General features: G+C 32.7%; 22 protein-coding genes, 1 long non-coding RNA gene and 2 other non-coding genes across 39 annotated transcripts; 9 read left to right on the top strand and 16 right to left on the bottom strand.

Moving 5' to 3' along the window:
* Positions 1-14,229: 14,229 nt before the first annotated feature.
* On the bottom strand, positions 14,230-18,579 carry LOC105251546 (protein zer-1 homolog). Its single transcript, XM_011258426.3, has 9 exons — positions 17,425-18,579; positions 17,051-17,333; positions 16,651-16,948; positions 16,351-16,556; positions 16,021-16,192; positions 15,483-15,806; positions 15,241-15,390; positions 14,873-15,125; positions 14,230-14,757 (listed from the first exon to the last, which is right to left on the bottom strand). The coding sequence occupies exons 1-9, from the start codon at positions 17,885-17,887 to the stop codon at positions 14,558-14,560; spliced, it is 2,349 nt and encodes a 782-aa protein (XP_011256728.1). The 5' UTR covers positions 17,888-18,579; the 3' UTR covers positions 14,230-14,557.
* A 1,062-nt stretch (positions 18,580-19,641) lies between these two features.
* On the bottom strand, positions 19,642-24,463 carry LOC105251545 (centromere protein J). 2 transcript variants are annotated; one of them, XM_011258424.3, is made up of 5 exons: positions 24,355-24,463; positions 24,119-24,259; positions 20,397-23,875; positions 20,037-20,232; positions 19,642-19,900 (listed from the first exon to the last, which is right to left on the bottom strand). In XM_011258424.3, exons 3-5 carry the CDS (start codon positions 23,861-23,863, stop codon positions 19,769-19,771), a joined length of 3,795 nt encoding a protein of 1,264 aa, XP_011256726.1. In that variant the 5' UTR covers positions 23,864-23,875; positions 24,119-24,259; positions 24,355-24,463; the 3' UTR covers positions 19,642-19,768. The 2 variants fall into 2 exon arrangements, with proteins under 2 accessions (XP_011256726.1, XP_025270973.1); XM_025415188.1 differs by lacking the exon at positions 24,119-24,259.
* A 2,084-nt stretch (positions 24,464-26,547) lies between these two features.
* LOC105251551 (E3 ubiquitin-protein ligase TRIM33) lies at positions 26,548-31,321 on the bottom strand. Its single transcript, XM_011258430.3, has 11 exons — positions 30,846-31,321; positions 30,442-30,671; positions 30,007-30,290; positions 29,822-29,932; positions 29,530-29,724; positions 29,346-29,458; positions 27,586-28,851; positions 27,313-27,478; positions 27,039-27,225; positions 26,803-26,955; positions 26,548-26,721 (listed from the first exon to the last, which is right to left on the bottom strand). Exons 1-11 carry the CDS (start codon positions 31,201-31,203, stop codon positions 26,548-26,550), a joined length of 3,237 nt encoding a protein of 1,078 aa, XP_011256732.1. The 5' UTR covers positions 31,204-31,321.
* Positions 31,322-31,576: 255 nt separating this feature from the next.
* LOC105251544 (WD repeat-containing protein 55 homolog) lies at positions 31,577-33,789 on the top strand. The gene is made up of 8 exons (XM_011258423.3): positions 31,577-31,803; positions 31,962-32,111; positions 32,214-32,376; positions 32,446-32,628; positions 32,706-32,779; positions 32,845-33,011; positions 33,096-33,313; positions 33,383-33,789. Exons 1-8 carry the CDS (start codon positions 31,776-31,778, stop codon positions 33,639-33,641), a joined length of 1,242 nt encoding a protein of 413 aa, XP_011256725.1. The 5' UTR covers positions 31,577-31,775; the 3' UTR covers positions 33,642-33,789.
* Positions 33,790-34,039: 250 nt separating this feature from the next.
* On the bottom strand, positions 34,040-40,474 carry LOC105251543 (cytoplasmic FMR1-interacting protein). 2 transcript variants are annotated; one of them, XM_011258421.3, is made up of 18 exons: positions 39,851-40,060; positions 39,590-39,769; positions 39,313-39,494; positions 38,714-39,238; positions 38,394-38,598; positions 38,106-38,320; positions 37,816-37,946; positions 37,553-37,723; positions 37,385-37,467; positions 37,066-37,134; positions 36,825-36,898; positions 36,303-36,708; positions 36,029-36,228; positions 35,420-35,949; positions 35,208-35,302; positions 34,881-35,119; positions 34,647-34,794; positions 34,040-34,571 (listed from the first exon to the last, which is right to left on the bottom strand). In XM_011258421.3, the coding sequence occupies exons 1-18, from the start codon at positions 40,058-40,060 to the stop codon at positions 34,359-34,361; spliced, it is 3,876 nt and encodes a 1,291-aa protein (XP_011256723.1). In that variant the 3' UTR covers positions 34,040-34,358. The 2 variants fall into 2 exon arrangements, with proteins under 2 accessions (XP_011256723.1, XP_025270968.1); XM_025415183.1 differs by lacking the exon at positions 37,066-37,134 and having other exon boundaries at positions 39,851-40,474.
* Positions 40,475-41,380: 906 nt separating this feature from the next.
* Positions 41,381-43,937, top strand: LOC105251541 (putative neutral sphingomyelinase). Its single transcript, XM_011258419.3, has 6 exons — positions 41,381-41,620; positions 41,721-41,894; positions 41,969-42,152; positions 42,310-42,636; positions 42,712-42,817; positions 42,909-43,937. Exons 1-6 carry the CDS (start codon positions 41,577-41,579, stop codon positions 43,250-43,252), a joined length of 1,179 nt encoding a protein of 392 aa, XP_011256721.1. The 5' UTR covers positions 41,381-41,576; the 3' UTR covers positions 43,253-43,937.
* Positions 43,938-43,958: 21 nt separating this feature from the next.
* Positions 43,959-51,327, bottom strand: LOC105251540 (rho GTPase-activating protein 26). 2 transcript variants are annotated; one of them, XM_011258417.2, is made up of 20 exons: positions 50,970-51,327; positions 50,524-50,681; positions 50,344-50,415; positions 49,501-49,602; positions 49,318-49,428; positions 49,094-49,198; positions 48,311-48,382; positions 48,005-48,071; positions 47,725-47,822; positions 47,543-47,637; positions 47,359-47,440; positions 47,151-47,253; positions 46,854-47,075; positions 46,538-46,643; positions 45,971-46,313; positions 45,138-45,333; positions 44,891-45,050; positions 44,719-44,775; positions 44,571-44,650; positions 43,959-44,489 (listed from the first exon to the last, which is right to left on the bottom strand). In XM_011258417.2, the coding sequence occupies exons 1-20, from the start codon at positions 51,127-51,129 to the stop codon at positions 44,398-44,400; spliced, it is 2,481 nt and encodes an 826-aa protein (XP_011256719.1). In that variant the 5' UTR covers positions 51,130-51,327; the 3' UTR covers positions 43,959-44,397. The 2 variants fall into 2 exon arrangements, with proteins under 2 accessions (XP_011256719.1, XP_011256720.1); XM_011258418.2 differs by lacking the exon at positions 48,311-48,382.
* A 242-nt stretch (positions 51,328-51,569) lies between these two features.
* On the top strand, positions 51,570-53,740 carry LOC105251539 (F-actin-capping protein subunit beta). The gene is made up of 4 exons (XM_011258416.2): positions 51,570-51,935; positions 52,200-52,411; positions 52,495-52,867; positions 52,993-53,740. The coding sequence occupies exons 1-4, from the start codon at positions 51,933-51,935 to the stop codon at positions 53,224-53,226; spliced, it is 822 nt and encodes a 273-aa protein (XP_011256718.1). The 5' UTR covers positions 51,570-51,932; the 3' UTR covers positions 53,227-53,740.
* A 1,875-nt stretch (positions 53,741-55,615) lies between these two features.
* Positions 55,616-60,088, bottom strand: LOC105251534 (eukaryotic translation initiation factor 5A). 2 transcript variants are annotated; one of them, XM_011258411.3, is made up of 4 exons: positions 59,919-60,006; positions 58,854-59,146; positions 58,397-58,531; positions 55,616-57,756 (listed from the first exon to the last, which is right to left on the bottom strand). In XM_011258411.3, the coding sequence occupies exons 2-4, from the start codon at positions 59,127-59,129 to the stop codon at positions 57,685-57,687; spliced, it is 483 nt and encodes a 160-aa protein (XP_011256713.1). In that variant the 5' UTR covers positions 59,130-59,146; positions 59,919-60,006; the 3' UTR covers positions 55,616-57,684. The 2 variants fall into 2 exon arrangements, with proteins under 2 accessions (XP_011256713.1, XP_011256714.1); XM_011258412.3 differs by lacking the exon at positions 59,919-60,006 and adding an exon at positions 60,020-60,088 and having other exon boundaries at positions 56,059-57,756.
* A 34-nt stretch (positions 60,089-60,122) lies between these two features.
* Positions 60,123-70,821, top strand: LOC105251536. 2 transcript variants are annotated; one of them, XR_889210.2, is made up of 4 exons: positions 60,142-60,259; positions 65,384-65,464; positions 67,031-67,173; positions 67,283-70,821. It is a non-coding gene; the product is annotated as an uncharacterized LOC105251536 (long non-coding RNA). The 2 variants fall into 2 exon arrangements; XR_002192554.2 differs by lacking the exon at positions 65,384-65,464 and having other exon boundaries at positions 60,123-60,259.
* Positions 60,940-61,794, bottom strand: LOC105251535 (nuclear nucleic acid-binding protein C1D). Of its 2 annotated transcripts, XM_011258414.2 has the most exons (3): positions 61,579-61,794; positions 61,252-61,472; positions 60,940-61,175 (listed from the first exon to the last, which is right to left on the bottom strand). In XM_011258414.2, exons 2-3 carry the CDS (start codon positions 61,463-61,465, stop codon positions 60,955-60,957), a joined length of 435 nt encoding a protein of 144 aa, XP_011256716.1. In that variant the 5' UTR covers positions 61,466-61,472; positions 61,579-61,794; the 3' UTR covers positions 60,940-60,954. The 2 variants fall into 2 exon arrangements, with proteins under 2 accessions (XP_011256716.1, XP_011256715.1); XM_011258413.3 differs by having other exon boundaries at positions 61,252-61,794.
* LOC105251537 (frizzled-4) lies at positions 62,733-73,511 on the bottom strand. Its single transcript, XM_020027612.2, has 7 exons — positions 72,715-73,511; positions 72,174-72,496; positions 71,667-71,910; positions 71,311-71,557; positions 70,828-71,071; positions 65,913-66,094; positions 62,733-64,164 (listed from the first exon to the last, which is right to left on the bottom strand). The coding sequence occupies exons 2-7, from the start codon at positions 72,371-72,373 to the stop codon at positions 63,362-63,364; spliced, it is 1,920 nt and encodes a 639-aa protein (XP_019883171.1). The 5' UTR covers positions 72,374-72,496; positions 72,715-73,511; the 3' UTR covers positions 62,733-63,361.
* Positions 73,512-74,301: 790 nt separating this feature from the next.
* LOC105251550 (V-type proton ATPase subunit D) lies at positions 74,302-75,138 on the bottom strand. Its single transcript, XM_025415184.1, has 2 exons — positions 74,749-75,138; positions 74,302-74,625 (listed from the first exon to the last, which is right to left on the bottom strand). The coding sequence occupies exons 1-2, from the start codon at positions 75,136-75,138 to the stop codon at positions 74,302-74,304; spliced, it is 714 nt and encodes a 237-aa protein (XP_025270969.1).
* A 343-nt stretch (positions 75,139-75,481) lies between these two features.
* Positions 75,482-75,552, top strand: Trnag-gcc. Its single transcript has one exon. It is a non-coding gene; the product is annotated as a tRNA-Gly (tRNA).
* Positions 75,553-75,683: 131 nt separating this feature from the next.
* On the bottom strand, positions 75,684-75,754 carry Trnag-gcc. The gene has a single exon. It is a non-coding gene; the product is annotated as a tRNA-Gly (tRNA).
* Positions 75,755-75,923: 169 nt separating this feature from the next.
* LOC105251549 lies at positions 75,924-77,159 on the bottom strand. Its single transcript, XM_025415187.1, has 4 exons — positions 76,718-77,159; positions 76,559-76,631; positions 76,366-76,489; positions 75,924-76,110 (listed from the first exon to the last, which is right to left on the bottom strand). The coding sequence occupies exons 1-4, from the start codon at positions 76,830-76,832 to the stop codon at positions 76,051-76,053; spliced, it is 372 nt and encodes a 123-aa protein (XP_025270972.1). The 5' UTR covers positions 76,833-77,159; the 3' UTR covers positions 75,924-76,050.
* A 77-nt stretch (positions 77,160-77,236) lies between these two features.
* On the bottom strand, positions 77,237-81,343 carry LOC105251533 (calcium uptake protein 1 homolog, mitochondrial). Of its 3 annotated transcripts, none has more exons than XM_011258407.3 (12): positions 81,278-81,343; positions 80,768-81,025; positions 80,476-80,626; positions 79,933-80,092; positions 79,061-79,098; positions 78,873-78,987; positions 78,568-78,728; positions 78,271-78,387; positions 78,034-78,158; positions 77,835-77,962; positions 77,581-77,670; positions 77,237-77,398 (listed from the first exon to the last, which is right to left on the bottom strand). In XM_011258407.3, the coding sequence occupies exons 2-12, from the start codon at positions 81,016-81,018 to the stop codon at positions 77,244-77,246; spliced, it is 1,491 nt and encodes a 496-aa protein (XP_011256709.2). In that variant the 5' UTR covers positions 81,019-81,025; positions 81,278-81,343; the 3' UTR covers positions 77,237-77,243. The 3 variants fall into 3 exon arrangements, with proteins under 3 accessions (XP_011256709.2, XP_011256711.2, XP_011256712.2); XM_011258409.3 differs by lacking the exon at positions 79,933-80,092 and adding an exon at positions 79,449-79,608; XM_011258410.3 differs by lacking the exon at positions 81,278-81,343 and adding an exon at positions 81,138-81,267.
* Positions 81,344-81,501: 158 nt separating this feature from the next.
* Positions 81,502-82,216, top strand: LOC112639893. Its single transcript, XM_025415186.1, has 3 exons — positions 81,502-81,661; positions 81,787-82,033; positions 82,183-82,216. Exons 1-3 carry the CDS (start codon positions 81,604-81,606, stop codon positions 82,187-82,189), a joined length of 312 nt encoding a protein of 103 aa, XP_025270971.1. The 5' UTR covers positions 81,502-81,603; the 3' UTR covers positions 82,190-82,216.
* Positions 82,217-82,330: 114 nt separating this feature from the next.
* Positions 82,331-84,943, top strand: LOC105251532 (meteorin-like protein). Its single transcript, XM_011258406.3, has 3 exons — positions 82,331-83,349; positions 83,621-84,191; positions 84,289-84,943. Exons 1-3 carry the CDS (start codon positions 83,213-83,215, stop codon positions 84,496-84,498), a joined length of 918 nt encoding a protein of 305 aa, XP_011256708.1. The 5' UTR covers positions 82,331-83,212; the 3' UTR covers positions 84,499-84,943.
* A 2,442-nt stretch (positions 84,944-87,385) lies between these two features.
* On the bottom strand, positions 87,386-91,303 carry LOC105251531 (testis-expressed protein 2). Its single transcript, XM_011258405.3, has 7 exons — positions 91,043-91,303; positions 89,683-90,892; positions 89,230-89,604; positions 88,902-89,076; positions 88,348-88,829; positions 87,970-88,042; positions 87,386-87,860 (listed from the first exon to the last, which is right to left on the bottom strand). The coding sequence occupies exons 1-7, from the start codon at positions 91,089-91,091 to the stop codon at positions 87,531-87,533; spliced, it is 2,694 nt and encodes an 897-aa protein (XP_011256707.1). The 5' UTR covers positions 91,092-91,303; the 3' UTR covers positions 87,386-87,530.
* Positions 91,304-91,386: 83 nt separating this feature from the next.
* LOC105251529 (TP53-regulated inhibitor of apoptosis 1) lies at positions 91,387-92,630 on the top strand. 2 transcript variants are annotated; one of them, XM_011258404.3, is made up of 4 exons: positions 91,387-91,692; positions 91,844-91,948; positions 92,046-92,241; positions 92,384-92,628. In XM_011258404.3, exons 3-4 carry the CDS (start codon positions 92,107-92,109, stop codon positions 92,465-92,467), a joined length of 219 nt encoding a protein of 72 aa, XP_011256706.1. In that variant the 5' UTR covers positions 91,387-91,692; positions 91,844-91,948; positions 92,046-92,106; the 3' UTR covers positions 92,468-92,628. The 2 variants fall into 2 exon arrangements, with proteins under 2 accessions (XP_011256706.1, XP_019883173.1); XM_020027614.2 differs by lacking the exon at positions 92,046-92,241 and having other exon boundaries at positions 91,844-92,007; positions 92,384-92,630.
* A 449-nt stretch (positions 92,631-93,079) lies between these two features.
* LOC105251528 (FACT complex subunit Ssrp1) lies at positions 93,080-95,976 on the bottom strand. The gene is made up of 4 exons (XM_011258403.3): positions 95,768-95,976; positions 95,113-95,610; positions 94,619-95,014; positions 93,080-94,529 (listed from the first exon to the last, which is right to left on the bottom strand). The coding sequence occupies exons 1-4, from the start codon at positions 95,816-95,818 to the stop codon at positions 93,255-93,257; spliced, it is 2,220 nt and encodes a 739-aa protein (XP_011256705.1). The 5' UTR covers positions 95,819-95,976; the 3' UTR covers positions 93,080-93,254.
* Positions 95,977-96,797: 821 nt separating this feature from the next.
* LOC105251547 lies at positions 96,798-100,747 on the bottom strand. Of its 3 annotated transcripts, XM_025415179.1 has the most exons (4): positions 100,214-100,747; positions 97,762-97,867; positions 97,370-97,686; positions 96,971-97,128 (listed from the first exon to the last, which is right to left on the bottom strand). In XM_025415179.1, exons 1-4 carry the CDS (start codon positions 100,216-100,218, stop codon positions 97,101-97,103), a joined length of 456 nt encoding a protein of 151 aa, XP_025270964.1. In that variant the 5' UTR covers positions 100,219-100,747; the 3' UTR covers positions 96,971-97,100. The 3 variants fall into 3 exon arrangements, with proteins under 3 accessions (XP_025270952.1, XP_019883169.1, XP_025270964.1); XM_025415167.1 differs by having other exon boundaries at positions 96,798-97,686; XM_020027610.2 differs by lacking the exon at positions 100,214-100,747 and adding an exon at positions 98,044-98,316 and having other exon boundaries at positions 96,798-97,686.
* Positions 100,748-102,858: 2,111 nt separating this feature from the next.
* Positions 102,859-109,954, top strand: LOC105258889 (bifunctional 3'-phosphoadenosine 5'-phosphosulfate synthase). 3 transcript variants are annotated; one of them, XM_025415135.1, is made up of 7 exons: positions 102,859-102,878; positions 107,334-107,510; positions 107,731-108,366; positions 108,489-108,923; positions 109,028-109,234; positions 109,361-109,643; positions 109,768-109,954. In XM_025415135.1, exons 2-7 carry the CDS (start codon positions 107,343-107,345, stop codon positions 109,860-109,862), a joined length of 1,824 nt encoding a protein of 607 aa, XP_025270920.1. In that variant the 5' UTR covers positions 102,859-102,878; positions 107,334-107,342; the 3' UTR covers positions 109,863-109,954. The 3 variants fall into 3 exon arrangements, with proteins under 3 accessions (XP_025270920.1, XP_011268758.1, XP_025270915.1); XM_011270456.2 differs by lacking the exon at positions 102,859-102,878 and adding an exon at positions 106,838-107,186; XM_025415130.1 differs by lacking the exon at positions 102,859-102,878 and adding an exon at positions 107,070-107,186 and having other exon boundaries at positions 107,367-107,510.
* Positions 109,955-110,027: 73 nt separating this feature from the next.
* LOC105258888 (NACHT domain- and WD repeat-containing protein 1) lies at positions 110,028-121,231 on the bottom strand. Of its 2 annotated transcripts, XM_011270455.3 has the most exons (16): positions 121,094-121,231; positions 117,761-118,905; positions 117,120-117,199; positions 116,923-117,045; positions 116,475-116,617; positions 116,243-116,403; positions 115,002-115,406; positions 114,149-114,906; positions 113,501-114,034; positions 113,185-113,425; positions 112,393-113,051; positions 111,976-112,282; positions 111,647-111,872; positions 110,740-111,452; positions 110,345-110,602; positions 110,028-110,230 (listed from the first exon to the last, which is right to left on the bottom strand). In XM_011270455.3, exons 2-16 carry the CDS (start codon positions 117,867-117,869, stop codon positions 110,217-110,219), a joined length of 4,731 nt encoding a protein of 1,576 aa, XP_011268757.1. In that variant the 5' UTR covers positions 117,870-118,905; positions 121,094-121,231; the 3' UTR covers positions 110,028-110,216. The 2 variants fall into 2 exon arrangements, with proteins under 2 accessions (XP_011268757.1, XP_025270904.1); XM_025415119.1 differs by lacking the exons at positions 117,120-117,199; positions 117,761-118,905; positions 121,094-121,231 and having other exon boundaries at positions 115,002-115,504; positions 116,923-116,957.
* Between the last annotated feature and the right edge of the window lie 270 nt (positions 121,232-121,501).

Here is a 121,501-nt window from a genome sequence, read left to right as displayed (position 1 = left end):
TTTATATTCAGATCATTATTATATATTGCATTTTTCTCAATAACGATTCTCTCTCTTTCCCTCTCCCTCCTCTTCTCTCTCTCTCTCGTCTCTCTCTCTCTCTCTCTCTCTCTTATTGAAATTATCTAAATTATTTAAGTTTTTAAATTATATTAGTATAACATATATATAAAATATTCTGGATTATCTTATTTTAATATACTTAAAATATCTATAATAAATATTCTTATATTATTTAACACTTTTACATAGATAGTAATATTTCAAAAACTGCTTTACAATAATATATTTAAATATTTTATGCATAAAGGATTCCATAATGAATAAATTGTTTAATAAATAATCAATTTTAATCAATCAATTAAAATACTTCTATAATTCAATATTCTACGCGTGTGTATTTTATAGTACATAAAATATTTCGAATTATCAATACAACGAATTATCAATAAAATCATGACTTGGCAACAGTAGTGCGTTGTTTATATATTACAGTTTTGCTATCATTTCTCGGTAATATTCAAGCAATAAATAATAATACGAAACGTTTCGTATATTAATTAATTGTTTAATAATAAATAATCATTTAATTAATCTATAAATATAAAAACTTTTACAATTTAATATTTTGCGTTACAATCAAACAACTAAACTTCAAATTTTTCTAAAATGTGAACATAAATTAATTATTAATTAAATGACTGCTACCACAACTTTATTTATTATTTTAATATTTTCATTCTTATAATTCGTATATTATACAGCATATAATATGCGTATCAGTAGCATACGCATCGCTGTAGCAAGTAGCGAATGATTTTAATCTCGTGTAAAGGTCATGTTGCTCTTTTATCATTTAAGTGCGTATATAAGTTTCGTATGATTATTTTGTATGATTATTGAGAGTCTCGTGCAAAGTGCGCCACGTATTTGATTAATTATAATTAAATCGTGTTTTCGTGAGTGAGTAAATGCCACAAAGAGAAATAACGAAAGATATGTAAGAGAAGAAAGGATGTTTGGAACGTACGGAGTAAAATGAAGTAACATGAAGTAAAACAATCGAATAATATATGCAAATAATTAGCATAACGAAAGGCCCCGTGACAAATTGTTTAATAAATAATCAATTTTAATCCATAACTTAAAATGCTTCTATAATTTAATATTTCACGTTAATGTATATTTTATAATATATAAAATATTTTGGTAACGAATTATCGATAACACGATGTTGGATTTTGGCAATGTAAAATATAAACAGTAGCGCGCTATACGTTACCGCTTTGTCATCATTCGCACAGTGACTCTCGAGTAATAAAGTTGTGGTGAGAAACCCGTCGTATATTATAATTTTTTTTGTTAAACACGATTATGATTAGTCTTGAAACATAATTTCCTAAGAATATTAATAAATGTTAATTAATTAAAAATTAATTAACGACATGAAACTGTATTGCAACGATAAATCTCTATCGAATCGCAATCATTCATTACCGCGATTAAAAATTGAAACAGGTTATACATAAAAGAGGATAAGAGATTATGTTGCGATATTTCGATCATCGAAACTTATTACAATATTTCTTTATAATATTAGAATATAATATTAGAATTAAATATATTTCGACCAATGCTTTAAATTTTCTCAATCATTGTTAATTAAATACACAATTAAATCGAAAATTGATTAAATTATAGGGATCTAAAATATAAAATAATCACTTTTATAAGTGCTATTTTTACGGACAATAATTATTATTTTAATATTTAGAATCACAAATATATTTCGTCCGTGTTACTTTATCGTTCTACTTGATAATCTAAATATAATTTAGGATGTGAGAGAACGCGAAGTAAAACAATCGATTTATAGTTGCAAATAATTAGCATAACAAAAGACTGCGTGAATTGTTTGATAAATAATCAATTTAATCAATAAATTAAATACTTTCATAATTTAATATTTTACGATATATTTTATAATATATAAAATATTTTGGTAACGAATTATCGATAACACGATGTTCGAGTTTGGCAATATAAAATATAAACAGTAGCGCGCTATACGGTGCCGCTTTGTCATCATTCGTACGGTGACTCTCGAGTAATAAAGTAGTGGTAAGAATCGTTTTGTATATTAGAATTTTTTTACTAAACATGATTACAATTAGTATGGAAACATAATTTACTATAAATTTTAATAAAAATTAATTAACTAAAAATTAATTAGCGACATGAAACAGTATAGCAACGATAAATCTTTATCATTGCAATCATTGATTACCGCGATTAAAAATTGAAACAAATTATACCTAAAAGAAGATAAAAGATTATGTTGTGATATTTCGATCATCGATACTTATTACAATATTTCTCTATAATATTAGAATATAATATTAGAATTAAATATATTCCGATTCGATGCTTTAAGTTTTCTCAATCTTTCTAAATACATAATTTAATCGAAAATCGATGAAATTATAGGGATTTAAAATATTAAATAATCACTTTGATAATTGTGATTTTTACGGACAATAATTATTATTTTAATATTTAGAATCGCAAATATATTTCATCCGTGTTACTTTATCGTTCTACTTGATAATCTAAATATAATTTAGGATGTGAGAGAACGCGAAGTAAAACAATCGAATTATAGATGCACATAATTAGCATAACGAAAGTTTCCGTGATAAATTGTTCAGTATATAATCAATTTTAATCAGTAAATTAAAATACTTCATTAATATAATATTCTGCGTTAATGTATATTTTACAATTTATAAAATATTTCAGCAAATTATCGATATCACGGCGTCCGACTTCGGCAATATAAAATATAAACAGTATCGCTCTATACGTTATCGCTTTGTCATCATTCGGACAGTGACTCTCGGGTAATAAAGTTGTGGTGAGAAACGCTTCGTATATTGTAATTTTTTTTGTTAAACACGTTTATGATTAGTTTTGAAACATAATTTGATGTGAATATTAATATATAAATGTGAATTAATTAAAAATTAATTAACGACATGAAACTGTATCGCAACGATAAATCTTTATTGTATCGCAATCATTCATTACTGCGATTAGAAATTGAAACAGATTATACATAAAAGAGGATAAGAGATTATGTTGCGATATTTCGATCATCGATACTTATTACAATATTTCTTTATAATATTAGAATATAATATCAGAATTAAATATATTTCGATCAATGCTTTAAATTCTCTCAATCATTGTTAATTAAATACACAATTTAATCGAAAATTGATTAAATTATAGGGATCTGAAATATAAAATAATCACTTTGTTAATTGCGATTTTTACGTAATTAATTATTATTTTAATATTTAGAATCACAAATATATTTCGTCCGTGTTACTTTATCGTTCTACTTAATAATCTAAATATAATTTAGGATGCGAGAGAACGCGAAGTAAAACAATCGAATTATAGATGCACATAATTAGCATAACAGAAGGTTCCGTGATAAATTGTTTAATATATAATCAATTTTAATCAGTAAATTAAAATACTTCATTAATATAATATTCTGCGTTAATGTATATTTTACAATTTATAAAATATTTCAGCTAAATATCGATATCACGGCCTTCGATTTTGGAAATATAAAATATAAACAGTAGCGCTCTATACGTTACCGCTTTGTCATCATTCGGATAGTGACTCTCGAGTAATAAAGTTGTGGTGAGAAACGCTTCGTATATTGTAATTTTTTTTTGTTAAACACGTTTATGATTAGTCTTGAAACATAATTTGCTATGAATATTAATAAATGTGAATTAAGTAAAAATTAATTAAAGACATGAAACTGTATCGCAACGATAAATCTTTATCCTATCGCAATCATTCATTACTGCGATTAGAAATTGAAACAGATTATACATAAAAGAGGATAAGAGATTATGTTGCGATATTTCGATCATCGATACTTATTACAATATTTCTTTATAATATTAGAATATAATATTAGAATTACATATATTTCGATCATTGTTTTAAATTCTCTCAATCATTGTTAATTAAATACACATTTTAATCGAAAATTGATTAAATCATAGGGATCTGAAATATAAAATAATCCTTTTGATAATTGCGATTTCGTCGGACAATAATTATTATTTTAATATTTAGAATCACAAATATATTTCATCCGTGTTACTTTATCGTTCTACTTTATAATCTAAATATAATTTAGGATGTGAGAGAACGCGAAGTAAAACAATCAAATTATAGATGCACATAATTAGCATAACGAAAGGTTCCATGATAAATTGTTCAGTATATAATCAATTTTAATCAATAAATTAAAATACTTTATTAATATAATATTCTGCGTTAATATCTATTTTACAATTCATAAAATATTCCAGCAAATTATCGATATCACGGCCTTCGATTTTGGAAATATAAAATATAAACAGTAGCGCTCTATACGTTACCGCTTTGTCATCATTCGGACAGTGACTCTCGGGTAATAAAGTTGTGGTGAGAAACGCTTCGTATATTGTAATTTTTTTTGTTAAACACGTTTATGATTAGTCTTGAAACATATTTTGCTATGAATATTAATAAATGTGAATTAATTAAAAACTAATTAACGACATGAAACTGTATCGCAACGATAAATCTTTATCGTATCGCAATCATTCATTACTGCGATTAAAAATTGAAACAGATTATACATAAAAGAGTATAAGAGATTATGTTTTGATATTTCGATCATCGATGCTTATTATAATATTTCTTTATAATATTAGAATATAATATTAGAATTAAATATATTTCAATCAATTTTCTCAATTTTTGTTAATTATATACACAATTTAATCGAAATCTTATTATGCAAATTTAAATTTATATACTATATTTCAAAATAAATCCCAAATTATATTTATATTATATTATATATTATATATTATATTATTAAATAGAGTGAGAGTAAAGGATTTGAGAGCTTTTACTCTCACTCCATTTAATTATTTTTTATAGAGAGCTTATTAATTACAATTATTATATTATATTATATTATATATAAAAAAAAATTATATATAATATAACTCTCCCATGGGGTACACCTTGTCGTGGTGGGAGGGCTTAGTACTTGGATGGTGTCTTAAGATTTATTTTAAATTTTTCTATTTACGATAAATCTTATAGTGCCTGAAGGGGAAGCGAAGTACCCTTTCGCGTCGTCGGTACCGTCAACGTGCCGCGGACGGCTGCGCTTCGTAATCGCGTTTTCGCGTTATAGCATTCTCGCGTTATCGCGTTTTCGCGTTTTCAAAATCCCAATTTCGTTTTTGTCAACGAGTCTCTCCTTCCGACGCCAACTAACTGGGATGTTTCATCGAGTCGTTGCTTTGCGACGTACTCGCGCCTTGTGCAACGTGGCACTTGGTGATGCCGGCCGCGCAGAACGTATGTCCAGTACAAAATGTACATGGGCGCGCGGGTTCGATGCTTCGCGCTCGATCGGCTTAGTGATGAACACGCTCTGCTTCGTCAATTGATTTGGCCCGAATCGGTTAGAACTCGATCGATTGTTCGAAATGGTCGTCAATGGGTCTCTTCTCTTTGCTCGTCTACTCTACAGCCACACGCCTAGCGTGTGTTAACCCTGTCGAGGAGTCGAGTGGATTCCCCTAGGCACGATTTTCGCTCGGTAAAAGGGGTTGCCTCCCCATTTTCTAAATTGCTGAATGTTAGCTTTTAAAAAATGTGGGTATCCTCTTCTTTTACCGTCTATCAGCCTTGTGTACTGCGCTAGTGATATAGCATCCGTGCGGGTCACCTGAAATCGTGCTTAGCGGGTCCAGGTTCGATATGAGATAGGATAATTATGCGCGAAAAAGAGCTGGTGAACTTTATTTTCCTCTATTCCGTCAATCGTTTCGTCTTTTTTCCGGTTCGGGCCTAATCTTTGCTCGTTGTATCGTTGCATTCCCGACCTGTTGGCTCGAAATTGATTCTCGCGAAATGAAATGGGATTTTCGCTCGTACCGAAACCGGGAGTGTCGGACAAAGTATATATATATTAAATATATACATCGCGCGACCAAATTTTTAATCGTACCGAATTAGTGCGGGAGTGCCGTTTAGTATCGCGCGTAAAATAGCGGAAATAGCGATATAAAAATATCGCTCGTGAGTGCGGGAGTGCCGTTGAAAGTATCGCGCGTCAACAACATGAGAGGAGGAGGAGGCCTGGGAGAGGCATCTTGCATCGGCGGAGCAACCTGATGGTGAATATTTATTATTTGTATATCAATTGTTATAAATCGTACGCATAATAATTCGATCTTATTATTTAAATGAATTAAAGAGAAAATTAGAGAGAACGATTTTTATAAAAGTTATATAAAACTTTTTAAAAAACTTTCTTAAAAAACAGTTTTAAAATTTTATAAAAATTTTCCACACGTGTTTATCTCTGCTTATTATTTTACACATCGGATATAAAATTCCGCGCGATAAAAATTTTTTGAAATATTGATTGCATTTTGTGAGCATAAATATAAATGAATTTTATATTTGTATGTTACAGACAACTAGCTTCGATAACAACAACTCCGCTGTTGCGCATCAGTGCCGGTGAGTGAGAAAAACTTTTATTTAACTTTAAGGTAACGGATTCGTAGAGATTGTAGATGTAGATTGTAGATTGTAGATTGTAGATTGTAGATTGTAGATTGTAGATTGTAGATTGTGTATTGTAGAGTAAGTCCGTTGCCTTAAAATGGATGAGCTAGGATAGATTAAATTAAATAACTTTTAATAAATTCTTTCGAAATGCTTTGCATCTATTGCGAAAATATATTGAAGTATTAATTTAAAAAAGAGAATCAAGAAAAGAAAACTTTTTTTGTAAAGACTTGACTAGTTTATTAAATCAAGAGCACGCATTAATAATTTTAACAATTTTATCAATTTTAGATACTACTTTATTCTTATAACGCGCACTTATTTTATTCTAATTTCTTATATCATAGCTCATCCATTGTAGAATTTGTTTGTAGATATTGTTTTTAAATTTTACTTTAACTTAAAATAAAGCCAAACGATTAATTAATTAAATAATTTGTAATATCATAAAAGTTATACACATACATGAATTTTACATTTTATTAGAAAATATAGTATATAGAAATTTGTAGTAATTTGGCTTTATTTGAGTTAAAATAAAGTTATATTCAAAGATATTTAAGTTATATTTAAGAAACGATCGTAAAATCGAGCGATCGTTACGATGAGCGTGAAATATTTACGCTCATTTGCCGGTAATTAATCGGCAAATTTATCGGCAAAAGAAGGAGTGTTTATCTCCTTTTTCGATCTCTGATAGAGATCGAGCGAGAAAGTGGCCAGAATCAACGAAAAGTAAGTTCAATTGGCCTGAAGAAAAGCTTTACGTACAATAGTACGTAATGTCGGACATTTATTGACGCGGTTAGGGCATGCGGTTAGAGTATGTAATTAGGGCACGTAATTAAAATATACGTGATTAGAGATAGGCTTTTCTCGAATAATTTCACTTAATCGAGAAATAGGATTGTTAGGGCTGGTGATCATTAAGATTTTTTAATTTTCCATTCAAAAAAGAGGATTGTTAGGGCTATTATGTGATTAATTTAGCTGATTTTATATTATGTATCTTTTAAGGAATCAGGAAATGTAGGTTTAAATAATATTAGGGATAACAGATTAATAAATATTTCAATAATTATATTATTAATATTAAGAATTCTTAAGGGATCAATACTTTTTGAGTATTTTTTTTATAAGTATTTTATTTATATAAGGATAAAAATTAAATTGTTAACACTGAATAATTTTTATATAGTAATACGAATTTTTTGTGAAATTTTATGTATTTATGTAATATGAAATTTATGTACTTTTATATAATACGAAATTTTATATATGTGAAAAATTTTAAATACAAATTTATATATTAAGATATTTTTTTAGTTCAATATGGATAATAAATTTAGCATATTATTTATAAATTTATCAGTTATTTTTAAATATATGAATTGAATAATTTAAAATAGATAAATAATGAGTAGAAATTATAGAAAAGGATTTATTATTAAAATTTACAAAAAATTTTAATTTAAATAATATTTTTAAATAATAATTTTTAGAAAATTTATATATTTATTTATTTATATATTTAAGGTTTTAATTTAAATAATAATTTTTATAAAATTTATATATTTATATACTTATATGTATATAATTAATAAATAAAAAATTTATGTGTTATATATATATATATATATATATATATATATTTATGTATATATTTAAGGTTTTAGTTTAAATAATAATTTTCATATAAAATTTATATATTTATATATATATTTATGTATTTATGTATTTAAAATTTTAATTTAAATAATATTTTTTATAAAATTTCTATATTTATATATATTTTAAGAGTAATTTCGTTAATTGTATTTCATTAATTATATTTATATAAATTTATCTAAATAAAACTTATATTATTAAAGTTTAATATTGAAGATATTAAGAAAAATATTTTTTTAGATATCTGTGAATATTGTATATTGTATATATATGAATAGAAATTTGTATATATATATTGTATATTGTATATATATGAATAGAAATTTAATTATATGTGTTATATATTATTGTATATATTGTATATATATATGAATAGAAATTTAATTATATGTGTTATATATTATTTTTATAATGAAAATATAATATTTTATTATTAAACTGTATAAATTAAAAAAGTAGAATGAAATAAATCATAATTAAAATTTTTTTAATATTCCTTTTAAGAAGTAGGATAGTAGTTTGTTAGGACCACCGCATATAATGTTCCTTATGCACACGGTTCCGGGAGCTCGAGCGTTGGAAGACTAAGGCCCGATTGCACCAACGTTATTTCAGCTTTAAGCGGGACTTAAATATATGTCTGTTTTTATCTTTCTTTCTAAATAAATAAATTTAGTTGGTGCAATCGGGCCTAAGGAAAGGCGCGTGGGGTTTTTAGTTGGTAGTCCCTGCCGTTAAAATAGCGGCGGGGAGAGCCCAACACTACCCCGACGGGACCGCTAAATAGCGGTCCCGTCGGGGTGTGCATAAGGAGCATTTTCCCCACGTAAAAAAAAAAAAAAAAAAAAACTTGTTAAATTATGTTGTATTACATTTCAAATTATATTATATTTTAATAATGAATTTCAACAATGAATTTCAACAATGAATAACATAATATCCGACATAAACAATACCGTGCCAATAATTTTGTTTTACGGTCTTGTTATGCAAATTTAAATTTATATACTATATTGCAAAATAAATGCTGCAATTGTATATATTATATTATATATAAAATTATATATAATATAACCCTCCCATGGGGTACACCTTGTCGCGGTGGGAGGGCTTAGTACTTGGATAGTGTCTTGAGATTTATCTTAAATTTTTCTATTTATGATAAATCTTAAGGTGCTTGAAAGGGAAGCTAAGTACCCTTTCGCGTCGTCGGTGCCGTCAACGTGCCGCGGACGGCAAGCGTTTCGTTACCGCGTTTTCGCGTTGTAGTATTCTCGCGTCGTCGCATTTTCGCGGAAATTTTGGACTTTTTCATATAAAATCCCAATTTCATTTATTGTCACGAGTCTCTACTTCCGATGCCAACTAACTGGGATGTTTCGAGTTTGCACACGTTGTTATGCAACGTACACTCGCGCTTCGTGCTTCGTACTTCGTCAAATGATTCGGCCCGAATTAGTTAGAACTCGATCGATTGCTCGGAATGGTCGTCAATGGGTCTCTTCTCTTTGCTCGTCTACCCTACAGCCACACGCACTGCGTGTGTTAACCCTGTCGAGGAGTCGAGTGGATTCCCCTAAGCATGATTTTCGCTCGGTAAAAGGGGTTGCCTCCCCATTTTTTAAATTGCTGAATGTTAGCATTTAAAAAATGTGGGTATCCTCTTCTTTTGCCGTCTACCAGCCAGGTGTAGCCATATCCTGCATTGCGGGAAACTTCGTGTTCCGGGCGAAGCACCTGAAATCATGCTTAGCGGGTCCAGGTTCGATATGAGATAGGATAATTATGCGCGAAAAAGAGCTGGTGAACTTTATTTTCCTCTATTCCTCAATCGTTTCGTCTTCTTTCCGGTTCGGGCCTAATCTTTGCTCGTTGTATCGTTGCACTCCCGACCTGTTGGCTCAAAGTTAAGTCTCGTAAATGAAATGAGATTTTCGCTCGTACCGAAACCGGGAATGTCGTTGAAAGTATATATATATTAAATATATACATCGCGCGACCAAATTTTTAATCCGAATACCGAAGTAGTGCGGGAGTGCCGTTTAGTATCGCGCGTAAAATAACGAAAATAGCGATATAAAAATATCGCTCGTGAGTGCGGGAGTGCCGTTGAAAGTATCGCGCGTCAACAACATGAGAGGAGGAGGAGGCCTGGGAGAGGCATCTTGCATCGGCGGAGCAACCTGATGGTGAATATTTATTATTTGTATATCAATTGTTATAAATCGTACGCATAATAATTCGATCTTATTATTTAAATGAATTAAAGAGAAAATTAGAGAGAACGATTTTTATAAAAGTTATATAAAACTTTTTAAAAAACTTTCTTAAAAAACAGTTTTAAAATTTTATAAAAATTTTCCACACGTGTTTATCTCTGCTTATTATTTTACACATCGGATATAAAATTCCGCGCGATAAAAATTTTTTGAAATATTGATTGCATTTTGTAAGCATTAATATAAATGAATTTTATATTTGTATGTTACAGACAACTAGCTTTGATAACAACAACTCCGCTGTTGCGCATCAGTGCCGGTGAGTGAGAAAAACTTTTATTTAACTTTAAGGTAACGGATTCGTAGAGATTGTAGATGTAGATTGTAGATTGTAGATTGTAGATTGTAGATTGTAGATTGTAGATTGTGAATTGTAGAGTAAGTCCGTTGCCTTAAAATGGATGAGCTAGGATAGATTAAATTAAATAATTTTTTATTAAATTCTTTCGAAATGCTTTGCATCTATTGCGAAAATATATTGAAGTATTAATTTAAAAAAGAGAATCAAGAAAAGAAAATTTTTTTTGTAAAGACTTGACTAGTTTATTAAATCAAGAGCACGCATTAATAATTTTAACAATTTTATCAATTTTTGATACTACTTTATTCTTATAACGCGCACTTATTTTATTCTAATTTCTTATATCATAGCTCATCCATTGTAGAATTTGTTTGTAGATATTGTTTTTAAATTTTACTTTAACTTAAAATATAGCCAAACGATTAATTAATTAAATAATTTGTAATATCATAAAAGTTATACACATACATGAATTTTATATTTTATTAGAAAACATAGTATATAGAAAGTAGTAGTATTTTGGCTTTATTTGAGTTAAAATAAAGTTATATTCAAATATTTAACAAACGATCGTAAAATCGAGCGATCGTTACGATGAGCGTGAAATATTTACGCTCATTTGCCGGTAATTAATCGGCAAAAGAAGGAGTGTTTATCTCCTTTTTCGATCTCTGATTAGAGATCGAGCGAGAAAGTGGCCAGAATCAACGAAAAGTAAGTTCAACTGGCCTGAAGAAAAGCTTTACGTACAATAGTACGTAATGTCGAACATTTATTCACGCCGTTAGGGCATGCGGTTAGAGAATGTAATTAGGGCACATAATTAAAATATACGTGATTAGAGATAGGCTTTCCTCGAATAGTTTCTCTGGGATATTGAATAGAAACTCAGACATAACTTATATATGACATGTATTTAAAATATTACACTTGCGTCCAGATTAATTAGTAATACATAGAAATAATATTTACTAACGCTTAATAAGATCTATCTTTTAATCCATAATATCACAAAATCTGTAAGTTTTATTAAGTACAAGTTCTAATGTAAGACAAATATCTAACTTTATAAGTACACTAGCGATTTTTTTAAGATATTAAATATTACACAGTACACATTTAACAATGTAGGAAATTAAATATTACACAGTACACATTTAACAATGTAAAGAACAAAATATTTATACGAGAGAACGTATGTATGTGCGAAGGTAAATGCGCACTAATTAATATGCGAGAGTAGGCCGATATTTATAATTCATACAGGAAAATAGAATATAATTTTATATAGCTTTTATCTTACAATTGTAGTGCATAGGTTAAGATTAAGATAAGATTAATTAATATTAAACGCAAATTTTGATGTACATTCCTTATATATTATATATATTTGCTTTATTATAGTATGATACATTAGAAATAAGAAAGATTTTAACTTTAATGTTTTCTTTATGTTTAAACATTTCTTTTACGTAAGATTATTAAAAGTTTTTATAGTTTAATTTGTGTAAGCTAGGATAGTACCAAAGAAGTTTATAATATGATATTGCCAATATTTTTACCTAATGCTAAATCTTACCAACAGACGATATAACTTACATGTATCATGCTGTATGGCGACTAGCCAGAGCGCGCTTATTACTCAATAAAAAAAATAAATAAATAAATAAAAGCGGGCCATGACACCTCTTAGTCTTCTCTCTTCTAATACTTTTTTATGAATATATTTTCATATAATAAATTAATAATTCGAATGATTTATATTGACTTTGGATTATTGAGCTCAACTTAAATCTTTAATTGTTTAACAATCAATATATTTCAATTCAGTTTTATATGTAGACTGAAAAATTGTATTTTTTTTTCTAGAACTTTCATATTTTAGTTGATACATCAATTTTATACAAATTATACATACGACTTGAACGAGACATTTATAATTATATTAATATCAATTATATATCATTTTTAAAAGTATGTTATTACTATTGTTATTGAATTTTATTATCACGTCGAAATATTTTGTTATCATGAATCAAAGGGGAAACAAATCTTATTGCATCAATATATTTACAATCTTCGATAACACAATTATTATCTCTTAAAGAAAGATAAAAGAGGGAAAATAAAGTGCATATTTATATAGTTGCATTAAACTTATATCATGTTATATTATACATTGAACAAACCGGATATGCTTTAATGCATTATGTGCTTACATCACATACATAGGCTGTGTTCCAAAATTCACTGCTAGTACTGAAAATCTATAGCGTAAGTCACGTAAGCTATAGATTTTCAGTATTAGCAGTGAATTTTGGAACGTAGCCATAAAGTTGACACTGTTAATACTCACTGTAATTATTCTTTTGCATATTTTTTGTTGCTCAGCCTACATAAAAGACAAAACTGGAAATTTATTAAAAATATGATCAACTGCACAATTGGTACAAATTGATGAAATTAATTTTTTCAGAAAATTTTTTAATGTAGTAATAACGACAATATACAAAACATTTAAATTTAATATACTGCTTTTCAATAATTTTATTTACATGTAAGAGATTCTTCCAAGTTTATCTTGTCATGCTTGTATTAAAAAATTTTTAATAATGGGAACACAAAATTATTTCTATGATATATATTATCTACAAGAGAGAGAAAAAGAAAGGTCAAAAATATACATCCATATATTGTATGAAAGTTAATACGTTTAGTTAAAGACAAATAAGCAAGTGTGCAACCACTGTTAGCTGCAATTCCATTTTCGCGCTCATACAATTAGACTTTTGTATTTTACCCAACAATCTTTCTTATTTTGAATTATTTCTTCAATTACTTCCACAACTCTTTTTGCAAAATGAAAATTTCGTGAACAATTACATGTATATACAAGTAATAACACTAATTTTCTCTATGCATGAAAAAGCGAATGTGAAAGAATAACGCGAGAGAAAAAGCTCAGCTTATGGAAGTTTAATTCATTAAGAATAGGGATGTTCAGAATATGAAGGCTCGACTGTACGATATAAGATCGGACTATATACATCGATCGGACAAGTATTCTTAAAATCGACTATTAATTATTGACAATAATATATACTAATATATACTATATAATATATACTATATACTATATATAATATATAATATTATTATATATATTATATGTATATATAATAATATATTATATATTATATGTATATATTATATGTATATATAATATGTATATATAATATGTATATATTATATGTATATATAATAATATATACTAACATATATAATAATATATACTATATATTTGCCAATAATTGAATAATCATTTCAAAATATTCTCCGTTTATACATGTTTAAACACACACATACGCACGTACGCACCTATACACGCATGCATACACAACCTTTGTAATTATAATATTGAGCATCCGTTCGTTTCCATTGTTTTTCGTCGAAGAAATTGTCTCATAGAATTGGTTTAACACACTTTTTAATCTGACTTAATCTGACTCCCCTATGTACTTAAATTCCACTGCTATTGTTCGTTCGTTAATGGTACTAATTATAATTTGTTTTGTCTAAAAAGACGACATAAGTTATATAACGTGCTTAACGATGACGTTATTAACGATCTTTTTTAACCATCGAGACTATATTCCGGATCTAAGGCCGAATGAGAAACGTTTACATCATCGGAATGGGTCTCGTATTGATAACAATTTTCAATCACTAAATTTGCGAGTTCTTTTATACGTTCGTATGGTCTGGGATCCGCTATTACTGTGTGTAGTTTCTCCATCCCTCCTTCTTTTACTACCAATGCGCAATATTTGAATGCTAAAACAGATCGGATTATATTGTAAAATAGTCGCAGACACGAATACACTAATAGATGCGCATATATATTCAACAACACATAATACAAGCATACATTAATATCGAGCATACATACGATATACTTTGGTGAGATTGGCAAGAGCCCAAGCAGCCCAGTGTTGACAAGGAGAAGTATGATATACATCCAATAAACGCAATAGTGGTCCGAACGAACGATAATTAATATTACGCTCTGCATTTAAATCCCAACTTTCAATTGCTTGTACCATGTATTTAAGAACCTCGTTACGCGTCGGCTTTTCTATCGTCCAAGCTTCAAGACCATCAGATGCCATGTGTGCCAATATACCAGCGGCATTATATGGAACCTGTACAAGTAAAGAAATATATCTGTTGCTATTTTGAATAATAAAAATGTTCAAATAAAATTAAAATAGACGATTAACAATGAATCAAAGAAAAAGAGAGAAAAAAATACAAAACCTCAATTCCATCGCTATTAGAACGTAACAGACTGGCAAAAACAGTTACATATCGTTCTTGCATAAGGTGGATCCGAAGATATTCAACTTCCGCCACATTGCCGAGTAAACCCATCATATTTCTCAACAATTCTTCCTTATGTGGATATTGCTAAACGAAACAAATATTATTGTATCATGAATGAAAATAACGAATTAAGCGCACAATGTAATCATAAACAAACATGTATAATAAAATCATACCTTTACACATAAAAGGAAAAGCGCCATGCCTTTCTCATCTAAGAATCGTTGGCAATTTACGGATGTTTCATCCGTCATATTCCACATTGTTGACCATGCGACTTCTAATACATCATCAAATATACCAGATTCTACTCTATATTCGACCAATTCTAACATAGTCTTAACACAACCCAATTTGCCAAGTAATCTCTTTTCTTTGCCTTCCACTTGACAAGCCAAAGAGTTTAATAAATATATACCGATTCTTTGAACAAAACTTTCTGGTTCCGAATGTTTGGCTGAATGAAGAAGTACTTTTACTAGCGCTTCATAATTTGACATCTACAAAAGTAAGAATGATGCTGAAGACACAATGTTATGAAAGTTATATTATTATCATAAAAATGATTAATATTTTTGCTACATATTCAGATGAAAAACGTTTTCTATCTATGTAAAAGTCGCGCAATTTAATTGCAGAGAATTTATTCGGTCAAACTGCACACTACAATTATGTTGCAATGCAAAAACTTAAAAGATTGAAAATAATACGAACCACATCTTGTGGTATGCGGAATTGACACAATGCCAAACAACCATTTCTCATCATAGTCTCCTCATCTCTATGCGCGCTCATACCGGCAAGTAAGGTACTAATAATCCTCCTCTTCATTCGCGCTACTAGTTCACCTTTTTCCTTCATCTTCACTATGTAAAATAATGTAGCACTGCAACATATATCGATATAGTATTAAAATTTTATTAGCACAATATTAATGTTTTCTTAAATTTTGCAATTACTTTTCTCGGGAATGGAAAATTTTTAAATAATAAAGTTTACTAGAGAGAAAAAGAAAAAAAGAGGTAAGAAGAATATTGCATATACCTTCCTGATATCTGTATATGTTTCTGAGCTGGATGCTTTTCCATTGCTTCCAAAACAGTACATAGTGCTTGATCCATTCTATGACAATTTTCATACCTAAATACATGATACAAATCGCTCAGTACTTTTTGTAATAATTCTTGCTTATTGTCCATACAAACATGAGCTGCAATTAATATTTGATCTTCGTTCGCATCACCAGCCACCTGAAAATTGAACCACGTCAAAATCAATATTATATACAAAGAAAAGATTGATGTCCTTATATGTATTCAAATATAATCATATATTACAACTCACAACTTTGGCAGGTATATCATGCCTCCTGCAAGCACCATGAGCAGTACCATAAAGTCCTAAAAATTGTAACGGCTTATTTATTCTGGATGCGAGACCAGGTATGTCAGAAAGTTGACCAAAGTTAGAATCTTCAATTTTCGTATCGATGGGACGTTCGGCTACACCTCTACCCGCAAGATTTGTGCCGCCGATATCTAAGGATACTAACTGGGGTAAACCATTCACTAAATCACATAAAATCTTATTAGGATTATCAAACTGTCCATGCTTGTAATTCGATTGTGAAATATCCAAATGCCTATAAAAATATGTCTATTAAATTTATATTGTTCAATATAGATTTATATATTATTTAGCAATACTTGTAATTCTAAGAAAATTTTACACTTATATGATATACCTTAAATTCTTCAACTGACAGATGTTCCTAACAAAAGACTTTGGGTCGGTATTAACTTTGACATTGTACAAAGTTAAAGATACTAAATTTGGTACCAGATAATAAAATTCAAAAGTGTTAATGTCAAAACTATTAGACAGATCCAAGTGCGTGAGATGGGTTAATCCTTTTAGAAGTATGGCATATTCCGATGCAGGTATTCCTACATATCCTAGTGCCAAACGTCTTAAACTTGGTGTCTTAAAAACATATCCTCGCTTGTAGTAATCGATGGATGAATCAGCTGCAATAAAACATTGCAAACAGTTTAACTAACAATTTGCTTGTCAAATGTTATTACGATAAACTAGAATAGAATAGCTCAGCAATCTCACCTGCATTTAAGCTTGACGGTACGACCATTGAAGTCCCGTGAAACGCTAAATTGTGCAGATTCTCCGAATTATCATTAATATACTCGATACAAAGTTCTGTTAAATTACTACAATCGGTGAGTTCTAAATCGTAGAGCTTGTGATTGACGAGTGTGTTAACCGAGACATCGGTTAAGCTGCAATTGGAGATTTTAACGTGCTTTAGTCGAGTCGCCGTTAAATTCTTGAAAATCGAGAAGAAACAATCGTCGTCCTCGGTCGCCTCGCTGTGCTGAGCATATTCGATAATCTTGTCGCATATCTCGCTCGGGAAGGTTATTCCCTTTCGCAGTATGCGATGACCACGTCTTCCCTTTACCGAGATGATGTCGAGATTCTCGCAGATCAGCTTGAAGCACAAATCGGTGAGACGTTCCGGGCCTACATATTGATCCGTGTGAAATAAGTCATCCAACTCGGCCATTCTCTCGACGCAGCGATTATTTATTGGATCGCAACCGAATCACGCATGAGAGAAGACGCCTGCTAAAAAGGTACCCTTCTCTGTGCAATTTCGGCTATCGCGAATATGCACCTGGAGAAAACGATAAACGTCCAATAAATGTCCGAGAAACGTCAAACGAGGGACGGACATCAGCTGGAAGCGCGCGACATGGCGTATGTCAGAAATGTTGTTGTACGCCAACTATCCGCTGACCGCATTTAGCTCTCTCGTCCAGTTGTGTTTAATGTAACGTGTAATCGTCACGCATCGTAAAAAAAGAAACACGACCCGCGGACGAGAAGTGACGTTAGAAGCGACGCGGCTCGACCCTGATGCGGCTCGAATCGCGCATCGAGAAGTAACGCGACGCGATTTCCCTCGATCTAGAATTCTCCGAGAAGCTTTAGCTACAGCTGTTGCCACTGGACTGTCGCCACCACCGTCGCTATTATAATCGGTATCGCCTTTACCACGCTCGTTGCCAACAACTTTTCTCTATATCTTTTCTATCCTCGTTATTTTTCTTGCTCCTATTACTTATTTATGCGTCGCGCCGTAGATTTCGATGTTCCTTCATATTACTGTGATCCCGCATACGTTACTTAAAATAAGACTTTATCGATTACAGTTTAGAGTTTACGCGTGTAATGTGCATATGTAGAATATATTATATAGAATGTGTGATATGTCTAGAAAAGGGCAATGTTCAATCGAGACTAATCGATTGTTCGATTTCTCTCTTATCGATTATTCTTTTTAAATTCGATTAATCTCTCATTCCCGATGTTACTTGATTTCCTTACATTTTAATAAAAAATAAATTTGCCCGTGTGTAATATTTAAAAGTTACTATTGATATTAAACTTATCATATAATTGTTTTTATCGTTGTTTTAGAATAATTGTTTATTAACGATAACGTGTTAAACCCTGGAAAATTATTGCCCCAAAATATTTAACATTTCACAATATTAACTTTTTTATAAATTTTAATTTTTCGAGGGAGGAATACAATTATAAAAATTCAAGTAGAAAGTGCTAATAAGAATACAATAACTAGGCAATAGAAATACCTTCACTTCCGGTTTAAATATTATCAGTCACATCATATGTATAGATAATCGCACATCATGATCTGAAATTGTCGAAGTTGAAAGTGAAGGGGTTTTTAAAAGTTTCTATATAATATGTAATGTAGAAGAAGGGATGCAGATTTCAATCTGCAATGACATGCTTTATATATATTATAGATAAAGACAAATAAATATTCGTGGCGACACTATTAAGTATCTCCTGTAATTGTTTGTAAATTAAAAAAATATATTCCTCTTTATTATTAATTTCATCTTATAATAAAGTTAATATTAAATTTTAAGTTTTTATAAAAATAGTTATTTTATGCACAATACGAATTGCTTATTCTTTAGATTAATTATAACTATACATTTACAAACACTTAATGTAGATCTTTTTTATTCATCTACAAAATCTTGTTATTTACAGATTAACTGTTCTTTTTATAAACTGAGATTCTATTCTTTTTTACTAGATTAATATTAAATTATTATTTGTTAGAATACCAATTATATAGCAAATTTTTGGCATCTAGAATTTTTAAGAATTTTTTTCAATAACTAATCAGTAGAACAACATTTTCATTCAGTTCATATACATACCATTACAAAATAATAAAAACTAAAAGAAAACTTCATAATGAAAACAATGTCTTTACAATATAAATAAGTAATTGAAATATTGCAGAATAGCAGAGACATTTGCGACAATTTTAGAATATAGAGAGATTCCTTACTTTACCATATTCCTGCTAAAATCCATTAAAAAATATCCTTAATGGAAAAACTTAATTATCATACGAATCCATTAAAAGATTACCGTCTTTATCTTTTAATCGTTTCCTCCCACTGGAATATCGTGTTTCTTGAGTACCATCCGCATACACTATCTTTACAGTACCATCGGGATACTCTCGTCTCTGAAACATTTTAATATTATACGGGATATTAGTCGAAATATATTTATAAGCTTTGATAAAAAAAACGTAATGATTTATACGAAGTAATGAAATGGTACATTTTAAAATAATAAAGTGGAATTAAACTCGTTCTTACCTTATGCTCTTTCGTGTGAATTTCTCTCTGGCCATTCGACAAAGTCAGAATTTTATCGCCATTAATAAAGGTTTGCGCTACTGTCCCATCTGGTAAGGACCATTTCTCCGTACCATCCGCTTGTGCTACTCGTATAGCGCCATCCGGAAACGATACTTCAACAGTACCATCGGATGCACGTTTCTCCACTTGTCCGCTATATATTTTTTACTCATTAGATTTTTACTCATTATATTGATTATTTAAGTACAAATAAAAATCAAGCGCGAATATAAATAAATAAACGTAATAAAGAGACGACATATATAAGGATATATATATATATATACCATATATATATATAAGGAGATAAAAACGTACTCGGGAAATTCTAAGATTTCCAAGCCATCAGTAGTCGTCGTATGCCATGTCCGAGTCGTAGCGTAGAAATATTTTACTTTACCATCCTTGTCAGTCTCACGAACATCTCCATTGTAATAAATCATCTTTGTAACTTCTCGATCGGGAAAGACTTTTTTAACATTACCGTTCGGATACCAGTACTCTATATGTCCATCGGAATATTGAATCTGTTTTACGATATCTTTAGTATTCCCTCCACTAGTCCGATGATGAAGAGAGGAGGGACATGGTGAAGGGTTTAAACTCTTGTCAGGCAATCTTATATCTTTATCTGATGGACTTTGATTCATTTCGTGTGATCTATAGAACGGTATTTCTGTATTGCTTGTAGTGCAAATCATTGTACATCTGAGGTCCTCGTTTGTGGACATGTGTTGAGATTTATCGTTACTTTTATCGGATGTTTCATCGTTCCTTGCATTCCGTAATTGCGTATCTGTCGATTCACTCGTATCTTGATTAATGTAAATCGAATTTTGATCTTCCAGAAGATCCGATGTTGCGTCTTTCAATAAATTTTCGTATAAAGATTGTTTTTTCTTCGCGCTACTCTTCCCCTCGAATGTTTTATTGCATTTTGGCCGTGAACCAATCTTGGCTCGTTTAGATTCTACTTTATTATTTACAGATATATTCTTTATTTGTTCAAAATCGTCATTTACATTAACCGATTTTACAATCGATTCTATTGATTTGCTTCTGTTTTTATCTTCATCATCATCGTCGTGAGTAGAAGCATCCGGAGAAGTATCTGATAAATCTTGAGACGCCTTCGTTGGAAGCTCTTTGGACGGAGCCGCAATGATACGTTTATTAATTTGGTTGATAGCTTTTGTAATCATTTGTCCACTTGTGCTCTTCCTGATATTTTTGATATTTGTTTTTTTAATGTTCTGCAAAGTCGCGATTTCTTCTTTCAATTTTGAAATTTCTACTCGTAATACGCGAAGCTCACTTTTATACCTCGATTCGGCGGCATTCCACCTACTCTCCCTGATATTCAGTTCGTCCCTCAATTTTTCCAATTGCTCTTCCAAGCTTTCCACCTTCTGTCTTTCTATTTTATTTTGTCTCGCCTTCTCTTGAGCATCGCGAATTCTATTCTCCATTGCCATTCTCTCGCGTGCCAGTCTCTTTTTTTCTTCTTCTAATCGGTTTTCTATTCTTCTTTTGTTTTCCTCAAAATTTCTTTCCTTCTCCGCATATTTTTTATGCAATATCGTCTGATCTTCTTGTAGGTTTCGACGTTGGAGTAACAGAGCTGCACTTTCCTTTCGAAATATGTCAATTTCTCTTTCGAGTTCTAATAAACGGCTTTTTAAAAGTTCTGATTCGAAACCATTCATCCGATTTGTTCGATCTTCGTATGGCTGATCGATCTCCTCCGCATTCGAATGTATTTTTTCTATTTTCTCCATTGTTATTTTTTCTAGTTCATTTCTTAGTACATATTCTTTTCTTTCTAGCGTATTCAGTCCTCTATGAGTATCTGATAATAATGATGATGTCGATGACTGTTCTTCGTCAGATGTTTGAATAATTTCTTCCACTATTGTAGACTCGTTATCATCGTACATATTTTCGTTTGGCAATTCGTTTTCACAATTCAAAGCATTTTTTTCTTCAGGAATATTTACAGCTTGCGTTAGACGATAATATGAATCTTTCATTATATTTTCTTGCAAGAATGATCGTCTTGAGGCATCAATTGCTTTTTCACTATTTGTCATTTTCAGGGGAGACATTTTTCCATCATTTAACGGCAATTTCTCTTCAATGTCAGACAATTCCGATGAATCAGTGGAATGATCATTCCAGTCTTGTTTCTTGATTTGATCTCTCAAGAGAGATTTATCTGTCACGTCAGTTGAATCTATAGTTCTATATTCGTTATATTCCGAGAATCTAACGCGATGATTTACACCCGCTTCATCATCGCTCGCTACATTATTTCCTTTGGAAATATCTTCTTCTTCATCGCTATCTGATGACAATGCTACTATCTCATGATTTTTTAAATAATCTGTATATGCTCTATTATTTTGTGATATTTGATTGACAATTGTTGAATGTTTCTGTATTTCCTCTTGAGTATCATTTATAGTATCCGAGTAAGGCTTGATGGTGGAATTACGAGAATGTTTACGAATACCAAAGTGCTCAAATTGTTGTATCTTGGGTTTTAAATTTCCTATATGTGTAGATCGCTGAGACATCGATTTCTGCTCGATTATATCGCTAGTTTGTTCGTCATTTTGCTGCCTTACTACGACATCGCCTTCACTGTTTGCACAATTTAATCTCTTCTTTATTTTAAACGGTGTGGACTGCTGCAAAAATGCAAGGACTGTGCTTGATGTTGAACAGAAACTAGAATTTTCCGCTTTTTCTTCTAAAAGTTCAAATATCCTTACCTCCTCCAATTCTCTTTCTGTCTTTGAATCAAAATCCAACATATTCATTTCTTGCAAATGTTTGGATTGATTAGAAGTAACATTATATGTAGTTTGTTTACTTGGACTAATATATTCGGTTTTATTAAGGATCTTATTTCTTGGTAATGGAACAGTTTTTAAATTTAATTGTCGTTTTCCACTTATAATAGAATTATTTGGAGATTTGGAGATTACATCTTTATGTATAGATTTCCTGCTTTTATCACTTTTATTAATACATGGTTTAGAAGACAAAAATGTATTATGTTTCTTTGTAATTGTTGACTGTTTTGAATTTTTAGAAATCTTAAATCTCGAAAGTCCTTGGCCTTTCTTAAGGAATGGTTTCTTTGGTTTAGTTTCTACATCAGTGCACACATTTGACATAGCTTCTAATTCTCTTTTCAATTTCTCTTCCAGTAATGTCTGAAAATCTTTTTTAGGTGAGGGAACAGGAATATCATCAACTGAAATGTATCTATTTGAAACTACATTATCCGATGATAGTGGTTTTATCCCTTCTATTAATAAATCGCTACTTAACTCTTCTCCTTGTGACAATATACCAGAATTAAAACGTTTTACAGAATTTTTATTTTTATCGACGATTGCAGAAATATGATCTGAATCCTTAGTTTCTTCATTTTCACAAGTTTCGCACAATGCATTAGCATTTGTTGATACTCCTTTGTCGATCATTTCAAATGCATTATTAGAATTTTCTACACTGCATTGCAAAACTGAAGTTTCATCTAATATTGGCTCTGTTGTATCTACCTTTATCTCATGCGTAGCATGCATGTTTTCTGTATTTTCTATAATATCATTAAGATCACCTATTGTCAAACCAAGTACTTTGCAAATACGGTCCTGCTCATGGCTTAAAACTTCTCTTTGCATTTGTTGTTGTTTTAATAGCTTTTCTTGTTGTTCTATTTGCCACTGCCTTAGTTTTTGTAACCGATCCACTATAGAAGCTTCTAAATCCATGGCTTGCAATATCTGAAATTGTAATTATTATTGTAAATTAATTTTGCTCTCTAAATAATATCTAACAATCTAAGCAAGTAATTATATTCTTGTATATACTTGTTCTATATATTATATATTACACATAATAATTTCTAAATCTACAAAAAAAAGAAGTATTAAATGTAATAATTAAAATCTGAATAAAATTCAATGTTTCTGCAAGTATAATTTCTCAATATAAGAAGCAAGAAATAACTTACAGAAATAACTTACTTAAGGAAAGCATACAATGCCTTTTTGAAGGCATTAAATAATGTAATATTAATGTGATATAGCTTTTGTATGTTTGAATGTATTAAAAGTTAAACCAAATAAAATGCATTTAAACTGCAGATAAATCCAAAGCGTTTTAATCTAAAATAATAAAATAAAAGCATTATTTATAATTGATATTTATAATACTTTTCTTTTAAAATGACTCAAGATTTAGTATTTTATTAAATACTCACCTCTACAATACAAATACGATTTTAAAGTCATAAATATGTTGGACGCTTCATTGTTCATTTCAATCAAATGTATTGAATATTTGTTCATTCACTTTCTTTCACAGGAAATGATATAAACAATCTTATATATATACACTATAATACAATATAATACACAATCTTATAAAATCCTAATTATATTGATAATATATTTCTAAAGAAAATTATACAGTATCAAACGGTTATCATTTCAAAATGCCATCTTTATTATTGTTTGAGATACCAGTATTACCAATCTAATAATTCTGAAAGTCCATTTTCATGAAAATAAATGCAGAATGAGTGGATTGGTTATCCGCTAGGAAAAATGATTTTTATAGAGAGAATCCTAAAATTTCCTATTATGGAAACTAGAAGATATGTATGTATATATGCGCGCGCACAAACAATTATATATTTATATAAGATTTTTTATACATACATATATTCAACAAAAGAGCTTTTTTTATTATAAAATACTTAAATATACGTGTAATATAAATTAATGTCACAACATCACAGGTTATCATTTGAAATATTGCACTTGGCGCATATGTTATAAATAAGTTATATATAATTTAATATTCAAAACAAATCCAATAACAAAAAAAAATCAAGTTGTACACTGTGTAAAATGTTTGATATATAAAAACTAATAAAATAAGAAATAGTCTTGCAGTTTATCTTATCATTTTAAAAAATTAATTTTATTAAAAAAAAAAATAGATGCTCTATTTATGTAAAAATAACTGTGCTTAGTAAAAATATTATAAACGAAATTTTATTCTTATCTACATATGTATAAAATATTTTTCATGCAATGAAAAGATTGAAAAATATTATTTAACAAACAGATGTATATTAAATTAATTATCCTATTAATCAAATATATAATATTAAGAAGCATTCTGCAAGTTTACTAAGGCGATAAAACTTTTAAAGAAATATATAATATATATTTAAGTGCTAGTGTGAAATATATGTGATATATATTTCAGCTATAAACTTAATGTAAAGATTATTATTTAGTCAAATTTAACTAAAAATCTATTATGTCATCTCATACATGTAAATATCGTTAAAATAAAATTATCTTCAATAATTGAAACATATCAAAGAAATTATATTTAATATTGGCTATCAATAATTATAATATATATAATTATATAATATATATAATTATAATATTAATATATTATATATATATATATATATATATATATATATATAATTATACTATTATAATTATAATTAGTAATATTGGCTATCATGTATGAAGTATTGATTAGAGGCGTGCAAATCTGCTCTCACTCCCGCTCGTTCCCGACAGCGAAACTGGATTCTCGAGACTCTAGATTATCAGGAGCGCTGTTATCAAGAATAGATACTTGGGAACGAGTGAGTCCCGAGTCTCGATGCTATATTAGATGGAGTAGGAATAGATTTCTACCTCTAGTATTGATATCATCAGATGAATGAAATAAAAGATTAATTACCGAAAAATACTTCAGATATAACACATATGCTTTCACATGCTTCGCAACGTATTCTAAAGTTATTCCTATTTTAAGCAGTTTCGATAGTATTTATCACAATAATTTGATAGATTGTGATAAATATTACTCAAACTACTTGTAATAGGATTAATTTTGAAAAAACACTGCAAAAGAATATGCATTTTATCTTAAACATTTTTGGTCAAGTAATCTTTCTTTCATTTAATAATATCAATATTTCACAATGATAAGTCAATGTTATTAATATGCAATTCTTTTGATATGTCTCAATTATTACAAGTAGTTGAATTACAACTAATTTCAATAGTTCTTATCACAATTTATCAAATTATTAATTATATAATGTTTACAATTTGATTGATGTCCCAATATACACTGTCAATACAAAAAATCTATAATATACATTATATAAAATATTGATTTCCTAGTACTGGCAGTGTATATACACAATAGCCTATGTATATAATCGTAAAGGAATCCAATTTTAGACAAAATCATTATCCTCAACAAGATACAATTGATGATTTCTTCATGTGTGTGTGTGTGTGTGTGTGTGTGTGTCACACATACACACACACACACGCACGCACACACACACACACACACACACACACATATATATATATATATATATATATATATATATATATGAAACCTATTAACCATTAATTATGCGTCTATATTTTTTATTGGGTGGAAAAACTTCTTCGTCTTCATCTTTTTCAGGTGCGAGAAAAGGATCATCATATGCATAATTTGGTGCCCATTTTAATAATAATTTTTCAAAAAATTCTTCTAAATTTCTAGCTTCTTGATATACTTGAGAATCCACCTAAAAAAAGAAAACAAATAGAGATGCAAAGAGAAGACAACAATAAAAGATAAAGAGTTAATAATGACTTAATTAACTTACAGGATTGTAAGTGAAAGCGTTTTTAAACATGAGTCTAATGTCCGCCATGACTTGTCTCAGATCTGTATAATGATCTGTATGATCAGACTTTAATTTATCCCTGATTATATCTAATGCAATCGGCTTCTTGATAATTCGATGGTAATCTGTGATCTGATGATAAAAATCATTATATTATACTTTAGCTTATCGCTCGATCGTTGAATAAAACTATCATCCAATAAAAATTTATTTACCTCGCTCGATACAACCTCCCGAAAAGGAAGACTTTGCTCGTATTGACAATAGAGTTCTAGGACGATTCTTTGCGCAATTCGTAATTCTTTACTATTCATACCAGTTGGTCTTTTTTCGTTGCTCGATATATCGTCTGAACAATCGAGTACATTCGTACACAACATACATTGCCAGGTTTCACTTTCACTAAACAAAATAATTAAATTAACTAGCGAAAAGTAACAGAGCGAGATAAAAATAGTATAGATTAGTAGAGAGAACTCGAAAACTCACTCCGGAAATGATTTTAAGCTAGGTATATGACAATAAAGATGGAAGACTTTCGGACATTTATCACAACATAGCACCGCATCTCCTCCGTCCATACAGACAGCGCACCAATCTTCGTTCGGATCATCTTTCATTACCATAGGCGTCGTTGTATTTTTCGAATTGTCTGCTGGAAAAGACATAATAGAATGAAAAAATTAAACATATTTCTCAACATGATGAAGATATAAATTTATTTATTTATAATTTAAGCTAATTAGAGGTCTAATAACCAACCTGTTGTATTTTCTGTCATGGAGTTTATATCTTCGTCGGTGGAACTATCAACTTGCGTCGAATCCATTTGATTTCTTTGAGCTTCCGGTATTACTAAAATTCCATTACTATCTAATTTCGCGATAGTGAGCATCAGATCACTCAATGATTTCTGACAAAACTTATCTAGACTTTTCTCAGTATCGTCTGATTTGCCAGGCGTGGTAACAGGACTAGGCGTTTTAGGTATCGACGAACTGACAGCTTGTAACAACGAAACGGTAGAATTTTGCGACTGCGACGAATTATCGCACGAATTAACATTTCCGACATTGGCATTATATTTTTGATTATTGTTGGTCTGTTGATTTCTTAAAGTAATTTTGTATCCCTCATTGGTAGGAAGGACTGTCATATTGGGAGCTGCGTGTTGAGGTCGAGATGTCGAGGTATAAGAGGGAAGGCAAGGATTCGCTTGCTGAGGTATATGCCAACGATGTTGCATGGGATAACTTCCGAGATGTTGCGTTGATGGGGGAGTTAAATTACATTGAGGCAGACGTGTCGTTCCAACGGGCGCATTTGCCTGTTGATACGCGTGATGCGGTGGTACTTGAACCATCCCCGGTCCTCTCTGAGGGCTACCACTTGAGGAATATCTATATCCAGGTGGTAATCGATACGACACGTGATTGGTGGATGCTCGGTATGACGGATAAGGGGGCGGCGGAAGGGAAGGATTATGTGCGAGAAGCCCGCGTAAGCTTGAGTTCTGTCCAAGTTGATCGAGATTCTGGACCTGCTGATGCGGATGCGTAGACGACGTCACTTGTTGCTGGTGACAATTACCCAAGGGACGTTGTTGATGCATCACTAAAGGTTGTTGTAATCTACTGTTATTATTATAGTTGGCAGAATATGGTACACGCGGTTGATGCGCCTGTGGCGATGATCGGGGTGGCATATTGTGCGGTGTGGCATTATATTGTTGCATATAATTTTGCGGTTGCTGTTGTTGCTGCTGTTGTTGAGATAGTTGCAGCGGCATTATATTTTGTTGTATATAAGAATTTTGTTGCATGTTGGTGGATTGTTGTGTTATAGTTGCTCCTGATAACGACAATCCTTGTTGATTAATCGGAATAATACCGTCCGCGTGAGCGCTCGTCGAGCTTGTCATTTGCTTTGGCTCAACTTGCGGTTCATTGTATGCTGTTGTGTTATTCCCAGGAGATGCGGACGGATATACTCTGCCATCGACGACTATCGCCCCAATCGATGATACCACTGCAATGCAAAAATGTAAAATTGTGTCAGACTGTACAGGGTGGTCCGGGAAATCGACCGTAGTACTTTGGGAAGTGATTGGGACCCGATTTTAAATTTAAATTTAAATTTAAAATTTAAATTTAAAATTTAAATTTAAAATTTAAATTTAAAAATTTAAATTTAAGTTTAAATTTAAATTTGAAATTTAAATTTAAAAATTTAAATTTAAGTTTAAATTTAAATTTTAAAAGAGGATCTAAGCCGACTATAAATTACGATTTTTTTAACATAAAAGATTGTTATATAGTCTTTTCTTCTTTCTGGAAACTATATTTCCTTTTTTCTTGGGTTTCGAATCACTTTCCGAAATATTGCGGGCGATTTTCCGGATTTTACCCTGTATATCTTATATATAATATTAAAGAATAAAATTAATCGTTGATTTAATTCAAATACAAAATTAATAGTTGAAAATTACTATAAGAATTATGTAGTTGTGTGTCCTCACAAACCTTTTATTAATTCTGGCACTTTTTCCAGAGACAAATGTATTCTGACTGGTATCTCAGGATTTGGAATATCGGCTCGTTTGCTTTTTATTCTTAGTAAATGATTTGTAACGGATCTATAATAATATTATTATGTGTTACATACATTATATATGTATATATGTATATATCTATAATTAAAGTATACTTTTTACTGTATAATAATTCCATATCTGAGCCTTTATTCAAAGCATGAGTGCCAAAGAGTATACAATGATCCGTAAGTTTGGATAACTGATCTAAAGCAACTTTTTTCTCATTTAATGTATTCTGCTTTTGATCGCACACTTCATTTAATCTCATTACCAACTGTTTTCCCCTTGTGTTAATTGCATTCGTTAATCTGAAATAAAAGAGAAAGAAAATAGACTAGAAAAGAATGTATTTAAAGAATGTACTTAAAAAAAAAATACAAATATACATATATACAGCATACTTACTGTACTACCATTTGTGTTATATCTTGAACAAGATTCTTTTTCTTCTCCAATATTAGAACTTGCCTATCCTCTATAACTTTCATCGCGCTTCTTAATAATACTCGTTTGTAACTGAAAAATATATTTTTTTGCAAATCTGCAACTCTCTAAAATTTTGCTAATTATTATATATTTATAGATCCTACCTTACTTCTTTGAGCAAAGTAGACATGGAGGAACGAGTTTCAGCAGCAATTTCATGAATAAATTTATATTTATGGTCACGATGTTCACTGAGTTGACAATCTCTACAGGTTAATTTATCACATGTCTGACAAAATAAAGATAATTGTTCATGACAATGGATTGTGCAAAATAAGTATCCAGATATCTTCTTATTGCTTCTTTTGACGTTATCCCTATTGTCACTTGTCATTTCATCCTTGGGTTTAATTGTATGATCCTTAGTAATCTTCAATCTTTGATGTGCCTTAATAATTTTGTCTGATATAAGTTTCACTCAAATATTCATTCAAGAATCTATTTTTTGATCTAAATATATATATATATATATATATATATATATATATATTTATTTATTTATATAGCATTTAATAATTTAATGTATAGATTATAATTACCATAACACAATTCTGGCAAATAAATTCTTCACACTCGACACACCAGCTGGTAGCAGTAGCATTATCATGACAGCTGGTGCATTTTTTTTCCTCTTCAATTTCTTTAGAGTCGTCATCTAATCCCAAATTACTATCTTCCTCCAAGAACTTTAAGAGAAATCTGTTTTCAATTAAATTTTCCACTTTGGTAGTTACATTACAAATATGACACATAATCAAATTGCTTTCCACTGTAAAACACAATGAGTTGTTAGAAAAAAGCACAGAAGAAACTTAAAATAAAATAATACTACAAAGTGATCGAAATAAGAATCCGCTCCACTTAAAACAATTTGACAATTCAAAGTTGACAAATAATAAATTTTGTCAAATTATAATTACAATTACATGTGTATATTACATACACAGCACATCCACATCCACTGATGTATTGTGATCACTGAGCTTATTAGTGATACATGCTGTACAAGCCGCGTGTAAGCACTCCAGAAGCTTTGGATCATCTCCTAGGACGAATACTTTACTACAGAAGACACATTTGGACAAGAAGGCGCGGATCTCACTTTCTTGGCTCTCGGTAGTGCACTCGATACGTTGATCTCCGCACTCCTCGTCAATACAAATTGTGTCCTGTGTTTGAGATTGTTGTTGTGAGTCTTGCTTCGAGGTGCCGTTTTGCTCTATAGGCTCCTCTTTCACGATCACAGGTAACGAGGTTAATGCTGACATTCCCGCTATTGACTCGTTACTTCGGCTCTCCATGATGATGAAATTTGATGATGCAGCCTCTATCGCTTCCCAAGAATGATTTACGTTATTATTTGCGGTAGAAAGTTTCTCTCAAACAACGTAACCGACATAGCGCCATGGCAGCCATTTTAACAACTATATATAATATATAATAGTTATGTATAGAAATAAATAATAGTTATGTAGTATATAGTTTTGTGAACCGAGAATATCATTCGATACTGATTGGCTGGAATCCTCTTTGGTCAATATCGTGATTGGAGATTTAGGCCTAGTTGCACCAACATTATTTTAGTTTTAAGCGAAACTTAAATATATGTCTGTCTTTATTTATTTAGAAAGAAAGATAAAGATAGACATATATGTAAGTCTCGCTTAAAGCTAAAATAACGTTGGTGCAACCGGGCCTTCATAATTAATTTTCTCATTGAATATCGGATATAACCTCAATTTCAATTGTATCAAGCAATTGTATTATTTGCTGTATAATCCGAAATTATATGTAAAAAGGAAGCAAATTTCTTTTTAAAACAAACAAATCGTTTCTTCACAATCTCTTCAACAATTGTATCTTTTTTGTTAAAATGCATTGGAAAATGAAAAAATTAGTAGGTTCGTAATATACTTCTTTTCTCTTCTTTTATTAAATCTATATTTTACCTATATCTTTCTTGTTATTAATTATCTTGTAATTAATATATTAATTTGTAATTATAATCTTGTAATTGAATTATTTGCAAACGAAATTACAAATGTAATTTGATTTACAGATAGCTTAATATCTGATGATATGTCTGTAAATCAAATTGAAGATACAAGCAGCGATGAAGATTCAGCAAATGAATCTGTATCAACATCAGATAGCGATGACGAAGAAGTTTCTGTTGAAGAATTACAAGCTGGAACATCTGTTTCAGCAGGTATTTTTTTCAATTTTTATTGTAGATTTTTGTAATTGAAGATAAGTTAAAAAACAAAACAAAATTTTACATCTTGACAAAAAATATGTTTAAATCTTTAAGATGGATCATCTCATGGAAACTTAGATGAAGCTATAATAGCTGCAAAGCAATTGCACAGGAATCATCCACCATCAATTATATTAGAAGATATGGTAACAGACATATGTTTCCATCCCACTGCAGATACTATAGGTGTAGCTAGTATTACGGGTGATATTTTTATGTAAGTTTAATGAAAAAAGTATATGTAGTATTTTACTTCTGATGAAACTTTACATTTTTTTCACACTAGGTATAAGTATAACAATGAAGAGACTACTCTTGTATCAACCATAGAATTGCATCTTAAAGCTTGCCGAGATATTGAGTTCAGTGAAGATGGACAAATATTATTTTCAGCTGGAAAAGATTTATGTATAGCAATAACTGATATGGAAACCGAAAAGTTAACTAGATTATATGAGAAAGCTCATGAGTATGTATAACATATTGATATACAGCTTTTATTAATATATTGGTAACATTATGAATGTACTATTTACCATATTTTAGGCAACCTATATATACAATGACAGTAATCAGTGAACACGTGTTTGTAACGGGCGACGATGATGGTGTAGTAAAATGTAATGACAACTTGTAATACTTCTAAATCTCTAATTAAAATGAGTCTTATAAAAAATTTTTTTAGTATGGGATCTCAGACAAAAGGGAAATGATCCGATATTTTCGATAAAGGCGGCAGAAGATTACATTAGTGCCATGATAACCAACAGAGATGCTAAATATTTGGTTTGTGCCAGTGGTGATGGTTGTCTAACGACTATAAATATACCAGAGAGAAAAATGCACATACAGGTACATAGTATATGAATATATAAATAACGTCATCCGATAATCTTGTTAAATCAATCTAATATCATATTATAATATTACATGCAGACCGAGGAATATGATGAGGAACTAACATGTCTTGGTTTATTTAAATCCGAACGTAAATTATTATCTGCTACTAGTAAAGGAAAAATGTATGTATACAATTGGGGTGAATTTGGACTACATTCGGATGAATTTCCAAATGTTACAAAGACGGCTATAAATTGCATGATTCCCGTTACGGAGAATGTTGTAATAACTGGAGGAGAAAACGGGATAGTTAGGTAAGAGAGAATCTTTTTATGACTTATTTCATATATGTATGACATCTAATATCTTTGTATAATAAACAGAGCAACTAGTTTGTTTCCTCATCGTCAACTCGGTATAGTGGGCCAACACGATTTTTCTATCGAGGCACTCGATATCAGTAATGATGGAATTTTAATAGCATCTTCGTCTCACAATAATGACATCAAATTCTGGAATGTACAATATTTCGAGACTTTGAACATTACCGAACCGGTGAAAGGTGGAAAACAAAAATGGCTCAAACATAATCTTCCAAGTAGTGAAATTAATAATCGATCTGATTTCTTTGCCGAATTATAATTTTAACAGTTTTATATAATAATATAACATAATTTGTATCATTTAGTTGTCAATAATATTATATGATAATTCGCGTGCATATTCTAAAAGTATAAATCACGTTTTAATACATCTTTTAAATATGTTTCACATTTAACATCATTTAGAAATAAACAAAAATGAGTAATATTATGAAACATGTGCATTTTTTATACATAATTACCAATACACAAGAAATATTGCATAAATTACGTACGTGATATGAATAATATTTATGTATAATACTTTGTTTTGATTAGACTTGAATATCTCACAAAATAAGTTCATATATATTCCACTACATTGATGGATCAATATACTTATATAGTTATGTATTACTATTAGTTTTATTATATATAAATGATTAAAGTAAAGCAGTGCAATTATATAAATCTATCTATTTAAACATACATTGTATATTATCAAGAGAGATGGATTGAGAAAAATTGCTTATAAACAAAGTTGAGCAACTTTGTCGTTTACAATCTTTTCTAAATTTCGTCTATTTTAAAAAATGTATGTTCTAACATTCGTAGCAGTTGAATTAAATAGTACAAATTATTTCGACATTGACGATATAAAATATGAATAGTTTTTTTTTTTATAAATGTCCTTAAAAAGGAATGCTTTTTTTTCTTTAAGTCTTTTTGTTCGAGCTCGTAGTTATGACGCAAAATACAGTCTTCTTATAATTATCGCTTATTGGTGATTTATTTGACGTAAATATTCCGGTGCATGGTAATGCTGTTGCGCATGTGCCAATGAGGGGTGTATCGGGGGTTGGAAACAGCGAACATGTTCCACGCTTGCCGCGTCGCTATCTCCGCTTTTCAAATATTTATTCAACACGGCGAATATTTGTGAATTTAGAACTTGAAATCGTCTTATCCGATCTACCATTCTTTTCAGATGCTTTAAAGATAAATTATACAAGTTAATGTAACAAAGATAATTAATGTTTATATGTATGTGTGTATGTATACTTACTATTCCTTTAACATTCTCGTCTTTGCCATCTACACGTTGCACTCTAAGAATGTGATAGCAAAAATCGAGCGCCTCAAACCTACGTTGTTGACCTAGAAGGACGATCATGGCACATCCAGCCCAATGTAAACCTTCACCGAACAATTCTCTACAATTGGAAAACAATAGTTATAATTATTTATGCACTACATTGAGAAATATATATGTATCATATGAAGTGTATTTATTACTAACTCAACAGTAAATTCTGTTTCACCAACGGGAATGCAATATACAAATTGAAGTGCACTCCAAAGTCTATGAAATTCGGTACATTCGTCTACATTCATTACACCATTCGCTGGCGGTGGTCCGACCCAAATAGGATCATCTAAAAAACTCCGTAATCTGCTAAGTACAACTTCGAATATTGATAAACCACAGCATAATCGCTCGCGTGTCAATAAATCTCCTTCTCTGGCAATCATTGCTTGCTATAAAATAAAATCATCGTGTATAGATGGCATTGTTGAGTTAAATATAACTTGGATTTGAAAGATATATCACGCGTATGTCCCTTACCTTAGCGGTACCTAATTTATCCACATTAGGAACAATTTGTAAAGCCGCATATTTTGCTTCCAATCGTTTCTGTTTGGTCTCAGGTTTTTCTCCCTCTGAAAAAATTTTTAAATATTTAATTTCCCGTATAAATATGGCTTTTTTATATCTATTTAAACTAACTTATAATATTTACAAGTTAATATTTTATAATATTTACAAGTCAATTTTACCTTTACAATAAGGTCTCGGTAGGATATTTTGAAACGGCGCCGCGTGTAACAGATCGCATACTTCTTCTTGCGACAGAGATTGTTCCATCAGAAGACAAAATAGGATCGTGTTGCCAAATTCGCGAAAATTATGAAACAATTCAGTCTTAGCATCCGGATATTGGACAATATCATTTAATTGAGCGTGATAGTAGCCTAGAACACCGGGGGATCCGTAATCGTATCGTGGAAGTTTGCAGACTTTTGGCATAGCTTCCATTAAGGTCTTGGTAAATTGATGCAAACTTCCTTGGATCAGAGTTTTGACAATCTTCAAAAGTTCTTCCATAACCACAGCTATTCCTTGATAACCGAGGAGCTTGCATATGGTACGAAAGTGATGCGGACCGACGAATCCTGTATATTGCCCATATTGAGTGCTATAAGCCAGATTTAATTGTTTACTACCCCAGAGATAGTGATGAGACATTTGCGGAGGTTTATCTCTATGAACTGGTTGTACAAATTGTAGACCGCGGCACTTAACAAATCTGTACAAATGCATCAAATAATATATGTTAATAATATTGAATGATAAATGTTAAACGTTCTAAACACGTATAAATGTACCTATTTGTGGCAGCATTATAACAATAATTTGGCAAAAAATCATAATTCAATTCCCAGAATACATGAAGAGTGATTCGTCCATATGGAGCTAGGACATTGTGATTCGCTTCCCTAAACATAGCATCATATTCATCTAGCGCAAGCCATTTACATAAAAGTTTATGAGTAAGACGATTCACTTGTAACAGTCCGTCTAATTCCTGTCGAATAAGCGAGTAGTTACGAAAAATATTATTTTTGTAGTGAGAAAAAATTATTATGAAAAGAAACTTACCACAACTCCAGTTATATCACCGGATTCGAACTTGCTAATAGCCAGATCCAACGATTTTTGCATATCCGCGTTAATACGCTGTGTTATAAGTTTATTCAGATCGATGCTTCTTCCAAGTAGCTGAACGTGTCGCTGTTTTAACAACGTCTCGTATCTATTAGCACGTGGATACGGGAGTAGATATGCCCCGAGAGCTACACACTCTACCCTGAATCGTTTGTCCAACAGGATACTGGCCGCCAGCTGCTTGTAATGCGCGAAAATTTGTTCGCTAAGTTTGTAAACAAATTGATCGAAGCACAAATTCACTTCAGCTTCTACCTCATCGTACAGAAATTGCTTACGGAATATGGTCAGCGCGTATAGCGCGCTATCGTTATACAAATCCAGAGGATATAAAACGTACCTGTAAAATTAACGATAATAATAATGTATCATACAAAATGATTCAATTTAATTAATAAGATCCGTTATTACAGCATTGATATCTAGCCATTTTATATACTCATATAATAAACTTACTCCATCATCGATGGTTCCTTACTTCTTAATATATGATCGGTTAATATCCACGGCATGGACATTTCAATGGGAAACTGAAACATATATTTATCAATTAAATGTTTGAGCATAAAATATATTCGGATTGTATCACTACATGGCACATCTGTCTGAGAGAAACATGGATAAATTTTAAAATTTCGACATGTATTTCGTGCGGCATCAGTTATCTATCCTACACGGGCAGCAAACGAAGAAGTACCTGAATGCGTTTCTCCATGGTGATCAGATCGCTGCATTCTTCATTATGCTGGTGACGTACTTGGCATTTCTAATCATATAAATCAATTACAGAATATGCTATTTTCACATAAAATTAGCAAATGTATAAAAAAAATTGCAAACTCTAATGTCTATTAATCGTTAAATATAATGCACAGTTCTTATATATTCGAATCAAATAAATAAAATAATAAATAGGATCCACATGATTATACAATTATGACTTGATTTATTTGATCGGCCAATTATATGCGGCGCTACTTGATATAGTCGACTTAAAATAAATCAACATTATTTACCTGTATCTTCCTACCCATTGTCATTTCTAAATAAAATTCTCTATACCATAGTTGTGATAAGTCGCAACAATTCTGTAGAGACTCTGTGACCAATAAAAAGACGAAAAATTTGTTGAAAGAAACCAGAAAATGACTGTAAATTTAAAAAGAATCTATATTTATATTTACCACTGAAATTTAATAAATAACTCCAATAGAAACTAGTTTTGTGAAATTGATCGATTTGAACTAGATATTGGCCATCGATATCTTTCCTCAAAGTGCGTTTTCCACCGCTTTTATCTGCGATTAACGATTCCAACATGGTCCGTACCATATAAAGTTGTGTGGAAGACGGACCTATATATTTTGTTTTTCATAATCAATTCTCAAAATATAATTTCAAAATTAAAAATAAAGTAATGTGCAATATTTTTTATTGGCAAACTGACCAACGTTTCTTCGCGGGACTTTAATACCGAACCCATTATCTGGATCCTTCTTGCCTTTTAATGCAGGATCTCCGAGTGGTTCCACTCCAAAATGCCAATCGGCACAAGTTTCTCTAACGGAAACGATTATACTAAAACAAAATCAAGATAAAAGAAATAAGATAAGAGAAACATTCTGATAATTTTAAAATTATTTAAATTTTTAAATATATTTGTAAATATCGTTCTTACAGAAAATGAAAAAGAAAATGTGACATTTATGAAGTATATAATATATAATTAATGCTAACCTTCTGATTAAATCTTTTTTATTTTTGATTGCTTTCCTTAAGGGTTCACGTAATGCAAGTTGTACAAAATCTTGCAATTCAGCATATATATTTCTACGTATTGCATCGATAAAAACAGTTTCCATACGTGCCATTAATACCTGCAATCCTTTAATCATTGCTATAACTTCTATAAGAGCAAATTTCTCTTCATCTGTATAGTTATAACGTGTAGCCTATGTAAAAAAGGAATATTAGCATAAAAATAATTGTATGATAATAAATTAATAAATTTTATAATATCCTTACTCTTTCATATTCTTCAGCCTCTTGTGGACACTCTTTGTTCATGTGATGATCAGTGGGATGCAACAATTTCCAACTATACAATTCTGTTACAACGCTAGTCCATTGTGAAAGTAACTGTAGTCCACGTAATGCCAGCTCTGCAGTATCCCGATTTTCTATATCACTTCGGCATTCCTTATATGTTGTAGTAACCTCATTACTATACCTATATACAATAATTGTTGAATGTATCACATTTTTATAACATAACTAATAGTATAATTATTAATAGTAGCAGATGTTATATGAAATTGAATGAATAAGATTACATTGGAAAATACCTTGCCAATTCACTGATATATTTCACATGATCCTCTCTGATCTGAGGAAGATGTACCATAAGATCGGCTTGTGGACTTATACTATTCGACGAAGATGATAACGGCCATTTTGACGCATCGAAATGTTTCGAACGTTTGATATAATTAAATGGTGCAATTTGCATATCACCAAATAACGGAACTACCTCTAAATTTTTAAAGATTCTATCAATTCTATCTAACTTTAATTTTTTTTTCTGATCAAGTTTATTGATATTACATAATTCGCTGTCCATTAAGAATAAACCAAAGCCCATCACTTTCACTAACATGTGCTTCTCATTAGGTGTAAGATACATCTTAGTTTCAAACATATGAACACAGATGTTGACAACATCTGCAAGTAATTCTTCATATCCTGCAATCTTTTCTAGATTTTCTTTAACTGTATCACGAATTTTATTCTGTGTTGCCAAAAACATTGACAAATTTTGTGATTCTTGCAATGTCTGAGAGTCTGACATTACTTTCAAAAACTGTGCAGCTCTAAAAAAAAATGGAGTAACATATATTTAAGAATAAACATAAAGAGAAGTGTAATAAAATTTTCAAAAAATTACCTTCTATATGTGGAATAATCATTCTTCACACTAGATTTCATGTTCTTTAATTCATCTAATACAGCAAACATATTGATGAATTTTCCCAAAGTTAAAAGATATGCTTCTGATACAAAATCTTTTCTTTTCTCATGATGACACAATCGTTTAACTTCCCCTGAAAATCGCTCGATCGCTTTTCTCTGAAACATAAATATATATATAAATGTGTATGCAATAAGGAGAGACAGTCAATCTAAAGATAGCTATAGCAAAATAAGTTATAACTTGCACTTACTTGAAAATACATAAAATTTAATAATTTATTGACTTCAGGTGCCAATACTTCCACAGTCTTTTCATAAATTTCCACCCTGTTTGGCTGTTCATTAGATTTTGGTTGTGGAATTGCACGTGAACAACATCTCCATGTATATAGCATAACAGCATGTTCTAAACCTTCTTCCAATAATTCATTCTAAAAAGATTTTTTCAAATAAAAATATCTTGCTAATTATCGACAAATATAATTTTGAAAGATATAATTTTGTAAGCTTACCAGACTCGCGTGTACAGTTGCTTCCTCAATATACTTGGCGATGCCTGTTACGAAGCCATTTCTGTCTTCAAAATTGGTATCAAAATTCGCTTGATACACTACGGAACATGGTTGAGCTTCTATACAAGGTTGTTCGTCTGGTAATGTAAATTCATCCAGTACATCGACGTTCGATAGAGCGTCACCCAGAGTGACTTTATCGGTGGTCATCTCGTCGATGATGTGCTCGTTGTAAAATTATCTCGAATGAAAGATGCAATAAATCCCAGGAGGAAATTTAAATATGTCCAACAGCCGGATGTACTTTTACGTGTGTGATACTCGCATAATCATCATGACCATCCCTGAGATGATTGTTGAATCTAATGTTCGGAATCACGAACGAGATGAATCGTGGATCGTGGGAAAGGAAGCTCCAAGTATCAGATCGTTAAGAAACATTTGGGAATGACGAGTATATTTCGTTTAGTCCGCTATCGCGTCTATAAAGTCTAGCCTGATAACGAATTTCTCGAAGTCCGCCTTCTTCCGTTGTTGATTGAATGTCAAAAATCAGTAACATAACACGCCATACATACACACAGAATTATGTCACAGGAACTGTCTGATCACATCTGATTGAGGAGAGAATCGAAGGGCAATCGATTCGATCTATTCGATTGTACTCGATGATCGCATATCCGGGACACGCCCGCGTTGATTGGGTGGAACGAATGGTACCTCTAGTGTTTTTAAAGAAATCGTAAATTTCCCTATTCGATTACCAATCATGACTCATTTGATTGAAATTCACTTAGGCCCGTTCTACAATGAGTCGTAAGTCGTAAGTCGTAGACAAATTGACCAATCATGGTTGATTATTTCAAAAATAATTATTTTTGAAATAATCAACCATGGACCATTCATTAGACAATTTGCCTACGACTTACGACTCATTGTAGAATGGGCCTTAAGGCCTTTGCACGTACAAAAATTTTAGTCGTAACCGTAAGGTCATAAGAAAACTGACCAATCACAGTTGATTATTCTTTTATCGCAGAAAGAATACTCGACCATGATTTGTCAGTTTTCTTACGATCTTACGGTTACGACTAAAATTTTTGTGCGTGCAAAGGCCTTTAAGGCCGGGTCTACAATAAGTAATTTAAACCTTAAGAGATTGATCAATCACAGTCAAGTATGAAAAGAATACTCGGTTATGATTGGTCAATTTCTTAAGGATTTAAATTATCTATTATAGAGCTACCATGGGACTACCATAGCAGCATGAGTGGGAATTTTCCTGCTCCTTAAAAAAAAAAAAGAAGAAAGAAATAGAAGGTATGTGCATACATCATACACACACATATATATATATATATATATATATATATACATACACATCTATATATAATATATATATGTGTGTGTATATATATATATATATATATATATATAATATATATATATATATATATATATATATATATATATACATATACATATATATGTATGTATGTATGTATATACATGCGGCAAGGACTTGTCAAAGTCAAACACACGAATAAAAAGAAAGGATGAGATAAATCGCTTTTTTATTTGATAATTATATTTATATATTAATCTGAATAAAGGCATGAAACTGTCGGAGGAAGTTGTAATGTGCTATTTTTAGAATTAAGTATATTCATCATCGTATGTTATATTCTCTCATAATAAATAATAGGGATACGTTCTTAAAATAGCGATGGCAAACGAGGTATCGGCGAGTATTCTGACACTAAACTGTTGGTAAGCAAGAAAAATATTCAGATTTGTATTTTGTGCAAAGTACATATCTCTAACTGTAATGACTTCTAATTATTCTTGTTCTCCTCTTCTTACTTCACAGGGGCATACCATATGTTTCGAAGAATAGAATCACACGTATGTCTGCTATTGCGGAGAAGTGTGCCAGTAGAGAGTACGATATAATTTGTTTGCAAGAGGTTTGGTCTGTCGAGGATTTTAAAGTGATAAAGGCAAAAGTGCAAGAAATTCTTCCTTATTCGCATTATTTTTATAGGTATTGTATATTAAACATTTAAATAATCTCAATTATTCATCATGAGATCATACATTTCTTTTCTTTCTGGGCAGCGGTGTTGTTGGATCAGGAGTATGTATCTTATCACGGTATCCTATTTACGATGTCATGTTCCACAAATGGCCCTTAAATGGTTACGTTCACAAAATACATCATGGGGATTGGTTTGGCGGTAAAGGTGTTGGGCTATGTAAAATTAAGATTCTCAATATGAATATTAATGTTTACACTGCACATGTAGGTTTATCTAACACACTTTTTCATTATTATTTTTGTAACATTTAATTATGCACAAATTCATTTTTGTAACAATATAATATATGACAAAACAGAATTTGTGTTGCAACTTAAAAAAATAAAATAAAAAATATTAACATTTATTTGTTCCTTGCAGTTGCATGCGGAATATAACCGAGAGAATGATGAATACATGGCTCATAGAGTTCTGCAGGCATTTGATACTGCACAATTTGTAAGAATGACCAGCGGTGGCGCGGATGCTGTAATATTAGCTGGTGATCTCAATACTGAGCCACAAGATTTAGCATATAGGATTATACGCGGCGTTGGCGGTTTAATGGATGCGTGTCCGAGTAGTGCGAGTCACATAGGGACCAACGAATGTGCCAATAACAGTTATACATGCTCAAAGTTCGCTCGAACGAGACCAGATGGAAAGCGTATAGATCATATTTTATACTTAGGTTCGAAAAGCGTTAAAGTAGGTAATCTAACGTGCATCTTATGAATGCATTAATGACGTATGATATTTTATGTATCGCGATAATTTTTATAGGTTGAAATAACAAATTTCCAACATCCTTTGCCAAATCGTGTGCCGTATAAAGATTTCAGTTATTCAGACCATGAAGCTGTTATGGCTACTCTTAAATTCACTAATGGTAAGTTTAACAATTAAAAGAGATTTCATCTATTATCTTTCTTAATCTCGAGATATTGGATAGATAACTTGCTCCATATATGTTGTCACAGGTGAACATGACATCAGTGACAATTTGGATGTAACAGATTCTTTAAAAGAAGCAATTGAAATTTGCGAAACTGCATTGAAAAGTGTACAACGCCAACGATTTTGGTATCTGCTATCAGCTTGTATACTTGTTGTTCCATTAATTTGGTCTATTGGGTTAGACTGTATAAACACATCCTTAAGTATCGATATTGGTGTAAACATATTACGTATATTTTTAACTGGAATATTATGTTATACTCTATTTATGAGTTCATTATGGAATAGTGTGGAAAAAAATGCTTTAAAAGCGGGATGTTCAGCTATGGAAGTTTACATAAAACGATTGACGAATGACTTACATTGAAGCATTGAACGTTAAATTTATACAGTATTACTTTTGAAGAAATATTTGTGGTATACAAAGAATTCAAAATTGATCGTGCTCAAACAAAAAAATTAAATTAATATAAGAAAGTTTTTTATATGTTCTCTTAACACGCGACGTAGATCCTAAGATATATAGATTTTAATTTTCAAACTTCCAGAAAAATTTATTTTAAGTTTGCACTTGTATCATTTAACGATTTTGTTAAATGAATAAAACTCAGATTCACAATAGATTTAAACGTTAAAATTGCATCGCTGATTATCGTCTCTCTGAAGTTACTTTTTATTGACGGATTATAATAGTAATTATTTTTTAGATTTATATCTAGACATTTATATTGCAGTATTACTGATTGACCAATTACATGAACAATGCATATCACATCAATCGATGATATGGGTAAAATATATCTATTAATGTTTATGCATTTATGCTTCCATTGCAAAATTAAAACTGTTTAATTCAGTTTTTGAATCCAGCATTTCTTTATACATTATTGTTATGTACAAATCGTATGCTTTGCGTTTCTAATACAGATATAACATACAACACCAAAAATAAGCATTTATTCTATATCTAATATATTCTATATTCTGTATCGAATAGGTTTGTAAAAGAGATTTTCTATACTTGATATTCAATTACATTACATTATACATATATGTATATTTTTATTATAATACAATAGTATAAACAAATAGTTATTGCCTTTAAAATTTCCTACAAGCTCCATGGAATTTCCATATACATGAGACTCTTTCAATATATAAATGTATATTGAAATACATCAGATATATTATATTTCTATATATATGGTCCTTATGCACATATATATATCACTCATAATAAGTGATTATATATACAATTTAGATACATAGAGCAAAATGGTTTTTCTAATAAATAACTATACGCGCGCGAGTATATGTATATATAATTGACTAAGCAGTGTGTGTATCCAAAGAAAATTAGCACAACTCGAGTGTTTTTAAACATCGTGTTGCATAACTTTCACAAGCTTTGGTTTGCTCCCTTCAGCAATACCAAAAGTAATATTTAAAACAATGTTTATGATGGAGAATCTTTAACAAGAATCTTCAACACTTTGGTTTTTTTCGTAATATTTAAGGTAGTTGTTCTACATAATTTTTAGGCACCAAGCCCGTTTTGCCGTTTAACGTACCTTCTAGCCAACCTGGCTCCAAAGAGGCCTTGACTGTAATCATATATATGTATTTTGTTATAATTATTTTGTCACTTTTTGTATAAAGATTAACATTTCCTATATCAAGCTTACCATTTGTGATAATTTGATTTGGTTCAAATGATAACTCGCCGTCGTTTTCCGCCATACACGCGTACAAAGTTCGTACTCTCCTGAGAATTCATACCACACATACAACGTTAAAGTTAAAATAATTTTATTAATGTGTATATATATTTACCAAATTCCTGGCATTTGACCGGGACTCGAACGTCCACTATTCGGTGAAGTATTAATGCTATAAAAAAACATGCAATAAAATCAATAAAAGATAATAATAATAATACTTAGAGATAAAATATACGATGAAATACAATTTTTCCTGTTAATAATGAAAAAGTAGAGATTCTTACGGACATATCGATGAGTTACTGCGCTGAGGGTAAGCCGTAGGATATCCATGTACGGATATCATAGTGCCACGTTTTTGTTTTACCGGTAACTCGCCTGTGAATGGATGTGGGTCCGACGCGATTGATTCACTCGAACTACTCGTATTGCCACCGCTCAGAACTGGAGCCCAGAAATTTTATTTAGAAAAATGATAGACTATATATCGTTACGAAATAACAACAATAAAAAAAAAAGAAGGATATAAACCTTTGTCGGCCGAATGATACATGAGATTTGCGTTAGTCAATTTTATTCGACCGCCACGACTATCCAGATACGATGGTATACGATGACTCGTATTGTCGAGATCTTCGTAATCCCCGTTATTTCGTTCATCGACGGTGGGCGGTGGTTTATTAACAACGGTTAAAGGCTGGCCATCATAGTAGGATCTTGTAACAAGCTATGTACACATGCGTATGTATAGAATTAAATATATATGGAAAACAATAATAAGTTGTCTACTCAAATTTTGTAAAAAAAATTCTCTGATCAATTCTCAGATATTTTTGTTAAAAATTCTAGATAAAAAATATATATAAATATATATTAAAGATTTTCTAATACAACTTTTTAAGATAAATTTTTTCATTGTATGTATTTTCTCTAATTGCTTTTCACTCATGCAAAGTAAAAACATAAAACCACTTAAGTTTCAAGTGTTAAATTTATAAATGTATTGAAAAAAAATTGAATAACTTTCATAAGATAAATGTTTTTCATAACATTTTCATTTTTTTACTATTAAAAATTATAATAAAAAGCGTACTGCATATTCCACATTTTGTTAAAACTTTAATATATAAAGATAAATATATATTTATAATATATTTTAATGCATAATTTGGCTTGTTGACTATTTATAACACAAGAATAAAATTGTCACAGAGAATTTTTTTAAAAATTCTTTAAGTTCTCTAATAAAGTTAAGAATTCCCGAATTTTTTCAAGTATACAAAAAATCTCTAGAAAATCAAGTTCCTATATTTTTCCAAGCAATCAGTTAAACATCCTGAATAAATTAAATAATTGAAACTCACGTGCGCGTGCGACGATGTGGCGGGTGTAACAGCTACCGCTGTGTGTAACGGATATCTTAAGAACGCTGTTCCATTACCCGAAGAAGTCGGACCTTCTTCCATTTTAGCACATTGCGATTTATTTGGAACTACGGCTTGCACTGCCGTTATTCGCGATGAATCTGGAGGTGGCCCAGCTATTATTCTTTCACAATTTTCGATCAATATCTCCACAACAATATTGTAAAATTTAATATCCATTATAGAAGCCACTGTTTCTTCTTCCGGTCGTAACAAAGTTGGACCGAAACATACTGCCAAGTTTCCCACAGTCATTAGATTTTTATCGCTTTTCTTCGCCACACTGAAATTTTATTTGATATAAATTGAGCAAAGTGTGACAAATGTATAATATAACATAGAATAATATAGTATAGTATAATATAATATAGAAGAAAAGTATTATTCTGGATAACAGTTCAATATCTTCGAGTTGGAAGTAAGCAAACTTAGACACATACACACATACATATATATATATACAATAGAGAGCTAAATTCAATGTATAGAAGAGTAATAATCTCTTACGTGCAAAGATGAGTGATAAGAAGAATCAGCATATTGAAGTTGGTCTTAGGTAGTCGATAGACGAGGTTGTGTATATCATTTATCCGAGTTTCCTTCGTCTCCTGCTCTGTTAGATACCATACAATAAAAATCAAGATGAAACTTTAGCTCTTTGACTCGGTTTTATTTATGTACACGAGTATCGAATATAAGATTGGCAAGGAAAGAAAAAATAAGTGATTCTACAGAGAGAAAGAAAGAGAGAGAAAGAGAGAAGCAAATTGTGTGCAAATAATAAAAATAAAACAAGTATGTTATCAAGAATACCTATACGCACTCGCAGCTGTAATGAAGCTGTTGTAATATCGAAATGTCATTAATGGCTCGGACAACGTTCTCAGGTAAGTTTTGAGCGCGCTGGTAATAGTTTTGCTCTCCCATTCAAAACGATCGTTCAAGTTGAGCTTCTCTACTTTCCTCTTATCGAGTCCCATTGTCAGGAGCTTGGTTACCTTAGATGCCACACCGACCACTCTATATAAACCTTGTTCTTCGAGTCCTATCGAATTCATGATTATTAAATGATTATGATGTTAGATTAGATCGCGTAAAAAAATTCACAAATTATATCTACCTCTATCTTCGAGGGCCGCGATACACTTGGATACAAACGCAAAACCATTTTCATCTAATGTCATATCCTCAGATTTTACGGAAGAACCTAATCGCGGAAAAGTCTGGAAAAATTCAGACGATTAAGAATTCTTCATCTATGAAAGCTCTAGCATTAATAGTAAAGAGACAATAATTCGAATATTATTGAAATGCATTGAAATACTCACAGGTTCCTTCCCATCCATGGCATCCATCCACAATTTTCTATCCTCTTCGGAAAGCGCTTGAAATGTATATGTTACATTAGGTCTGGAACAAGGATGAAAACATTTTTTAATTATCTTGCGTCTTTAAAAAGCAATTTTGTAAAACGAAATATGTGCGCGATACAAAACCGAATTTTTAACTTACCTGTCAATGGCAGTGATATCGAAACAAAATCTTTTTTCAATAGTGTCTGACATACGACGTATGCAAGATGCTAACGTAAATGTTTCTTTGCTGCTCTATCGAGAAAATATTGAAAATTATTCTAAAGAAAATTGCGTATAACACATTTATTAATATATAATTAATTCTTCATTTTCACTTACAAATTTACCCGTGAGTTGATTGTAAGGGATCATAGTAAACTCTTTCTTGTCTTTTTGATATGTGCAGTATTGTTTTGTCCATGTTGTACCAAACGCTTCTGCATATATCATATTATATCATATTATATTGTTACTTATGTTAGTAAAATATAACAATATTCATAATTTATTCATTTAATATTTAATAAGGATTATAAGAAAAATATTAAAAAGAAGGATTTCTATGAAGACTGAACAAATAATATCTATCAAATATGCATTTTTACTATGATAAACTTACTTCTTTCCATTAGGAATAAATAGCCTTCACGCGAGTGCAATTTGTTGAGACCACTTTCTACTGTGGACTAAAAAAAAGAGACAATTACAAATAAATAAAAGAGATATACACTTAAAAAAAATTTATTTTAAAAAAATCTATTATAAAAATAATTATTTTTTATATGTTCAATTTTTTTCTTGTGCATTCTTTCTATCTATTAAAATAATATTTAACAAACTACAATAAAATGACATATTTCTGTATATAGCTATGTTTTATTGAATAATTAAGAATGAAAAATACAAAAATTTCCATAAAACATACCTTCTTCATGTCCTTCATTTTATTCATAAGCGATTCAGTTTTATCCCGGGTAGCAAGGAAATTCTCTCTAGTCTTGTGAAACACACGCACACACACAAATAAAAATCGCAATTAGTAAGCAATATATCAATCATGCTGTTATCAATTCTATTAGATATTTACATTACACACACGATAATTTACTCTCGAATAACTATAATTCATTTATATATTTTAACTATAATTTATAAGTCTTTTATAAAAGTTCTCAATTAATATTTTCTTCGAAAGAGAATTATCGAATATTAATAAATAGTGTATACTTTGTTATAAATTTCAATGTAAAAAATAAAATGTAAATTATATATAAGTCAAACTAATTTTATTAGCCATTGCATATACGCGCATGTTATTTGCAGAACTCTATATATTTTTACTCTTTAAAAACATTTTCTAACAAAACTAACTTCCAATTAATTAACAAAATCTAGTTGTTAACTCATTTCTTGTGACGTGCAATATTTGCTACTTCACAAGCTGAAAACAAAAATTTCAGTGATATTAAAAACACTATAGAACACAGACATGTACCTACAAATTAGTGATGCTTAAGATTCTCTTGCAATGCAAACAAATACAGCAATAGTATGTTAAGAAATAATTCTATATTACTATTATTATATCTCTTTGCAACAGTGTATATATTAACTTGAAATAAATATTCTGGCCAAATAAAAAATATTTTCTTCAACATTATTCACGTATTTAAGCAGCTCTAAATATATCATGAGATTAATCACCAACCTTTTGAATTTTTAGTTGTAGCTCTGTCATATAAGGTTTAAAATCTTTCGCTACTTCATGGCCTTGATGATAGAATGTCAGCCATCCAAACATAAATCCCAATAACTAGAACATTTCATGATACATTAATGTATGATAATAATTGATAATATATTCATTTTAGATGCACATAATAAAAAAATTATATACTATTTAATTAATAAAATTAAACTATTCGCTATTACCGTTTCGACAAATTCAAATTTTTTCCGCTCTTGAACCTCTTGCAACAAGAATACATATTCTAAACTAGCTTGAGAGAAGTGTCTTTCAGCCATCTCCAATGTTGCATCAGCCTACACATGCAAATACAATATCAACTATTTAAAAACATACATTTCTAATTTTTCATAGATTATTAAATATACCTCTTGCAGCACATTGTCCTGTTTTTTAGTGGATAAATTTAAATAACGTTCTTGACTTTGACAAAATTTAATCGTTTGCTTCTCAAATTTCTTTTTACCATCCTGAAAAATTAAAATTATCTTGACAGAAATGGGATAATTAAAATTGACAATACTTTATTAATTATATTTTTGAGATATATGTACAGGAAATTCAGAATCCAAAAATAAGCAGTTCCATTATATGAGAGTTTATTCTTGAGAATGAAAAAAGATCATATATTTCTAAATATATTACATAAAAATTTTTATAAATTTATTTTTTTTTAAATTACTATTTTTCAATATAAATTTTTTAATATTTTTCAATGTAGAATTGAGCATTCTTATAATTTTCATTAGCTTACTTATACATGTGAGTATCTGTCCATTTAATGTCAGAATAAGTATGTGTCATCTTCTCTCAATAAATATTATCTCAACTCATACAGATTCATTCATTTACTTTGATGCATACTTTTACTGCTACATAATAAAATTGATTCATCAGATCAGAATATATTCGATATTACTATTATAAAGAGAAAACAACAATGGTCTTTGTATTATTAATCTCTAAAAAATTCTTGCAAAATTCTATTGCAAACAAAAAGTACATAATTCAAAACATTTCTAGCTTAATGAGCTTTTTTCATTCTCAAAATAAATAAATAAAGAATCAAACATTTATCTCTAAGACATATATATGTATATATATAAGATATATAGAATATACATGCAAAAGCGTGTATTAAAAATAGAATCATACAAATGTTGTAAAATATTGTTATAAAATATAAAATATTAATAAATAACACATTTTACCTTAACTCCTCCGATATGTACTTTTCTAAAATTCTCCAAAGGCAATATAATCTGATCATATGCTCGTTCCAGCTAAAAAAATAAAATCATTGTTAGAAGTATAAAATAACATATGAAAAGTCTCATAAGTGCATTTTATCAGGAAATATACTTAGAAATAATATTTAGAATATTACATACCATGCGATCCCTTTCATCTTCTATGGATGCAATAAGTTTACCAAATTCTTTTAGACTTTGAGATATATGAGTTTCATCCTCAGTTTGGCTCTCCCCGATACATTCAAAACTAAAGTTTTGTAGTGTTTTGGAGAAAGCTCTCTGAGCTCTCGACAAGTCTAAAAAGATATTCATTAATTTAACAGAATAACATATTCAGAAAAGTATTGCAATATGTAACGATATATCTTTGATGAAGAAAAAGAATAAAATATAACACATATAAGTAAAATATTATCCCTAAATACTTTGTCGTTCAAGAAAATTGTGTATTGAGTTAATAATCAAGAATAAAAGGATAAATATACATATATGTAACAGCTGTTACAAAATTCATATCTCTTTACAGTTTGAGTGGAAATGAAGAAAGAAAAAAAAGTAGCACGGCATCGCGTAATAGAACTTACTTTTAGCAGCTAACAATAAATCTTTGACCTCTTTAACGAGCCGCTTAATTTGTTGACTGGTCTTTTCCAATTCACGTTCGTGATAGTGCAAATTCTCACGGAAGTACGGACTGTCGGTTAAACAATCCGTAAACTCTAATGGTTTAAGGCCAACACCCATTCTCGCTTATTTATGAAAATTCAAGGGTCATTCAGCATAAGACGAGAGGAGGCCGGATTTGCTCGCGAGTTTGATGTCACCCACGATCAACCGCGATAAAACGCACAATCATTATCATCACTGCAAAATTATTCCCGCAGATTCGCGCACAGATTCGCCATCATTGCGACGTGCAATGTGTCCAAACACCTCACACTTTTTAACCTCGACTATATATGTGACATGTACATGAAATTCGTGGTTACGTTCGAAAATTCGCCCGTCAACGTGGACTAGCATTTTGATCGACCAATCGGGATAAAAGGAGCACGAATCTCTCGATCTTGATTGATCGAACTCTATTTTACCCGACGAGGACATTTTCGAACGCAACCCAGCTCGTGCTTTAATATTTTTTACTGCCATAAAGTAAAGGCATAAAGACGCGTGATGGATAATTATTGTTGAAGAGCGCAGGAGGGGGGGCTAAAAAAAATTCTCGCATTATCCAAAAAATTCCTCAGGCATATATATGTATAAACAACCAATCCCTTATGACAACGTCATAAGAGATTGAGCTTGAACGTCAGTTTGGCTAGCCTGCGACGCGGATAGTTAACCTCGCTCTTTTCGGAGGCAAGAGCCAGCGACGAGCGCGACGAGCCAATCGCTGCTCGCATTAGACACACCCTTTAAATGCTCGTTTCGTTTATTTTCGAGAAGATCCCAGCGAGGTAGTGACTGATAAAAAATACGTTTATCTCATTACGAACATCGTGTAATAGGATTTTCATGTTTGTCGGCCTATAACCAATCGCAGCACTATGGTGAGTGAGAGAGAGAAATATTTATCTCCGTATTTATCTTCCTTTCTTATCGTGCACACTTGTAAATAAGTAACGTTAACAATTATCCACTATTTAACAATAATTTTATCCTTTTCAACATCGTTAATCTCTTCCTCTCACATTATCGTCGTGGATGCAAAAATTATATCCTCAAAGAGAAATGGGGACACGTTCTATTAATGGCGTAATAAATATTTATAAATCGTACTTTTCATCCTTATATCCTTTAATTGTATATTCTAGACGGAACAGCAAATGGATTGTGCGTTAGACTTGATGCGAAGACTGCCACCGCAACAAATCGAGAAGAATCTTAGTGACCTAATTGATTTGGTTCCTTCACTATGCGAGGATCTCTTATCTTCGGTAGATCAACCATTGAAAATTGCCAAGGATAAGGAATCTGGCAAAGACTATCTATTGTGTGATTATAATAGAGATGGAGATTCATACAGGTTTGATCTAAATAAGCTTCTGATCACATGGTAATAGAAAAGAAAAGGTAGTATGCAAATGCATTTTATATATTTCTATACAGATCTCCCTGGAGCAACACTTATGATCCACCGTTAGAGGATGGCTCAATGCCTTCTGAACGACTGAGGAAACTGGAAATAGATGCCAATCATGCTTTTGATCAATATCGAGAGCTCTATTTTGAAGGTGGAGTCTCTTCGGTGTATTTATGGGATCTGGATCATGGATTTGCAGCAGTGATTCTTATCAAGAAGGCTGGCGATGGTTCCAAGAAGATTAAAGGATGTTGGGACTCGATACATGTGGTGGAAGTGCAGGAGAAATCAACTGGCCGTACTGCTCATTATAAACTCACATCGACAGCCATGCTGTGGTTGCAGACCAACAAGCATGGCTCTGGTACAATGAATCTGGGTGGCAGTCTGACACGTCAGGTAAACTTTCACAGCAGTACATAAAACTATTTGATTTTTTAATTCTTTGCTTACTCATATTCCTCTAGTTAATATTTGATTTATATCGAAATAAATAATTGAAAAGTTGACACGTATAACAATAGGTAGAACAAGATGCACAGATCAGCGAAACATCACCTCATATCGCGAATATCGGCAGAATGGTGGAAGATATGGAAAACAAGATCCGCAATACACTGAATGAAATCTACTTTGGTAAAACAAAAGATATTGTGAACGGACTGCGATCGGTACAATCTTTGGCTGATCAAAGACAGCAGGCTGCGCTCAGGCAGGATCTCGCAGCAGCGTTACAGAGGCGAAACGCTAATAATTGATCCTGTGAACACCAAGAAAGCTTCGATTATGATTGCGAATAAATTTCATGGTATTTATGGATCCTTTAACTTTGCTTTGGATCTTTTGATTTTTCACAGACGTTTTTATATTTTTGGAATCTATAGAATCTTTAGATTCTTAGAAATGCTAAATTTCTTACAACAGTCTTCTGTTTCGTGACGTGTCTTAAAATCTTCTTGGACGTTTAGGAATTTTAAATGCTGCGATCTAGACTTTTTCAAGTCACATAGTATTCATCAAGCTTGCAGAATTCCTGAAATCAAGATCAGTTTATATTATTCAAACGACATTTATTATATTTTGTTACCTAGACACATGGATCAATCACGAACGCGTTGATTAAACCTAAACAGTATGAAATAATTTGTTTAATATGGAATGAAATAGAATTTATTGTAAATATGCGGGAAAGGTGCAACGCGTTTTAGAATGATAAATTAGATAAAATATGTAAAATGCAAAAGAAAGAGTGAGTTATATAATATTATAGTATAACATTTATTATATAAAAGGAGACCTCAAAAAAACATTTTTTTTAGTAATTAGCAAGAATCCCGAGAAAGAAAGAATTTCTTTCAATTTGTTATTTGATAAATATGGAAAGATGGTAATAACATTTTTGTAATGTTTAAAAAGTATCGATATTTCGCTTATATATATATATATATATATATATATATATATATATATATATATATATATATATATACTGTTTAGGATTAAATTTAAAAGCATGTAATTAAACGCTGGAACTGATATATGTAAAGTTGGAAAAGGAATATCGCATCGCAATTATTGTAAAAAAAAAAAAGAAATCTGTCCTCGCAAATGAGAACCTCTTTGAAAACTACACATAGAAATTATAAATTTCTCTTTATTTATATTAATATTGTTTAAATATGAGCGATAAACTTAAAATTTTTGTAACATTTGGATATATTGAAGAAAATATCCCGTTTACATATTTAGAATTAAATTTTAACATAGCTCACACATCCTCCGAGGGATAGTACATAAAACAATTTATTTACGTAAAAATCCAAAAGGAACGATTGCATTTTGCATTTGTTATAATAATAATGAATCCATATATAGTACGCAAATAAAAGTTTTCAAATTAAATTTTATTCGTTTGTATTAAATATTTTATGAGTACAAAAATCTGTCAGTACCATAGATCCTCGATGTCACAGATCCTTGATATCACGGCGAGGAGGAATAGGGAGAGCATGCGTATGATATATATATTCTGGAATTCCACAGATCTTTGATACTACAAATTCTTGGACTGATGAATTATTAGAATCTCAAAGATCGCCAGTACCACGAATCCTTGCACCTTTAAACCGCTAATTGTTAAGAATTCCTATTCTATTCCGATCCTTGAATTTTTGGTACGCACGAGATAATGTCGACATATTAAAGACTCTTGGTACTACGAATCCTTGAAATTTTGTGTAAACGACTGCGCAATCATACATTTCAAGAATTTCGCATATTCTATGATCCATGGGGGTGCGCTTAGATTATTTTTCATAATAAGGAGGCACAAAAATAACAAATAGAATTTATAAGTACGTAAAACAAGGAAAAGAAAAGCATTTTTGACGTTAGTGCCTTTTTTACACTTTTGAATTACATCACCCTCCCAATTACCCATATAAATTATTCTATTATTACATATATTAACTTAATAAGATGTAATTTAACATTTTTTTGCAAATTTTGAATGATGGCAGTGTGCGGGCGAGTCAGTCTAAGAAAGGACTGAAAAAGAAAAGACATCACCACACATCGTTCTTCTGTGTGAATATTTCCACTATTTCTATACTATTTTTTTTTTAATTGATTCCTTCTCTTTCGGTTATAGAGTTAACAATCGAAAGAATTATGAACCTGGTCCAACATAGCACACATAGATTACAGACGCTGATTTATTTTTCATATTAATTAATTATTCGATATTTTGTTTATTTCGATTATAATAGATAAGTTTTCGATTTTAATGTCGTCGCCAAAATATCAAAGTCATCAAGGAAGGCGCGTTACTTCGGGTTCCCTTTCATAATAAACGATATAGTTTTAATAAAAAGGGATATATAAGAGAATAATAATTATTAGAGATATACATCGGAATTTACATGCATATATATCTGACGATTTGGGGTCTTCGTATCCATTTGTTAAAAACATTAAATAAAGGAACTTTATTAAATGTTTGAAGGATATTTAATATTCACTAGGAACATATTTGAAACCATAATCCTAACATATTAACACAGATTAGAGATGCAGAAAAAAATTCTTGCAACAAGTATTATAAGCAATCTGAATGTTTTCACGTGAAAAAAATTGGAAATCTAAACAGATTCAGAATCTTACTTTATTAAATGGAGATTTTACAAATAAAAAAAAATAGAAAACGAATATTGCGAGGACACCAAATCGAACATGTTCCAAATCACAAAATTTTTCTATGGTAGGAAGAAAAAAACGTATACCTTCCAATGATAACTGTGATTATACACTCTTGTAGTTAATTATCTGCTTATAATTATTTCTAATCATTCAGACTGCACCATCGGAACAATTTTTTTTTATACAAACGATGACACGAGATGGAAAGGATCTAAGGGAAAGATTCTTTACGCACATTTGCAAGTTCACACAAGAATCTTCCACTCACAATTTTCTCTTTGCTAATTATATCTGTTTTAGTGTTCATCATCTAATTAAGAGATTAAATAATTATCTTGTCGAGTGAAAGCGGCTCGTGTAACCTGTTCTGAAAAATGTTTATTAAAACGAAATATTACAACAAAATGTAATAGTCTGAGCATTCATAAGCCAATTACAGTCTCTGAATATGACGCGATATCGCATTGCGCCGCTCTTGCCATATCAAAGCATATGAAATTATCTTGCATGTTCTCGACGTTCTTGGATTTAAAGGTCTATATATATTGTATCTCAATATCCCCATAAATATTATAATTTTGAGCTTTTATTGTTGATTAAATTCTTATATTTCTAGAGTTCCGAAATTATCCTTTCCATCACAAAATCTCTACATTTTTCAATCTTTCAATAATAAGTTTCAAAGTCTTTCTTTAGCAAGTTTCTTGATATAAGAAAACTTTAATAACTTCCAAATCTTAAATCTCCAATTTCGAAATCCATAACTATCGAGCATTTTCAATGCCGATGTTTCAAAAAAAATTTCTCGTTCAGAAATTAAAGATTAGAATGTGATTTTTTTTAGATTTCGGAATTCTCAAATTTCCATTAAGTATCAAAAGTTTTAAATAGTCATCGTTTGAGTCCATAAAAACTTTTAACTTTCAGAAAATAAAATATAAGATTTTTAAATCCTTCCACAGACTTTTACATAAGCACAAGCATCAAAATTTTTTTTTAAATTTTGTGCAATTAGATGGTATTAGACCTAAAAATCTCGAGAACTCGAGTTTCCATAGAAAAAAAAAAAAAAAAGAAAAAAAGAAAAAATCTTATAGAGCATCACATGTGTATAAATTCTTTATAGCGAAACGCGCCAGTCTTGTCTATAATTATGAATCGATCATCAGGAAAGATGCTTGAAGTGAGCTGCTTTGTGTCGGGCATTGCCAGCATCCCATGAAAAATTGTTCCGCGCGCGCGCATTAAAGACTCTAGAGTCTTTTTTCCACGACCTCTTCGTATTGGTCTCCAACAATTTTTTCTCTCTCTCTTTCTCTCTCATTTTCTCATATACTCTCTCATTCACACATATAAGTGTAATAAGTTACAAAGCTGTTGTAAATAATTTCTTTCTCTATTCTTTAAAAAAAAAAAAAATATATATATATATGTCCAGGATGTGTGTCAAGGCTTTCTCAATTTTTATTTTTCAATCAACTTCTGCTGAAAAGTTGTCGCCACTTTCTTGTATAATAACAAACAACGCGTGTATAGACGTGTAAGTATATGTGTAAATGTCAGTATGTGTATATATGTGCGCACGCATATATGCTGTTTATATGTGTTATCTGTATGTTGTGTGTATGTGTGTGTAAATGTATAGAACCGAGTGTACGTATATGCAGTTGTCGCTTTCCCGGATTTGTTCATTTAAATATTGTTGAATAATAATTAAGTAAGCAGATGTTACTTTGATAAAAGTCGCTGTTCACATTAGCGCGTTGCTGTTGTTAGGAATTGCTAGCCCGTTTCATTTGCTTATATTTCTCTTTCTCTCTCTCACTCTCTCGCTCACGCTTTCTTTCTCCTTTTTCTCTTTCGCTCTTCCACTCTCTTCATCATCTTCCTATAGATTTGTTATTGTTGTTTATCCTGTTTGACCAATGGTAAAGGTATCAATTGATTGGCTAAGCGGGTGGTTTTTGCTCGAATGTATATTGGGCTTTTTGTCGTCGTAATTGTCGGGCTGAACACAATTATTTGTCGAGGGAGGTGTTGTTTTTGACGGCGATTACTACCTCTTCACCACATGCCTTGAGTACGGTGCACTAGAAAATACAATATAAATTTACATATCCAATAAAGAATCATATACTTTTAATATGACTTTTCTATAGTTTTAGTGAAATAAAAGGTAACTTTCTCTTAACAGCATTTTTTTACATAATATATATCAAAATACTAATCTAAATCTAATATAAATATATATTGGATATATCTATATCACATATACATTAAGACTAAAAAACTTTTAAAAATTAGGCAAATATTTGTGGATAAACATAAAGATGTAATTAATTGACATAATAATTATTATAATAGAAATTGAAATATATAAATCAAATTTTATTTTTTAACATTATAAGATACTTCATGAACACAATGTATTTGGAGATATCTATTCGTAACAGATATTGCCAATAATATTATATAAATTATGATTATATTTAATAAATTATTTTCTAACAACTAAGAATACATAACTTGCAAATATTTTGCAAGTTATGTATTCTTAGTTGTTAGAAAATAGCAAGATTTTAAATTCAAGCAAGTTATTCATCTCTTTGATGAATCTTTTATGAAATCCTATACAAGTTTTTACACAATTCAACAATGTTCCAAATTACATTTTAAGTAATGTTAGTAACAAGTATAAAACATGCATATATTATACGAAAATATACTTACAAGTAATTCTTTGCCAGATTCATAATCAGCACGTAGCTGTGTTCCCAAGTCGCCATCAGGTATCTTGAGATCTTCGCGCAGTTCTCCATTATCAGCCATCAGACAAAGATAGCCATCGTCAGATATATCTGTAAGCTGCCACAAAACAATCATAATGTCTTTACATTATCTGTTTTACAAATATAACTTAAATTTTAAAATAGAATATTTGATTGAAACTTAAATCTAATATTTTCAGCAAATAATTAAAATTAATTATTTAAAATTGTTAAAATAACAAAAAAAAAATAGAAAAAAAAGAATATTAAAGCATGTTTACATAAATGTGAGATATAAGAAGCAATAAAAATTTGTTAATTAATTGTTTCAAGACTAGATATAGAATAAAAGTATAAGAAAATAAACTTGAATTTAAAAGACATTTTTATATTTAGTTTGGTACAAAAGATTGTCTTACCTGATAATCTTCCCGCTTAACAAATGGTACATCCATATTGTGTGTAGATGGACAGATATCCTCATATTTCTTGGAGGTAAATATGTCGATACCTACTAAATGAACCTTGGCGTGACCATGCTTGCCAGTTTTAGAAGTTGACATTTCTACAATCTTGCAGGGGCGTGACTTTAACATGACAAAACCATTTTTGCGCAGTGCTGAGCACTGCATAGGATACGTCACTGAGGCTCCTGAGTCTCCAGTCTCAAAGTGAGTATCCTCGATGTCAGCCATAGTTATTTTATAGGTATCTGCGTATGAAACAAAAATTTTAATTAAGCTCCGTATCAGTTTCCTCAAAGATTCAGAATTCTTCCACTCTCTCCTCCCTCCCCTAAAATCGATGCTGCCAAGAAGCTTGTGGCAGTTTTTAAGGTAATTCTCGCTAATGACAGTAACGATAATTAATTTTGACGATTATATTTGCCGCTTTCAGCAATACGATTCCACAGCCGATCAGTCGATTAATATCCGGGAATGTATTATCCATGTGTTAGTTACGCAGAAGGAAAGAAAAAAACAACCGGAGAAGCTACATTTGACGTGACAATATTTTCATCCTTAATATCCAAGATATATCTTCCGCGTAATCTAAGATCTGCCAGAACGATCCCATCCGCATTGTTAGCAGGCCATGCATGAATCATCGGAATTCGAACGGTCGATGTATGGTTACACCCGGGCGAGCAGCGTGACCACGTGGCGCGTCGTCGCGGAAAGATTCGCGAGGTGCCGAGAGGCGGATCGGGAGCGCGACTAACCAAAGACGTCTCGCGCGACGAGATCGCGAGTTTCGGCGGCGAGTCCGGCTCGCGTCGAGGCGGCCGAATGACAGGCGTCGCGACGCCCTCGGGGCCGCCATTCGATCGCGCGGCGACGCGTCTCGCGCGATCGACAGAAATCGCGGCGAGCGGACTCGCGAGCAAGCGAGGGCGAACGAGCCACATTGGCAACGCGAGCCGACCATCACTTCGACCGGGTTAAGGATCGGCCCTGGCGCTTCGTGGCTGCGTAGATACAAACCGGCCCGGCAATCACCCGCGTATTGTCAATGTTCCGCCGCTCGCACGTACAATTAGCACCATTAGTCGAAGCCGAAAACGAGAACGACTCGGGATACTCACATGTGATCAAAATGGATCTAACCAGAAGGTCGTGTTGCGCCTGCGCGCCACGGGATCGTATTAGGGGTTCACAACATTGACTGCACGGATGCTCTCGCCGGTGTCTCGGTCATTGACTGCCATCTTCCGGTGACGTACGACGTTACGTTGAAGTTTGTGACTCGCTATTGGCTGCCGCCAGTTTCGTCCGTGTCATAGATTTGGAAAACTCGTGACGAGGTTCCTCCGGATTCGAATCGGGTACGTCGTGTCTAGATATTCGCGAATAATGTTCGATGGTTCTGAGAAGAATTATCGGCAATATCGTCACCTTGAACAAGTGGAATAAATATTACGTTCGGATAATTTTATATTTCGTTTTTATGGATCGACCGGCTGCCAATCAGCTGTCATTTTTATCAGACTATTTATTATAAAAATGCTGTATCATCTCAGAACCATAAACAAATAAAATATATAGAGAGCTATCGACATTGACAAAAGGAGAGATAGATGCAAGCGAAATACACTGAAATGCGATATTCGGCTTTTTTTTGGATAGATTTGGCTACGTACTTGTATTGGATAGAGTTCTGAATTTCAATAAGAAACATAGGATGTAATCTTTGTTATTACATTACATAATAATTCGATATAGGATAGTTTTTTCACAATAGAAAGATAAAGTATACAAAGGCTAATAATTATACATATATCGCAAATTTAAAATCTGATTTAAACAATCTAGCTCTTGCAAATTTGTTCGACAAATATTAATTTTAAATTTAAATGAATTGTAATATTGTGGCACGATTAAGATATTAATTATAACAAAATTTCTCAAACTGTGCTTTAAAACAATATAATGATAATGCTTACACTTTATATTTCATAAACATATAATGTACATATACATTATGCATACAATGTGCAAAAGATATAAAAAAAACTTATATTTATGTAGGTAATAAATCTTTAGAATTTTCAGTTTCTTTCTCTTTGCTCTCAATCTCTTTTTGCTTTGATTCCCACAAACTGTTTCTCACAAGTCTCATGGCAACATCCTTGTTGATACGTGGCATAAGTGTATTTCTATCATGGATTTGCTTTGCTCGCATCATTGCTTTCTTTACCCTTTCATTCTCTGATCTGATTCGATGCTTCGACGGATCAATTCCTGTAAAATTTAATGGTTAATATTAATGTAAACTCAATACTTTCCTTATGCTTTAGAAATCACAATTTTTTAGCACCTTTAGCTCTTAAGTACATCCAAAATAAGCTATTGAGACTATAAGATAACAGTAAGTTATATTTAATCTTATTGACGTTGGACAGTTTTTCGTACAACAAAGGATCGCTAATCGATTCCACGACATCCTGGATTTTGAAAGCTGCATCGCTGAACTGTTGTAGTCTAGCGATTACATCTGTGTCATTTGAAAGTTCCTCAAAATCAGGATCCATATCTTCTCTGTGAATTTGTTAATGAAAAATATCCAAATCTTTCTTTTTATATAATAATATCACTTATCAAGAAATATTTTCCTCTTTACATCACGATTATAATTACACATAACCTCAAATTTTATATCTTAATAATCTCCGCTTGTTTATATTATAATGAATATAACAAATTTCTCTTCTTCTTCCTTTTTGATATTAATATCCGTCTTTTTTGGAGCACAACTATTTACATCATTCGGAATTCGGAATAGTATTAATTCGAGCTTTTAACACACATACACATACACATATACAACTAGACTCGTGCAATTGTAGCGTGCTTCCTTTTTAGCGCATGCGCAATGTAATAGTATAAATACAGTAACGTAATGCACTATAGTTTTAAATTGTATTATATTTCAAATTGCGTATTTCACTTATACAAATTACATTAAATTATATTAATTATTTGATTAATATACTTTTAATTTATTTTCCAAAAATTTCTGTAAATAGTTTTTAAAAAAAGTTTTATAAAAGCATTTTATTAAATATCATGTTTCTTTTGATACGCATGCGTGAAAAAGGCAGCTCATTGCGCTTATATCATAATATTCGAAGATACTTCGTCATCTAGATATTCTTACTTCATGCGCGTTAGAACTGCAACGTGCAATACTGGCAATTTAATAGAAATATTCTTGCAATAAATAAAAAAATACTTAACATATGATAAGTAATATATAAAATATTGGATTTAATAAAAAAATTATTTTAAATTCTTTTTATCAATAGTCATAAAATAAATATGTATATTGTACTCGGAATTTTCATATTCAAAAATGAAAATACACATGTATGTGTAATATGAGCTCTCGATCTTTTTAAGATACATATATATGTGAGAAGGGAAGAAGAATTTATAGATATTTTATATAAGTATTTTATAAGAAGAAAAATATATATACACACATTTTTTATAAAATATTTATATTACATATTTTGTATTAGCAACTAATCAGAATAATTCTGTCGTTATTACTCAAAATTCATTTTTCTTTTACCATATAATGTCAAATAATTTCAAGGAAAAAGATTATATTAATCTTATATTAATATTATATTTATAATATTAATATAATATAATATATATTAATATATATATATTAATATATATATATTATTATATATATTAATATTAATATTATATTTATATTATATTAATATTAATATTATAAAATATTATAAATTAATATTAATATTATATTATATTAATATACTTTTGGACACGAAATAGAATTTAATTTTCTAAAAATGAATTTTAAAGATCGCACCGTGTCGAAAATTATGCATCACAGAATCAAAGCGCGATCGATTTACATGTATTATAGCGAAACTTATGGATTATACGCGATGCTTTATATACATATGCGTTTACATGATCACGGCGTTGCACGTGTAGGAAACGAAAATAAACGCATTCTTCTCTTCCGACGACTATTCTTCGAGGTTTAAATTTAGCATTCATCGTCCCCTCGTTGTCGAATATTACAGAAAATAAATTCAATGACGTATCTAGAAGACGCACCATTTACAGTAATTTAATAATGTAAACTATTTTCTAATAAATTTGCAGAATTATGATAAAGATGCGTCACACAGTTCTATCTTAAGAGGAAGAGAAATGTCATTAAATTTACATTATGAACGTGGAATGAATAGAATGCATCAATAAAAAATTATGAAATGAACAATACGATAAAAAACTTAAATTAGAACGAATGATTTTACATGCACATGAAAAATTGGCAGGCAAGGGATACATTACGCTCGTATCGCTTCTACATATTATTTAAAAAACTAAATACATATTTAAGGCACTTTGTAATAACGAGCTACATCGCGTAATTGCGAGTTTCAGACTTGTGTCTCGCTGCCGGAATGATGTTTTCGATGTTTCCGATACTTTTTGTAGTTTCTATGTGGCATCTGCGAATTTGTTATTGCGTGTTGATGTAACAAAGGATGTTGCGGTGGCGTCAAATGACTGAGATGATGAATCTGATGAGGTACGGGACTAGCGGTGCCGGCGCTATAACAATGCACAACAGGCACCGGATGGCATTTGTGTGGTGGCTGTTTGCAGTGCGACAGTTTGCGGCATATGCTGGTTATTTCCGGCCACCAGATCCACGCGGAGGCCATGACACCGGCGCCAAGAGTTAGTACCAGTCGCAGTATGAATAATTGCAACACAGGTCGAGCGGGCACACGCGGTGCCGTGGATGGCTCCGGTGCTCGGAGCCACATCTCTCTGCCCCACCATTCGTAAAAAGTTATACTGACGAGGCAGATTATCAGAACGGCATAAAGGCAAGTGAAAATGCCGACGCGGATTAGCAGCTGCTTTTGTCGCCGATGGATCTCGGCCGGCGACGATTTACCGGATATCTCGCGCTGCTGACGCATCAGCGGATTCGTATGGGACGTTGTTAACGCCGTTAAAACTGCTGTCGTCGTCGTAGATGCCGCCGCCGCAGTTGTCGCCGACGATGATGATGCCGATGTCAACGTCTGCGTCACTATCGGACGTCGTGGCAATGTCAATGATGCTAAACCCACTAGTAGAAACGTTATGCCGAATGATAGATAAATGAATTGCGGAGCTAGCACTAATACAAGTAGAGAGTGCGTATTTTGCTGGCCAACGAAGCAATTTGCTGCAACAGAAAAAGAATATTTTGTGAACGCAAACAATTTTTTAAGACATTTGTATGTTCGTAAAGTATTACCTCATTTTAAGAGAAAGGATCGTTTTCTCCATTTATGAAAGTGGAGCTATTTACCGGGTGAGAACTAGCTCCACAATTTATTTATGAAGTTTTGCTTTTTGTCAGAAAAATAATCAATAATATAATATTCTATTATGAATAATCAAATATAAAATTTATAGTTTAGTCTGAGTATTTGCATTTTTTGGGCATTTCCTTGATAAAGTAATTCAAAAACTAATTTACAAAATGCAGATCGGGGGATGATGAGAGAATCTCTGATTAAAATCTCTGCATGCGAAGTTTCGAGTCTTAAAGTAGCCTCTTGGTCCTATTGGCGGACAGTGACAAGTTGCAGGGCAAGTTTGAAAGTATTTGCATTGAATGTCGCCTGCTAGGAAAAAGAGAGATAGAGAAACAGAGACAAGATCTGGACTAACCGGGTTTGTTCCTTTATGTGCATGCAACTTTCTCGAAATTTGCCGTCAGAAAATTGACTCGATTTGACATATGAAAGTATGCAAATTCAACAGTGAATATTACACCGACAGATTCATAGATATTATGTATTTCTACCTATTATCATCGTAAAGAAATATCTACATATTTTTGCGTGTCTAATAATTTATCATATGAAAATATGCTCTCTGATACATCTCGCAATAGAAATTCGAATATCTATAAAACAACGTATTAACGAGAACACGCGTAAAGAATTTCGGTCCTGCTTCTCACATACTGGGAAAATTTTTATTTTGCACAGAGAATGTGCAGCGGAATCCGACATACTGACAAGTGGAGCACATCGCTGACATTCCTTCCGCGATCCACGAATTAACCGCGATTCGATCCAATTTCATTTCTTTCCCTACGATTGAAAGTTAATTAAGATCTGATAAAGATATTAGACGCTAAAAATTGTGTGCGAAATTTTAATAAATATAAAATATTTAGAAAAATGCCAATTTCACATATAATTAACTTCAACTTCATAATTAATTTCAACATAATTAACATTAAAATTCACTGTATTTATTTATATATGTTATGACAATATAAGTTTCCAATATAAGTTTCCAATATAATTTTCTTTGTATTCAAAAATAAGTATAACGCTTGTAAAAGTAATCGAAGGTTGGATACGTAGACAGGTATTACTATGTTGCAGACTGGTCATTTAATTCAAAGATGCTAATCTCGCTGGTCGCCCTCGAGCATAACTTATCGAGAACATAAACACGAGAGAGCGGTACGTATTAGCATAAAATAGCCTCAGCTGGACTTGAAGCTCGAATTAAGATAAATGGAGAGGAGATGACAAAGACATATAAAGATAGATGTATAGATAGGCAGAGTGAAGACGAGAAAAAAACAATTATCAGAGACTGACAAGAATTTACGCTGATGAATCGAGTTTGATCTTGTGAGGATCCAACTACGCCAATGGCGCAACCTCATAAAACAAACGGTATAACGAGGCGTGGCCGTAAAATCCTCCGGGCATTCTTCTTAGAGAAGACTGACCAACGTGCTATTGGCGAATGCTAGGTTTTAGCTCGATAATTTAAAAATCTGTTAAATTATTAGGATGGACGAAAGTTTGGAAAGGTAAAAGTTTGGAAAAAAATATACTTGATTGATTTACAATTTCGTAGGATCTTCAATCTTATGGAATTAAAGAATGCAATAATACCTACCGGTCAACTCGTCGGCATCGACATCTCTTGTAACCAGTACAGCAATAGTGTGCGTGGCGGGGAGGCCCCAAGCCAAAACAGCAGCGATGGTTGAGAATCCTTGCCCTAAACTATCCTCCTTGCCGGTCGTCTTCGTCCACTTTCTGGCCATTATGCACCACCACGCGCATATCACGACCCACCTGCGGCCAAAATCGTATCGAATAACACGGAGAAATTTCAAATCATTTGCAGGAACAACTCGTTAAATTATCCTACAATTTCAAAAATTAAAATACAATGTGTATCAAGAGGCTAAATTAAAGGATAAAAAAAGAATTACGAAAGATGCAAAGAGACGAAAAATTTTGGTCGATGGATGCGAAGACTTCTCCGGAGGCTTCTTCGAGTCGATTATACGGTCCTGCGAGAGAACTTACTACAGCTCTCCGTAGAATAAAAGAAGAAAGAATGCAAGAGAGGTTGAGAAAGGGATACGGTAGAATAAGCACGAGAGCGAGATGGAATGACCCGAGGCAGTCGAGCGGGCGAGTGTTTGCGCCTCGTTTGACCTGTTCGCGCTGCTTTTCGATCTTGTCGAAGACTCGCGTGATTAATTAGTCGGCTTTTCACCGCAACTGCTCTTTCTTCTTTTCTTTTTCTCGACAGACTGGTTGCTGGAAGAAACGGATTATAAGCAGGCACGGCGCAGTTGCACGTGCATGTATACGACACTATGTACGAGGAGAAGAGGCATTCTTGCTGTCTCACACGCGACCAGCACACACCGCTAAACCATTGTTCATTCCAGCCTCCAAAAAGGTTCTCAGCGAATAAATGAATAATTCGTTGTCCTCAAATATTTTTATCGCAGATATCTACGCAAAAAAAATAAAATAAAACTCAGATTGCGATTTATCGCGCAAAATGTGCTATTCCTGTATCACTCGTAACATAATCCTCACTATTGAAATAATATAGTGATAATAGATACGATACCTACTTAGCAACAGCATTTGAGAATTTGACGTTAATCAATAATCGACATGATACTAATTTTAATTAAAATCTAAAAAAAATATGTGACATATATATAAATTAAATATTTTTTTATAAGAAACATATTGTTTATTTTTTAGATTTTTTTTCTCATGGGATGTACCGGTATCTCGTAAGGCGAGTCAACCTTCTCGAGTGTTTGCGGCCGCTAGTATTTACCGAGTGGACAACGGTAGCCATGTCTCTTCGCGCGGATCTACAACATTTACAGACCCACCAACAGGTAGTTGGTCTCACACCTTTACCATATCTGAAAACGTTTAACAGTTAGTCTTTTTTAATAATATTTTTTATTAATATATTTTTAAATAATGCTATTTTTTTCTTTCAAGACATAATTACTCTCTTATAAAGAAGACGAAAAATGCTTTGAACGTTGAGTTTAATGTATCTATCAGAGATCCCTCACAAAATGAGAACAATAAAGAAGCCGTGAAACTGTGAGTCGGACAGGATTAATGCGAAGAGATTCGGCAGAGATTCGGTAATTCCCTTTTAACTTATCGTGTTGGAAAAGCAAAAACTCGCCCAACGAATTCCGATCGTGCTGTGATGAATGGAGCGACGCGATGCACACGCGCGATGCGCGACTTTTTGCATTTGTGGAACGTTGATAAAAAAGGAAAGGGAGAAGAAATGATTAACACTTTGCGAGGTGCGATCGCTTTGCAAACTATCGAATACCGATGAATACCGAATCGAATACAAGTTTAGATTGATTTTGAGAAATTTGCCTGCAGAAAAGAAATTAAATGTACAGGAAAAAAGAGACAGACAGACAGATAGAAGGTATGTCTGTCAGAAGAGGAAAAGGAGTGAAATTGCTTTATCGTTTCTCGCCTAGCGACATCGATCCACACGGGCATAGTTAATACGATTGCAAGGAATAACGAGCTTAATCTCATCAGAGTGCCTACACGTAATAAGACCGATTAGTCGTGGCATGAGATATCTCTCCCTCCTCGTAATTGTTGATACGCACGGTTGGGTGGTCGACCACTCGCACAGTTTCCGTACAACTCGGACGCTCTGAGCCAAGCGATGGAAGAGAAAGAGGAGAGAGACTACCTAACGACTCGCTAACTAACAAAACAAACAAGAGGTAGCTAGTACCCCTCTCATCTCATCTCGCTGATTATATACCCTGCGGGGACCTCTATACACGACGGTACCTCCTTTCGCATTCCTCCCTGTTTTCACCCTTTTTTCTCTCTTTCTCTTTTCGATCTGCTTCATCTTTTTTTCATGACGAATTCGGAAAAATTGAGCGCAGTGTCGATGCATCGCATGAAAGAGTCTGTTTATGCACGCAAACTTATGCCCATCGCGAGATCCATATGCGGGACCGACTTGCGTGAGCGATTACGAAAGATTCTTGAATCTCTTTGATGATAAACCAGAGCCGCTCTCCGAGCTCTTTGTATAAACCTAACAATAGAATACAAATAAGTTCGACCAGTCGTTAAAATTACAAAGTATTTCTTATAATCACTATATGCGCTCCTCGAACTATATTGTTATTCTAATTAGACAAATCTTCCGAGTGTTCATGTCAGCTCCATAATTAGTATCGTGTTGTTTATATATTTTAATCTTGTATATCAACATTATATTATATTTATATTATGTATATATAAATGATGGACAAAGCTCTCTCTGGGATCACTGGATGCACTGGATAATGCCAGCGGCTTGTTATCGGGACTTCGACGGCTCCACCATTCCCGAAGAGCTCTTATCTTGGATAAATTATCGAGGAATTCTCGGATCCGGATCCTTAAGCTTTAAGGCCCGGCTGGGCATTGAGAGAGAGATGATGGATCAGCTCTTTCCTCGAGCCCCTCTTTCGACTTGTCCTTTTTCTCCTCGTTCCTGAGACGGCCGTCAAACTGTTAGGGCATTGGGGAAAGAGAGGGAGGGGAAAGGGGAGAACGAAGAAGGAAGAGAAAAAAGAGAAACGGAAACGAAACTGCCGGACTACCTATTACCATGAAGCCCGTACGATCCTCTTTGTCAATGGCGTAGCAACGTCAATTACCGGTTTGATTCTTGGAGATAGAAGGCTCTAACGAGAATTGTAGAACGTCATTTACATATTAACAATTTTACAGATAAATCTATATCGACTTTTCAGGAAAAAATATAGCCATAAATTATGCATACATAGAAATAAAATTACGCAGAAGTCATTTTTAATTTGCTAATAAATTATTCTAAAATAAAAGCGAAGTTTACAAGGTCGAGTTACGTTTCTATTCTCTAGTGAGTAGCGTGTAATTTTGACTTTAAAATCGTCCTTTTTCATGTAAACTTGTTATAAGTTACAAAGAATTAAGAAGGGTAGTAGAAAAAGCGAGACAGAACAATGCATGGCAGGGGTTGCAAGGTCCTACGGGTCCATTGCTTCGTGTCCGTAGGGCGCGATGTTTATCGGCTCTTTCGATGTAAATTATGGCCATACGCTATACGACCAGTTTGCTACAGCTATACAAAAGTATTCGGGTCCAGGGCCGAACCTTTACGATAGATGTATTGATTCTTTCATTCTTTCAAATGTAAGAATTGTAAAGTGAAAGTCTACAAATTTAAAAATTGGAAAATTCGAAACTGTATGGATTCAAAATCAACAAAATTTATACAAAAGGAAATCTCCAAAATCTTGGTATTTATAGATGAATTTTTTATGTTCAAATATTCACATAAATTCAAGGATTCATTCGACGAGACGATCGAATTTCGCGAAACTCATTTGCATACACAATCTCAACCACAAATTGCATCCATGCATTGTGAATCATCTTGCTCTTTGCTTGGTCCGAGAAGCATCGCTTTGTTCACCTCCCATCCCAACCCCCGTTTCTCTCACTCTCTCTTTCTTTTTCTCTCTCTCTCTCTTGTTCTGCTTTTCTCGCGCCTTCTTTCTCCGTCTAGAAGCAGCTTGCTTTCTCTAAGATGGAATGCCATTGACTCCATGCATATCTGGCAACAAGGTTCCTCTCGACCCACCTCATATATCGGGTGACTCTCGTTTATTTCGAAAATCAAAAGGTAGCCGAAGGTAAAAAAAGACTAAAAGAAACAAAAATTTCACAAGGTATATAAAGCGAAGAACTTAAAAATCATAAATGCCAATAATACGTAGACAACGAAAAATTTAAAGATCTTTGAATTGGATTTACAAATACCGATGATTTGATGAAAATGAAATAAAGGAGGAGTCATCTACAATCATTTACAAAGCTTTTTTGTACAAATACTTGAATTTTAATCCTTTGCATTATCAAATTTTACCATGTTCAAGCCAAAAGTATACATGTATATCGCATTACTTTCTGTAAGATGTATCGAGATCTTTATCGATCTGTAAATCTGACGAAGCAGAAATCTATTTTACATAACGCGATAGTAATGGATTATCGAAGCAAACACGGTCAGACGATTTTTTACTTATGCCACCCGTTAGACGAGTTAAGATGAGCCTCTCAGCATAAACGGGATGAGATGGGATGGGACGAGATGGGAGTCAGAGGCTCGTTAGCGGCACGAGGGGAGTCAACACTGTTGCCAGATTGTTATCCCTACCTCGGACGATGCAGTCTCGCCGCAGCGAGGCGAGAGTGCAACAAGGCGCTCCGAAACAACCGACAACTTCGAAACGCGTTACACGGATATCCTTCGGTTCTCACATCTGTACGTAATTAAAATCGAGCAATAGAAGAGCCTGCCAAAATTCCTTCTTCAATTGAAACGTCAAAAAAAATAAACGAATACGTTATTTATAGATATAACGAATTAAAATAATGAAAGATAATTGTTATTCAAAACAATAGTCTATAGTTGTTATTTTAAAGAATGTAAAACAAATATAAAGACTTACCAAACAGTCGCAGCATTTCCAAAGTAATAAAGCAATAGAAAAACAACGGCGCAATAAGGATTAGCTAAACCGTCTTGCGTGAGGTACTGTTGTTGCTGTTGCTGTTGGGCCAAGACAATTTGCTCCTGCGGATGCAGTGGAATCGCGGACGTGCAGGCGACGTTCAACCGGCCAGCGGCCAATCGGATCACATAACCGATTGCGACTATCGTATGACAGATCGTCAAGAAGACTATTGCACGATCTGCAAGCAGATGTTATTTTTATTATATTAAAGATAATACTAAATCTCTTTCTCAAATCTTCAACCCGATAGTCTTGAAAAAACGACATTCAAAGAATCGATTAAGATATTGCAAATAGTATTGTGTGAAGTTTTCAAGTTAATTTCAAAGTTAAAAAATTCAGAATTCAAGCGTTAAAATGAAAAGGAATAATTTATCATTTAACGAAAATGTTTCTAATTCGGAAGAAAATTCCTACCTGCGGCAGTGGTCAGTACAGGCTGTTTGCGTGGTTTTAGAAGTATCAAGATAGCTATCACGATGGAGATGAGGCAAATCGTCGTGAATACAACCATCCAGGCCTCTGTAAGTCCCTTGTCCTTTTGGGACCACAGAATATCCGCGTCGCAAGCAGCGGCACATCTTCCGGAGCGATTCAGAAAGATGTACAATCCAGATTTAGCGTACCAGGAACAGCCCCAGGGTCCATTACTAGCGCTCACCGCCTGAAGAGGCGAATAATAATCATATTGAAGTACAGATAATAGTCGGACAATTGCCACACAACAATTTTGCGTATATATATAATCGATTAAAGTATATATCGTTAAATACTTGGATAGGATTAGCTGGCCCAGGCTCGCCCGGTCCTTCCATGCACATGTGTTGGTGATTGTTTTCCGGTGGAAACTTGGAACAATTTAATGCAGCAGGCCAAGGGAAGCCGAATCCCTGAAGTACCGGAAAGCAACGGGCTCGTACTTGCTCGCATAGACCTCGACAAGGTCCAATGGGTGCGGGCACCTTTTCGGTGCACATCGGTGCATAAACCGAACACAGAAATAGATGCAACTGCGCGCTGCAATAAATTATATACATTATTAATCTTGTATAGATATAAATGCAGTATCGTTAAAATTCAAAAAACAATATGAAGAAATATACTTTATCATGTTTCTCATGTTCAAAATTTATATTTAGTAGATTTCTTTATGACGTTTAGTTGTTTTTGCATGCGAAAAATTTATATATGACGTTACATTTAAATTTATCTATTAGACGCTAAATATTGTTACTATATAAATCATATATAAAACTATCATATATGAAACAGGCGTTTACCTGCATCCGTATTGAATAAGCGGGCTAAACGTCTGTAAGGTAAAATCGGCGTCGCCTTGAATTTCGTGACCGACTAGATTCGGCATGACAGTGACGTTGTAGCCGAGACCGCGACACATCTCGATTCTGATCGGCTCGCAGGCGCCGTGCGCGCACCATATTGCACGCACTAATAATATCAACAACAATATCCAATACATTTTCCGTTCTTAAAATTACAATCGTAAGAGCTACTTCGAATTTTGCGTCATATATGCCACCCACCGCCGATCGATAAACATATCGAAGTATCGGTTACGCATCATGTAGAGATTTTGTGACCTCTGAAAAAATACAAAATAAGAATGATAAATCCTATATATATAAATATGTTTGAAATTTCGCTCAATAAACGGTCACTTTAATTGAAATTTGATAAAAAAGAATTTATACGTATGCAAATTTAATAGAAAAATGTATGGAGAAAAAAATATATTTAAAAAGATATGAAATGTAAATTGAAAAGTTGAAATTTAATTAAGAAACATACGAAGAGACGTGCCTTCTAAATTAATGAAGATTTAACTCTGCCCTCTTCATTGAACCGGAACTTCTTCCTTTTCTTAATTACGGTCCTGTCACAGCCTCATTTAAAGAGCTGTCAAATCCGAGCTTGATTTAACGAATACTTTAATTAACTTGTTTGTGCATTAAACGAGATTAATTGGCTTCTTTCTCCAGTACAGATTCGACCTTGATTTCAACTTAATCAAGATTCAACGGCCAGACACCCAGATCTCTCGACATGATAACTTAATTTCACTCTGTCCTCCGCGATATAAATTGCACTTGATGTATAATTTGTTGTTTATACTATCAATTTACGTGATCGTAATAATCTATTAAATAATAAATTTTACTTTAACTGTTCCGAAACAGATTTCGTCTCCCCAGAAACGATACAAGTTTTTACAGATTACTCGTGAACGCATACGTACGCACGCGTGCACGTATGCACGCACGGACGCGTGCACATACACACGCAGTAATCAAAGTAATAAAATCAGTCACAATTCAACGTGACACGTGACAAGAATTTGATGCGTTCAAAATGAGCGCGGGAGCGCAGCTTCAGCTCCAACGCAGTGAATCACAAAGACAGACGCCGCATAATCGGTCGTGTTCCCGGCCACAAACGTCGCGCACTGTCTCCTTTAAACGCGCATCATCACCGATCGCGAAAGACGATTGCACGTGCTACCATAATCCCCCGGGCAAATCATCGCGAATGATAATTAATCAGACTGACTTGCACGCGACCTTCCTCATCGAAGGTTACCGTACGACTGAACGCTTACCTACGATCGCGCCCGTCTGCTTATCCCCTCCTCCTTTGTTTGTCTCTTTACAGGGTCTTCTGGTTTCTCTCGTCCGCCAGGATTTCCGTCCCGCTTGCGTACACGTCCATATAGCGATCGAATCTATTATTCGATCACTTCGCGTTTTCATGTGCAATTTATATAGATTTTATATAATATCAAATATGTATAAGATCATACATATACAATTTATGGTAAGACACTTAAAAAATCTAAATGATTGGACGCAAAAATAGTAAAGAAACTTGTTCTCGAAGACAAATTATTATCGGGAAATATTTCGCGTAAAAATTTGTTGCAAAATATCTGATAGGACAGTTGAAATTTTCGTGTAGAAAAGAGCATTTTTCTCGTTTTGGCAGCTGCTACATATCTACGAGATCTATCGACGGGGCTAGAAGCAGGAAAGAGCAACAGTCACGTTCTCATTATCATATCCCGATGTTTGGCAGCAGTTAGGCTGGTTTTATGGGCTGTATTTTCTTGGTATAATTGGGCCCGCAGCTCGCTCGGATCCCCCTCCGATTTTCGTTTCCCATCTCGTTCTGTCATCTTTCAGGTCTTTCTGTCTCGTTCAGGTCTTCGCGCTTTCTCCTCGGCTGTCTGGCGCGCTCCGGCATTTATTACAGGATGACCGTATCCCCCTTTTCTTGTTCCGAGTAGACTGAGAAATTTATTAGACAATGTAAACAATAACGCGTGCGGATTCCTTTCCTCCTGAAAATTCAAACGTACGTATTCATGGCAGAATTTCGCTTTTAATAACAGCGCTAAAAAAGAAGATCCTCGTCCGTGTCATCGAATATATTCGCATCTTGAATCGGATTGTAAGAGAATTTCCCGTTACGTCGCTTTATCTTCAATTCTTGTATTTTTTTAATGCGATAGAATTCTTCTCGTTCGTATTCGTCGAGTTCGGTGATGATGTACGCAAGGGTCCGTTCCAATCGCGGTATAATGATGTATCGCAGTGCATTTACGCGACGATTGGTCTCCTTAATTACTCGATCGAGCATCTGGAAATTATGCCGTAACGACGCTAATTCGATCAACAGATCGGTCGCCTTTTCATAATTCTTCTTCAATTTAGCAACCTGCTGACATATTAAGTATTAGGCTAGTACGTTAAAGTTCAATTATAGTTAATAGTTGACAATTGAAGATTATATCGCCTTATCGTATAGCATCTTTCTTATCGTATAACGCATGATAATTACTTGTTGACCGCCTCTGGATAATCCAGTAAATTCAAAGGGATCATCACCGTTGCGATAGGGCTCGTAAATCCTCAATCGAACTCCGCCGATGATCTCCTCTCTGCATCGAATCCTGGTTCTAGCTTTATCAACCGTCTCCAGGACCAATTGGTTTACCCCACCTGTCACGTAATTCACTTCGGCTAACGAAAAAGCCGCGATCCTCATGGCTTCGTCGACTTGCAATTTATTTTCGAATAATCGCGATAGAATCGTGCGAAACAGGATTAAGAGACCATCGATCTTTTTTGCGAGCAAATCGCGACTCCTGCGTGCGCAGATCAGACGACATTTCACACTCGTATATGAACTGGACGTTGGAAAGACCGCCAGTCTGTCTACAATTTCCATGATTATTTACTTAGGATTAGGCTGTAGACACACATACATATAAAGATGAACTCAGCTGCAGCTGCAGATATGATATACGTCCTAAAAGAGAGAGAAAATTAGAAGTTATTTTTATTTCTTTATATTAGTAAAAACAAATAAAGATCTTGCCTCTCGCGTGATCTCGACCTAATATATTGTAATATATAGTACAGAAAACGCATAGCTTGCAGCGTCTATATGTCTATATTCAGGACAATCAACAACGTCTTTAGTTTAATGACTAACTTCAATTTTATAGATCCTTTGTCTCTTTAATATATTAAATATGACTAGATTAGTAAGGAAAGAAGCTCTTGTACAAGCATCGGTGGTTCAGTGGTAGAATGCTCGCCTGCCACGCGGGCGGCCCGGGTTCGATTCCCGGCCGATGCAATCTTATTTTTTTGTTATTTTTTATTTGCGAATAATTTTCTCTAATAGAAATTCATTCATTAAAGAATAATATAATTCTATAATTTTTAAAAATTATATATATTTTGTGTTTATAAAAATAAAAAAAAAACTGCATCGGCCGGGAATCGAACCCGGGCCGCCCGCGTGGCAGGCGAGCATTCTACCACTGAACCACCGATGCTCACGTTTAGTCATCTCGTTTTTCATCATTATTCAAAACAAATTGTGGCCAACATTACATACTAACTTCTATTATAATATCAGTTATTTTTAATTATATTAATTTCTTTATTTATAATTTCTTATTTTACAAGTTTTCATTTCTTTAAGCACTCATTTATAATTTTTTTCTGCTATTAAAATCTTTTTATTTTATAACAATTACATTATTAAACTATATATAAGAATAATTTTGAATAAAGAATTATTAAATAAAGATTATATCAGTTTATTTGTAAACAATTCCACGATCCACGATTAATGATTTAAGTCCCAATACTGCTCGCCGTAATCTCCATTCTTGTTACCCCATTTTATCTAAAATACAAACAATCATGAAGTTATAAACTAGATTTAATAAAAAAGAATATGTATAAATTATAAATAAATAAAACATTACTCAGATTAATTAATAAAAATATTATAAGTAGTAAAATAGAAAATATATAACATAAAATGTATTATTTAATGCAATACATATTATATAATAGAGAATGTTATGTTTGATTTACATTAAATAAGTAATATACTTATATCTTTAACATATAATTTTTTAAAATAAAAAAATTATACCTTGCCGCTATGACGATTGTTATCAAAATCCTTTTGTTCAAATCTTTGTTCCCATTCATTAGGATTTTCACAGACATGTCCAAATTCAATTTTAAGAGGTGCAAGATGTTCAGAAAATATATCTCTAAATTTTATAGGCTCAATGTTATCAAAATGTTACAAATAATTATCATCTTGCAAATATACTACTCACTGAAAGTATTGTCCTATTGAAACATCCACTATTTCCTGCTTTGGAATTTCTTCTTTATTTGTAATTTGTGAATCTGATATTTAAAATAAATTAATGTCTAATATTGTAAGATATAAAATATGCAATTGAGTCATGATTCACAATTGATAAATTACTTGCCTGTTAAAGTTTTTTCTGTAAGTTTTTCCAATAAATTGGCCATGATAAAATTTATGACAAGCAGTATTAGTATTGTTTGTGTCAGAAATAAATTGAAATTATATTTTGTATGCATTATTATATTTAACAATTTAGCTTGAAATTGTAATACAAGATAAGATCTGTTGATGTTTGCTGAACAAACGTTGAATGCTCACTGAGATAAAATTGTAACTCTTATAACTTGTAACTCTTATAACTTTTTTTGACTGAGATATCTCATGCTCTACTTCATAGAATAGTGAAAGTATACTAGTATAATGCATCATTTATATAAAATTTGCTATAATACAAATAATCTAACTCTCTCCTAATAATAATATAAACTACAAGCATCAATATAACGATTCTATCATAAATGTTATTTTATCATTTTCTCAATTTTGAGACTAATAATTTTTTATATTTTTATATAAATTACAATGAATTGAATTGATTTAATTACATATAAATTAAATAGCATTTAGGTCGTTATGTGTGGCTTTAATTATTTATCGTACGACAGGAGATTGCTGTTTTTTGCACACTTTATCAAAGATTGAATTAACTTGACAAATCCAGTATCTTTCGATTTTTCCAAACCGCGAAGAACACGATTTTTCATCACAGCAACGAATTCCCGATTGCTAAGTTGTCCATCCACTACAAAAAATAAAATGTATTTCAATATGTCATATTTCAATAATTTTACCATATTCAAGATGAGATATTTCTTTGTGTATATATTTTATCACAGATATTACAGTCACGTTTTTAACAGTCTGTTAATTAGCGATAGTACAATTAGATAGTATACATTAGATTATATTGTAAAAATAACTCACTGTTTTCGTCAAAAATTGTATACACCACTTGAATAATATGATCGCTCAGATCGACGTGCGCTACAGTTTTTGCTACATGTTTTAATGTCGCTGCAATATTACATAGAAATAATTATAAATATTTATGAATAAATAATAAATATCGTAATAAAAATACAAAACACATTGCTATAATATTTTAAATAACATTGATTATTTTCCAATAAAATAAAATATTTGTGAGATTAATCTAAAAATCATTCTCTAGATTATACCTTGATCGATAGATGCGCCGGCTATATGATAAAATGTCAGGGCTGTATCTACATCATTAATGTTATTTAAAAAGTGAAAGAATTTGAGATATTCTTCTTTGCTAATCCCTTTCGGATTTTCTTTGAAGCTGTAAACAATCAATATTTGAGTATGTAAAATTTAAAAATATAAAAAAATTAAATATTTCCATATATTTACGTCTTTTTCACCCTTTTCAACATCTTCGCCTTCTTTTTCGCTGAATATCCGGCATAAGCCAATAGTAATTCCGTAAAATCTACCTCAGTGATATTACCATTTTCATCTGGATTTCGTCGTTCAAACTAAGTAAAAAATATATATATATATATAATTATACATTAAATAATCAAATATAAATGAAAATATTAAATTAATGAATTATATTATGTTATGCAGATTCCGATTGATCTTTACCTCAAGACTCAAAATCTCTCGTTGCAGTTGTTGTTGAAAATCCAAGAATTTCTCGATGGTTAATTTCTGATTCATTTGTGGTCCAAAGAAATACGTAGTTAGTGCGGAATTCACTCCCTAAAATAAAAAAAATTTTAATTATTTTCAATTAAATACTGAGTTTTTAAATATATAATTTCGACACATCAAGAGTTAATAACCCGTTCCTATATTTATTCTTTTTACAAAGAATTAATAAGCGCGTTTAATATTTGTTTTTTAAAAACTTTATTCAAATATTAATAAATTAGTTATGACCTTAAATGTATTTCCTGTGGTTGCATGATCACGATGTCGAGTGCCTATACTAGTTTGTTGCCGTATCAACGTAGCCACTTTTCCAAATTCCTCGGAATCGACGTCGCCATCACCATTGAAATCGAACATTCTAAAGGCAATTTCAAAGTGTCGTCTGGAGGCTATAAAATAAAATTTTGCCATTAAAATATTCATATAGTATATCTTAGAAAATTTAATTTATATATATATTTAAATATAAATTTCTTTCTTATATTTTCCTATATAATTAAAATTTAATATGAAATAGTGGATATACAACTTACTTGATAATACTGTCAACAAAAAGATGTAATCAGAGAAAGTAATGAGGCCTGCACTGCCCAGTTTGTAAAAGATGCTGTCTTCATCCAATTCCAATTCTAATTTTGTATGAATATTCTAAAAGAAAAGAAAATATTGTCACATAGGAATATCTTGCATGTTTGTTCTTTATTGAGTTTCTTTAATATACCTTTGGATCATAACGCTTGTACTGATCCAGTCCAAGACCTAAAAGTCAATGATGTTATAATTAATAAAGCCTCCTTTTTCTTATATCTTTTACATGATTTAATATACAAACTGATATATAATTGTAATATAAAACTTTTATAATTTGCAAATTATAATTACAACTCATAATTTTATTTAATTATAATTATTATCTAAAATGTTAATTTATTTAAAATGTTAATTATTATCTAAAATGTTAATTGAATTTGCACATGCAAAAGAACTGATTGCAATTGATTGCGATATCTTTGCAATCAGTCAACATAATTTTGCAATTAACTGGGAGTACTGCCAAGCAACATTTAATCTGAAAAAAATGTAAAACAAGCGAAGCATAATCGGATTACCGTCGGGCTGTTTCACGCCAGGTGTCATTGATCTTAAAAAGTCATCTGGCGTCATAAACACCTCATGCAAATCGTTGTTCGAGACTTGGAGAGTCGCGAAGTAACGGAATACTTTGTCTGGTGTGGAGTAATGCCTTATACGATTTTCATATTCTATTATCTGCACATACACACAGTTAGTTGGTAATCAAAATTCAAAAATATGCAAGATTCTTGCAAAGGATTAGTAGTGTACAATATGCTCCAATTTTTATGCTCCATTATCCATGTCTTTCGACAATCAATCATTTTCTTCATGCAAATTGTATCATGTAGAATTGCAAAGCTTCTGGTTAGCAGAGCGAAACAAGTAAGTAGTGCTTAGTAAAGATTTAATAGTAAAATAGTTAATTATAGATAGAAAGACAAGTAATTCCAGGTAAATAAATTCCAAGTAGATTATATACTGCATTAGCACCAATATAACAATTTTGAAAAGCCCTACCATTTGGCTGTTGCATGTTTGGTGTGATAGCACGTATAAAATCATCAGGTGTCATATATATTTCAACATTGTTTAAGTTAGTCATTTTAACAGTTGCAAAATAACGAAAGATTTTATCTGGCGTTGAATACGCCCTTATCCTGTTCTCGTACTCTATTATCTGCAAAAACACTTCAGCCTGCATCGTTCTGCTGTACAGATACATGCTGATGCAAATAAAGCAATAAAATTGTTATGTCTAGTTTATTGTTAAATACAATACTATATTGTGTTTAACAATATATACAAAAATAATTATTGCACATTGCATGTCTCTTTTCCTTATTTTACTCTATAATTATTAATTTTCGTTTATATATAATCAAGAAAAAATACAAGTATCGATGTCTTGTTTTTTTAATAATAAAAATACAATTTGTATGATATAAATAATGTAAATACAAGTATTTGATGTAATGTATGTAGAAATTACTCAATATTTTTGAAAAATTATGTTAATAGATATATATGTGAAATCAATATCAAGAATATACTTTAATAAACCTTTCTATCGCGAAATCCAATCTTGTCTTTTTTTTTCTTCTTCTTTTGTAAATCTTGTTCTGTCTGTTCCATGTTTTCATTATCCTGAATCTTTTCCACTAACATGCTGGCTGCTTCTACTTTAGGTACTTTAGGTATTATATTAAATAATCTGCAAGATAATACTTTATATTAATCTACTAGCAAAATTGTATAACAAAATTTAATTTTCGAGAATTATTTTATGTATGTTTACAATATTTACAACGTTAACATTTTTTACTCTTGATATTTAATATCACAATTAACTCACCGATCCCAACCAACACACGTAGATATAAATAATCCAATGGTGGGGATGAAAAGTGTCAAACTATATTTAAAGGTATGTTTTGTTCTGGTATGACCAAAATTTTTATAATTACGAGTCTGTCTGTACTCATATTTGTGCCTATTTTCTCTGTAATTCTTATAGTCTAAAGTACAGAATGTTTTGCTCAACAAAAGCCTATGTTGTGGATTCTGCCAGAGTACAGATGCACTTCTACTGAATAACATTGCCATATTCTCTCTAAAAGGAATTAAAAATACATTTATTATATTGCACAATTAACTATTATTTAATAATTAACTTGTAAAGAATTTAATTGTCAAAATCAGCTGAGTAAATAAAAAAACTTTACATATTATATGAGGACACCACACTCTCTTTCACAATTACCAGAACTTAATATATAAAATTCAATAAATATAAGAGAATTTAATATATTTATTGAACAAATTTAAATCAAAAACTCTAATTTTAACAATATCGAATAACTACCAAGAAATCGTCGTAATTGGATACATCGCAATAAGATTGAAACAAATATAAAGCCGTAATCACACTACAAATTGCGGATTCAGTTGCAGTTGTAATTGACCAATCAGAACAAAGCAATTTGTGGGTCGGCTACTCGGATTGGTCAATTCCAATCGCAACCGAGTCCGCAACCTGTAGTGTGATTACGGCTTAATAAGGTCGATATTGCACAGAATCGACAAATCTTGTGTCATAGAAACTTTAATTTTCCAGCGGCAACAAGCGGAAATTTCATTTGTTTTGGACCACTTTTTGAACGCGAGCAGTCATAAAATACCGGTCTCGAAATGAGTAAAAATAATTGTCGCGCTGAATCTAGCTTGATTCTAAAAGAAATTCAATCCCGTAGGCATCCGGGAGGGCAATAACTTTTCCATCTGTTTCCGTCTTACAAAATGGAATAATTCGATAAGAATCGGCAACTGATCTATTCAATTCTATGGGCAATTATTCAAATTTATTTTTTTCAGAACAACGAGAGACGCGCGATATTCCTTGTAAGATTAACGTCAATCATTGCGCATCGCAGAATATGCGAGAGCAAGAAGCGATATCGTATCTGAAAGAAAAAAGGATTCCTGACTGGATTGATTTTTTGATGGGCGATCTTTTGGTGCGTCGACCCTTCGATCCTTTTGAACATTTAACCCAGCTCCTGGACAGATGCATCCTATCTCGTGATGGCCTTGTTGATCATCCTCTCTCTTTTTCTTTACGGTAAAAAAAAAAAATATATATATATATATATATATATATATATATATATATATAAATTATATATATATATATATATTTTTTTTAATGCATATATATATATATATATATTTTTAAATGCTTATATATATGCATTTTTTACTCCTTTGCAGTACATAATCTCCTAATTCTTTTCTAAGACAGGGTAAATATTAGTCACACAGATTAATTGATCTAGTCATGATGTCAGATTTAATGATGGACAAAAAAATGGGAGATAACGAAAAAATTTTAAATGAAATTAAAGAAACGAAATTTTTGTGATCCAAGTGGATTATTACCTTTTTTTTGTAAGAGATATGAAATACACAGCATGCACTACATTAATCATAAAACGATTACATTAATCAAATGCGAGGGAAGAAATTAAAGACTCAAAGTATCGCCAAGTAATCTTAATCTAGCTAATCTAACAAATCTGACTCAAACGAGGAAGACTTGTCAGTGGAGCCTGCACTAGCATTTTTGTCGTGTAATCATATCAGAGATCAAAGTGAGAGAGTGAGTGAAAAACTGAGAGGATGCAACGATCTTTTTCCCGTATTTGTACCATTATTGTAAGATAAGCCTGGAGATCGGGGGAAAATCTTCGAGGATACGAAGTAGAGAAAGCTAAATAGAAGAAACTAAATGTACATATGGTCGAAACACGTTTCCATGACGTGCTAATTAATCCACGCAGTCTAGAAGAGAACGCGTAAGCAGAGCTGGCAGAGAACGCGGCGAGGTTCTCGTTCTCGGTGGGCGGTCCTTAACAAGGACGATCGTGAGACTATGTTTACATTCTTTGTACGTATATTTGGACTTGTGTTTGCCGTCCGCGATACGGTACCGCCTCACCTTTCCTGTGAACATTGTGTATCTTTTACAAGAAAGTCGAAATCTCCTTTTCAAGTATCATAACCCGCACAGTCGTTCATCGAGTAACCAACCATCTGGAAAGATAGTGTCGAAATACTCCATACTATAAGCGTTCTTATTTTATGAATTTTCGATCCAGTTGAGATTTTTTTTTACTACGTTCTTGATTAAAGTATTCTAGAAACAAGAAGAAGGATTATTCTTCGAGTACTTAATTCATTAATAAGAAGGTATTCTGTCGCGATTCGATTTTCGCGATGGCATCCTTGTGACATTAAACATATGACACGTTTGTACCGATTGTTATATAGTGTATATATATTGAAAATGTTACGCGCGATAATTGTTGTTGTTAGTTTGATTTTTGTCAGCGTATCCGCTTACGAACATATTGTGGATCAATGTGACTGGTCTGGAAGGTTAGTGTCTTTCTATTCTACATTACAATTCTCAAATTTAGTACGTAACTGATGTAATTTAAATTTCTCTTTCTCTCTTTGGCCGTAGAATAGAATTATATTATTTTTCATAAATTTCTCCAACTAGCCATTTTTCAACTTCTATAGAAAAAATTTTAGTATACTTTTTCATTATTAATGTTATGCATAATGTACAACTTAATGCTGTTATTATAATCTCGATATATTTGTAAAAAATGTCATTGAAATATGTACTCTTCTTTTTGTATAGCGGAGAAAATGAAAGTGGTGGTGTCCGAGCAGTGTATCTGCGCTGTACACGAGGAACTGTATTATGGAGTTATCCTCGTGGTGCTATGAGAATGGTCCTCTCTTTTCCAACTTCTTCCATGCAAAGATGTCCCCTCGATCTTACTAAATTGGGTTTACGCACATGTGTTAAGATCTCTGGGCCTGTACAAGTGTTCCTAGAAACCAACCACATGTTGAGACCGATTTATTCTCCATCCGATGGCAAACATGAAAATTCGCATCGATGCTTTCGCTGGCAAAAACGTGTTGCCCTCTTCATGGAAGCGGAGGATGATTATTCCTTTAAAAACAACAAGGTCAAGCTACAATATGAAATAGAATCAGCTTCATCGAAAGGATGTGTACTGCATGTTTCAGATGAAGAAGAAGAATGCAGACCATGTTCTATGGAGGAACTCGCCAATGCTTATTGTCAGAGTGACTTGGTTGCTAGAGGCACTATCACAGCTGTTGAAGAGCAGATTTATCTAGACACTGCCGAATTGGTGCTCAATGTTAACAAGATTCTACGCCACGTTCAAGAAACCGAGGTAATGAGCTTTATGAGATGAAATATAACGATTTAGATTCTTTCAAATTTATAATATACAATCAAATTAAATTATAAAATATGATGCATATTAACAGAATAACGAGAACACCAACATAACAGCTTCTAAGAAAAACATACGCGTGAGAGTTCCATTAATGTGTAAGGCGCGACATGGTCCTGGTGAATTCATAATAATGGCCAAACGACGTCTCGGAGACCTCGTTTTGATTTGTGCGCCTACGCTGGAGACTTGGAAAGAGACTATACAGGAGATAGATAATGCACCCTGTGTCCTTACCAGTTAGCCAATGTGATTTAAAATTTTTTTCAGAAAGCTGTAAAGATCTGTACATTAAATAACAGTGTGAATATTTATCATGATGCAAAACTGGGAATCTATACAAAATCTGTGGTAACAATGCCATATTGAAAAACTGCCAATCTAGCCATATACAAGAGTATTGTATACATAAGCAGCATCATTCTTGGTGTACGTGTGCAACTGTCAGATTGTTGATCTCCAAACTGTGATATTATTTGTTGCATTAAGAGAAATGTGGAAAAGCGTGCACGAGAAGATAGAAAGTACATTTGCTCTAATATTTGTTTTAGAGAGCAAAAGAATTATATACAGAATATATACAGAATATATACAGAATAACCCAGAAATTGTGTACTTGTCCTTAAAGACTAATTTTATTCAAATCTTTACTTTTTTAAGACTCTCTTATATTCATAATTCTTTCTTTCTCAATTATATAATATTTAATCTTTGTATTACAGTTTTTGTTAAAATAATATTTACTTGTATGTTGTGTGCACAACATACAAGTAAATATTATTTTAACAAAAACTGTAATACAATTTCGCGTTATCAAGATTGATATTTTTTCATTTTTTTTAAGCTGGCTATACATTTAGCGAACGAACAGCAAACGCGAACGTTCATTGTTATTATTTAGTAGGTGTATACTCCAAAACAAATGCGAATGAAATATTCGATTCGCGTTTGGTTCAATTCGTTTATGAGACAGTACGCGATACGTCGAAAACAATTCATGCGCGATGTACGAACTGTTCCCTGCTATTCCTTATCCTGGTATTGTGGAATCATAATATTTATATATTCATATACTACTAAACTATATACATATATGTTTATATATATGAAGGCAAAATTCGTATTCGCTATTCGTTCGTAGATATACCCAACTTTAGATATTAATTTCAAATGTAAAGATATCGATAATTTAATTATCGATATCTTTACATTTGAAATTAATATAGAAATAAAATCTAATGTTTGTCGTTAAGAAAAAGTGCACAATGATTAAGATACTCTATATACAAATTTTATATAGATGATTTGTTGAAGAATTAAGTATAATTTGTTTATATTAATTAGTTATAACAATTGTACAGATTTAATAAACAGGTTTTATAAATTTTTAGATTTAATAAACAAGTTTTATAAATTTTTATATCAATCGAAATAACTATTCTTATCAGTATAACAGAAGATATAAATAAAGAAAATATTTGAAATAAAAAGAAATATATTGTATTCTTCTCCCTATATACTTTTAATTTTTTAAGTGTATCGTGTATATAATAAACAATCGTTCACAAGTAGAATCACTTTAGTAGAAGATAAAAGATAGAAAGAGAGGTTGTTACAACCTATATAATAATAGAAGATATCGAATTAAAAAAAAATATTTGTTTTTGTAAGAAAAAATTTTTTAAGAAATAGTTGATGATGTACAATAATTTATTTTTGCAAAAACTGTTACAATATAACTCTGTGATTTAATTCTAGATCCACAACGTGAGCTCAACAATAGTACAAGTCTTAAACGAAAAATATCGTTTAAAAAATCTTCACAAAATATATTTGTTTTATGGTATTAATTTTATGTTTAAACATATGAAATAGCCTTTCTAGTATAATTTATATCTTATATATTTGATAAAAAAGTTTTTTTATCTTTAACATTTTGTGGTTTTTATCATAAAATAAAATCACATTGTGAATCCAGGATTTATTCTATATAATCTCCCTGAGGCACAAATACACGAACGTTCACACAAATATATTTGTATAGTATCAAACAAAATAATACAGCTCATAGATCAAACTGGCTAGTAGATACAAATTATCTATTCACTTAATACATTCACATATGTACATTTTGCTTTCTTTTAATGTCGTTGAAATGGTACAATTTACTTTAATCAATTAGAGACGGAGGAGAGTGAACTTTTTTACTACATCGTCAAGAAGCTATTGAATATAAGTTTAGTTTGTTCTCTTGTAGCAGAAAAATAAAATTTACATGTTTATTTGTTATAACCGATTCATTATTTTATATTTCTCTATCTTAACAGTCGTATATACAAAATAAATATTTTTAGGCGTTGCGCTTATCCACGATTCATTTTTGATAAGTGATATTAACACATCATGTACTTTCTTCTTCTACACATTTTGTCGATCAACTATATTTCGATTACGAGCCTAATTATCAAGATATAAAAAATTCTACTTTCACACGAGTTGAATCTTAGTTCAATATATATATATATATATATATATATATATTATATTTTTTTTCTTTTTTGACAATTTTGCCCATTTTAATCAATCACAATAACTAATTATTTAACTTTACTGTAATTCAACTTTACTTAACGATATTGTAACAATATTCTTAAAATATTTTGTTATTTGCGTTAAATGACTTAATTGCATGATCACATAGATAGTTATATTAGTATTTTTTTTCATCTAAAATATGGCGCGGCATTAGTCTCGTGATATTTATAATTATACAATTAAACAACCTGCAATGAATATCGCATTTAATTAAACATTAATAAAATTGCCTTATTTTTTCGTGCATCTCTCTTGCTCACTAATTTTCTTTGTACATACTCCAATAAAAATAATGTTCAGTCATAGTAAATTTTTTCTCTTCCGCCTCTTTTTTTCATTAAATATAAAGATAATATTATTAATGATATATCACAAGAGCATTTTTCTCTTTCTTGTAAATACTGCATATACTTAATAAAACATTTTTTGCAATAAAAATATGATAATATTAAAAAATCTTATAAAAATAGAACTGACGCTATATCATTTTTATCTCAGCATCTAATTTTTTTCAAAGATTTCTATTTATGAATTTCGAATTATCATATTAATGAGAAAAAATCCATTTCCCACTTATATAAATGACAATATTGTTTACAAATTACATACAAAAACATACAAATTACATACAAAAAAAGTAATGTAAAAGCAGGAAACTGTTTTGGCTAATGTAAAATTTGTCTACGTCACGACAAAGGGATAATTTGGGCAAAATGATAAAACCAGATCGTCCATATTTGGTAGAACTACTAGCTTTTCGAATTCCCTGAGCAGCTTATTCTCAATCCATTTAGTCACATATACAATGTTGACAGTCCTTTCTCCAAGAGTTGGCTGCACAGTAAGAGTGATTTTGGGCACGGGCTTGAAACCGTACCAGAGTCGATCAGAAGGTGGTGGAGGAATATTTATTAAAAGACAACCCTCGATGCTAGATATGCTAACCATGAAGCGGATCTCTGTATTAGAAACACCTTCCATCGCTCTCCGTATATAGGACAATTCAGTAGCCTAAAAATTATTAAAAAATTAGCATGAGCTAATGAGATTTGTAGTTTGTTTTCTTAATTATCAATAAAATAACAAATTAATTAAACATTATTAAAAATTACTCGCTTACATGACGAAAATACTTGTTAGCTGTTAACTTATCAACCATGTTAAGAAATTTCTTGCCAGAAGATTGAATTGGTCTGTAATATGCGAAAATCTAATTAATCTTATTATTTTCGCAAATTATTATACGATCTATGAATCATGGACTTCTTTAAGAGAAATTTTTAAGATGGAAGCTTGATTGATGAAAATTACATTGCATAAATTGTGAAATTTAATTGCAAATAATTAAGTGTGTAATTAATCAATTTTATCTTTAATATAAAAAAGAACATGTTTCTTTAAAGATATATGAAAAGTTATTAGCTATATAATTAAATAGAAAAAAGAAACGGAAAACAAGTCATAAATTAAAATACGATTTACTTTATTAATGACTTACGTGGCGTCTTTCGATGTGACACAAGATGCGATATTTCCGACATCTTCGTCTTCCGTGGATGTCTCTGGACTATCTTCTACATCGCTATCGAATATCGGTGATCTAGTGGGGATAGATTTCTCGTCGATGATCTCACCAGAGACACTATTCGCACGCGTCAGTTTCATTAGATTCAATTTTGTCTCTACAGTCATCGTCACACAACCCTTATAAGTAATATTCATCTCAAGCCAAAATCCGCGTTCATCGAGAACCGGCTTGTTAATTTTATGAATCGTCGGAGCGTCCTGTCCTATCACTAGTTCTGTTACAAGAAGGCTCTCCATGAAGTATGGGAGTTTTATATTAGACAATTTGCGCTGTATTTTATCCTGAATGAGATTAATTGTCTCTGGACAACTATGCATGTCGAAAAGTAATCGTTCCAGAAGACAATTCACCCAAAGAACATCATCTTCCTTTGGGGAACCTTCAGGATCCATCTAAAAGATAATTAACATGCTTGCTTAACATTAAAAAGATTTTAAAGTTAATTTGATTTCCGTATTACTTACATTCAGGTACTTGCTCATATAAGTGTTATAGGTAATTTCTGGAGACGTTTCGAGCAATTTTGCTTCTGCCACATCCGGTACAGAAATTACACTCGCGCAGGATACGCAATCGTTTATAGAACAAATGGAATGTCGTTTTTTCGAAAGAGATGCCGCTGATACCAATCTTCGAAACCTGAAAGATCATCTTAAATTAAAATTTACCAATGATTGAAGAGGAAGAACTTTCAAGTTTCAAATCATATTTCTAGAATTGAAAAATTTAATTAGAGTCATTCTTAATTATTTCGATTTATTTAAAAGATGTTTTGTTGCAAAGAAATATTACCAATCTTCCTTCTCTCGGTCGGAACGCGCGAAAACATAAAGTTTAGATTTGGTAATTTCTTCGTTGTCGCGACAATCTTCGTAAATACTTCTTAAGGACTTAGATTGCGAAAGATCGTCATCGTCTTCATCTTCATCAATCTTTAACTCATCTTCGTCATTATCTTTAAGGAATTCAAATCTAGAGTCTTCGTCCTCACTTTTTGTTTCCTCGCCGAAGGTATTTTCCTCGATTTCCTGATCAGTTCCTTCCGCCTGAGCAATTTTCTTCTCATCCTCGAAAGATTCTTTTCCAAGATCTGTACAGTCATTCATAATTTCTATTAATGCTCTTGGATCCATTGTAATACAAATTGGATATTTCTTGCTCCATCTCCTGTGTATGAAAAATATTTTTATTCTATGTATAAAAAAATTATCATAAAATATCATCTAAATATAATATAACGATTACCTTCTCCGAATGAGTCCTTCTGGTAACAATTCTATCTTTGCACCAATGAGGTTGTACACGCGTTTTCTAATAAATTTAAATTTTCGCTTAGGTTCATCCCATACGGCTCTCTTTGGTACTTTCATTCTAGTCTCCATAACGCGCAGCACTCCACCTTCCAGACTGAAAAAAACTGACTTCGTGCGTGCCACGTGATAGTTAAGGGGATCATAGATATATGGCAATTCATTCAACCATCCTTCAAATCTCTCTTGGACTGCATGCTCCTCCACTGCTGGTATCTCCAATACAGGAACCACTATGTGTGCAGGCTCTTTATTTAAAGGTGTTGCTAAAATTTCCTTGATTCTTTGTACTAATTTGTCTATTATTACTGTAGCGAAAACTCCGATAAAGAAACCGACCAAATATGGAGGTAATGGAACCACATAATAGAAAGCAAACACAAGGATGAATAGTGCAGCTAACTGCTTTGTCAATTGCTGAAATATATGATCTTTTATACGAGAGAGCAATGTGCTAAATTTTATTTCCTCTTTCATTTGGATGCCTCCATCTGGTTGACTGAAGAGATTACGATGACTCATGATATCGGTTTTTTTATCCTCGTTACAAAAATAATCTTGTAATTCAAAAAGAGGCTGTTCAGGAGTAGATTCGGAAAATTCAGCAGCTTCTACACCGCTCTCTACACTTTCGTCTTGAGAATTTTTGGTTTTTAAACCAGTTTTTACCTGTGAAAAACCCACGAATCTCGCAGCAGTACTTTTATTGCGAGCAACAGGCAAACCTTCTTTATCTTGTTTTTCATTGACATTCTCGTCGATTGGTGTAATTTCTCCTGGATCTTCCGAATCGCTAATACTGGAATCTTTGTTATATCTTCTCTTTTTTTTATCGCTTTTTATCTCAGAAAGTTTTTCTTCAAATGTCTTTGTAATATTTCGTTTGATCTCGGACAACACCTTCCATGGATCTGAAGATGGAGGAGTACCCTCAGATACATTACCATCAATAGAACGTCTCTCTGATCCATTCTCCAATCCTTGGCCATTCTCACTACCTTTAGAGGGGCTTGATGGGAACCTAGTTTTCTCAATCTCTGGAGTGACACGTTTCTCTTCATCAGAGGAGCTTGGATATAGTTCGTCCAGTTCATCATCATTAGCTCGATAATGAATCACTGGTACAGATGTGGCAATTGGCTTGCCTTTGTGGAAAGAGTTAAAGATATAATAAAAGATTTAAAAAAATTACATTATATTTGTAACGTGTGACGACGAGGCCGTCACTTATTAAATTCAAGCTTAATATTTGTTATAACTATTAAACTTGAATTGTTAACATTTTTTCCACCTACCTTTCATCATCCCTAATGTAATTTTTCCTGGACTATGTTTGGTACTCATTGCTACACGATTCAAGCTAACAGTTATCGTATCAGGAGCTTATCAATGACGACATTGAATTGTGTGTTCTACGAATCTAAAGAAATGATAAAATATCGAATATATTTACTTCACAATACAATGTTTTTTTCAATCTAACTGACGATATCATATTAATAATAAAGATTGCACTGATGCAGATACATCGAGCACCGTCATTCTGACGATATAGAATTAATAACAATAATTAATAACGATGATGTGCAGTTTGACATCTGACACATCTGATCTGATATTGCCTGGCATCTGACATCTCCCTCTCCCGATATTCTCGGTACACGCGTCCTCGTTTCGCGCTTCAAAACCAATGCGCAACGAAACAAGGTCAAAGGCAACATCCTTGACAAACTTACCGGATTGGCCGGTCTGATAGTGAATATGTGGATTCTCCATAAGAGTTTTCACGTCGGATAACCAATTGCTGTTTCGTTCGATAACCGGATCGGAAAAATTTATCACACTGCTAATAACCGGCATAATCATAGGATTTTGCAATTTTTTAGCACAGTTTTTTTGTTTCGATCGAATTTAAATATCTTTGCTGTAAGATTCGCCGCTGCAAGTGAGTATATTGCGGAGATTGTAATATGAATTTTGCGAATTTCAGGAAACTCTTGTAACTTTCCTTATCTATCATTTAAGATAATGTGTTCTTACTTTTTTAATCCAAATTTCAAAATTCATAAATTTCACCTGACGCCAATTGATTTCAGAGCAGTATATTTTATTCATGAACAGTATAGGCGAGACGTGCAATGAACTAAAACAACAATATGATTCTTGTTTCCACACGTGGTTTTCTGAGAAATTCTTGAAAGGTGACACGAGTGACAACACATGCTCGAATTTATTCAAAATGTATCAGCAGTGTGTCAAGGTAATTAGAACACGATTGTATCTTGCTTATATCTTTAGGAAGTCTACAAGCGTATAACGTATGAAACTCTGAGAGAGGGAGAGAAAGCAAAAGCGCAACATGGAGCATTGCAGTGAATTGAAACAGAAATACGACGCCTGTTTCAATAGTTGGTTCTCTGAAAAATTTTTAAAAGGCGATACCAATGATTCAGTATGTGCCTCCTTGCTTAAAGTCTATAAAGATTGCGTAGCGGTAAGTCTTACGAGTCTCCCTTCTCGCAGATCATATTGTGTAAACTGTTGAAAAACCAATGTTTGCAAAAAAATCTGTTAAAATTATAAATACAGTACAAATAATAGCAATTATATATCAATTTTGTTTTTTCATGTTTTAGAAAGCCATGAAGGAGCAGCATATTGAGTTCAAAGAAATAGAGACAAATTATTTAGAAACAGAAAAAGAAAAGAAACATAGTTGACAAGAAAATGTGCACATGTCATATACTTGGGTCCTATGCAGCTTCTTCAAAAGTTGTTAATAATACAAGTGCAAATATTTTAAATGTCATTTCTACTTTTCTTTATGAAATATTCATTAACATTTAATTAGACTATATATATATATCTGTCTGAATGTATAATTAATGCTTTATATAGCCATCCATATATATAATATTATGTGTATTTCTATCGAATAATTGGTTATTTTAACTGAAAAATTTTATAAATTTCACTTGTAGTTATATATAAAAATACTCTCACAAGAAACTATATGTAACACATATGCTAAATAATAAATTTAATTATTTGTTTAATTTGCAAATGTTTTATTAAATTCTTGGTTATTAACTATGTTGAGAGAAAATTATATAAAAGGACATTAATTGTAAAAATAAATGTACCTGTAAAAAAATTAATTTTATATATTAAATTACCGAATTACGCAAAAATAATATTACAAAATTTGTTACTTATTCACAGAAAAAGAATGTTTCTTTTACATAATTTTTTCATGAGAAAAAAATAAAAAATTGGTGATAAAATTATTTCGTTTCTTTCGATATTTAGATCTTATTAATATTTTAGAATTAAAATAGTCGATATTATATATTTGTAATATTAATCCAGTTAAGCGCTAGAATTTTGTGAAAAGTGTAAAACATTTACTCTTACTAAAGATTTCTAACAACGCAAATCTTTTAAATATGAACAAATAGTACATGTAAACAGATAATTAAAAATATTGATTTGAATACTTTAATTTTATTAATCACTATTTTTAGATTCTGCGTCGGATGACGGCGGAGTGCTCTCTATAGGTTCTTCCGCGTCGCTTTCTGATTGATTTCGTTTCTCCTTTTTTACTGTCCTTTTTCCAGCATCTTCAGTGGGTCGCTTCTCACCTTTTTTCTTTTTCTCTTTCCCTTCTCCACTTTCGTTATCAGAACTCTTCTTTTCGGACTTCTTACTCTCGTCGCTACTACTATCATCATCGCTGATATATTCTTTACTTTTGAAAGACGAGCCCGTCATCATTTTGCTAGGCGAATCTTTCTTAGGCGTTTCCTTCTTCTTCTTTTCCGTCCTTTCCGTCTTTTCCGTCTTTTCTTTCTTTTCTTTAGATTTACCACCTCCGCTCGCTTCGTATTCCTTCATTGATGCCGCATACTCTTTTTTAGCTTTGGCTGCCTTCGCTTCCCATTCTGATTTATCTTTGAGCTCTCGCCACATTTCACCTCCCTTTTTCGCGATTTCTGTTACATTTATTCCCGGATTATCCGCCTTGATGCTTTCGCGTGCGCTATTAAGCCACAACATGAACGCCGTTGGAGGTCTCTTTGGCTTATTCGCGTCCTTTTCTTTTTTCGGTTTCCTCTGTTTGCGCGGTTTTTCTGATACTGTCTTTGCCGATTTAGATTTCTTTTCTTTCTTTTCTTTCTTCTCTTTCTTATGACTAGCCTCAGACGCATCCGAGTCTTCGTCACTTTCAGAGCTATTGGGATTACTGTCATATTCCTCGGCAACATCACTTACGTCTTGATTCGGATTGAAATCCTCATCAGTTGAGCCTTCTTCAGAATCTTGATTTTCTACGCCGTCTCGTTCCTGCGCCTCCGCTTTGACTCGCGCCAAGTAAGCATCTGGTTCATCCTCTTGATCGCTGTCACCAAAATCTTCATCATATTTAGGTTTGTCAGTCTTGCCGCGATTCTTGACACGAAGTTTCTTTGACGTAATGAAATCGAACAATTTACCATATTCTTCTTTCTCGATGCTACTAAAAGTATGAACTACACCACTCGTAAGTTCGATCTCGAAGTCGAAAGATCTAGTTGAACCGCCGCCACGCGCAAAATTGACCGAGGCTATCTCCTCAAAACGAATATGTATCGGCGGTTTATGCACATAAATGAAACCTCGCTCGAGCGGGTATAGATATCCTGCTGCGGCTTTGAAGGAGCAGCCAATCGCAGGTGTCTTTGTATGACCTAAGAAGTGTCCAGGTCCAGTTATCTTTCGGTTAATAATTACTTTCATCACCTACCGAAATAACATAGTATTAAAATAAGAATGCAAATATTAGAAAAAAAATTAGAAAATAATTTTTATCCTTTGCTTTTTTTACTAACCTTGCCAAGTACTTCGTATGTTGGTCCCGTTAATTCTTTTGTTAGTTTGTCCTCATACTTTTCCTTTAGCTCCTTTTCTGTGAAAGGAAGCTCAATAGAGGTTTCCTCTTCTTGGTTAAATAGAAGAACCAGATAATGATATCGTGTTTGACCCTGCTTTATAGGAGGATCCAGACTTACAACAAAGAATGTTTGTCGACTATCCTTGTGTGGTAGTAGGAAAAGTCTCAAAACAGTTGACATGGGGATTTTATAGTCAAAAGTTTTGCCGTGTAGTTGAAAGAAGGATTGGAAAATTTTAATATCATAACGACCACGTGGCGTTAAACAGTGAATCTCTCTAAATATAGCAATTGCATCACCACTCACACTGATCACAGATGCTTTATCCATCACCTATTAGGAGTGATAAGTAAATTATTTTTCTTATTAAGTTTCAAATATGTGAATATATTTGCTCATTATTATTTAGAAAAATTAAAATTCTATCTCACCTGTTGATGGAATGCTTCAACAGGATCTTGGTCAGCACTATCGCTAATAGGAATATGAAACCTCATCTCCATCAGACTGACTGGAGCATCGTCATTCTGATGGAACTCTAAGGTTACTTCATTTTTTCCTGTATTACATTGCGACACATCATATAGAGGTATTTCAAAAGCAGTGTGATGACCTACATCGAAGCTCAGGATAGATCCCGTAAACTTTGCTGTACCCCAATTCCAACCTTTTAAACTCAGTTCTTTCTCCAACATGTCTTTCTTATAATTGACAGAAAAGAATTTGGCAATCTTTTCCTGATCAGCTTCTTTGAAGCCTTTGAAGCGATGTAAAGTACCATTTTTTAAAAAAATACGTAAACCCCAGGTGCCAATGAATTTCTGATAATTTACCATTTCCATGTCAGAAGCAGAAATCTGTTCTACTTTACCAGTCTTCTGATTTTTGAAGATCAAATGTTGGTCGGTCAACTTTAATCTGCCAGGTGTCTGATAATGGTACAAAACAATTCATCAATTATATGATCATCAGAATGAAATTTTTTTACTTTTTAATCAAACAATTTAGGATTCTAATGTTTTAATTTAATAATATAAAAATGAGTTATATCAATCAATTTTGCTTCAAACAATTAAGAACACTTACCATAGCGCCCTTAACCTCAGCAAAAATGTCCGGATATTCCAGAAAGTCCATCTTTGTCTTTCTTACTTTTCTCTTTAAAAGAAATTATCCACAAGTTTGTGTTTAATATAACTACAATATTCCAGCTTTAAAGCTTCAAACTACAAACCTATAAAGATAAAACAAATGTTATGCACTTATCGTCAATGAAATCAAACAAGCCCGAATCCTACCTCCTATCTATTTGTATATACATATATATACATATGGCTCTTAAATGCGCACATCACGCGGGAAGAAGCGTTGACTAATCAGCTTACAGTTTTTCCGTAAGAGGGAAAAAGTGATTGGCTAGCACGTTGCATTTCTTTACTCATAAGGCCGGATCTACAATAAATAATTTAAACCTTAAGAGATTGACCAATCGCAGTCAAGTATGAAGAGAATACTCGATTGCAATATCTTACCACACGATTAATAAATTCATGATTTAAAAGCAATAAAATGAAATAAAAATAGGTGAAACTTCGGGTTCATGTAAATTTTCTGTTTTTACAATAATATATATTAAATACATCAATTGTGTAATATTGTTATACATAAAGTTATAGAAAGAACTTTTTAAATAATTTATTGAATTTGTCATTTATTAAATTTTTACATTGTACATTTTTATACATTATATATTTTTAAATCTTTCAATTAATAAAATATCAATTTACAAAAAATTTCTTTTTATGTTTGTTAATCTTAAATATTTTATTATAAATACACTGAATACATTGAACTATTTTTCTATCACATATTGAGAGAAGTATTACTATATTATTAATAGTATAATACAAAATATAAACAATATAAAACATATTTTTTCAAAACAGATAATGTTTCATTATTATTTTCATATTATATGAAAATATTTTACTATTGCAAATGAATACTTATAATTTTATTACGTAATTTTACTTGCAAATAAAATTACAGAACCTTATTATATACCTTTATTACCTATCTTGATTTACATGTGTCTCAGTCTTTATTAATATAATTATTTATTAATCATTAATAAATTATAATAAATTAAGTTATACATCCATAAGTGAACGTAACCAATCATTATTTATGTTTTCAGTTATATGATTTTCTGTATTTAAAATATCTTCTAATATTTTGTCTATGTTTAAACTAACATTTGAAATATTCGATGCAGAATTATTTGTATTTAAGATATTTATATCGTTTGCACCAAATAATTGTTTGTCAGGCTCCAATAACATCTCTATATTTAAATTTGTTTCTGTCTTATTCATTTCATCATCCAATTGCATTTTGCTATTTTTATCTTGCTCACTTTCTATTTTACACTGAGTATCTGAATCAATCTGTTTACATAATATGTTGTTAAGCAATGTATTTTCAGTAATATCCATTGTTGTTTGATTATTCAAATATTTATCTTTGTGTACTTCTTCATTACAACACTCCTCACTTTTTGATAAAAATGTAACATCAAGGTGAGTTTTTTGAATATTAGTGATTCTAGGCAATACTTTACAAACATTCACACTTGCATTCTCTTCTTTTGTACTATTCCTTTTTTCTTTAATAAAATAATTTTCTAACCTGCTTAATTCTAATGTTGGTGAAGAGCCTATAGGTTCTTTAGTTGAGGTTGAATAAATAACTTCATTTCTAACTAATATTTCATCAGTTTTGTTTTCTGATGAAAGATTGAATGAACATTCAGTGCTTGCACTGTCAGTTGATTCCTTAGATAATTCTCCAGGAGTTACAGGTGGAGTATAAAGTAACAATTCCATTGGCATAGATATACTTTCTTCAGGGATACCAATTGGAGGAGGTAGATTTTCATTCCAATCACAGGTAAGAGCGTTTCTTTGGAAAAATGCTATTTCATCATGACCAATTGGCCAGGGACACTGAAATATAAGCAAAATCGTGAGCACAAAATGTATAAAAAAGATACATGAGAATAAAAGAAAATTGATACATACATCTTCTCCCTCGCAAGACCATACTGCTTCTTCAAAGCTAACCTGAAAGGCCTTGATTTTTCTTTTTAGGCCATTCTTTATACATAGCGGACAAAACCTCATCATCCTACAATAATCGTCGAATTATTAATTAATATTTTATAATAAAATTAACGCTACAAGATAATATTATAATACGATAAATTTTATTGATAATATATAAATATTGATTTTAGTTAATTAAATACGATTAATAAAATGCCTTGAGTGTTTTGCAAATTCAATTATTATAATGTAGCTTACCTCTATTAAAATGTATTATCAAATCATTTAATAACCTATAAATTGCCGGTATTTTTACTACGAGTGATTACTTTCGCAAGATCAAAATTAGAAAGATATGCCTAGAGACCAACAATGCGTTTCATTTGCCATTTGCAAGTATCATCAGTCTTTTTTTTTAATTTCGATAAACAATTAGGATGAGATGAGAGCCGCGAATATTATGAACGACAAGTGAAACATGTGGAAACATGTCTCTAAGCTGCCATTTTTTTAAAGTCACTAGATTAACAAAGTACCGCAATTTTGATCTCAATAAGATAAGCTGGAGCAAAAATGGCGTCCAATAGTATAGATATAGGCTGCGATTGTTGCATTTCTTCACGCAACCTGGCATTTTTAATATTTTCTTCTTTTTCTGCGCAACAGAAGGAGTTTTCTCATCTCACACACAATAGGACACAGGACAAACCAGGATCAAGATTAAAAAAATTGCACTTAGACCGGTATTCATAGTCCGGTCTTATATTTAAGATCATCTTAAGAACTCATTCAACCAATCAAATAGCTACAATGCAGTCATTGATTGGTGGAATGAGAGCTTAAGACAATCTTAAATATAAGATCGGACTATGAATTCCGGCCTTAGTATAGATAGCTACACAAAGTGTGCACTATCTGCACTATCGGACGCCATTTTTGGGGCTTAATCTAGTGACTTTACCCGCGAGAATGTCAAGATTCGTTCGAACGCGTGACGCGCGTAAACATAATACACGCACGTATGTGCGCCAACAGCTCTTTTAAGAAAATACTCAGGACTGAAACAGTTTCACCAACTGGTCAATTGACGAGTTTTTTGTATCAGTGATTGGTAGAACTGTCTCATATATGAAATAGTTGAATTGAACTTTTTTGAAAAGTTTATTCGTCGTTGTCGCGATATTAACGTCCGAAATAAGTGGAATATATTCGTAAGTTATATACAATTTTATTATTAATAAATAGTTGATTGCTCTCGAAATACGATACTCGATTATACGATAGGAATCAAAATTATAAATTATTACTTTGTTGCAATCTTTACGAGCAATGATTATCCTTCTATTTCTATTTCATTTCTATCCTAATATATATATGTACACACACACACACATTTAGAATTCTAATATAATAAATAAATATTTTCTCTGATATCATTTGATCTAAATATAATTTGATTCAGAACGCGCAATAAAACGATCAAATAAAAATCGGATAATTAACATAACGGAAATACATATATATTTTTAAAGTTATATACAAGTGTATTTATATACAAGTATATCTTTAAAGTCACAAACACACACACACACACACACACGTACACACGGATTGATTATTTATTAAACACATATCTTTAAAGTCACACACACACGTACACGTACACACGGATTAATAATTTATTAAACACACATCTTTAAAGTCACACACACACTCACACACACACGTACACGTACACATGGATTAATTATTTATTAAACGATTAATATACTTCGTGAAGTTATTTCCATTTTTATTTGCAATTATGATCTTTAATAAAGATTTCTCATCATAATAAAAAAATTTATATCGTTTATCAAAAGTTTAAATTAGATTTAAAAGTATATTATTGCCTCTTTTCGATAATAATTGATTATTTCACTGTACCTATTTCGTGAATAGCTATCATTACAGAGATCGCGTAGAGTTTGACAATGCAATAAAATTAATAATAAAATTCCAATAAAATTAAATACAAATTAATTATAATAATTAAATATAAATTTGTTTATAATTAACTTTTTCTACGTTGAGAAAAGTTCTTCGTTTCTTTTGGAATATCTTAAAGATTCTTTTAATTAAATTTTACAAAATATATAACTATTAAATTTATAGTATTTAATATTTAGAAATAAATAGATAATATTTCATTTTTATATAGATTAATTATACGATATTATTTATTAAAAGAACTAATATATCTTTTATGGATCTTTTTGTTAAGTTGATTATTTAGATCTACGATTCGATTGTTTTACTGTATTTCAATCCGAATTATATATTTAAATGATCGAAAAATAAAACGATAATAAAATAATAAGCAATATATCTATTTTAAAAATAGTGTATATAAATAATAAATAATAAATAATTTTTATAAATTACTCACCGCATGTCTCTGGCTGCTTCAGGCTCTCTCCCTGCTTTCTGTCCGATACTTTTTCAGATGTCCTTCTCTTTTGTTGTTTCATCCTTTGTTGTTTCCTCGTAGCAGTCACGTATTCACTCGCGAACAAACAATTATATTTCAGTTAATTATATTTCAGTCATATACAGAAACGATCGCCAGACACTTTGCAGGGCACTCCCGATCGCAAAATAATCATACGAGATACGTATTTTTATAATATTATTATTATTTTATTATTATTGCAAGAGAGGAACACAAAAATTACAATAATTCGCTCGATTTTTAAACGAAGCCAAAATCATGCACCACTCGATTCTTACACTAATTAACTATTTCTATTTGTTGATGTATAATATATGCATAATAACGCGAATCATAAGATTAAAATATTAAAGTAATGTAAATTGATGATACAGCAATCGTTTAATTAATATGATATATATGCATGCAGTTTAGGAAAGTTTAAAACATCGGGCGAAATCGAATTTCATTCTATGCAATGTTAAAGAAATAATTATTCGTAAAGTTCGATAATCGGAGAATATTGTGAGAAAATTTGTAATTTTTGCCCCTTTCGCTTCAATTTTTATTTGCAATAATGAAAGATCGCGTTTCGATGAATTTATCGTCGCCACAATTGCATTTATTATAAGAGTTAATTATTTGTCATTTGTAATAGTCGAATTATTATATTTCGATCTAATCGCGATCGTACCTTTAGGAAAAGAATTCGATAATACGGAGCGGTCCGTATCGCTACTTTCTCCGTTGGAATGTCGCCGTGCGAATGAGGGGAGGTCGTCGCGTATGTAAACAATAGCGCGCTACGTCACAAGGCCAAATGACGTCACAAGGTCGAATGACGTGTTAGCTCGCTGCCGAAATATTTAACGCGTACTGTGACGTATGTGAGAATTGTATTTATATACAAGTATATTTTTAAAGTCACACACACACACACACACACACACACACACACACACACACACACACACACACACACACACACACGTACACTGAGAAAAAAGTTGTTAACTCGACTAAACCGTTTAACTAAATTATTATTTTTTTAATTGAAATATTGAAATAATCAAGTTAAATAAATGTCATGTTAGATTTATAATAGTTAAATATTCCAATTAAAAAGGCAATAATTTAGTTAAATGGTTTAGTTAAGTTAACAACTTTTTTTCTCAGTGTACACAGATTAATTATTTATTAAACCTCACGAGATATGTTAATCGTTTAATAATATAAATGTATTTATATCCAAGTATATTTTTAAAGTCTCACACACATACGTACATTGAGAAAAAAAAGTTTTTGTTAACTCAACTAAACCGTTTAACTAAATTATTATTTTTTAAATTGAAATATTGAAATATTTAAGTTAAATAAATCTCATGTTAGATTTATAATAGTTAAATATTCCAATTAAAAAGACAATAATTTAGTTAAATGGTTTAGTTAAGTTAACAACTTTTTTTCTTTTACAATTAGTCTTTTCTCTGTCTACTATTTGATTGTTTTATTACGCTTTTAGAAAGTCAAGTTCTATAATGTAACTTTTAATGTTGTATTTCATATGAAATTATTATTTTAAACATAATAATTTTCTTTCTTTGCATTTCTATCATGAATAGACATTTCCAACCTTTACTAAAAAAACTAAAAATATCCCTCAATTTTTTCTCTCTTTGGACAATTTATTTACATTTATATATAATTCTCTTTATTCCTTTAAAAGTGAACATCGAGAACAAGGCACACGAGTATTGTAAATGTCAAAAAATGATCGTGCGAATATTATAGTTGTAAATATATAAAAATAAATATACTATGAATATATACTATGAATTTTCTATGTTATATATTGAATCGAAATTGCACAAAAGAGGAAAAGAAGAACAAGCCTATGAATAGACATTTCCATTTTTTATTAAAAAATTAAAAATATCTCTCAATTTTTTCTCTCTTCGGATAATTTATTTACATTTATATATAATTCTCTTTATTCCTTTAAAAGTGAACATCGAGAACAACTCTCTTTCTTCAAGCAAGTCTACATATATGACCAATATGATTAATTGATTCCATCTTTATATATTTATCATTATGTGCTATTAATTAAAGCCGTAGACAATATTTCAGAAATCAAAGTTGTGCGAACGTTGCGCGCAGGAATGGTCATGCGCAGTGGTTCGGCCGCCATGTTGGCGCGTGACTGCTACGTCATACGCGTCAAAGCTACGTCATACGCGTCATACGTGACTCGGAGTCATACGCAGTTACACGGATCGTCGAACGTCCGCATTTTTCGCGTCTTTTAACCGTTTTTAAACGAATATCGCGAGTGAACGAGCGTCGAAAGTGTCCAAGGATGATCGCGCGACTTTCATAGTGTGTCGATGGAAACGCGCGACAGCGATTTTTGACGATATTCAGTGATGGCGTCATCGCGAAGATGGAGCGAAGTCGCGTCGCGTTATTTGCGCCCTTGATGATGATTATCGGATGCGAGCGAATATCGGGAGTGCCGAATAAAGTGTCGCGCGTTCGCGTTGATGATATCGTGTGCATCAAGATCGGAATGGGACGTCCCGAGGCGAGCGAGTGGAGCGGCCTGTAGAACAGCCGGTGAACGGTGAGTAGATGTGATTTATTATCATATTTGCGTGACAATTCGTGCTCATTCGACGCTTATACAGCATCGCGATGTCCCTAATTACGTTCAAACAAATTGGCGCCGCATCATAATTCGATGCGATGCCGTGCAATTCAAATAAAGTCGATCGCGTGAAGATGGTTATGCTAGAAGCGATTTCAAATTTATTTTATATACGCGCAGTGCTGCACAGCCTATCTTGTAGGGCTGCCAACTGTTAAACGATAAATTTGTTTGATCTAACCTAACCTAACCTAACCACTGTCTTTGGATGTCGAATGTAAACACAAACGTATGCTGTCTGGATTGTATCATGCTTTTAAAAATAATATTTAATTATTTAATTAATGTATTACATTTTATTACGTAGTATATTAATCGTATTAAATGTGCGACGTACAGTTTTACACATTTTAATGAGGAGCATATAATATAATTGATTAGGTTAGATTAAATTAAAACAAACACTGCTGTGATTCATTTAACGTAATAGGATTAATTTGACGAATGTGCAGCTATTGAAGTTACATGATATTTGTGGACACATTTTTAAAGTAATCATAAGTGTCTTATCTCATCTTGATTATATGAAATTAAAATATAAAATATTTATGTATTCCACATTAACGTTATTCATTACAAGTACTATATTACTTTTCTTATATCTCAATCATATTTCATCGATGAAGCTTTTCATATATCGCAGACAATATGATACTGTGTGTGGAATTTTACATAGGTAATACATGGCTCAAAAATAATTTGTTCTCAAGTATTGTGTGCATTTCTCAAAAATAAATCAAATTAAATTATTTTAAGTAGTATCCAAAAATCACTACATTGCCAGGATTGTATCTTATTATAACTGCGATATTATCACTTTTTAATATGTGTGAGCAGCATTACATACATAAAATATATAAATTTATTTGAAACGTACAGAAATCTTATCTTATTTATAATATTTATGATATAAAAGAAAATTGCAACTCTAATGAAACAGAGCGGTGGAATAATTGGTTGATATTTATGCTGGTCTACAATATTTATCCTTTTTTCATTATTAGATTTTTGATGCTTTTTTTATTATACAGATGTTATCTGTAAATATAGTACTTGTAATGTTGCTTCTGTATCACTGTAAGCACACAAAAATGATAGCATTTGCAGGTAATTATGTTATACTTATATATCATAAGAAAGAGAAAATAAAATTAAAGTTGAATACTGAATGTGCTCTAAAGTAAATCTCATCTAAATAAATAAATGCATAAATGTGCGCCCCACATTCTTCATGAAAAAAATACATAATATTAATTTTTATGTATTATTATTTTTAGATTTTTATTCTTTTAAATTCTCTAGATGCACTTTTCATTTCTCCTCTCTTTTTTTCCAACTACTAAATATAGATCTATCATTTTTAATACAGATCTGTCATTTTTAGTGTACATTATTGCAGTAAGTGGAAGCCTATATCTATACTATCGGACGCCATTTTTGCTCCATCTTATCTTATTGAGTTCAAAATTGCGGTACTTCGTTAATCTAGTGACTTTACATTTTTTTATACATCAGCGCCATCATACATGAATTGGAACTATTTGATTACTTTTCGATATTGATTACTTGTCGATAAAATCACACAGTTTGATTTATGTCTGTACTGTCTATAAAAATTCTGGATCGGGAACACACATCTTGTTCGTATATGTATGGACTTAATTCTACATTTTATTAGCTATTTTTATACGTGTATGATTCTTTTCCATTCTAATATGTTATGAATAACATATATATTTATTATTTATTTATTTATTTTCGATAAAGAGAGAGAAAATAGAAGAAAAGAAGATTCTTTTATAATAAACTCGATTTCTCTTGATATAAAACAATTTCAAAGAATAAAAATTCTTTTCAGATAAAATAATAAAGTACCTATTTTATATACATATACGAGTATTTTAACTTTTTTGTTAAATATTGTAAATATAATGAAAAAAATTCCATTGGACGTAAGAAAGGTAAAGCTAAAAAAAAATTTACTCATAATGGAGTATCCATCTGTCAATTCCCAAAGAAACAAAATTCTTACAAAATTCTTACAAATTTCTTACAAATCTCTTACAAATTTCTTACAAAAGATAATCGATCTCTTTTTAATTCTTTCCTGTATCGAAAATGTGTAGGTGAAATTCTTATCAAGGGAATACATTGCAGTTAAACAATGTCAATATACTTATTTATTTAGAAGCCTTTAAATAAGAATATTTAATCGAGAAAGGTTTTAAACTTGTCCCCTTTTTAAGTATAGCTAATTCGACGTTCACGCATTTTACATCATGACAAACTCAGTATATATACAATACATTATAAGCGATCCGAATTATAAGGCAAATTATGAATTATGTATTTAAAATATATTATAAATATGTATTTATCTCTGTTTATATTCAATGTTTTAATCAAATATATTAAATATATAGTATATATTCTTTCTTCTTATAAATTCTAGTGATAAGGAAGTGAATATAAGATTATATAAGATTATATAAGATTATATAATCTAATATAAGATCTAATATAAGATAAATCTAATATAAGATTATATAAGAAAAATAGTTTGTTTTTTACGAAAGCTATTCAGTCTTATTCGCAAATTATACATATATTTACAAATCTAATATTTAAAATTTAAGTGATTCTTTTTTCTTTATATAAATGAAATTGAAGCTTAAATTCTTATTTTTTTACGTTTCTTTCAACTATCTCTTGTATATATGTCGGGATATATAAATACACATATTTACACACATATATTTTTACTTAAAAGATAGTCGAAGAAAACATATCAAGCTTCTCTCGCATAAAATGATATTTATGATAGATATCGTTATCAGAAGAACAGATATAAAGATTTTAATCACCAGTTACATATATTTATAATAGATGTCGTTATCAGAAGAACAGTGAAGATTTTAATCACCGGTTACATATCGCGGATACAATGACAGTTATGTTTTCTTTCGCTGGCTTCTTACGATGACGACGCGATGCTTCTGAGAGTGCTTTTTTATTCCTTTAGAACCATTCGATCGAATTTTACCGAGATTTGCATAGGCACGTATAAAATGAGAGCTAGCTTTGAAATACGATGAAACAAATTTGAAGAGAGAGAGGGAGTAGACATTCGAAAAAAGAGAATGTGTATCTCTGCATTCTGAAACTTTCAGGGCGCCCTTGAATTTGCTTTCTCTCTGCCAGAGAAACCGTTCGATTGTTGATATAATGTTAAATATTTTGATGACAGCTTGTGCCATGTCGATAGTCATCGAATTTTTATAAAAAGAGAACAATTTGCTATTAAGACTATTCCTAATTTCGAGTTATCGTATATATATTGACGTAAAAATGTGTAAAATGTGGAAAAATTTGTTTATCAAAAATCATTTTAATTAAAATCTTAATCGATCTATGCATTTTTCGTTTCTTCATTTAAATTAGAAAGCATATTACATATTATGAGTGAAAAGAAATAAAAATATTTAAAATATATATTTACAAAAGATGATAATAATTAATATTAATCGTAATATCTTAGAAAGATTCAAAAATTCGTAAACAACATCTGTGTGAGATAATAAATGCAAGTGTGATATCAAGATCGCTAATAATGACCTAATTTGGTCAGATAGAAATGTTGATATCGCTTATCTGTAGCAATCGAACACGTGATTCAGATAAAATCTTTGAGTCACATCTCTCACTATGGACCTTTTCAAACACATTTCACCGAACTCGTGTATATATATATATATATATATATATATAAGTATTTTCTTCGATGTATAATCCATTATGTAACATATTTTGGAACAAATGACATTACTTTACTTAAAAAATGGAATTATCAAAGTTACTACATAAAAATTAATATTCATATATATAATTAATGCATGTGTATTTAAGATTTCTGTCAATGTATAATGAAAGCGACTTTCTTCATACTTTCTCGCTTTTAACAGTTTACGTTTTATACAAGAGATCAGTTTTCTACAGTCCATCGCATGCTTTAAATGTCGTGTCGTGTCTCACGCTAATTCGTTAATTGTCATACAGGAAAAGAGTATAATTATATTATTAATTATAATAATTATTAACTATAATAATTACACTATTAACTATTTAAGCAAAAAGAGATAAATAAGAGAATAAACGAAGTGTCTATCTGGAAATATGGGAATCTTTACGCGATCAGTTTTGGAAATTTCGGATTCTCCGAAAGAGGTGAGATATAAAATAAAATTACTGCAATGAAAAAAGTATGCATCGATAATTTGATAATCTCTAGTGATAATCTTATAAAAGAGATAAAAGAGATAAAAAGAGGAGTAAGAATTAATACGAATAGAAATAAAGTATATTGAATCACAGGCGCTGGCAATGGCAACTAACGTATCGTCACAGATACATCATGTGTCTAGAGCGAAACGGGGACAAGCAATCGGCTCTGTCCGAGGATTTTGTGGGTGTACAATTTGGATGACAGGGCTTTCCGGTGCCGGGAAAACTTCCATTTCTTTTCGACTTGAAGAATATCTTGTTTCTCAAGTATGTTATTTATGCTATTACTTTATCGTACACACACGACAACTAATGATTTATTAAAAAATTCTAAAATAGATAAACGTGTATATGGCAAGCAGAGATCATTCATCTCTGAAAGCTCACTGTCTCTCTCTTTAATATCATACACATTTATTTTATAATTTAATTTAATCACTCCACTTAGCAATATATTAAAATTCAATAATTATTTCTCGAACAAAAGGGAATTCCTGCGTACAGCTTGGATGGCGACAACATACGCACTGGTCTGAATAGTAATCTGGGCTTCAGCAAAGAGGACCGCGAAGAGAATGTGCGTCGTGTCGCCGAAGTCGCGAGGCTCTTCGCGGATGCTGACATCATCACCCTCTGTAGCTTCGTATCGCCGTTCGCGGAGGATCGGAAAATGGCACGCGAGATTCACAGAAATGCCGATTTGTCCTTCTTCGAGGTATTTGTCGAGGCGTCTCTTGAGGTATGCGAGTCCCGCGACGTCAAGGGGCTTTATAAAAAGGCGCGCCAGGGTATCATAAAGGGTTTCACCGGTATCGATCAGAATTACGATGTGCCGATCACGCCTGATCTCATCGTCAACACAGAGAATGCCACCGTTCAACAATCCACCGATCTCGTTATCGATTTTCTCCAGCGCAAACATGTTATACCAAAATTGGACGACTCTAAGCAACCTTTCCAGGAGCTGTTCGTGAAGGAGGATAGATTAGAAGATGTCCGAAAGGAAATGAGAACTCTTCCAGCCTTGGAGATCGGAGAGATAGATGTGCAATGGGTCCAAGTTCTTGCTGAAGGATGGGGGACACCTCTAAAAGGATTTATGAGGGAGCATGAATATCTTCAAGTAAGTTTAAACCTATCCTATATAATAAGTTATGTCCTACATATAATAGTTATATCTTAAATTAACAGACGTTATGGAAATTAATATAAGAAATCAAATTACCGTTTTTTTTTCTTATACAGACGCAACATTTCAATTGTCTATATGAAAACGGAGTTCAAATCAATCAATCAATACCCATTGTTCTTGCCATAAGTACCGTCGATAAAGAACGCTATTTCGATGCAAATGCGCTTGTTCTCAGATATCAAGGTAAAAATCTTGCAATATTGCGCAATCCGGAATTTTACCATCACCGTAAGGAAGAACGTTGCTGTCGACAATTCGGCACAAACGATTCTAGACATCCGTATGTTCGAATAATTCGGGAATCCGGCGACTGGTTGGTTGGCGGCGACTTGGAAGTGGTTGAAAGAATTCGATGGAACGATGGTCTGGATCATTACAGACTCACGCCTAACGAGATCAGGATCAGGTGTCAGGAGATTGGCGCCGACGCGGTTTTTGCTTTCCAATTGCGAAATCCGATACACAATGGACATGCGTTGTTGATGCAGGTTGATGGATGTTGACTTTTTCTGTATGAAATAACAAAATCGTCTCCGTGTAAACTGAAATGTTCGTTTATCACTTTTGCATAAATAATCTTGTTGCATTTCAGGACACTAGAAAATACCTTATTGAAGAGCGTGGCTTCAAGAAACCAGTTCTTCTCCTGCATCCTCTAGGTGGATGGACTAAAGACGACGATGTTCCTTTACCGATTAGAATACAACAGCATCAGGCTGTCCTCGAGGAAAATATTTTGCACAAGGATACTATTCTCGCTATTTTTCCGAGTCCTATGTGTTACGCTGGTCCTACCGAAGTCAGTATAATTTTGGCAATATTTTGTTAAACGATATTTCTTTTACGCGTTCAATATCTCTGATATATATAAACTTACTAATGTATTTAGAAAACGCTAAATTATTTATCTAATTTCATATTTTAGGTGCAATGGCATGCCAAAACTCGTATGATCGCAGGGGCAAATTTCTATATCGTTGGTAGAGATCCCGCCGGAGTGCCGCATCCTGATAAATCCAGTACACCGGATGGCAATCTTTATGACGCCACTCATGGCGCACGCGTCCTTTCAATGGCACCAGGCTTGCAAAATCTTGAAATTATCCCTTTTAGGGTAGCTGCCTACGACACTAAAGCGAAAAAAATGTCTTTCTTCGAAGCTGAACGGCAGCAAGATTTTATTTTTATCTCCGGCACTAAAATGCGCGGTATATATCTATATCTTTCTTATTTAAATTATCTATTAACTCAAAATTTGATATTAATTTCAATTATGTGGCTCATACATAACTCCACAAGATTTATAAAAATATTTATTTTCTTTTACGTAAGCTTTGGCCAAAAATGGGGAAGATCCTCCCGAAGGTTTCATGGCGCCGAAAGCATGGAAAATTATCGCAAAATATTATCAAACTGCGCACACATGAAGACGAATTATCGGAATAAATAATTGATATTTTTGTAAATGACATAATATAACTGATACTTTTTTATATTGTATACATACAACATTGATATTATTTTTACAATTTTATTTGAAGTAATAAATATAATAAAATAAAATATTAACGAAATATCAGGTATATTGATAAACTATTATGGAATTAAAAAGTGCGATAATATATGTACATATAAAACAATTCTTGTATTTTGTTGCTAGTCTGTTATCTCTGGGAATATCTTTATTTATTGCATCGAATGACACGGAAGGACATTTTGTAACTTAAATATATTCGACAATCAATCACGAAAATTGTCGATAAAAAGTATTCTGATACCATTTAATCGGGTATATCTGCAACATATAATATTTTATCACTCTTAATTTAATTTTCGTATATTCTTACATAAATCATTTTTTCGCTCGAATAAATTAGCAAATAAAAATGTTACGTGTCTTCACGTTTACCTTCTTCTTCAGAATCGGATATTCGGGTAGCCTGGAGCGAACTTTGCTTCGTTAGTGTTCGGGCTAGGCCACGTGGTCTTGGTGGCGGCGATTGCTTGTTCCAAAGCGCCTCCAATTGATCAAAATGTTGAGATTGCGCTAAAGCGGCCTGTTCGGGGCCTAAACCAGGTTGAGAACCGGCTAAACCTGCTTTGCTGATTTCTTCCATAGACGCACTCACGCTAAAACGACGTTTCTCAATATTCGAGACTCTGATATCTAAAAATAAATGTAAAATTATTATATAAATTAAATTCGTATATCTCATTTTTTTTAAATTTGATTATATGGTTTTGTTGAGCGATGTTTTAAAATTATATCACAATTAATAATTAATAATCAAAATGATCAAATACCTGACGTAAGATGCCCATACTTTCGTTGCCAGGTATAAGTATCTAAGGATACCTCCTTCTTCAGTAATCTTCTAGCAGGTCGTTTTGGTCCTGGCGGTCTCAAGTCTCGTGGCGCTACATACAACGGCAGCTTGACATATTGTGCAGGAGTATTGTGCAGACATAGAATAGGCATGCATTTGTGTTCTAATAAATGCACTGCCATCCTGGAACAATCGGTAGACATTTCAACCCCTAAAACCGGTACATGTAGCATGATGGAACTGAGCGGAGTGCCCTTCTTCGTATCCCAGACAATGAGGCTCTTGTCCTCGCTCCCGGAAGCAGCTAAAGTGCCGTCGCCGGAAAGACGTACGCAAGTCACGTAACCCAGGTGACCTGTGAGAGTATGCAAATCGGTTCCGGTGTTGATGTCCCAGACGATCAAGTTAGCGTCCCTGGAGCCGGATACCACTATAGACTTGTCAAGCACCGCGACTGCAACGCAAGTTACATGATCGGTATGGCCAACCAACACTTGAGAAAGTTTACCGCCAACCAATTGCCACACTTTTAGGCTCATGTCGCGAGATCCAGTGATCAGGTACTGAGAATCGGGCGTTGCCACCAAACATGTGATATCTTGCGAGTGCGATACTTGATGCTTTTCTTCGGGACCGGCTCCCAGACTGAGTATGCGCACCTGATTATCGCCAGATCCGCATACCGCATATCTGAAGTAACGAATTAATTATATTGATATTACGAAAAAGCGATTAAAGTTCAAATAAAATTCGAACAATGATTCAAACAATTAATTATTAACAATTAATTATACTGATAAAAATGTAAGGAATAAATATAGGTAGAAAAGCAAGATAAAGAATATTTCAGCATAGAGGATTATATAGGTCTGCTTTTGTCCTACCTCATATCGGACGCAACAGCAAAACATCGTCCAGGTCCGCAAACAGATTGGATCAGTGTACCACTATCTGCTGCCCATACTCTGATAACGCCAGCTCGATCTGAACTGACCACCCTCCTTCCATCCAGCATAGCGGTGACAGCGGTCACTGGTGCCTGATGTCTGAACGTAGCTACGACAAGCCCCAGTGTCAAACCCCACACGCGCACTGTCTTGTCCTCAGATCCTAAAGAATTTTTTATTTTTTATTTAATACAATTACACATATTAACAACAAAATATTTAATCATAAAAAAAGAAATCATTTTATAAGATATAAAAACATATACCAGATGCGACAAAAAGTCCTGACGCGGAAAATGCAATGCAAGTGATACTAGCGATATGTCCTTCCAGTGTGGACAACAATTCATGAGTATTCAGCTGCCATAAATTAACCAAAGAATCGACACCACCGGTGACTGCCATTGCGCCATCCCTGGAAATATCCAAGCAGGATATCGGCGCGGTATGAGGTTGTAAAGAATCCTGTTTTCCGGGTTTTTGCGGTTTCGGCGGTGGTTCTTCACCGCGGAAGCTCCAATAAGTCACACGACCTCCTCCACCAGTTATCAGAAAATCATCTTTCTCAGTTACCTGCGAGAAACAAAAGTAGAAATGCTATAGAGATTGAACAAAAGATTGAAGAAAACAATGAAACTGGCGTAAATGAGAAAAAAAGTGATTGTAATTTTGCGTTTAATCACCTTAACCGAAGTGACGCTTGCCGATGGATTAGCAGGTAAGGTTCTAATCAATTTTCCGCTATGCATATCGAACACGGATACTCTGCCCTCGGTACCGCCAGCGATAGCTCTTCTACAATCTTTTGCCAAGCAGAGACTTTTAACTGGTCCCTGATGTCCTCTAAGCGTGTGGATCTCCGTGCCTGTTGCCAAAGATCTCAGATAGAGCTTCTGATCTTCACAAGCGGCTAGAAGAAAAACTGAATCCGCGGACACGTCTAACATGACCACCGGAGAAGGAAGAGTAATGCTATTAAGAAGACTGAAGCTTTCCAAAGACCAAAGACACACAGTTCCGTCGACTGATCCTGAAACCAAGACTTCCCCCGCTGAATCAACGCGAATAGTAGTGACAGGACCACGATGATGATCAACTTTCATTAGAACCTCGCCAGTGAGCAAGCTGGTGGCAATAATTCTGGAATCTTCACCACCACTTACAATAACAGAATTGTTAAGGGCCGTGGTTAAAGTGAGAACTGGTGCGATATGCTCGCAAATTCGACGTTTCATGATAAGCTCTTTCATATCCCAGACGATAATAGAAGTGTCTTCGGAGCCGGTTAGCAGATACTGTGAGTAATGAGTAACGGCTAAACACGAGATTGGACTGGAATGTCCTGGGAGAAAATAAATATATTAATTAATCTTTTTATGAAAAATTATGATGGAAACATCCTTGAAATTTGGAATAAAATAAAAATCAATTTAAATAATTCGTTAATTTATATCATATGAAATTTCTGTCTTTACCTTTGAAAGTATGAACGAGCTGACTCGACATTACGTGCCATAATTGAGCATCTCCTTGCGGTGGTACAACGATAACATGTTGACCCGATGGTGCCGCTTCGATTAACTTGACCCCTTGAGGACACGTAATTGCTCGAATCTGCAGTGGCAGAGGTGGTTGTAGCCATCCGTTCAAGGGTACGAGCAAAGGAGCGGTATAACCATCACACCAAGCCATAGCTGCCATAACCATTCTACTAACCTTAATGAAGTGGTAGAATAAGCTTTTTTGTGGATCGATATCATTTTTTATTGTTAGCAGATAAAAAAGACTCACGAGGTCACCGCCGTCTTCAGCGACCGGCCTTAACCAGCAAATGAGCTGAGCGGCGAGCTGAAGCGGATCCCTGGTAAGGACATCGCTAGATTTCCTCACAGCATAATATACAAGTTCCAAGTCACGTTCAAGGAGATACCGTCTAGCGTGTTCAAGGACGCATCGAAGATAGCTTACAGAGATCATTTGAACAGCCGCAAGAAGAAAATCGAACGCGCAAACGGCGAGTTTCTTCAGCTTATCAACGTCGGAAGCTCGCAAAAGGTGCAGCCATGCTTCTTCAACATGTCGAAGAGTATATGTAAGATCCTGCGTTTGCGGCGCGCTTTGAAACGGGGTTTCTTTGGCAACGGGAGAGGCTGGATTCTTCGGAGATTTATCGGAGCTATCATCGGCATCTTCGGAAAAGAAGAGACTGGCCAGTTCCGCGTGATAGCTGCGAGAGTCATCTTGATTCGAAAGATACTTTCTGAGAGCGACTTCGCGAAATTGATTGCGCCAGGAGAACATTAATCGTCCGCTCATCACTCGTACCTAGAATAATTTGTAAAATAAAAATGTACGAAAAGTAATATGGAAATGTTAAAATGAAATTAAAAGCGATTATCTGTGTCGAGACTAATCTATTATACTTATTATAAGACTTGCCTTGAGCCACGGTGCAAATGTTCTTCTGACCAAGCACCAAGTCGCAAAGTTGAATTGACTCTCCTCCAGGAGCAAAGGTCCTTCTCCTCCAGTAGGCATGATCAATTCAAGTATTTCTGTCTCCGACAAACCGTATTCAGTGCAAGCGAGAATCGAAGCAATTCGATTAGCAGCGTCAAGTCCAACAAGCTCCTCCAAGTGCTCCAAAGCCACGTCGACGCGTGGTATTGCAGATATGCAGCCAGATAAATCAACAAGAATGTCAGCGCTGCGCAAACGATCCTTTTGAAGCGGCGTAAGACGCATTCCTTCAGGTGGAAGCGCGGACGTAGCGACGAAATGGACGCCTGCGGGAAGAGCGAGCGGTAACCAGGACAAGGCGGCGACAATATCGCACTCGAGTGGATGGAAGCGATGAAGATCGTCGAGAAGAATAATTAATTGATCCGGAAGCGGATGCTCCTCTATGCGGCGCATGATGAGGTTGAACCAATTATTGAGGTAGAGCGGATCAAAGGAGGCGTCGCGTGGTAGATTGCCATCGTTGTCACCGGAAAGAAAACCAACATGTTGACAAAGAATACGGAGGAGCTCCAAGCTGTAAGCGGATCGAGGTGTTGCAGTGCACAGTCGGACGATGCGGAGTGTTGGCGCTGAAAGCCAGTCAGGCGAGTTTTGGTAGACGCGCGCGAGAATGGAGGATTTACCAGAGGACTTGGGTCCATAGATCAGAATAGGCCCATGCTTATGCTCCTTGCCTAGAAATGTACGAGCATATATGTATATACATAGTCCGTTTTTTCATCCTCTTACGCAATTATATTGTCATCTTGCAAACGTAAAGTTATTGTACCTGCAAGGATAAGCTTTTTCACTCGCTCCACAACTTCGTCACTTTCATTGGCCAACGGTAATTCTCGAAGAAGGGCGAAATGCGCCATACTCTCGGCGTAGACTTCCTGAACCATCTTCTTACGACTTTTGATTTCCGGATCAGCTTCTACGGATGCGTTCACCAGCTGCTGCAACCTGTCCAGTATCAGTTCTCGAAGCTTTCCAAGATACTCATCGTGAACATCGTAGTCGGCATCGATATTGCCATTACGATATTCCACGTGTAAATGCAGGACATTGTCATGAGGCAGAGTGGCCTGAACGCGGTCTTTGAGCTTCTCGGCAGCAGGTGTACATTTCGGAGCGTCGTTGCCCGTCCATTCGCGAATCACAGCCATTATTCCCAAACCTTGCTGGTCTAGACCTGATAGGAATGCTCCAACGATGATATACCGTCGATAAATTATTAGTACTCTTATATATATATGTGTGTATGTGTATGTCTGTTGTAACGAAATATACCTATAGTAATAAGAGAAATCTTTTAAAATTTCAAACGTTTGTATTCTAGCCATATTCATCAAGCATTCAAAAATAAATAATTTTTATACGGCCAAAATTTTGATCGTCAATTAATAGATATTAATTGATATGAAATTGGACTGGATTCAGAGACTAAATCTCCTTTAAACTAACGAGATGGCTAAAAATAACTCGTTTCGAGCAGCAATTAAATTTCCTGACTAAAAAACGAATTAACGAGACATTAAACGAAGTAGAAAATGGCTCAATTTTCAGCTTTTACGTATAAAAGCCTCTTGTTATGACGTGCGATGCAGAATAGTCGTCGCGCGTTTGACGGAGAGTAATTTAAGCGGCGCACTTTATGCTTGACCCAAAAGATCAGCACATCTCCTATTTTTAGAGAAGAAAGCTCGACGGAATCCGCCATTATAGCAGATCGAAGCAATCTTGAAATATGTCATGCCACACCGACAACGTGTCACCGTATGAGAGCCGATCAAATATTGACAGCGGAAGCAGTGACGGTAACCCGATCCGTATAGCGTTATTTATATATCGATCTTTGCGAAGATATGACATGTATGTAACATATGCCGGAATATCAATCACTCTTACGGATCTCTTACGATCTTGTCGCGTGTCTATTCTCACATTTTAGAGACTTGATAAATGTGTGACTTTGATAATATGACTGATAATATGACTGATTGATGAATATTTTCAACTGTTACTCACTTAGGCCGTACTCCAATTGTCGTTCCATCGTACTCTTCAAGATACACCTCAACTCTTGATTGTCTGGTTGCTCCAGGATCGCACATTCCGCGGCGGTCCTTAGCGCCCGCCGTAGGTCCGGCTCTTGATCCTTTTGCCATTCTCGTTGAGCGGTTTGCACGCTGTTCACACGTTGGTAATGGTTCAAAAGTAGGTGAAAAAGGGAAGGACAATTCTAAACATCAAGCATTACCTATTAGCATTCAACACGTAAGAGTGCCCGTTGTGCTCGTAATAATCTTTAAGAAGAGCGCAGTGTGCGAGGAGCGTTTGGAAGGTAGCTTCTTTCAATTCCGTTGGTATCCACCCTACGCTATAATTTGTTCCCGTCAACAGCTGAAAGGATAACAAATGGACAAAGTTATTCCTCTGCATTTCGAGCAGACGTAGGAGAAGAAAATGCAAGAAGAGAGAAGGAGATATACGCGAAATAAAATGAGAGAGAGAGAGAGAGAAATATCATCTGAGATATGATCAATGAATATTTTCGTGTAGCACTGTAGTAGATGCAGTATAACCAGTGGAGTATTCCATTAGGATATTTGGTAGGATATGCGCATACAATTTCTAATTCTACGCGGTAATGAAAAATAAATGTGGTGACAGAGTGCCGATCGATAATGACGCCAAATGTTTCTTACCAGGAGGAAGCATCCCCGGGAATGTCGGTGGGACGCGTTTATCTCCTCCAAGAAGAATTCCGCCAGACGTGGATTGATATCCGGGTTATCACCGGTTCCGTATTGCATATCCACCAGAAGCACCTGCGCAAGGCGAGCACTTTCGCAAGCGGTCAACGAACACACGATCGTTAAAATAAATGAATTCGCTTACTGACCTCGATTCCCATATCATCGTAAATTGATTGCAGTTCCGGACCGACCACCTCCAGCAGCTGTTTGCGCTCTTCCGTAAAGTCTGTAGCCGGCAGAAATGTCGAGCGAATTTAATTTCATGTTATTGAGAGGTTTTCTCTACCGGGAGAGCTTTATACCGGTTTTGCGTCGCGTTTATTACGTGGTAATGTTATTGCAAAATTATTGAGATTCTGAATCTTATTCAATACGACGATATTTATCTAATACAAAGTATTTACTTCTAAAAAAGCATGGGAATTCTCAAAAATATTTTTCATTTGATTGAAGTTCTCAGGGATATCTTTTCTAAAGAAAATCAGGAAGGAAATTCTCATGAAATTTTATTGGAAATTTTTTAAATGACTCAAGGGATTTCAAAAAATTCTCTCTTTAATTATCTACAAATAGTCGGCAATTCGTTGATAAGAAAGCCAAATTGCATAAAAAATCTTTAAAATATTCTTGGGAATTTTATATAAAAATATCTGGAAGGAATACTACTTTCAGAAAATTTTTTTACAAGATTTAAGTAGGGACACCCTGTAATAAATTTTATAGTGGATTCGTACGCTTCATATGCGAGCAAAATTTATTGAAATTTTGAAATTTTGGGAAAATTTACCATCTCTTTCGCTGGCGATGAATATCTTGATGAGTCTCGGTGCTGGTAGATGTGCGGGGGGTGAACCGCCTTTGATAACCCCCGCGATCAACTCCACCTCAAGATTCATTGTTTTTGAGAGTTTCGCGATTCGAATTAGATGCTAATCATTGCTTACGCATTTTTATATGCGACTCCATTTCTCGTAGAGCCTGAGATATCTTTATTTTCGTCCTACACTACGTTGTATCGTTCGATCGCTAAAGCTTTGTCGACCGTTTTATCATTCGAGACTTTGATTTCTTAAAGATACGTATGTGTATTTGTATGTGTGTATGTATGTATTGTAAACTCTACTGCATGTATCTTTTTTTTTAATATTTTTTCTATTTTTAACTCCACATAAATTCGTAATTCTTCATACGGACGTTTGGATTAATTAAGCTTATCCGACTCTTTTATCGTCGGACGTCTGGACGTGGGACAGCTCGAGTGCTTAGACTTATATATGTATGTGAATTTCTTATCCAGCGCTAGACTTTTAAATTCTTCACGACATTAAATCTTCCAATGCGAAGTGTCTAAATATCTCGAGCATAAATCTTTTAGATTTCTGCGTTTTCTGACGTTCTAACAACTTAGTTATTATATGTGCAAGGTACTCGTGTATCGATATATGTACTTGTGATCGATCCGGCGATCATTAATTAAACAACATACAATAGTCGATGCTCAACAAATAATAGAGATTGTGATTTTCGATCTATAGCTCGTTATTATATATTTGTATGCATATATATATGCTTTGTTTTACATATATATTCTATATATTTATATTAATTTAGCAACTAGTTAATCAGCTACGATTGTCTTCGCTTGCGAATGCAATGAGCGTTACATTAATCCGTTAATATACGACTAGGCGATACTCTCGATTGCCCTCGCGATACCATCCTATCGATCGCTAAATAATGTAAGATCGATGACTTGCGAAAGCGATCTGATCGCCTTCCGATCGTTATGTTAGTTTGTACTTATCCCAAGCGTGCTCATTGGTCATTGCCCAATTAGTTGACGGGCCAAGGTATATGATGGGCTTTAGGGAGAATATCAACCGCCCTGATGTGCGGCATCCTTTACGTTCCCATTTTCAGGGTGAAGACCTTCTGTAACACGAAAACAGATAGAGAGAGAGAGAGAGGGATATAGAGATCCCGGTTTGGGATTCGACTGAAATTTCGTCCCCTCGCGTGGAGACGAGGCTTAATATCGGATGAAAGATGTTCCCACGCCCGCGCTCCAAAGTCAAATCGATCGAGCTTTCTTTTGACAAATTCGGAGCCTGCGTGTCGCACTTTACGCACAAGGATGCGAGCATATTTTAAGAGGGTTTGCGCGATGCGTATCGATCTTTTCGACCGACAACGGCATACATGACGCGGATACAGGGCGCGACATTCGACAGTGCATATACATCGATAATCTCAAATTTACATTTCGACGTATATACCTGTCAAATGCACGCGTCGGTGTGTATCAGCGTCATATCCCCGTCACAGCTAGTGTGAACTTTTGACCCGCTCCAGCACGTGGCTGAACTGTCGTGACCATTGTTATTTTCGCGAGCTCGAAATTACAAGCTGGCGAAAATCGTTCGAGCTAAGTTTCTCGGATATTAATTTTAATCACGAATACAATTCAGTCGCGCCAAGTAGATAATTCAACGCAAATGGGATTGATAGAAATGAAATTGTCGAGTTTCGCTGAATCGGATAAATCCAGTATTTTTAAGTTAGAATATATATATATATATAAAAGCAGAGAGAGCTGGCTAAAATTAATTACAATTATAAATTATACAATTAATTACAATCATAAATTATATAATAATGACCAGCATTTAGCTCTCTTATTAATGGAGAGAATCAAAACACACATGCATATTAGGTGTTTTTTTTTTCATTTTACGTTTAAAATAAAAAAAAAATCTTGTACGATATACGCGCGTCTTTCAGGGAATAAACATACTTTCGAATTTATGGGAATTTCGATGTATCTAAGTACACAGTTTCTCGTTATGTGGTTTCCTCGCGGACCTCGGGATACGTGTTGCATCGAGAAAGTGAGCAACGCGCGCGACACGTACAAATATTTGCTATCCCGCGCACACACTCGGCTAGGACGAACATGGCAAACAAAAAAGGAGAAACGTCGCCAAGTGTCGACGACAATTATCGAGTCGTTGCGACGCAGTTAGATCAATCGTGCGAATCAACGACGAGAAATTCGCGTTATCGGAACAGAAGGCGAGAGCTTTGAAGCAACATTTTTCAATAAAGTACAATATACCGTTAATGATAATAAGCCGGAAAAGGCCGCGCGTTGGACGATAGCTATCGCGTTATTACGAAAGGAAAAAACGAAGGGAATTCACCCGCGACACACGTGAAAGGCGACGATAAGAAGATAAAAATAGAGGAATCTCATCGCGTAGAGAATTGTTACTAAACATAGTTCCACCCGGAGCTGACCAATTAACCTTCCGCCAACGTACGAACCCCATCTCGATCACGTATTTGTTTACAAAGTTTATATCCGATACCCACTTGAATCGTACCATAAATTTTTTCTCTTTTTTTAGCAAATGCCATCGAATTTTATAATTAATTTTTTAACTCGTCTTTAGTCGATATATAAGTCATTTAATGCGAATAAATAAATATATATATATATATATATATATATATATATATATATATATATAAATAATATGAGAGTTTCTTCTTTTTCTTAAACCTCTCCATAATTCATAAATGCATTCGCATCTTTTATTATTTTACATAAGCTATTTCGCGCGCGCGTACAATAATTACACCATCGCCTCCATGTTTCGCCGAATTAATTCGGCGTTTGTGTCGCAAGATCGTAACGAGAGGAGGATATTCCAGCCGAGCTAGGAAAGAGCAAAACAATCGACGACGCGTCATCGCGGATTATCGGCGGAAAGCGTTAAATCGAGAGTGGCGGGGCGATTGCATTCCCGAAATATTAGATTTATTAAACATAAGACGTCACAACTGCTTCCCTCACGAGCCTCATTCTTCCCTTCCCCGCTCCCTCCGTTATTCGCACAGTGGCGTTCTATTTGAATCCCGCTGAAATTTTCATTTTGCGTTTTATCAGCCCCCCGCGACCGACGAGCGGCTATCGCCGCCGCCCGCGAAGGATGCGCGGAAGGAAGGTGGATGAAAAAATCGCGGCCTGGCCCGGTCGATGCGGGACTCGAAAAAAAAAAGAGGGGAGAAGAAGGAAGAGGGGGAGGGGGAGGGAGGATCCAGTCAAAACAAGGCTTACCTAGGTCGCCGAGCAGCTACTATAACGAAGGCCTTCACCTGCTCACGCGGACGACGGCACCACTACTGATAACGCAGTCAAACGGCCGACGCCTCGCGGAGCGCTGAACGCCAAGCGCCGACGCCGTCGTCGCCCCCGACGTCGGCGCCGACGCCGGCGTCGAAGCCGATATCGGTGATTTCGGTGCGAGTGTAGGATAGAGAGGGAGGGAGAGGATAGTTGTACGGTATATATATCGAGATGTTATCTATATCCTCTCTCGAACGATACAAATTTGCATCTATTATTGTAATAGCGAGTAGCTTTTTATACATACGCGCGCGATATATTTTATACATCACAAGATTAAAATAGTGATGTATATGTGTTGGGATAAATTAGGAGATTTTTCGATATATCGATAAAAAA

Source organism: Camponotus floridanus, unplaced genomic scaffold (assembly GCF_003227725.1).
Source record: "Camponotus floridanus strain SB8 unplaced genomic scaffold, Cflo_v7.5 scaffold115, whole genome shotgun sequence".
Lineage (NCBI taxonomy): Eukaryota > Metazoa > Arthropoda > Insecta > Hymenoptera > Formicidae > Camponotus > Camponotus floridanus.
The sequence above is the reverse complement of the archived record's forward strand: the minus strand, read 5'-3'. Positions and strand labels throughout refer to the sequence as shown.

Bases quoted from the DNA above. Each gene is read 5' to 3' on its own strand.
- LOC105251550 (XM_025415184.1), bottom strand. From the start codon at position 75,138: ATGGAAATTGTAGACAGACTGGCGGTCTTTCCAACGTCCAGTTCATAT. The intron at 74,626-74,748 runs GTAATTATCATG...ATATGTCAGCAG, and splicing joins TATCCAGAGGCGGTCAACAA to GTTGCTAAATTGAAGAAGAA.
- LOC105251532 (XM_011258406.3), top strand. From the start codon at position 83,213: ATGACACGTTTGTACCGATTGTTATATAGTGTATATATATTGAAAATG. The intron at 83,350-83,620 runs GTTAGTGTCTTT...CTTTTTGTATAG, and splicing joins CAATGTGACTGGTCTGGAAG to CGGAGAAAATGAAAGTGGTG. The intron at 84,192-84,288 runs GTAATGAGCTTT...GCATATTAACAG, and splicing joins GCCACGTTCAAGAAACCGAG to AATAACGAGAACACCAACAT.
- LOC105251545 (XM_011258424.3), bottom strand. From the start codon at position 23,863: ATGGATTTAGAAGCTTCTATAGTGGATCGGTTACAAAAACTAAGGCAG. The intron at 20,233-20,396 runs GTACGTTTTTAT...AAAAATATATAG, and splicing joins GAAATCTTAGAATTTCCCGA to CGGACAAGTGGAGAAACGTG. The intron at 19,901-20,036 runs GTAAGAACGAGT...AAAATGTTTCAG, and splicing joins TTCACACGAAAGAGCATAAG to AGACGAGAGTATCCCGATGG.
- LOC105258889 (XM_011270456.2), top strand. From the start codon at position 107,136: ATGGGAATCTTTACGCGATCAGTTTTGGAAATTTCGGATTCTCCGAAA. The intron at 107,187-107,333 runs GTGAGATATAAA...ATTGAATCACAG, and splicing joins TTTCGGATTCTCCGAAAGAG to GCGCTGGCAATGGCAACTAA. The intron at 109,235-109,360 runs GTCAGTATAATT...TTCATATTTTAG, and splicing joins GTTACGCTGGTCCTACCGAA to GTGCAATGGCATGCCAAAAC.
- LOC105251539 (XM_011258416.2), top strand. The intron at 52,412-52,494 runs GTTTGATCTAAA...ATTTCTATACAG, and splicing joins AGAGATGGAGATTCATACAG to ATCTCCCTGGAGCAACACTT. The intron at 52,868-52,992 runs GTAAACTTTCAC...GTATAACAATAG, and splicing joins GTGGCAGTCTGACACGTCAG to GTAGAACAAGATGCACAGAT.
- LOC105251544 (XM_011258423.3), top strand. From the start codon at position 31,776: ATGCATTGGAAAATGAAAAAATTAGTAG. The intron at 31,804-31,961 runs GTTCGTAATATA...TTTGATTTACAG, and splicing joins GAAAATGAAAAAATTAGTAG to ATAGCTTAATATCTGATGAT. The intron at 33,012-33,095 runs GTACATAGTATA...TATTACATGCAG, and splicing joins AGAGAAAAATGCACATACAG to ACCGAGGAATATGATGAGGA.
- LOC112639893 (XM_025415186.1), top strand. From the start codon at position 81,604: ATGAGTAAAAATAATTGTCGCGCTGAATCTAGCTTGATTCTAAAAGAA. The intron at 81,662-81,786 runs GTAGGCATCCGG...TATTTTTTTCAG, and splicing joins TCTAAAAGAAATTCAATCCC to AACAACGAGAGACGCGCGAT.
- LOC105251534 (XM_011258412.3), bottom strand. From the start codon at position 59,129: ATGGCTGACATCGAGGATACTCACTTTGAGACTGGAGACTCAGGAGCC. The intron at 58,532-58,853 runs GTAAGACAATCT...GTTTTGTGGCAG, and splicing joins TTAAGCGGGAAGATTATCAG to CTTACAGATATATCTGACGA. The intron at 57,757-58,396 runs GTAAGTATATTT...TGTATTTTCTAG, and splicing joins AATCTGGCAAAGAATTACTT to TGCACCGTACTCAAGGCATG.
- LOC105251549 (XM_025415187.1), bottom strand. From the start codon at position 76,832: ATGCATACAAAATATAATTTCAATTTATTTCTGACACAAACAATACTA. The intron at 76,632-76,717 runs GCAAGTAATTTA...TTTAAATATCAG, and splicing joins TACAGAAAAAACTTTAACAG to ATTCACAAATTACAAATAAA. The intron at 76,111-76,365 runs GTATAATTTTTT...TTTGTATTTTAG, and splicing joins ACAATCGTCATAGCGGCAAG to ATAAAATGGGGTAACAAGAA.
- LOC105251547 (XM_025415167.1), bottom strand. The intron at 97,687-97,761 runs GTATGTATCAAT...CTTATATTTCAG, and splicing joins GGTCTTGCGAGGGAGAAGAT to TGTCCCTGGCCAATTGGTCA.
- LOC105251529 (XM_020027614.2), top strand. From the start codon at position 91,861: ATGAACAGTATAGGCGAGACGTGCAATGAACTAAAACAACAATATGAT. The intron at 92,008-92,383 runs GTAATTAGAACA...TTCATGTTTTAG, and splicing joins TGTATCAGCAGTGTGTCAAG to AAAGCCATGAAGGAGCAGCA.
- LOC105251546 (XM_011258426.3), bottom strand. From the start codon at position 17,887: ATGGCCGAGTTGGATGACTTATTTCACACGGATCAATATGTAGGCCCG. The intron at 17,334-17,424 runs GTGAGATTGCTG...GTTTTATTGCAG, and splicing joins ACCGTCAAGCTTAAATGCAG to CTGATTCATCCATCGATTAC. The intron at 15,126-15,240 runs GTTTTGTATTTT...TTACTTGTACAG, and splicing joins CTAATAGCGATGGAATTGAG to GTTCCATATAATGCCGCTGG.
- LOC105251533 (XM_011258407.3), bottom strand. From the start codon at position 81,018: ATGGCAATGTTATTCAGTAGAAGTGCATCTGTACTCTGGCAGAATCCA. The intron at 78,388-78,567 runs GTCATAACTAAT...TTTTTATTTTAG, and splicing joins CCACAGGAAATACATTTAAG to GGAGTGAATTCCGCACTAAC. The intron at 78,159-78,270 runs GTAAAGATCAAT...TTTTTTACTTAG, and splicing joins GAGAGATTTTGAGTCTTGAG to TTTGAACGACGAAATCCAGA.
- LOC105251541 (XM_011258419.3), top strand. From the start codon at position 41,577: ATGGCAAACGAGGTATCGGCGAGTATTCTGACACTAAACTGTTG. The intron at 41,895-41,968 runs GTATTGTATATT...CTTTCTGGGCAG, and splicing joins TATTCGCATTATTTTTATAG to CGGTGTTGTTGGATCAGGAG. The intron at 42,637-42,711 runs GTAGGTAATCTA...TAATTTTTATAG, and splicing joins TAGGTTCGAAAAGCGTTAAA to GTTGAAATAACAAATTTCCA.
- LOC105251535 (XM_011258413.3), bottom strand. From the start codon at position 61,465: ATGGATCCTGATTTTGAGGAACTTTCAAATGACACAGATGTAATCGCT. The intron at 61,176-61,251 runs GTGCTAAAAAAT...TAAATTTTACAG, and splicing joins GATGTACTTAAGAGCTAAAG to GAATTGATCCGTCGAAGCAT.
- LOC105251540 (XM_011258417.2), bottom strand. From the start codon at position 51,129: ATGGGTGTTGGCCTTAAACCATTAGAGTTTACGGATTGTTTAACCGAC. The intron at 48,072-48,310 runs GTATGTTTTATG...TCTTTTTTTTAG, and splicing joins AAATGAAGGACATGAAGAAG to TCCACAGTAGAAAGTGGTCT. The intron at 47,076-47,150 runs GTAGATATAATT...TGAATTCGATAG, and splicing joins CGCGGCCCTCGAAGATAGAG to GACTCGAAGAACAAGGTTTA.
- LOC105251543 (XM_011258421.3), bottom strand. From the start codon at position 40,060: ATGACCACCGATAAAGTCACTCTGGGTGACGCTCTATCGAACGTCGAT. The intron at 37,468-37,552 runs GTAAATATAAAT...TATTGGTCACAG, and splicing joins TTATTTATTAAATTTCAGTG to AGTCTCTACAGAATTGTTGC. The intron at 34,795-34,880 runs GTTAGTAATAAA...TTCCAATTGTAG, and splicing joins GAAACAGAATTTACTGTTGA to AGAATTGTTCGGTGAAGGTT.
- LOC105251531 (XM_011258405.3), bottom strand. From the start codon at position 91,091: ATGAGTACCAAACATAGTCCAGGAAAAATTACATTAGGGATGATGAAA. The intron at 89,605-89,682 runs GTAATCGTTATA...TTTCATACACAG, and splicing joins GAAGGACTCATTCGGAGAAG to GAGATGGAGCAAGAAATATC. The intron at 89,077-89,229 runs GTAATATTTCTT...ATGATCTTTCAG, and splicing joins GACCGAGAGAAGGAAGATTG to GTTTCGAAGATTGGTATCAG.
- LOC105251528 (XM_011258403.3), bottom strand. From the start codon at position 95,818: ATGGACTTTCTGGAATATCCGGACATTTTTGCTGAGGTTAAGGGCGCT. The intron at 95,015-95,112 runs GTGAGATAGAAT...CACTCCTAATAG, and splicing joins TTGAAGCATTCCATCAACAG to GTGATGGATAAAGCATCTGT. The intron at 94,530-94,618 runs GTTAGTAAAAAA...TTATTTCGGTAG, and splicing joins CATACGAAGTACTTGGCAAG to GTGATGAAAGTAATTATTAA.
- LOC105258888 (XM_011270455.3), bottom strand. From the start codon at position 117,869: ATGAATCTTGAGGTGGAGTTGATCGCGGGGGTTATCAAAGGCGGTTCA. The intron at 114,035-114,148 runs GCAAGTCTTATA...AAATTATTCTAG, and splicing joins CATTTGCACCGTGGCTCAAG to GTACGAGTGATGAGCGGACG. The intron at 113,426-113,500 runs GTGAGTCTTTTT...CACTTCATTAAG, and splicing joins CTGAAGACGGCGGTGACCTC to GTTAGTAGAATGGTTATGGC.
- LOC105251551 (XM_011258430.3), bottom strand. From the start codon at position 31,203: ATGGAGAGCCGAAGTAACGAGTCAATAGCGGGAATGTCAGCATTAACC. The intron at 26,956-27,038 runs GTAAATAAATTT...TTTTATCATCAG, and splicing joins GGGAGGTTGTATCGAGCGAG to ATCACAGATTACCATCGAAT. The intron at 26,722-26,802 runs GTAAGTTAATTA...TTCTTTTTTTAG, and splicing joins ACGCTTTCACTTACAATCCT to GTGGATTCTCAAGTATATCA.
- LOC105251537 (XM_020027612.2), bottom strand. From the start codon at position 72,373: ATGTATTGGATATTGTTGTTGATATTATTAGTGCGTGCAATATGGTGC. The intron at 71,072-71,310 runs GTAGGAATTTTC...ATCTGCTTGCAG, and splicing joins TGTACTGACCACTGCCGCAG to ATCGTGCAATAGTCTTCTTG. The intron at 66,095-70,827 runs GTAAGTCTTTAT...TTTTGGCCGCAG, and splicing joins GGAAATGCTGCGACTGTTTG to GTGGGTCGTGATATGCGCGT.